The 137,246-nt window shown below is 46.2% G+C and overlaps 3 protein-coding genes across 4 annotated transcripts in view; 1 reads left to right on the top strand and 2 right to left on the bottom strand.

The window, feature by feature from the left end:
- Positions 1-1,146, bottom strand: part of LOC119387131 (lysosomal alpha-mannosidase) — a 28,279-nt gene extending 27,133 nt beyond the window's left edge. Inside the window, exon 1 of the mRNA XM_037654441.2 lies at positions 1,039-1,146. Coding sequence (XP_037510369.2) covers positions 1,039-1,146 — 108 coding nt within the window. The remainder of the gene's footprint in view (positions 1-1,038) is intronic.
- Positions 1,147-39,533: 38,387 nt separating this feature from the next.
- LOC119400297 (lysosomal alpha-mannosidase) lies at positions 39,534-123,102 on the bottom strand. 2 transcript variants are annotated; one of them, XM_037667322.2, is made up of 23 exons: positions 122,982-123,102; positions 111,947-112,096; positions 110,003-110,196; positions 105,163-105,268; positions 102,811-102,914; positions 101,329-101,382; positions 97,177-97,293; positions 95,096-95,302; positions 89,580-89,634; positions 88,245-88,284; positions 88,106-88,175; positions 87,079-87,201; positions 86,164-86,283; positions 85,457-85,583; positions 75,696-75,766; positions 73,655-73,879; positions 71,088-71,206; positions 69,687-69,800; positions 63,278-63,365; positions 63,045-63,131; positions 60,670-60,879; positions 46,893-47,039; positions 39,534-39,827 (listed from the first exon to the last, which is right to left on the bottom strand). In XM_037667322.2, the coding sequence occupies exons 1-23, from the start codon at positions 123,058-123,060 to the stop codon at positions 39,597-39,599; spliced, it is 2,838 nt and encodes a 945-aa protein (XP_037523250.1). In that variant the 5' UTR covers positions 123,061-123,102; the 3' UTR covers positions 39,534-39,596. The 2 variants fall into 2 exon arrangements, with proteins under 2 accessions (XP_037523250.1, XP_037523258.1); XM_037667330.2 differs by lacking the exon at positions 95,096-95,302 and having other exon boundaries at positions 122,982-123,101.
- Positions 123,103-126,754: 3,652 nt separating this feature from the next.
- Positions 126,755-132,654, top strand: LOC119400286 (uncharacterized). Its single transcript, XM_037667312.2, has 5 exons — positions 126,755-126,869; positions 127,291-127,422; positions 128,997-129,206; positions 130,091-130,318; positions 132,548-132,654. The coding sequence occupies exons 2-5, from the start codon at positions 127,297-127,299 to the stop codon at positions 132,614-132,616; spliced, it is 633 nt and encodes a 210-aa protein (XP_037523240.1). The 5' UTR covers positions 126,755-126,869; positions 127,291-127,296; the 3' UTR covers positions 132,617-132,654.
- The last annotated feature ends 4,592 nt before the right edge of the window (positions 132,655-137,246 follow it).

Raw genomic sequence — 137,246 nt, 5'->3', positions numbered from 1 at the left:
CCTAAAAACGTGCACTATTATAATTGCATGCGCAAAAACAAAACAGCTAAAGAAAAGAGATCCTGCATGACGTCTCGAAGACGTTTAGAAACGTCTTTTCAAAGACGATGCAATGGGATATTTTTATTTTTAAAATGGGATTTTTGCGACGTTTTTAAAACGTTTTCTAGATCGTCTTAAAAACGTTTAGAAAACGTCTTTTCAAAGACGATGGAATGGGATATTTTTATCTGTTTTAAAAATGAGATTTTTTGCGACGTTTTTAAAACGTTTTTAAAACGTTTTCTAGAACATCTTAAAAACGTTTTTTAGATCGTCTTAAAAACGTTTTCTAGATGGTCTTAAAAACGGATTCTAGCCGGACATTAGACGAGATATAAAACGTTTTCTAGACCTCCAGCTTCTATTCCGTGACGTTTTCTAAACGTTTTTATCGTCTCGGATAAACTTTATAAAACGTCAATTATCCGTTTTGTGCTACCTGGGAAGCATTCAACAACCCTTTCAGTAGCGCTTGTATCACAGACATGCTCAGATGCTCAGACTCTAGCCGTGCATTCATTTCACTCGCATGTTGCAGGTTCGATCAGCACGATCGAAACACGAATATCGAAAGAATGCACACGTATGCTTTTCGCAACGTCGAATACTTCGACGTAGCGAAACATTCGTCGAACAACAATGCCGTTCGGAAGGTACCGGTGAAGTACAGAAGTTAGCCTAGATGCGTGGATTGTGGCCGTGACTACACGTTTTCATCTCTCTAACCATTTCGTTTCGCTGATCAAGCTCGAGCGTGTTGGCTGCATGCGGCGCTCTATATATCCACAATAATTGCGCTACATGCAATGCACAAGAAAGACTATGCTTTTTATTTTGATCTCGCTCAAGGATATTACCGTTAAATACAATCAAAGTGACTTACGAACGTGAAAGAACATTACCGCACGAGGGACGTGAAGTGCAAGTCGCTCCTCGTCAGTTAGCAGCTGATCGTTCATCGTCGCTGTCACTCTCGGTGCTTTAACAGCCTTCTACGTCCAGTGAAAAATCCTCATCGTCAAGATGGTTCCTTTCAACATCGCTGCTGAAAGCAATCTGGAGAATTTCCTCCGCCGAACGACTTCCACCACTCCACGTCACCATGTTTACGATTAGCAATTAGACAGACGTCTGGGCGCGGAGAACATTTCGCTGATTTCGCTCTCAAACCGGTCAACAAGCAAATCGCTTGCAGTGTGCTGCCACCTATCAACAAACGTACAAAAACAAGCGGCGCAGCGCTGGCCGTGAAATCAACACTGGTGAAGGATGGCATTGAGGGCGTTCGCTCCACGAAAGGCGTGGAGCGGACGCGTCCACGAATGACTAAAACGTAGGTCGCACGATTCGTAACAGCGCTTTCCTGACAAAAGATAGACGCCCTATAATGTATATCGCCAACTTGAGATTGCTCACTTATAGAAGAGCACATGGCGAGCCCGCGCGACCTCCCGCGTACAATGCTATGGGATTGATGCACTGCAAAAAACACTGACGAATGCTATATGCAAGTAAAACAGCGTGAGTTTCAACTGAAAATGACAGACGATAACATTGAACCAACCTGCGTGGCTACAGAAAACCTCGCGAAGCTGAAATGTGTCACTGTGGGCTGTCATTGAAAGCGCGAGTTGCCACGTATTTTCACGATAACTTCGCGTCTCGCAAGAACGAATCAGATTTCTCGTGTCACGGAGGGCCCGGTTTGTTCACTGATGCAGGGAACATGCAAAGTCGTAGGGTTCCTTTCTCGCCAACGCGTAAACACTGAGGCTAGCACAGCCGAACAAGGGAGCGACTACGTAGTGCTGCCATTTTGTCAGCTACTAACCCTCCTCAGTGGTAGATATTCTCTGCCTCCTCGAGAGGACGCTCCTTCCGCTTGGTGGCGCGACAGTCTATGGGCATTGCGAATTACCGAGACCTCATACCTCATTATGCCGCGAAAGCGAAACCACTGACTGAAATGACAAGAAAGATGGAAAAGAACAAGTTAGCGTGGAATACCGAAAGAGAAGAGGCATTTGAAACCCTCAAACATCTGGCATCTGTACCAGTAGTCAAGGCAGCTGACATAAAGAAACCCTTCGTATTACGTACAGATGCCTCTGATAGGTGTATAGGCGCTATACTTATGCAGGAACACGAAGGTCTTCTTCACCCGTGTCATATGCCAGCCGCCAACTTATGCCCCGGGAAGAGAGATACTCTGCAATTGAAAGAGAGTGTTTAGCGTTAGTTTGGGCGATCGCCAAGTTTCATATCTTCCTTTATGGAACCTCGTTCGTCGTTCAGACTGATCATCAACCGCTACGATACCTCTCTCAAGCCAAGCATTTGAACAGCAGGGTCTTACGCTGGAGTCTCGCATTGCAAGAGTACACCTTTCGTGTTGAGCATATCAAAGGATCAGAGAACGTGGGTGCTGATTATATGAGCAGGCTACAGGTGTAGGTGCTAGCTCTACAACATTAATGTAATTAAGTACCATGTGCATAGGGACTCCCACAGCAGACTATTGTCTTGGTGCACATTTTTGTACATTTGTTTGTCGTAAGTCTTGTATCCCGCGCACTTTGGACAGTTTTTTTTTGAAAAAAAAAAAAAAAAACTTTCGAAAGGGGGGGCTTTTGTCATGATGTGCGCGGTAGTCCCATCTGGTGCACGGCGTTGTGTTTTGTGATGTGCGGTGCACCGACGAAGACGACGACGAGACATCGAAAAGGCGGAATCGTGTCGTCGAAGTCAAGCCAAGCCGTGTGGAAGAGGGAGAAGTGGAAGAAGACGAGGAGAGTTCGAGAACGAACGTCTGTGTCTTGGACTACCGAGATGTGCTGCTATTAGCGTGCTGTATTTGGAAGCTCGACTCATTCCACTTGATGCAAGATTTAAGCAGCTTACCGTGCAGACGTTTTTAAAGCTCTATGATGCACCTCTCTCCCGTTCCCAGATAGTTTTTATCACGTCTCCCGATTCATTCTTTAAGCATCCGTGGCAACGTTATCGAAGGCCTCAAGTAATTTTCGTCGAGTCGCTGTTATCAGACCTACATGTTTCTCTGCCGTGCTAGCTTGCCCAAAACTGTGTTCGCTGAAGCTTAATTTAGTTTTCGACGACATTTTCCCAAAAAATGCTAAATTGCTTCCAAAGCGTATTCTAGAAGGTCTGCTTAATGATCACCTCGGTCAATTTCCTGCTCACCTTGTAATTTCTACGGACGCCACGCAAAATCTTCAGAAGGCCGGAGTGGGCATTTTCTCCCAGCAGCTCAATTGGTCTTTGCTCTCAGACTACCTGACTTCACCCCAATATTTCTTGCCGAATTTATGGCAATCACATTGGCTGTTAGAAAACTAAATTCACAAAATCGAAAGTTATTATTATTACAGATGCCTTATCGGTTTGTATGCATTTAACGTCCGCAAAACAATCACAGCTTCTTCGAATATTTTCGAGCCTTGTATCCTGTACCATATCAGAGGTTCGGTTAGTATGGTCCCCGGGCATGTTGGAATCTCTATAAATGAAGCAGCTGATGCACTCGCCACGGCGTCTTTAGATGGTCCAGTGTTAAATGTCGTACCCCTTTTTTCTTTCATTACCGGAGAGAGATTCAAACGACTGTTATACTTAAAAAACACCGAAACAGCTCTCACACAATCAGCGGATTACCAGCACTTACAGTTCCCATGGAACACCACCAAATGTCTTTCACGTCAATGCGAGGTGACTCTCACAAGTTTTCGCTGTAGAGTTCCCCGATTAAATTATTACCTGCATAAATCTGGCTTTTCCTTAACAAATCTATGTGCAGTTTGCAATGAACCAGAAACAATAGATCACTTTTTTCTACATGCCGCCGTTTCGCCTCACTCCGTAGAATTTTCTGGAAATGCCGACTGGTAGGCTGGGCTTACAATTTACTACTTCTAGCCTGTTGTCGTTTGGAGCGAATCAGCTTGGGGCAAGCCGCAGTGCTATTATAACTGCGATACACAAGTTCATTCAGGCAACAGGAAGAGTACGCTGCTAGTGATACCGACTACGGATACCAACTTTTTTTTTTCCTTTTTATTATTAAATATATTTTTTTTCAATCGTTATCCTGCGGCTTTGTTAACTTCTTAACTCTTTCCTTTTTTATTTACATCGCGTTTCGTGCTTATTTTTTGCTTTTTGAAGTTTTCATATATAATTGTCAGTGTGGCCAATCCCCCTCGTGGGTATGTGCCATCTCCTCAGGGCAACACAACAAACAAACAAACCGAACGAAGCAGTCGCAGGGTGAAGCGCTCGTCGGGTCCTGGTCCCGAAGCCTACCCCTGTGCCTGGTGACCGCTCGAGCCTGGCTCCCGTCTACCAGGCGCTCCAGCAGCCGGCGCCGGTCCGTTGTTCTTGGACCCGGGCGTACTCCAGACCTGGGCCTACTACTGGCTGTCCGGGACGTCTTTGCCGCCACATCGGCTCTACCGCACGCTCCGCTCCGACGATGCCTGTGTCACTGCTGTCGGCGTAAGACGCAACGCAATCCATCAACTGATCTGCCTCGACCGTCACACGGTGAAGTGTTCACAAAAATCTTGTGTAGTGCAGTGGGGACTACGCTGAGGGTCAGACCTTGAGTCCTGCAAGAACGTGTGTCGTGCTCGTAGCTATAGGGCAGTTCTTCGCGGTTGCATTGTGACGCGCCAAACTTCATCATCATTTTTTTTGTGGCATTAAAGCCTTATTACTCAAGATGCAAATGTCTTCGTCCGTCTCGGCAACAATTCTTTAAGTTGCCGTGATTACCCGAACCTTATCCCTCACCCGCCGCAAACTTGTTTCGTCAATCAAGTCGCAGTGCCGATATTGTTCAATATCGGCACTGCGCTTTGGTTCGGAAGTGATCGGCGCGCGCAGAAGCGCTCTTCAACCTCAGTTCTTATTTCTCCGTGCAATTTAGTTGCTCGCCTGCAACATAAGCTAGACTTGCAGAACAATGTATTCCGGTATAGACGCATTTTAAAACGACGGCCGACGTCCACGCGCGCGAGAGAGCATGATTGATCAACATTAGCTTGTCAGTGTTGCACACCGACGAAAGCAATCATTTACGTATATAAACATGTGTAGGCAGTGCCACGGACGCTGCTGCGCGCGTCCGCGGTAAATCAGTGCCGCCACACGAGACTTGATCAGCGCAAATATCCAACAGGCATCTCTTTGCAAGCTTCGCAAGGCAGTGTGCGCCGAAGTATATCAGCATGCCGCGTGTGTCCTTTGCTTTACACCCCTTTATCCCTCCGCTTTTGTTTTTCTCTTGCTTTCTTCGGTCAGGTGCGCTGCGAACACGGAGCGAAGAGTTACGGAGCCGTACAGCAGATGGAGCTGTTTGTTGGGTAATCTAGAGTTACTGCATATGCTACCTAAAGGTAGCATATACAGTAACTCTAGGTAGATCTAGGTAGATCTAGGGTGGCCTTGATGCGCGTTTTGTTGCGCGTTGCACACATCGAGGCACACTAGATAGATCTAAAGTCACTGGAACGGGAAAAGTACCGCGTTCTTTTTCTCTTCGCCGCCGCGCCCTTTCGGCGGCCTCACCACAGAAGTGGTCCAGCTCGCTCACCTCGCCAGTGTCTCCCGGCCGCCGACGCACGGCGCTTTGAAGGGAAATTGTTTTTATAGCTTCAGAAAAGCGTTCAGGATCATTACGACATCCTGTATCGTTTTGACACTTCATCGCAGTTTGTTGATGCATCGAAGAAGGCCTGGGTGCGGCGCTTTTGGGTGCAGCAACCGGCGGGAAACGGGCAAAGCCGTGTTTGCTATTCCGAGTGCGAAAAAATTCGGCAGATCCCACGTACCGTGGGAGTCGATGTTTGCGAAGCATGCGGCGGATAGGTGACTGCGTAACGCTTTTTACTGAGCGACACGTTACAAAATGACGCTAAAGATTTGTATAAATTTTATACGCACACATATATGTTGATGAGCCGCATATGTGTTATATAACCAGTTGTTCACGGTTGGGGTACGCTGCCAATGGCAAGGTCGGTATTACCAACCAGAGCGGAAAGCTGATATGTAGTGCTTATACGTGTCCCGAGAACGCACGCACGTTTCACGATCCCGTGTGCATGTTTGCAAGAAGTTCTCGACAGTTCTTGAACAAGGGCATCATCACCGTGATCAGTGAGCACCAGCAGCTGGAAATGACTTGTTATAGGATCCGTCGTGATCGTGGTGACGAGGGGTCCATGTCTAGTGAAGTATGTGGTATAGTAAGCTGTTGGAATTCGTGGATGCCTCGGTCGTTTCGTCAAAAAATTGTCTGTCGACAGAGCCGGCGACATGTCGGAACCTGAAGTCACTCTTCGCGTTGGTGAGGTATAGGCCGTCGAGGCTGGTAGGCCTGGATAGTGCTACGTAGACCAACATCAGCGGATGGTGTTTGTCCTATTCCTAGACTACCTCGGCGTATATGACCTACGTAGCCTAGTCTACAAAGCGGCTGTCAATCAATCTGTCATCATCCTCGGTCAGCATGAGGCCATCGCCCAGCCTCGTAAGAAATGAAAGGACACTGCGTCGTTCTGGTGGACGAAGTGCACTTTATGGTGCGGTGATGTGGATATCATTTGTAACTTTCGTTAATGTTTCCTCCGGGGTCGAGCAATGCTTCAATATACCTTGCTGAATCGAAGGAATAAACGTAATGTTTACTAGACTGCTATAAAAGCGGAGCCACACTGGAACTACAGGCGTTAATCTGATATGACGCCTAGTGTATCGTATGAGTACACATCGTAGGAGTATCATGTAGTGGTTATTGCTTTCTTGTAAAATTAGATAGCCAGCACCACAACCACAGTTGACGTTGCATCGACATTACGCCTGCGCAGGCTGTTTTTTCCGAACCATTTATAGACCTGGCGTGGCTCAGTGGTAAATACCTGATTGCCACGCAGAATACTTGTGTTCGATTCCTGCTGAGATCCTAAAGTCAACGCTGCGTATGTTGGTTTTCCTTAACGCTCTAGCATTTAAGTTACCAATGTATGTTTCGCCGTTCCTGGATAGATATAAACTGTCGATCACCTGTGGCGCATACCCGTACAACCGTGACCCATGGTAAACTGTTGTGCCACACGTGTCTAGTGGAAAGGGTTTGACGACGTACGCGACAGGATTTTAACGTTATTCATGTCATGACCCAGCAATCATATTCGTCAAACCACCTACCCTCCCATGCAAATTTTGGTCTACACCAAGTTAAGGAGGCGATCATGAGAGCACCTAGACGTAGGCGGCTAGATAGATAGATAGATAGATAGATAGATAGATACGTAGATAGAAACGCTCAAAGTGCGAGAGGTTCGCTAAGAAATGCTTCGCATTTAAAAGGTTGCCATGCGACGGGCTGTGCTGCACAGAATACGGCGCGAAAAATTTGTTCCCATGACTGATACCCGCCTTTCTGAGCAAGCGTTTCATTGAGAATTCGCAAATGTTGTTTCGGGTAATGTTGGCGCCTCTGCTGCACTAGTGCAGCCTGTTTCGCGTGGTTGCCGCAGAAGCTTCATGCACAATAACTTGTCGGGCAGCTTTTATTATGTTGGCGTAAAATTCACGTGTCTTTTAGCTCACATATCAGTGCGCCATGAACCTGACTGCTACAGATTGGTATTGCGTGGCGTGACTGTATGACGAACATAAATAACAGTGTGTACCATGAAATATGGCACGCATGTCATGCAAGGCATGATTTTACATGCCGTGCTCATGGTGCACCCGCGGCCGGTTCGCTGGCTTGATATGCACCAAGATTGGAAGCGCGAGACGCACTGTATAATTGTGCCTTTTGTGTCAATCCGGCAGATCCCACGCATTGTGGGAATCAGTATATGCGAAGTAGCCAGCAATGAGCTGCATATATCGCACTCTTAAAAAAAAGGGTGTCTGTACTGACTACCTTTGGGTGGTAATCGCCTCGCTACCATATGATGACCTTTTGGGGTCAAACGACTCCCTTCGTTCTTCAGACCAACGACTCCCTGCTTCACAATTTGGGGTGTCAAAGGACTCCCTTCGTTCTTCAGACCAACGACTCCCTTCTTCACAAGCAGAGAGTCTACGTTACTCCCAACGCAGGAGTCTACGTGACTACCTTTTATTTCCCGCTAGTACCTCTAGGTAGTCAGGGTGACCCCTTTGCCATGTAACGCTGACCCCCACTGGAGCGTTCCTTTGACTCCGTTGTCCTTAAGGACAGTGGTGTAATGACTCCCCTGGTCAAGAGTTACAGTGTGACCACTTCGTGGTAATCAATGAGACACTCTGCAACAAATAATGCGTTTATTTTTCTTCTTGGTCGATATTGATGAAACTTGCTGAGTTTTAGGTTACTTATGTGGCGATTTCAAATATGCAATTATCTGGAAGAAAACGCAGTTTTTACACATAAAATTTCATGTGCTTGATGAAGCAAGCCCTTTCCAAACTTGGAGTTACAAAGTAAATCGACATATCGCTATAGTTAGGGGATAAAAACCTGTATGCAATAGTTTTAAAGGAGTTTACTGCGCGTCTGCATAATGTTCATTAACCCACTAGCCCCACATACGGAACTCGCGTTTTAAACCCATTTGAGTTAAAAGTTACGTAATATTGAACTCTGTGAGCGAATCACCAGCTAGACATACCACTTACTGGGTCAATGTTCAGCATACTATGACTATTGTAAGTGGGTTTAGGACATGCATTTTGGTTATGTTGCATACAGTTCCCATTCTAATATATTGTGATATGCTTACTTTGTAACTCGTGCAGGCCTAACATGGGCCACATGAAATGTTGATATACTTAACACGACATATAATAGTAGAAAAATATTTGCATTTTCAAAATCAGCGTACAAATACACATAAACTAAACAAAGTTTTATAGAGATGATCAAGAATTTCAAAAGAACTTCAAATCAGAGCGAAACACCATAGGTTTTTTATATGACAATCGACGAAGTTGTGGCCGCGCCTCTTGTTACTCAACAAGGCTACTTCCACGGGTTTACTCAACAGGAACACTGGTGGATGCATGACAGCCGCAACAGTTTTTGTAGCAACTTTACAGTGCTGCACTCGATCCTCTGGGGGAATAAAATACTACTCGAAGTTTATATAGATGAGTCTCAGAACAATTTTCCGCTCGCGTAAAACAACAAAAAATGTTGATTCCAGAAGAAAGTAAGCCATGCAACACGGAACAGAAGAGATGCGGACAGCTCAAACGCTAGCGTTTGGTTTGTCTGTGTCTTCTCTTTCACGTCTGCATGCCTTCATCCTATAAACAAACGAATAATTTCTGCGATTCGTAAAATTATTCTTTGAATCGGTTTTAACACACTTCATGCCATTTCATACATGTTCACATTGTAATGACAACCTACTGTTTTATCAGTAAGCACCCTAAACTATAGGACAAACATCCTGCGAATAATTGCGTAGTCCTTAGCCAACGTCACCACAAGTGTATCTATATATATTATATATATATATATATATATATATATATATATCTATATATATACACAGAGCCTGTTAGCTCTGTTTCTAGTTTCTAGTAACAGGCACAAATGTAAAGAAGGTGTTTAGATATGTAGACGACTACGTTGTCTTTCTAGAATCAAGTCCAGGCGAATTGGCAATGATTCTTCAAACGTACTTGATCTGTTCCACGCGTTTCCTGCAACCGCTCGCAGTCACGCATGAAATGCCACAAACAACGCCTTGCGTTTTCTTGACTTACGAATGTTCTTCGAGCGAGACCAGGTCTGCTGGTCGTACGAGCCTAGGGCCAATAAGCCGCTTCTGCCGTTTTCTTCGGGCCACTCCAAGCTAGTTAAAAGGGGTATTGCAAAATTAACCCTAATGAATGTGCTTCGCCGCTCATGTCCTCACAAGTGTTCGTGTAGTTTCCAGGCGCAAGCTGACTGCCTGAAAAAGGCGGGGTTTCCTCAGTATGTCGTCACATCTGTGGCGGAGGGTCTTCTCAAGACTGTCAAACATGCTCGCGAGGGTGAGGAGCAGGCTTCACCAGAAACGGAGCCTGTCAAGCAGAAATGCGCCGTCATACCGTACCTTCACGATGTCTCACATAGGCTGAAAAGATAGGAAACAACGCCAACGTAAGAGTCGTCCTTTCAGCACCAAACAAGCTTTATAATCTGTGCAAGGCCTCCTACAGTGGTTCTGAAAAACCCAGGTGTCAAAAAAAGCACAAAGAAAGCTTTGTTAAATGTGAGAACACCATCGTTTATGAGTTACTGCTGTGCTGTGGCAAGAAATACATAGGGCAGACGGGACGGTGTGCCAATGACAGGCTGCGTGAGCACGCAAATAACGTGTGAACTGGAGGTGTGGGACATTTGGCTTTCCACTGCAGGAAGTGTGGGTGCGATCCCATGTATTCGCAGTGCACTGCGACAGGAAGGAGCCAGGCACAAACAACACGTGAGATAATTGAAGCGGCGAAGATTGCAAGTTTGGGAGACATGTGCATTAGTGCACCTTCAATTGACCTATCCAAAAAGAACTAGACTTTCTAAGCAAGGCCCACAGGGTGACTAGACGATAGTGGTAGTCAGGAATGACCGCTTGATCTCTTAAAGAAGAAAAAATCCGGTATCAGGTTGTTTGATTGCTTATCATGCATACTTATTTGTGGTTTTACATGAAGCCTTCCTGTACAATGCGCCTGCGTGCGTTGCTTTTTGTTGTCTATATATATATGTACCACTGTAGAAAATAAAGCATATGTTGGAAGTCAGCGCTGTGTCTGCGTCGTTTTTCGTCCCTGTTCTTTCGCGCTCAAAAAGTCAGACATGAATTACCAACTTGCCGATGCCTACGCTCTCTCAATATATATATATGTGTGTGTGTGTGTGTGTGTGTGTGTCATTCCATGCCAAGTGTCCCAGACGTGGCGCTCGCACATCACAGATTTTGCTGATAAAATTTGTGCCTTTTTCCTGTGCCACATGGAGTATTGTGGCAAAACACTTTTGGTCGAAAAAAATTTTGACAATCATGGTACCCCCTCGAAATTCGCTTCTATTTATTAACTGTACCTAATAGAAAAATGTGTATAAAATCTATTTTTGTGTGTTGAGCTACGAAAACCGCGCTTGCGCTATCACAGAGGTTCTGTTTAGTTGTCCCATTCATTATTTCCGATTTTTTTTGTGTTTCACTACCAGCTACGTAGCTTCAAAAACTACAAAAATCTTCAATGTTCGTGAATTTTTCTTGAGCTATTTGCAACTCACCCTAACCAATATTAATCATAGCCTGATTTCCAGGAAAGTGTATTTTAGTACAGAAATGTTTAGGGGTAAAATAGACTTCAAATCTTTCCGAAAAAATTGTGATATTTGAGAAAATGTACGATTTGTCACATGTTTGACCGTATTTTCATACTGATGCGGTCAAAGTAAAATCCTCGTCATGTGGCGTTTGATAGAAGACTTCATCGTTAAGTAACGAAGAAAGTCTAATCAAATCATTTTTTTGTTTTAAGGAAGAAAATAATTTTTGAATTTGGCCCTCCGATCGCGCAGTGCATTTCATTTTGCTGCCACTTCGCCGCAAAGCACGTGGTCGCCCTTACAGCTGACACTCGTCACAGGCAGCGGCCAGATGCGAGATGTATGTCAGCGGCTCGTGAGCGGTCGAAAGTCTTGTCGCGCTGTCAGGGCGACGAGTAATGAATTTGCGTTACAATGAGCATTTGCTAGGCGGGCCCAATGGGAAATATGGACGCCCGAGAGCAGCATGTGGAGTCGTTGGCACAATGTCCTAGAGGGACGTCTGCACAACTAGCATACACATACTGAAAGAAATAATGCACACTGTACACACTTCTTTCTCAGGGTATACATGTTGTACAGACGGCCTCTAGCACAATGTGCCAACGACGCCATAGGCTGCTCTCAGGCGTCCATACTTCCCATTGGGCCCGCCAAGCAAGCTCACATTGTAACGCGAATTCATTACTCGTCGCCCTGACATCAACGTGACAAGACTTTCGACCACTCACGAGCCACTGACATACATCTCGCATCTGGCCGTTGCCTGTGACGAGTGTCAGCTGCAAGGGCTACCACGTGCTTTGCGGCGAAGTGGCAACAAAATGAAATGCACTGCGCGTTCGGAGGGCCAAATTCAAAAATTATTTTCTTCCTTAAAAGAAAAAAATGATTTGATAAGACTTTTTTCATTACTTAACGATGAAGTCTTATCAAACGCCGCATGACGAGGATTTTTACTTTGACCGCATCAGTATGAAAAATATGGTCAAACATGCAACAAATCGTACATTTTCTCTAATTTCACAATTTTTTTTCGGAAAGATCTGAAGTCTATTTTACCCCTAAACATTTCTGTACTAAAATACACTTTCCTGGAAATCAGGCTATTATTAATATTGGTTAGGGTGAGTTCCAGATAGCTCAAGAAAAATTCACGAACTTTGAAGATTTTTGTAGTTTTTGAAGCTACGTAGCTGGTAGTGAAACACAAAAATTCGGAAATAATGAATGGGACAACTAAACAGAACCTCTGCGATAGCGCAAGCGCAGTTTAGAAGCTCAACACACAAAAGTAGATTTTATACACATTTTTCTATTAGGTACAGTTTAATAAATAGAAGCGAAATTCGAGGGGGTGCCAGGACCGTCAAATTTTTTCGAGCAAGAATGTTTTGCCACAATACTCCATGTGGCACAGGAAAAAGGCACAAATTTTATCAGCAAAAGCTGCGATGTGCGAGCGCCACGTCTGGGACACTTGGCATGGAATGACCCTTAAATATAAGAGCTACAGAAAGATCATGAAGGTCCTGATACTGTAGGAAGGCATTTGACACACGACGTACGTTTTAGCACTATGCTAATGCTAAAACGTACGTCGTGTGTCAAGTACCTTATATATATAAGGTATGATATATATAAATATATATATTTAGCGGTGGTTTGGAGAGTTCTGTACAGAACTGAAATACAGAAACACCGTCCAGAAATACAGCGAGACACATTACTGTCAGAATGAGTGAGATATGAAAAGCAATAGTTTCGCTAACATCGTTCATTACTGTCAAATGCGGCAATATACTAGACCTGGCATAAACATTAGCATAGCCAGCAGTCAGTTTTTATGAATAGGAATCAATGGCCAGCCATCAAGCACTTCTTTGCGACATCCATTACATATTTTATGTGGCATACAGCGCAAAACATGCAACATGTGTAGTTCTCATGTAGTACAGGATTCTCATGTAGTCATCTGAGATACAGGACCCCAATAGGTGACACAGCTTGCGTGCATGAGCTTGGCAGTGTCGTGTTCCCAGACCATGTCAGGGTCAGGTGGCATTCTGGCGAAAAGGACAGCAGGTTGCACTGATTCGAGACCACTCACGGCCAGACCTTAAGCGTGGCTATTCCGAATTCTTGGACACGTCTTGACTACCTCGAGACACGAAGTTTCCAAGGAGGCTTCCTGGTCAAATGCAGCTGTAGAGCTTCAATGTGCAGTCTTGAAGCAACCTGAAATAGTCAAGTGCACAAAAATAAACACATGATGACAGACAGATCGATCACCTTTTAATCTGACAAGGGCAGCGCTCACACACCAGATTCCATGAAGTGTCATGGCAATGAACAAAACCAGGGATACTCATTAACTTTGCTGTACTTTGAGGGTCTGTTACTCCCTTAGCCAGCTGCAACTGTTTCCGCTGCATGACCTCCGTACAATTAGAAGGATGTTTTTTTAGAGAACGCATATTTCTTATCAAAATTGTATAATAGTCACGCTCAAGATGTTTTCGCGCACACACTCTATGTCAAGAAGGAAATAGTTTGCTACAACTAAAATGGCAATGAAGAGATTAATTAACAAAAACTCATTAATTAACTTTTAATTCCTGACCTGGAGGTAGTTGTTTATATTAGAAAGTTGTATCGCGTGCCAATTTATGGCATACACATTTTTTTTAATCGCGAAAGTTACACGTAATTCGTGATATTCATCCTTGAATTTCAAGGACGAAATTGAAACTGATAGCGCCTGACGTGCAGGAAACGTCGCTTCTCTGTTACGTAAGCTCGGAGCTACACGTGAAAAGAAGGTGATGATAGTTTAATGAAGGTGGGCCGAAGCAGAATGTGATCAGGAAAATCTGCAAGCATTCAGAAATACACAAGTAAACAGCTTATTATTTGGGTGCGATGTGTGGTACATATCTGTAAACATAGAAAGAAAAGGTTGATATTACTGCCGTTTCGGATGCGCGCAACTCGAAAGAAACAAATGAGCACCAAACGCCACATGCAAAGGTAAGGCGATCCGCTGACGCAAGTTAGATGACTTGCCAGTTTTCACGAAAAGGTACGACCACGACGCGCCTTCATTCAAATTTCGTCACTCCCTTGTCGCGGGCAGCTCCGGTCTGACGTAACAGAAAAACCGCGTTTTCTGTGTGCCGGACACGATCAGTTTTGATTTAGCCCTTAAAATTTCACAATAAATATCTCGAGTTACGTAAAACTTTCATGATTTCTGAAAAATGGGTATACCATGAAGCGGCACGCACTACAAATTTCTAATATAAACAACTGCCCTCAAGTCAATAAATAAAAATTAGTTAACGGGTTTTTGTTAATTAGTCCCGTCAACGCATTTTTTGTTGCGGCAGAATATTTCCGCCTCGAACTAGAGTACTACTGGAGCGTGACTGTCATAGAGTTTTTTTATAAAAGATATGTACTGTCTGAAAAAAAATCACCCTGTATAGCATGGCAGCAGTATTTTAATAATAATAATAATTGTTGGGGTTTGACGTCCCAAAACCACGATAAGATTATGAGAGACGCCGTAGTGGAGGGCTTCGGAAGTTTCGACCACCTGGAGTTCTTTAACGTGCACCTAAATCTAAGCACACGGGTCTAAACCATTTTCGCCTCCATCGAAAATGCAGCCGCGGCGGCCAGGATTCGATCCCGCAACCTGCGGGTCAGCAGTAGAGCACCATAACCACTAGACTAGCAGTATTTTAACGAAGACCTGTAGGTCACGGGATCGAGTCCCGGCCTCGGCGGCTGCATTTTCGTTGGAGGCGAAAATGTTTGAGGCCTGTGTACTTAGATTTAGCTGCACGTTAAAGAACCCCAGGTAGTCGAAATTTCCAGAGCCCTCTACTACGGCGTCTCTCAATCATATCGTGGTTTTGGGATGTTAAACGCCAAATGTTATTATTAGTTTAACGAAGAAAACGGCAAAATGTGTATACAGCTACACGAAATATGGCGAATGTACGACAAGACTAGGCTTGCCTTCACTGCCTTCTTTCTGTCGCATCATTGTGAGCGTGCCCTTCTAGTGCCTGGCTTCAGAACAGCTGCACGAAGGTGCAGCTATTCTAAAGGCCTAATGTGCCATTTTTTCTTCAGATCTATATCAACAGGCAAAGGTCTCGTTTTTACGTTTGTCTGGAAGGACAACCCATCAGCCAGCGTTGACCAGTATAGAGGGTTGGGAGCAAACTCGGGCAAACTGTGCAGCACAAACATCACCTCAAACCTCAAACAATCGAGGTGATGAGAAGCGGTCAAACAAAAAGTAACAGTGCTGAAGTGACTTATATACATATTAAAAACAACAGCTGATTATGGCACGAAATTGGGACAATTAAGGTGCATTGTAAAAGAATGTCAAATGAGGTACCCTGCTGTAAAAAGTGCTAAATATTCATTGCAGACTATGGCGAATAGAATTCAAATAGAATACAGCGAGTGTTTCGAGGTATAATGACGAAGCAATAATTGCTAGAGATTTATGAGCGAAAAGCACAATGCGATTAAGCGGTGCTACATAGTGGGAGATCACGGATTAATTTCAACCACCTGGAGTTCTTCAACGTGCACAAATCAGAGGGCATGGGAGTTTCTGTATCTCGCCCCCTTCTAAATGCAGCTGCCGGGGTCAGGAATAGAACCCGCGTCCTTGGGCTTCGCAGCGTAACGCTTCCAAGTCCATTTTAAAGGATTTTTGTCCACTGCCCACAACATCACTGTAGACTGTATCTTTGTGTTGAAAATAATAACGAACCGAACCACGGCTGGTATAACAAAGGCATCCAATATCCACGAAACACAGCGTTTGAGCAGTATGTTTACTGCCATTATTACTAGCCGGTGTTGTGTTTACTATTAGGTACTAGCACCACACCACATTAGACAAAGCAAGTATCACAGGAGGATGAGGTTATGCTCGTATGCAGTTTGTGGACAAAAAAAAAAAAACTACAACTTTGAAGTGAACTCACATTTACCTTTGTTGCATGATAATTTTTAGCATCATAAGATCAAGTCACCACTGTTTCAATTAAATGAAACCGTGCTACAAAAGCTATTGCATCAAAGTTTTATAGCAGTTACGCACGCACGCACGCACGGACGCGCGCGCACGCACGCGCGCACACACACACACACACACACAAACAAACAAGCAAGCAAACACGGCGAGAAGTTCGAATATGCAGCGAATAAATACGTATTAAACGTGTTTCAACGTCTGGGTAGCAAAGGAAAGAAACACTAAATTCTAGAGTTTCACGAGCCAAAATCATGATCTGGATATCAGGCATGTTCGGGCCGGGTGCATTAGATTGATTTTGATCAGCTGATCTTACTTACCCTTCAAATATATATCGGTGCAACGTTGCTCTACGTGTCACCACACTCGACTTGCAACCGAGATTTCAACTCGCAATTTCATGTTTTTCTGGCATGTATGGAATAAGGAAACACGATATTGGCGCGCACCACTCCGTTTTACCCGCTACTGGATAGTCCAGTGCGGTTTTCGTCGTTGCCAAGCCATTGAAACACGATAGCAAAATCCGTGCAACTGGAACATCAGAAAGACAAGTGGCAAAGCTACGTGTGAAGCGAATAAAAGAGTTGTAGGCAGAAGCCGGCAGAACTCACCTGAAATCTATAACGACCGTAGGAGCGTCGTCCACAGGCTTCGTCTGTCGGTGCCACTGGGATCCGTCATGCGCTGCCATCTTGCTCAGGCAAGTTCACGACGAAACCTTACTGCAGGGACTTCTCCGTCCGGAGGCTGCTTTTCCCAAACACTGAGTGACACTCTTCAGCCAGTCACGGCAAGCGTGAGCCGACGACACGATACTACGATACTACGCCACGAATGCATAGCACGGAGAAAGTCACGCAAAACAATCACTTGCAATCACGCCTGACGACACAGATTATTCTGGCGGACTAAAGAACGACCACAACGAGACGGATCACGAACAATGCCGTCTAACGAGGCCAGGCCAAAATGGCTGTCTCGTATTGATGGCTTCGGCTTTGGATTAAAGTAGCCTCCACAAACGCCTAAATGGTTTCGGTTTTGTTTTGGTGCTATAGAACACACATCCATGCATAGTTAAAGCTCTATTGAATAATATCAGGGTGGAGGAGGCGAAGCGTGCCCTGTGTGTGTCTGTAAGGGCTGTACGGTGGGAGGGGGCGCAGGTGAACGTGCATCCCCTGCTCTAGGGGCTAGGGAGAGTGCGGTGAGGCCGTGTGTGCGTGCCTAGCTGTGCTCAACGTTTGCTGAGCGATTTGGTGGCCCGCGCGGATTATCGTGAAGATATAGTTTAGCTGTGGCGGGCAGAAATGATGACCACGCGAGCTATAATTCTGGTAGTATTGTCGCTCTTTAGGAGACGCGGTAGAGCGTCGCCTTGATAACCGGTCTGCGCGGTTATCATGCCAGCTTTGCGGCACATGTTTTTACGGCCGTCGAGTTAGATGTGTTCCCGATCGCCAGTGCGTTCAACACCATGCACGTCCATTTCACTAATAAATGTATGTTTTCTGCCATACATGCTGTCGTAGGAATCTACAAACCTCGCTTGCAAACGTGCGAAGATTCGCAAATTTGTCAGCGCTGCCATTGTTAAACGTTGTCATAACTCTGAATGTTTCGCTTGGGGGCAAGATTTTTTAAGAACCCTGTTTACTTGTAGACGTTTTCGAAGCGCCGTTTCAGCAATATCGTAACTGAAGCCATAACACAATACGTGCGTAATTCCACATTTTACGAATCCATGTATATATTCTCAACCAAAATTTTTCGGTATACCACAAGCCAAAGCAGCGAACTGTATCTTGGTCGCAGCCAGTGAAGCTTTCTTTTAAAAAAAAACCCACCCTGTATATGCAGAACCATCACTGACTCCCTTGGAGCAAGGGAGTCATCTATTTCATTCAGGAGCGTCGACCAGAGCATTGTGACTCCCCTTAGAAAAAAAGGTGGTCATCGGCTGCCACAAAGAGAGTCAAGCAGACGTGACTCCCTTTTGACTCTCTTTTTTTTAAGAGTGAGGGAGAGTGCAGGAAAATCGTGCCCTGCACCTTTTGAAACGAACGACGCGGTTCAGAAGACGCCATTGTTGCACGGCTGAAACGAATGCAGGGTGCAGCATCTCGTGAACTGGTTCAGTTGGTGCAGGCAAATCGAATGGACCTTCAGCGTTCGCATTCAGCTGCGCGTCATCAATCTCCGAGATCACTCGCGGAAGCTTTTGCAGTGCCGCTAGATAGCGCAGCGCGCGCAGAGGAAAACGCTAGAGAGAAGCGTTGCTCTAGTAAATTCGTCATACTTGACGCGTCTTACGGGATCGCAATGTTTCACTATCATATTGTCACGTGATCGTGACGTCGACGAAGGCAGCAGTGAACACGTCCGAGATGAAACTCTTTATTTGGCCGAACTTGTGGCCGAGAAACTAAAAGTCAAACTACAGCAATACACGGATAGCGGCGGACAGAACGTCGACCGTCGATCAACTGACATGCGGTCACGCGCGTCGGCTTTTATACAGGCGCTATCGAACTTTCCAGCAATATCGCTGGTGGCGGCGTAATCTCTAGACAAAGCTGGAATATTCGCGTGCGGGGCGCAATCTTAACAAACCGATCTACTACAATCGCGACGCTTCTAGAACACTACTTCGCGGACAGCGTCGAGCGTTGATGACCGTCCCTGCCGGTCAAACCCGAATACATCAAAATAAGACAAGAAGTGGGCGTGGCATTATGGTGATTTAATGCTAATCCTGTTCCAGGCGGCAGTCATTGGGAAGTAGGTTCTTCTTTGTCTTTTGTTTCTATTTCCTCTAACTTTCGAACTCTTCATTTTTTTTTTTTGGCTGCATATCAGTATACTAACGAATACCTGCTTAAAGAAAACATGATGATCCCTCAGTCTGTGCATTGTTACACACACGCTTGCAGTAGCTAGACATTGAAATGTTTTTTTTTTTTTTTATTCCGAAAGCTTTGTTCAATCGCTGCTTAAGCTGAAGAACACCTCCTGTTTCTAAATTACTTGAGCTGTAAGTACTGCATGTGATGGTGGTGGGAATGTAGCTTATAAAAAAAAAAGAACAAATTCGGGCTCAGCTATTTGCGTATAGAGCTCTAAAATAAGGGAATATAAAAAAAATTCACCACTTATGCTGACCAAATGGCATTAAACCTAGCAATGTTCACAATTACCACGATGCAGGCGAGTGGGCTGCAGTATCCGTTACCGCCAAACCTGCACCTGCTGACATTAGAACCTGTCGGAGGGAACCGTGCGATCGTCCGCCTGGAACACCTCTACCCCGGCGTCAAGGACAACCGGCTCAACAAGCCTGCTTCGGTGTCGCTTAAGGTGAGGAGCTCTTAACGCGGTACTTTCCCCGTAAAGTGGGTTTTATTAATGAGAGCGCTTGGTCAGCGCCCACTTCCACCATTAATTTGTGACTGCACTCAACAACGCCCTGCTATAGCAGCCAGTTTGCAAAACGCCTACTGTAATTGTGCTGGTGTAATTAGCTCCTAAATCAAGCTTTCAATTGGTGCCTGGAACGCCATGAATCAGTGAAAAAAAAATCCAGCGTTCAGTGGCGCATCGCACCCGCCGACACCAATCTTTGTACTTCGTCTCTCCGTCTAGCATGGCGACATTTCCTGCCGAATTAAAGTTACTCGGCACTATATACGTAACGTTGCTGTTTGACGAGGCCAGACTCACTTGGCAGATGCGCCATGGACAGAATTCTTTTTTTCTGCGGCGCTGTGACCGCCTTGTCAAAGCACCCTCGTAAAGACGCCGTAGCACTGTGGAGCCTACGTAAGTTAAACACTTCGCAGCGCAGGAAAAACAGACACAAAGGAAACGATACCAGACAACATACGAGCGCTCGTATGTTATTTTGTGTCTGTGTTTACTTTGTGCCTGTTTTTCCTGCGATGCGAAGTGTTTAAGATGATCAACCAACAGGCCCAATTCGCCACAATTTTGAAGTCTACCTAAGCTTCCCGAATAAGCTAATATCTATGGTCCTACTCAAAATCCCTCATAGTCGCTTTTAGAATCGTGCTCGGGGCTGCCGGGGACGATCGAAGTCCATGAAAAAGAGCGTCTTACGTTGCAATATTCTAACGTAACACGCTCTTGTTCTTGGAAAGATTTTTCTTCATATGAGAGTCGCAGAAGAAATGTACTTCAGTGATAGTGATAGTAAGCAACCGACCTTTACGCGTCACTTCAATTCGACGGAATTATATTGATGAAATCTGTGAGACGACAGACATGTCAACCGCTCGTAGGTGGGGTGTTCTTCTGCTTAGTACAGATGCCCGCGAAATACAAAAAATACCACGTGACATTCCCGCTTACGTGCCTATGCGCCTCCTGATTGCAGTGCTCCCTAACGTTCCGCTTACAAGCGCTCGTTATGACGTCACCAAAAAAGAAAAGATCAAGCAAAAAAACATGGCTGATCCCTCCGTCATAGGAATCGGTGTCACGAAAGTGAAACGTGTCTTCACAGAGGTATACTTGAGCACATTATTGGAAACATTTCGGCGCGCACACAATTTCGTTTTCGTCTATTGTGTGCGCGCCGAAATGTTTACAATAATGTCCTCAAACCAACTCGCCCAGCTCTCCATACTATTACAGTATACTGGAGCGTTTACTGTGCATTGTTTCGCCGCAACGGCGAAGCAATGAATGCGATACAAACAAATTGGAATGTCACGCGAAGAACGGCAAGCAGCTCGAAACTTGCAGCGTGCCGCTCAAGCACAAAGGACGCACGAAAAGAAGACACACAGGACGAGCTCTAACTAATATCTGTCACAGTTGTTACTTCTTTGTGTTTGAGCAGCGCGCTCCTTTCGCAAACGCGGCCGCTGCAGTGAGCGAAGTGGCCTTCGTGCACTCTGTAACTTCAACGTAAACTTGCGGTAAAAACACAAGACGTGCAAGCCGCCCCCATCACAAGATAAGAGCGCGCGCACGGGCGACCATGCCCTGTAGGGTAAACTACAGGTGGAAGCGCACGCGCACCGCAACGAGCGGGGCGACGACATTTAAAGCGCACCCTTCGCACCCTTCGCGCCATCTCGCTGGTGATAACGAAAACAAGCGCCTCCGAGCTCTGCGTACGGCCAGCGGTAAATGGTGTACATAAAGAGCTCGCCGTTAGTACGATGAAGAACGAACGCTTTGTGGCCGAGTCGTTTCGCGCCGCGCGCTGCGGAGCGAGGAGTCGTGGGTTCGAGTCCCAGTGACGGAACTTTTTCTTCTAGTTTTTTTTTGTCATCTATTAATGTATATTTTACAACGTCATATCCGTGACGGAAATACGTCAGTGACGTCTTGGTGGGCCCCGGCATAAAACACTTTCGTGTTAAAAAAAGAAATGGCTACGCCCCTCAGTGTCGTGTTTTTTTCCGGCTTCGGCCAATCGCGTGCGCCGCCCGAACGGGCGCGAAACGAACGGCGCAGAACAGAGATGTCCGATCGTCCCCATGCTTCCCTCGCGACGGTTCATGACAGCGATAAGCAGACGCAGCGGTTATCGCTTGTGTTACCGCTAGCAAAACGTGCTTCGTCGCACAGCCACCACCCTCGTCGCTGTCCTGTCGAGGCAGCGCAACTGGGTAAATGCTATGGTCGTTTGCATGCGGAACGTTAGGGAGCACTAGAATCGTCGCTCGCACTGGCGCGCAAACGGGTTCGCGGGCATCTGTAGTAAGCAGAAAAACACTAATACCTAATAGATAGAAAGTTAGAAACGGTCTAATCGGATGTTTTGCAAACCGATCTACAACTTTCTCAACTCCCCTTTCATTCCCGCAACAAAATCCTGGCTACGCTCCTGCAACCACTAAGCATGTTTTTGAGTGCCGCACTGCCTCCGCAGCGGGGAAAGGAAAGCGGTGACCTGCACAGCGGAAGCGGAGGGAGGGTAAGCGGTCGGTTTTGTTGGCGCCGCATTTAGATTGTTCAAGAAATGTACCAACTATCGCGTCAGCAGAATATTCTGCGAGTTCCCTAGCTGACTGCGATCGCGACTAACCTAACTGCCCTTTGTCAACACTTATTATGTGTGGCGCACCTCTTCGCAGAACATGTTGGTCCCGTACACCGTGACGTCCGCCGAGGAAAACCGTGCTGTCGGCGCACGAGTACTTGCGCAACACGACCAGGTTCCACTTCGAGACGAGGGACTCCGTGACGGCGTCATCCAGCCCAACCCTGCTGCGCCGTCTGGCGGCGCATCGGAACGCCATTCTCGGCACTGGCGCCTCTTCCCCCACAATGACGTCGTCGCCCATCGACGACCGGCTTTTCACGGTGACGGTGAATCCGGGCGAGATCCGGACGTTTCTGGTGACGCTAGAACCCAAGAACTTAGGCTAACTGACTAGCCTCACTCCATCTATACTCTGGTAAAGTCGGAAACGTCGCGATTTTTGTTTCTTTCGGAACGATATAGACGCTGCTGGTATCAGCTTCACATCTATAATATAGTACATCGTCGAATCGCCCGCCCAGGCAGTCATATCGGCTGGATAGATGCGCGCGGCGGCAACGTTGCCAATCCAGCTCGTGGGCTTATGTTCTCTTGACTGAAGCTCTGTTATTTCGAGTAGGTACCGATGCACCAGGCATCGGTATGTTTCAGCCCAGAAGAACAATGCAGTTTTTTTTTTCTTTTTCGCTTTCGGGGAAAAATATGTCACGCCACACACCGGGAACCAAATATGCTGACGTGTACCCATCTGACTTAGTTCTTTACATGCTCAACTTTTTCGCTGTTGTTAAGAGCTGACCGCTGGACATGGCATGTCAAGAATGCATAAAATAGCTTTCCTTTCAAATACCCAGCTTATTGGTTAAGCGCAGGTAGCGATAATGGTATGCATAAATATAAAATACTTCCAATGTATTACATACACAACAGTTAGCTTGCTGCCTTGTTCGGCAAAATTATCTTCCGTGCTAATTTTCTCTCATCTGGCTTTCCTTTGTGGCATACCGGCTCGCTGCGCGAGCTTGCTAAACTATATTATAGAAATCGCCGTGATTCTTACGCGACAGTCATGGATAATCAAGGCGCTAGCAGCGCCGTCGAATCAGAAAACAAGTAAACGTCTCATGTTCACAACTCAGAATGTTCCTGTCATTACGCGCTAATCAGGGAAGTTATCGTGACTTATGCGTAAATTTCCCGCGTTGAGATGTTGGTGAAAAGGTTATAGTTTCGTTTTTGGACATGATTTCAACGATTCACACCTATATTGACCCTGACAGCGCTCACGGCATGCAGTACGCGTTTCCTAGAGGTTCCTTACTCATTTCTGTTTTCGTTTTTTTTTTTTTTTGATAAGTTGAGCATGTGGAGTAGTGGTACCCGTCGGCTTACCCGGTGGCTGTTGCGGCTTGAAGGAACGCAGGTTGTTCCAAGCATTAATCACTTAAAGTGACCAATGACTGCCCCAAAGTCGAGAGGCGCCTTGTTTTGCATCTGAAGCTGCAAAACATCGCCCCACACATCTAGTCTACTGTGAGAAGCGGGACTTTTTCTTATAACGTTTATCTAAGGCCCATGAGCTGAGGCGTGACGTTTGCAAGCCACTTCCTTTCGTTCACACACTATTCAGGACGCCGTCGTAACCTCTCAAGAGGCGAAGATTTGATCCGGAAAACGGGTGTGACCTTATCAAAATAATAAGAAGAACAACAACACTGACTTGCAGAGTGCTCACAATTCAGCTGCACTTGATAAAAGTTATACTGAAAGTCAGTGTGCCATTTTGCATCGTGAACGAAGCAATGTCATTGTGAACTCGAGGGAGAGTAACCTCTTCCTACATCTTCTTAAAAGAAAAGTTCTTAACAGCGCGACGCAACTGGCCAGGGACGTACTTTGTTGATCAATGCAGACGAATTCGAAGGCACTCGAAGGGCAGGAACAGAGATGCATACGCATCGGCGGCAATTGATCCGAAGACTGTCGAGAAAAACGGAAAAGAGTTTGGATCGTTAGGCTATGCGAGGCGGGGCTCAAAGTTCATGGGTAGGTGTGGCCGGGACCTCAACAAATATCTGGCTCCACTTCGACCAGCACATACACAAGCGAGAGTTTGCTTCGATAAAGGCTGCATAGTTTCGACAGCACGGAATGGAGAGCACGCATTGTTAATAACACGGGCAGCAGATGGCTTTTCTTGTGTCTTTCTTGTCCACAGTAGCCGTATCGGTTAGGCTCAGCGTGCCAAGAGACGATTACGCACAGTTAGTATCGCGCCCTGCAACGCAATCGGCTGAGTAAATTCTATTTGGCACACCTAAGCCTCCACATTGCGATGAGATGCTTTATGTTTTACGCCCCTTCCCGTGCCACAATAAATAGCCCCCTTCAGCATCGCTGTAAGGTGTCAGGTCTCCTTATGAGTGGTTACGACGGTGCTTCCTGGCTCTTGGATCATACAGATCCGCATTCCCGGCGTCATGTATGAGCAGTTCATTCTTCGCGACGACCTTGGATATGTAATCGTCGGAAGCAGCGCGAACGTTATTGTGAGGTCATTCCTATGTATTACGACGCAACTACATCAAGCGCACGCTTTACGGCACCATGCACTGCACAGACAAGACCGTGGTCTCGTCATAAGGCGGGATGTATTCCTTTTGGCATTAATTAAATGTAGATTTGTTGAAACTCTTCCAGTAACTCACGCCACATATCCGGTTCGAAGTGAATGGCTCAGTTCTGCCATGGATTGATCAACGGGCGAACACGGTGAAAGCCATGCGTAAAGGAATCGGCTACTTCCTCCCCGCGTCGGTTTATAGACGATTGTTGGGAGGAGGCTCGGCCAGGATTGTAATGCAGTGGAACATTCTTCAGCAACTGCACTATAGCGCCTGTAACCTCCAGAACGTTGTGGATACAGTTTTAGTAGGATAGCGTTCGCCTGTTATTGCTGTACAGGATGGATAGCGAGAAGTTGTCGATTGTATATGCGCACTGCGATCGAGAAATTCTGCTCAGTCGTTGCTTTTTTTTCTCTTTTTTTGCGCTTTTCGATAGTTTGGCAGCCGCACCACTCTTCAGAAATATCGGTGATGCGAATCTTGCACAACCAGGAAGCCCGAAGACAGTTTGCATTTTCGCTTCCGCATTCACATCACCGCAACAGAAAAACTTGACGCGCTAACACCTGCGTATAGCTATGGCGACGACGACCGCGCGCCGCATGTGTAGGCCTGCACAGCCCACCGAAAGTTTTCGCAATTTCCTGTTTTGTTTCCGGATGCGCGCAGGCTGAAACCTGTCTGTGTGTGCAGTTATAGTTTGTCGCTTCCGTGGGCGCACGCTTGATACGTTGTTTCACCGTTACCAACCTTGCCACCGTGTGGCACTAAAGCTGTGATTTTTGTTATTGCCTTCGGCGTTTTACTCCCTCTCCCCCCTTTCTTTTCAAATCTTCTTCGAAACTTTGGACCTCGTGAAGTGTGGCGTTCACAACTCTGTAGCACCTCATTTTTTTTCTTGACATTTTTTTTACCAGGCTGCGCGGCTATTCCACGTCAAGAGATGACACCGTCCCCTTGCACAATATTTAGCAAGAAAATGTCATGCGCAGTTACGTATGTTAACTAGAAAAGAGCAACTGTCTGTGTGCTTTTCTAAACCACGAGATTAAAGCGAGGAAACTAAGCGCCTTTCTTTCCCATGCGTCACAGGCAGAATTCTGCGTATTCTGTGCAGATGTATTCGGTGCTTCTATTCACTTCTGAGGGTGACAAGCGTTTAGAAATCACTCAGGATAAAGTTTGTCATCGCTGGGACAGTGGTTCGCGACAGCCTGGACTTCCATCAAGGCGCTGCAGGTGACGGAGCCTTGCTCGATGTGAAGCACATTGCTTCGTAAGAAGAAAAATTATACAAAGTGGACGGTTGATGCAGAAGCGGGGGGAGAAATATATAGCTGTATGATAAAGATATAAATGCACACCTATATATACATAGAATAAAGAGGTAATATATTCTCTGTTTAACTCGTCATTATCTATTACTTGTAAATAAGCGCGTAACTTTAAGGAAGTACCCTTTCTGCAGGTCCTTGTACTAACAGCTCACGCACTAATTATCGCACAAGCACGCCCGTAAACTTGCTGTTGTACACAAAGTAAGCTATAGCGTAATATAAACTGTTTCCAAACAATAAAAAAAGGAGTGAAAATCTCGGCTTCGATCACCTTTTCCTTGCGCTTTTTTCCAACACTGCGTGTATACAGTGTAATGTGTATGCTATCTCAGTGTGTGTGTGGCAAATAATCGCCGATATTTGTCTTGCTGTGCGAAACATCGTCTTGTGCGGATGACATCAGTATGAGTGTTCTTTGCGGTAGCTATATGCTTACTATCGGGGTAGGAAAAAAAAACTGAATTAGCTACGTAGTATCATGCCGAAACGAGAGAGAAAAAAAAACGCGATCCCGTATCTACCGTGGAATGTTAGTGCTCGAATAGTTAGGTGTGGTCAATATCTCCTGGCCCACATCCCGTCGAGTCGTTGTTCCGCCAATCGGCATCCAGGCCTCGTGAAATGATTTCAAAGCGTGGGAATCAGCGCGCGCACTATGCGCGCAATCGAAGGAGAAGAAACGGACAAAGACAATCTCTTGTTCCGCGTCGAGCACTGCGCGTTGCTCCACGCGTTCTAGGCGACTGGTCGCCAGTTCGCCGAACCTTCACGATTATTTGCTGAACCTCGAGGAATGAAGCAATGAGTGCGAGTCTAGTAACAGGCCACTATTGTGACGCAAACGCGTGTCGGCTGGCGTGTCGGATGACCGACTCTGTTCTCGTTTTAGGTAGTGATTTGAACTAGGCAGTGTAATAGCCGTACCACCGCTACTTCGCTCGCCAGGCGCTCGCTGAGCGTGTTTATCATTGCTGTGCAGCTCACGTAGCACTGAGCGCCCGAAAGCGGCGGTTACAGAAACGTGGCAGTGTTGAACCGTGATAATCTATATCCAGACACCGCGCGTCATGTATCAGGACGCGTATGTATGTTGTGCTTTTGTTGTATCTTATGGGAATCTCAAAATTTGTGTTCTTCCATGGTCGCTGGCTTGCAGAAACAGGCAAGATGTTATTCGGGTTCTGTATTCTTTTCACTTTTTTTTTCTGCATGCGACGATGGTACACGTGCAAGGAGTGCGCAGTTGTGTTGGATCTCTTGTAGTTCGAGAATCGACAGAGTCGTTCTTGTGGGCAAACGTGTCTATGTGAACGTACGCGTAAAACGGTTAAGAGCAAAATTTATACAGCTTCTCGTTTGTTTCTGAAATTCTGTACTGCTACTCTGTGTCAAAAGGGATCAACGGGTGGTGTTCAAAGCTCGACGCCAGTGAGGTGTTTCCGGGCCCCGCCGCATGCAGCGAGCAGAAGAAAAAAAATGGCCTCTAAGATTTGTGTAATTTTATCCAGAGCGCGCTGTTGCTGAGCTGTGGATTTGGTCATCACCTATATTGCTGGACGTCTCACGTTACTCGAATCAGCTTGAGAATATTCGGCGTGTCGCGCGAAATGAATTAACAAATATGAAATGATACTGCCGCCAACAGTGAAACAATCTTTCACAAACTCTCGACTGGATGCATGGTCGAAACGGTCGCTTAATTTCAGTAGCAATTTAAATGCATACATCAAAGGAAAATATTATGACAGGCTAGATCTAAAGATTTCGTTTATGTGATAACTAATTCGCTATCTTTAACGAGAACAAATATTTTGTAAGCATGAAAATGGAGTCTCATGGGTTTTCACGTGATGTCAGCGTTGGCTGATTTGCAGAGAACGGTTTAGAGAGAGGTCTCGTGAAGATTAGTCAACTCGTCCGTATCGCTGCGGGACGTTTACGTTCAGGAGCAGCAGCACAGCAGAACTTTTCTACGCAACCAAGCGATATACTGGCACGCAGACAACAACGATAAACTTCTAAAAACGGTAATAAGGTTTTATTTATTTTTCTTGTTATTATGTTTACTTTTTTTACGAAACGGCGCGTGATCAAAAGGCAGTGGCGCTGCTACCGAAGCGCCTTGTCACGACGTTACCAATATAGGAAACTCCTGGTCGTAGCTGTTTAATTGTTTATAACCAAAAAATAACTATTTTAACGCACTCAAACATAAATTTAGCACATGCGTCTTCTCTTTTATTCTTATTGTTCTTTTGTTTAGGCTTGTGTTTCCCATGCCCGGGAAACATTTGGCAAGAAAGCCCCAATCACTGATTGACTTCAGCAGTTCCGCATGCCGCGAACATAGTAATATCATGAAACTTCACTGATGATGGGCAGTGAGCCACTTGCAAAACTTCAGATTTGAAGACTGCGTACGATGCATCCGTCGTAAGTTAATTATAGCGGTAAGCACGTAAAAAATACAAAGGTTACAAGGGCTCCAGGATCATGTTCGTTTGACAATTTTTCGTCACTTGAGACGTCCTGTATATTCGTGTGACCGAATGCCAAGTATACCTGCAGTGCTGCGTGATATGTTGGACCGTTGGAACCTTGCCTGCATATATAGTTAGGGATATGGATATGTGTACGCTAATATCTCTATGTCAACGTAACCCTGTCAATGGCAGTTAGTGATTGTACGTACAAGTTCCATTCATTGCAGTTTCGTGGATACTTGTAGGTGCTCTAGTGCTACCTGTAGTAGCGGTCACTCTTTGGCTGCAGCTCCTATCGTAGAGTAGATGTTGAAATGTTGTTCTGCGCATTGTTGTGTCTCACCTGTTATACGCGCAGTGACAAAACACTTCAGAAGTCGATGTTGTGCGTGTTCGCAATGACAAGAGCACCGCTGAGTGCTCACCTCATTGCAACTTCTTTTTTTTTCTTCCTTACACACATTTAATATCATAAAACCGGATCACGACAGCCGGTATACGCACAGAGCTTAGTTTGACCAATGTGACATGACCGCGTTTCTGATGTATGTGTGACTTTGACCACTGTTATCTATTTCTCGTAATATCGTAACGCTAAACTTCTTATCGTATTCTTGCGCCGCGGCTTAACCGTGAATGCGGTGAAGTCCTCGAGCGCACATATGTGGTGATTTCACATTGTATATACTTCCTGTTGGTCCTTCGGCTGCTGTTTTTTGCGAGTTGTAGCGGTTGGTAGTGTAAACGACCTTTGTTAACTTATCGCTTCCACGAGTGAGTGTACGACATTGTGTAGTTTCTAGTTTCTGGCACTAAGAGCCACTTACTCGTGTATGTGCAATGTACGCTTATTTCTCACTGCTTAACAAGTGAGGACTCATTAAAAGCAATTACGCGCAGTGTCGAGGCTCCGTTGGACATGTACAATATTTTCAGCTGTCGCCTGGCGTTTTTTCAGTGGCGACGTATTTGGTTTATAACCAGCCTAGACGGACGCTTTAATTACTCCTTTTGACCTTGGTTCCGCAGTGGTAAGTTTCGTTGAAATTGTCAGGTCTGAAATATGTTGGCACCATGGCTGGCAGCTTGTTGTAGGCAAGTTTTTGCGGCACTTGCAGAACAAAAGCGTTGCTATCATTAAGCGAACATTTGAGTGAGCGCTTTGGCTGACCACATATACACTCGTGAAATAGCAACTGCTATGACTGGAAGCCGGTACGGTAATCAGATTATGTGGGAACATTTCTCTACGTGAACGCCGCTCGTTTTTCTTTATTTTTTTTTTCATTTGTGCGTGTGCGTGTTTGTGTGACATTAACTCTATTGGGGCCAGTCAGTGGCCGTCTTGCTTGCTTTTCTTTTCTTTTCTTTCCACCGTAGCACTACTCGTATGCGGCTAACTCTACGTTCTTAGTCGTTAAAACTAGTCACAAAAGTCGTGATGTAAAGGTGCATGGTTTTTCTGGTAACAGTTAAAAGGTGAAACTGGCATAAAGCAGGGATATGATGCAGCTAAGGCACTGAAGACGAAAGTTGCCTGTGAACAAAACACGCAGAATAACGCAGTTGTACCGTTACTAACAGCAGGTAATTCATGGGAAACCATTCAGCGATAACGTTGGATTACATAACGCGATAATATTTAAACCCTGAGGGCGGGGCAGCAGACCTGCCTCGTTTAAGAGGCCTGAAAGTGTTAATCCGCCGTTAACATTGCAGCTTAAACGCAGAAAAGTCGATCGCGCGCATGGAAATAAGTAGTCAAAGCAACATTGTTTTGCGTGTCTTATTACTCACCGTAATAATGTTAAAACAATAAAAAAGTAAAAAGAAACTCAGACGCCACATATCCTGTTTCTTTTCAACCACGCAATGCATGAATTGTCAGTAGCTCTTAATAGAGAGATGGTGTAATGGTTTCCTCGCAAGAAACCTCTCATGTCTCACTAAACGACCTCGTCTTTGAAATAGGAAAGGAGTCAGATTAGGAAGTTAGGCAGTCAAAAAAGGAGCAGGTGCTTCGTCGCGTTTTCGCGTTCTTGAGCGGCTGTAACCTAACAGACGTGTTGGCGTTCTGAACTGCGGCGCTAAGAGCACTGACTGTCGGCCTTACACCGCCTGCAGCAACAAGTGAATCGCCACCGCTGCTAACCAGGAAGGTGTGTTGAAGGAGAGGAGAGCGGAAGTGTGAGATATTTGGCTCGCTCTGTTATTAGTGGTAAACTGAGACCCAACCCTAGCATGTCTTCTGCGTGGTGAATGTAACGTAACAATATCCTTAGTGGCATTCAGGAAAGTGTGAACCACACAGCATTGCCTGGTCTCGAAGGTATACCTTTTGCTAAGCGTGAGAAAATTCTGCTGAATAGATTACATTAATGCGTCGAATGAAAGGCGTGAAGCGTATTCGTCAAACTAGCAGCATCCTTGAGAATGCATGAGGGGTGTCAATTATCGCTATGATAATTCGTTTGCATTTGTGTTTTTTTTTTCATGGCACCTTTAGCGCATCCTTGTTTGTAATAGCCGTGCACAGAGTTATTTTAGAACATCGTGCAACAAGGGCATAATGACGCGGTTTTGTTTTCTTTAACACATTGGATACTCGGAATAACCTGGTGCCATAAAAACTATTGGTTGGTTCAAATTCATTAAGAAGCTTCTGCGGAAGGCTCTGCTCGATTGCTACATGTCAGGAGGGGCTCGCACTTGCTTTGTCTTGGGTTGTAATTGACAATGCAGCTAGCTAAACTCCAGCATACTACATACCGCGTCAAAAGAAATTTCGGTAGGGTTTTCTAAGGTTCTTTTTTTTTTGTAGCGGTTCATTTCATTTTCCATTCGTTTAGACATCTTTGCACTTAATTTTCGCAGATGCCGGCGCACCATCACTATTGACACGATCGGCCGCTTGGTACGGCAGATAATGATAAAATAAAGAATTTGATATATTAAATTTATTGTTACGAAATCCGGCCCCTGGCTTGAAAATGTTTTTTTTTTTTTTCGAAACCCTTCTGACAAAAAATTGTTCAAGTGCCATAGCTATGTAAAAACGAAAAGTGGAGTTTGAGGTATGTGCGCCGAGTCCGTGATAAGATTGTTATATCTGGTCGTTAACAGTAATGATGATCGGACGTAGGTGGGTTGAGTGTGTACTGAAGTGCTGCATTGCCGCTACGGTAAATGTATCCGCAGCCGTGTAAACGGCATGCCGGGTAGAGCATTCGTGATATGTAAGTCCATGACAGTATGAAGTATACTCGCTATGTGCAAGAACTGTGTTACGGTACTGATGTTCTAATGGTGCGTCTTGATTAGGCATTTTGCATTTATCGTTTTCGCCTGTTGTCTGGAAACCAGCACATGAAGCAAGTTTTAAGATTGAAGCTCGCATAACTGGCGCTATTGTGTTGGGAACTATCGGTTTTGTCCCTTCGATATTTATGAAATACTAAGAAGCAGCATCAAAATTGTGCTAATATGTCGGCGCTATAATGGCGGCTTTACGCTTGCATTGTGAGCATTGTGCTGGTTTGCATAACTTTGTACACTCGCGTACGTTTTTGCTGCTGGTGAAAGTCTATTCACATTCTGGAACGTATTGGCCAAAACCATACGTCACAGCGCGAGTAACGTGCTTTCCGCCGCGGTCCTGGCACACTGAAGGGCCAACATTTGCCGGAAGACGTTTCTTGAACGAGAGCCGACGACGTGTTGACCGACAGTTGGGCAACGCCGTGTCACAAGAAACAAGTTCGGCAAGACCCCGCGGGGTCCCTTCGTCGTTATGCTCCGCAATGTGGTCGTATGAACATTGCCATAATTGCAATAGCTAATGCAGCGTTCGCATAGCCCTCGACCACAACATATATAGGCCATTACTACGACGCGATGCAGAGAGTTACCGCCTTTAATTAACGCTTGGACGTCTATAGAACGCTCGTCAAGTGGAACAGAGAAGAAAAAAAGCTTAACGAGAGTTACATTCTCGTCGTTAAGATGCGTGCTGCAAAAAGAGTGCTACAAATTTTAAACATCCTCCGCAGACATCACAGGGCAGTGCTGAGTATAGTGTGCGAGATATATGCCACCAAGATAAAAGACGCGGCACACTTGTTCGACAAAGTTGTCGCTAGTTTTAGTTGTCGAGGCCCTCGCTGTGGTTAATATTGCCGCCATTGCTGTCAAAGCTGTTACCCAGAGGAAGAAGATGTTTAACGACGCACATGTACAACCGGCACGTTGGCCTACTGTCGTGAAACATGTTCATTGGAAGTTCAAAAACATGTTCCGCAATGTGAATAGAGCCTAAGAGCTTTGTAAGGACCGACACCTGGGACCTTGTTGTATAGCACAGTCCATGAGAGATTGAATGGTTCTCTGTTCATCTGACAGCTGTACGCAAATGTATACGGCGATGAAAAAAGAGTTATCTGTGTTGCGCGTCATATATCGATGTTAGCACGAAATCGTGCGTTGTGTGTGGTTTGAAAAAGACAAAAAATTAAATCCAGTAAATATCATGAAATAAACTATTGTTTGTTACCCACGACGGTGTTCGGTTTTCTTTCCTGTATACTCTCACCAAGGCATATATACTGCCCTGACTTTGCACTTTCACTGTAGAAGGCGTACAGTGGGGTTCGTCATTTGCAGTTTGGGTTATCTCACAGACTTTTATGTTGTACGAAAAATTATGAGCCCCGAGTGAGCACCAAGGCTGTCTTTTTTTTTTCTTTCTTCCTCGTTAATGAAGTTAGGAGGCTAAGCTAGAAGCCGGGTTTACAGATCCCTAACCAGTTTGCTTACGTATATCCCGCGACAGTCCGGTCGAGGTACGATTCCTTCCTTAAGCACGTATTTTTTGTAACTATATATTCTGCAAGACAGCGGCATCCAGCATTCACGCTTAGGAAAGTCCGAGACACCTCGAAAAAAAGAGGTTCGCTATAAAGAACTGATCGTTTGGCTATGCAACATAAAAACAGCGCATTTGCTCTGATTCTGCGCATGAGAATGTGAAGTTAACGTGTTTAAGGAACTGGTGAGGTGTAAAAAAAAGGGGGGGGGGGGGGCGTTTCGCCGCTTCCTTCTAATCCGATTTGCGTCAAGACAATGACCCTACCGAGTGATCTGCAGCCCTCAAGCAGATCTCACTGGACCTTTTGCATTTGTCGTATGCTAACCGAATACATATTTACACAGACGGTTCGGTCTCGGGAAGTTCGACAGGTGCATTTGTGATACCATCTCGATCAATCACCGTCAAGTTCAAGACATCACACGTCACGACATCTACGGGCTCCGAGCTCGCCGCTCTTCGAGCCGCTATGGAGTTTGTTATGCAAGAATCCCCTAGTAGATGGGCCATATTCTGCGACTCCAAGGCAGCCCTTCAATGCGTGCGAAGTCTACGACGTGGAAACTACCATCAGTTGGTGTCTGATATCAATGCAATTTGTCATCGCGCCGCTAATCAAGGACACGACATTGTTTTACAATGGCTGCCGGGTCACTGTGGCATCAGTGGTAACCACCTCGCTGACGACGCTGCCCGATGTGCCCACGATGGAGCGCCCACACTGTTCATACCCTTGTCGAGAGTAGATGCAGCTAGAGAACTTCGTCGCATCGCGCATAATACCACGCTTGCGCACTGGAATTCTCCGCTTAACTCCAATCCTCGCCCTAAGAACCTTGAATCATTACTCCAGCTACAACTGCCATCCAAGATTTCTCGACGTGACGCTACAATGCTGTGCCGGTTGTGGATCGGTGTAGCGTTTACTAACTCATTCAGCCATCGCATTGGCATGGCCGATTCATCCATGTGCGAAAGCTGCAATTGTATAGAGACTACTGAACATCTCTTGTGCCACTGCGCCCAATTTGATGAAGATCGCCGGACTCTCCAGTGTGCCTTGGATAGACTGGATGACCGCCCCTTTAATGAAGCAAAGATCTTAGGAGCCTGGTCGCGCAGCATATCAGCCCAGAAAGCCACACGAGCCCTACTGCGGTACTTGAAAAGAACCCTATTGAGCGACCGCCTGTGAAACTCGGCACTGTGTGTGTGATGTGACATGTGTCTATCCTTCTCTCTCTCTCTTTTACTCCCCTATTCCCCCTCCCCATGTGTAGGGTAGCAAACTGGACGCATTGTCTAGTTAACCTCCCTGCCTTTCCTACATTCCTTCTCTCTCTCTCTAAACGATTTCTGGGTATATAATAAAACGATCTTTGCCGTGAGCGTCTCGACAGAATGTCGGTGAAACCCTGAAAAGACATCGATACCGATGCCCAACACTGTATTCCTGGCGCTAGCGTATTGTGAACTAATGAAGAACGGATAACGAAACGCACGTGAGTAAATACAAAAGTGTTACGCGCCTTTCTCCTCGTCTGGTCTGTTGTTTTCGCCGGCGCTGTTTTACTGCGAATATCAACCAACTAGCCCAAAAGTACATCTTGACTAGTTGACGAGTACGTACTTTATGATCATTCAGACATGGCATAGGTGCACCGGTTCACCAGTTAGGAGTTAAAATTTTGACCGTTTCGCAGAAGCGTGGCGAGTTCTTCGGACGCCATACCTATTGAAATTGTGGAACTGGCGAATGGGTGTCGCTGGGCCGTCATGTCAAGGACTGTTAATGAAAGCGTTTCAACGGAAGCGTTCTTCATCCCTCAGGTGAGTTGGAATAAGTCATTTACGAAATGTCATAGAGTGTTATCGACACGTGGCACCCTAGAAAAGACTCTGCTTCCTCATCAAGGCACGAGTATTCGTTCAACTTTTCTACGTTTTAATGAAATGTGCGATGGTAGCGAAGACCAGAGCAGAGTTCTTTCATGAAAAGTATCAAGACCTAGAAGTTTTAAGTGAGCAAGTCATTCAGCCACTTCATTGCCTCCTTGACTGATTACGAGCGAAAATCCGGAAACAGGTATGTAACAAACAGAGGATATATCTACACTTAGTGTTCTAGGAGAAAACCATTAATTGAAGCTGACGCTCTATTGTACAAGCTAATCGTGTGTCATTCATTCAAGCACTCTGGTTTAGCTATTATCGGTTATTTGTGAACGTTGTGCTGATTTTAGAAGCCCACCGACACAGCTTCAATTAATGGGTTTCTCATGGAACACTAAGTATAGATATATCCTCTGTTTGTTATTACTATTGGGAAGATCTCGGTTACCTGTAACTACAAGCCGTATCATCAGCGATGCAGTTCACTTCTGGTTCTGCTACAGTAAACACACACAGTTTAGAAGAAACAAGAAACGCAGAAGAAATACTCTTGCAAATACAAAGTACATGCAAACACTCAATGACTCAGTGCACAGGACAGACACCATGTCATTCGTCCTTGTAAGGGTATTGCTCCTAGTTTTTTAACAGCGAAGCTGTTTAGCTAATCGTTCCTTGCGAGTCGATCTAGAAAACTATCATCATCATAAACGGGTACGTGCCACAGAACCTGGGTAAATCCCACTACTCACCATTGGTTCACTAAAAAAGAAGGCAACAGTTCGGCCAACAAATGGCTGCGAAGCGACGGCGTGGAGCCGAAGACCCCGAGTGCATACCAAGGAGGTTTAAATAAAACTTGCTGGAGTGGAGGCCGCCTATACTTACCAATAGGCCGCAGTGAAGCCGCGCCGCGCGCGGCGGCCATCTTGCCATAGGCAAGAAACGGGAGCCAAAGCGCGCCCGCCGCGCTGACCGCGTCTTTCCGCCGTGGTTTTTTAATGGTTATAATGGCGAACATTAAGGCAGAAGTTGTCAAGATTAAAAAGCGAAATCGCAGATAAGAATGCAGTCAGTTTTATTCTGTTTCTTTTGGCGTTTTCCTTGCAAGCATGCACACCGAAGGGCCTGTATCACTGTTTTTTTTTTTTTTAATAATTATCCTCGTAAGAGCAGACCTCACTTCTCGGCATTCATTTTCCTGTTTATTTCGTTCGTCATGTGACGGAGTCTTATGCATATATGGAGTTCGGCCACATTCTTTGAGCGGAATATAAATGTGGGTACAAAGCACCACACTCGATATGCTCATCGAGAAGGATATATATTCGTCAAAGCTTGAAAGCCATCACTTTTCTCAAGACAAGCTCAAAATCTCCAAAAAGAATAGTTTTGGCTTTGCATGGACGTGCTTCAAGGGCATTCAGCTTGCAGTCGACACTATTTCAATAGATACAGCTTTGTAGGCTCGGCCGCTCTCTCTTACCCTGTCAATGAATCAATTAAAAACGCCCAAGTGGCATAAGTCATAAGTTTAAGCCAACGAGCATAGTCTGTCTTCATGTATTCCAGTCCCAAAGTCCGCATATCTAACCGTTTAGTCGCCCACAATCCCAACATGTTTTCTCATTTGTCATCAACAATCAAAGTACAGTAGAGTTTTTGTGCGGCATTGGGCTAGCTTTTTCGAGACAGTGACTCATCTGTGAAGCCAGCATTTCCTTTGATGGAATTCTATACACCGTTCTCGTATAGAGCGCTCTGCTGATCGACAGTGCGCGATTAAACTTCGTGCGTACATACTCGTAAGCTGATGGAGAATAGAAGTGCAGCGTTAACGCAAACGCCCGCAGCTCGGATGGAATACGTGCCTTTCTGGTCTTTTCGTGACCTAGGGGTTGCTGTATGTATGGGGGAAGGCTGCAGTGAACATCGCCCTGCCCTACTCAGACATGAGCTTTTGATCCTTGATCTCCTTTATTATCGCTTGAGGATCGAGCCTCGCTCTTTTTGGTTAGTGTGCAATTTTTCTGCTGCAGAATTTTCATCTTGAGCTGTTTTATCTCTTCTTAGAAAAGAAGCATTTCTTCGTAATGCTGCCGTATAGGTGATGCAACTGTAACATCTTCAATTTTTTTTTTCAATTTGAACGCATCTAACGGCCGGAGTACCCCTGGGCGATCGGAATTATAGGTCGCTGGAAAGAGCACTGCACAGTTCAGACCTGCTGGTTTTACTAGATCGCTGCACTGCATAAAGGAAATACAAATATAACGAAAAAAATGCACGAATGTAAGAAAAAAGAGGTCGTTGTATATTGCCCAAATGACGTTACTTAACCTCGTAGTTGCGAGCTACCCTTTTATAGCACGAACAGGGCAACCGATAACGAAATCTCGCCTATTTATATAATTTCAATGAATAGCAAGCGGTGCGTTATTTTCCTATTCGCGCTCCGCACCAGTGGTATCAACAAGCACAATAATGTGTATCACTGGGTTTTGCAAGTGTTTTACAAATGCGTCAAGCACAGCTAGTCGAAGAACTCCCAGGTCGCAGCCTAGTCCGGTCGAAACAATTTGGCGAAAGTGCCTCTAACATATGCGATCGCCGTCTTTTGGCTTCCAGACTTCCCGTCAAACAGCCTGCCCCGACGTGCTTCGAACATTTGAGTCCTTACGAAACCGGTTAGGAAAAAAGAATGACTGTCAGATGTGAAATTAGAGACAGATTGCGGGCTGTCAGCATATGTTCCGGCATATAGAGAAGTTTTCATCGAGCTCGAAATGTTTGCTTACAACTGAAACTTCATCCCAGAGTACCTTTTCGCTCGATTTGTACAGCCGTACGCAACACACAATGTATCCAACAACGTCCGGACGCCACCACGCCAGAGAACAGCTAGAACATCTATGCAGCCGCTGCAGCATGCGTTGCGGAAGGCGCGCTTTCTGCCTATGGCAAGATGGCGGCACGCGGCTTCAGCTGAGGGGCGCCTCCTCCACTCCAGCAAATTTTATCTTAACCTCCTTGGTGCATACAACGAGAGGATACTAGAGAGCGTGAAAGGCAACGGCGGCTGCGAGAAGACCCCCAAGCGATGGAAGGACTACGCCAACGACGACGTGCCTGTAAATCTATGAGGCGCGAACCCTCGGTTTCAGCGCGAGTTTCTGTCTCTGGAGTTTGGGCAACCGTGTCGTGTCTGTGACTGCCTGTGGTTTAAGATGAACCTCTCTGCGCTGACAATCGACGTAGAAACAACCTAGTATCACCTAGCTAAAGCCTACAGCAACAACCTAGAAGCAACCTAGAACCTGCATCACCTATAGCTAAGGTCTAGAAACAACCTAAAAGCAACCAGATTAGTTTCCAGAATCGTCCAGTTTCGCTGTTTCGAGCCTTGCGCGGCTTAGTGCAAGCTTCTCCCCGCCTTTTTTGTATTTTTTGTTTTAAGCCAACTCTCCCTATAATAAAACTTTTCTTTAGCATTCAATCCATTTACACTTTTCTGAGTGTTGAACACATCGCTAAAGCAAATTATGGAAAAAGACAGACACGAAAGCACTTGGCAAATGGTTGCTGTAAGGGTGTTTTTATACGAGGTTTTGGGACGTTAAACCCCAACAATTATTATTAAGGATGTTTTTATGATCACACAAAAGAGACCGCTGGTGAAGTCACCCCATAATATTGGGTGATATATCTGCAAAACTCGCAACGACATAGAAATTGCGGAAAGCTGACTGATGTTTTCACTTTCATTTTTCATCCACTCTATCACACACGCATGCACCTTGCTGCAGGCTTCTTTATATTCTTCTTAATGCAGCACCACTGGGAAGAGTTACCGAGCTGCCCGTTGAGGCCTTTATTACAGATGAGCAAACGAAACAGCGCCGTCACGACCGTTCTCTTAGCGCGTCTTGGGGGATAGGGATGCATAGAAGGTCCTGATGCGGCCATCCGACAGCTGTACCGAGTAGTTGTCTTGTTCGCGAACGACGCCGGAGCCGCCAATGGTGCCCGATGGGCCGCCGGACGTCTGTGTCTGCCGCCACTGTAGCCTCCGCATCTCGTCCAGAAGCATGTGTCCCGACAGGCTCGCCTCGTGCACGTCCTCCAGTTGGTTGCTCCTGAGCAGATGCTGCGTCCACGTACAAGCAGCCATTGAAATTCTCCTTTTGTTTGTTTTGCCGTCAACACACTGTTACTATATAGAAAAATGTAGGGTCAATCGTTGTCTGTTCCTTCATTCCTATAAAGGGCAGTGCGGCGCATATACGTCGGTTTCATTTGTCTCGATAAGCCTACGGGCGTCTTAAACGTAAAGGAGTGACCGTCACCTCTACATTGTACCCGAGGCTCCATCTTCAGCTACAAATAACGAAAAAATGCAGGTCAGGGCACGCGATGGTCCATGGTGATTCATTATGTCATTTCTAACATTAGTGCTCTTCATGTAAATATGAAAGTTTTAATTCTGACGCTTTGAATCGCGAGACGCTATGAGCGCATTTTCCTTTTTTTTTTCTGGATGCTGAATACACAAAGTTAACTTGCCTTCAGACCGATTAGATAGAATGCGTCGCAGCTTTTTCAGAGCAGCCAGTGAGCGCTAGCGCAGCGCTGAAAGTAAAAGTCGACTTTTCGAGGTATTGTTACAGAGTTATCGGCATCGATCGAGAACAGCGCGCTTAGTATCCTGAGAACGCCTACTTTGAAAGCTCAACAGTGCCGTCAAGTTGCGACACTGTGCGTGCCTTAAGTGCCGTTGTGAAGGGTACTGTTACGAAATCGGGTATAGGCCCTCTGGTGCGCAGCTCGAGATACGGGGTTGTGGTATCCCACCGCTGCCACCACTGTTACGAATGGGGTTTACGTGTCGAGGAAAAGCCGGGAGGCTGGCGAGCCGATGTAGCCGAAGATCGGACTTATCGCTGAGGAGCAGAACAAGGAGGCCAAACGTTTACAAAAACGGTAACAACGTTTATAGCAGTAATAGCAGGCAATAGCAGGTAATAGCAGGTTATAGCAGGTTATAGCAGGACAGAGCCTGCCAGCACGACCAAGTCGGCTGGGGCGTCTCTCTAACAACGGACCAGGCCGGTCTTAAATAGGGGACCAGTCCATTGTTGACAGGGTGGCTCTTTGGTCCCAGGTGTGGACGTTCTTCTAGTCTCCTGACGATCCGCCGGCCGCAGGTGTTGACGTTCTTCTAGTCTCCTGACGATCCGCCGGCTGCAGGTGTTGACGTTCTTCTAGTCTCCTGACGATCCGCCGGCCGCAGGTGTTGACGTTCTTCTAGTCCCCTGACCATCCGCTGGCCGCAGGTGTGGAGCAGCCTTTCCATCGTCCTCAGGAATGCTGCTTTCCGTAGCAGGGTAGCTTCGAAGAACGACTGGCGTCAATCGACATGGCTGGCTGAAACGACTGGATTTCAGACAATGCATGCAGGGCTAAGTCCCTGCCTCCAGGTGGCAGGTGCGGGCCCCTTAGCTTGGTCGCAGGGTAGACGCTGACCGCGATGCCTTGGACTTCCAACGAAGTGCAGGTGTTTAATCGCCTCCCCGTTCGGTCAGGTGCTCTGGCACAACAGCACCCCCGCCACAAGACAATGCATCCAGAATTCGAGCTCTCAAACGCAGCTCGGATGATGCGATGCTAGTTGACCGTTGTCAACTGTGGTCGTACAGCTCTTTCCTCAAGGAGTGACCTCCATGGCTCAGCAGCGGTTCACTGGAACTGCCAAGAAGCAACACAAAGCCAAACCACTCCGGCCAAAGCAAGCGCCCTCCGAATGCTGATCAAATCGCCAGACCAGCATAAAAGAAGAAACATTTCCTAGAGACTACGCTAAGCTAAAATTAAAACATCACGAGCAACGTATCTCAGGAAGAATACCAAAGTGAGGACGTGCCTCTACAGCTAAGTGTCATTACGTGACACTGCTAAAATCAATCAGAATTTCTTCGCGAGCGATTCTCAAGGGTGACATCGGCAGATCAGGGACGATCGAAGCAGCTGGGGAAGACTCAATTTTGCCCCAAAACTACAAACACTTCACTAAGTGCTCCCTAAATCATGCGCCTTGGCACCACTCTCAAGTGTTCTGAATGCCTATCAACAAACATCTCAAGATAAACAATACTAGCCTTTTGCTCAAACACTTTCCCTCATTGCACTTGGCAAATGAGTATTACATAAAGAAAACAAAGCGCTTCAAACTAAATACGAAAGAAAACTGAAAATCAAACTCACGCGTTTAACACAAAACAATGAGAAACTAAAATCACACTGACGCGCATACTAACACGTACTGAAAAACAGATCAGTAGTACGTTAAACAGAGGCGTTTATCATTCAGCCTTCTTCTCGGTAACTACTGCGAACAGCTCTCCTCTACTCGAGCGCTAAAAGCCATGTTTCCAGCTGTCGAAACAAAGCTATTTAAAACGGAGGCTTTCAACACTCAGCCTACATCTCCGTTAAAACAATTCACAGCTCTCTACACGAGCGCTAACGGTTATGTTTCTAGCTAAAAAAAAAAACAAAGTATCTAAAACGGAGGCTTTTAACTCAGCCTACATCTCCTTTAAAACCATTCACAGCTTTTTACACTAGCGCTGACGGTCATGGCTCTAAATATTAAAAGAAACAAATAACCAAACAAATGTCTCAAAGTCTGCTACAATGAGGAGGAAAGTGACAAATTACAAAATTTCACTCCTCAATTCGTTAGTACATATTAACACACTAACTTCTTTCAAGATGTCAATTCATCTTTATGCTGCGGTTATCCCTGGGTGTCTCCAAACGCACCCTTTCAGACGAACTCTTGGGAGCCGCGCATTCCACACTTTTCGAGGGGTCCGATCTCGACAAAGGGACAGGGAACACACCTGTCCGAAACACTGAGTAGTGGCGACGTTTGTACCGGCATACCAGCGGTTTTGTCTGCCTATTGTACCCCTCCGGACTAACCCGCTCCCTTCTTCCACTGCGGGGAACAGCCTTTGTCGCTAATCCGGTGTGCGCGACACCTCGCTGCGCTCCTGCCGCTTCTTCGCGTAGGAGAGATTAGGGGATAACTACGGCGCTTGAATTTACTTGAAATTCGGGTCTTCGCGACACGCTTCACGCTCAATCTAGATCTCAGTTTCCGCAGGAGTCTGAACTTGAAACTTTTTCCAGTAGGCATTCTCGGAATCTCCTGTACCTTTCTCCTGGTGGGCCTCTTCGTGATCTGAAGCCTAGCCTTTAACCTGGCGTCTCGAGAGATGACGTCATCGCGCTTGGCCATTTTAGCGCGCCTGACGCCAAATCTGGATCTCCGCAGCTGTCTCAACTTCCATCTCTTCTTAGCGGGCCTTTTCGATTTCTTAGGCCCAACCTGGATCTTGGCGTCTCGACAGATGACGTCATCGCGCCTAGCCACTTTAGTGCGCTTAACGCCACTCGTCGCTCTCGCGTTTGCCTTCACGCGTTTTCGCCTACGCCTTTTCCCTTCGGTACTGCTCGGAATGCCCGCAGCATCGGCACTCGTACTCGCAAGTACGCCGCATTCAATTTGCTTTGCCAAAGCACGAGACGGCTCAACTAACTGATTCTCGGGGCCGCGGCTAGGTGTCTGTGCGTCTGACCTAACGTTAGTCCCGACACGCTCTAAGTCAGCCAGCTCGCCCTGAGCTGTCTCTATTCGTGGCGGTGTACCACTGTCGCGGGTACAACCCTTTTCTTGGCCTTCGAAGTCGGCCTTTTCATCACTATGACGCACTTCGGCGTCCTGCGCCTCGCGATCGGCTTCGGCCTCTAGCGCTTCGCGATCGGCTTCGGCCTCTAGCGCTTCGCGATCGGCTTCGGCCTCTAGCGCTTCGCGATCGGCTTCGGCCTCTAGCGCTTCGCGATCGGCTTCGGCCTCTAGCGCTTCGCGATCGGCTTCGGCCTCTAGCGCTTCGCGATCGGCTTCGGCCTCTAGCGCTTCGCGATCGGCTTCGGCCTCTAGCGCTTCGCGATCGGCTTCGGCCTCTAACGCTTCGCGATCGGCTTCGGCCTCTAGCGCTTCGCGATCGGCTTCGGCCTCTAGCGCTTCGCGATCGGCTTCGGCCTCTAGCGCTTCGCGATCGGCTTCGGCCTCTAGCGCTTCGCGATCGGCTTCGGCCTCTAGCGCTTCGCGACGGGCTTCGGCTTCTAGTGCCTCGCGACGGGCTTCGGCTTCTAGCGCCTCGCGACGGGCTTCGGCTTCTAGCGCCTCGCGACGGGCTTCGGCGTCCTCAAGCGCCTTACGACGGGCCTCGGCGTCCTCTATCGCCTTACGACGGGCCTCGGCCTCCAGCGCCTCGCGACGTTTCTTGACCTCTTGGTCTCTGCGGCGCGAATCGACCGCCTGCGCCTTTCGATGCACCTCATGCGCTAGGGCTTTACTGTCTCGACCTTTGCAGTTAGCAGGACCTGGAGCTGCGAAGTGGCGCAACAAGGCCTCTTTGGCCTTATCAAAGTCTTGCGCTTCCTCAGCGGATAAGCGCTCCAAAACGCATGCACTTTGGCGCGGCAGCAACGTGACAAGCTTCTCCAACCAAAGGTTTCGGCTAACGCCGACCTCCTCGCAGACGGTCTCAAAGCCAGCGAGAAAAGTCTCAATGTTCAAGCCTGACTTGAAGACGGGGAGACAGTATCGTGCTCGTTGCCACTTACTCGCCTCAATTTCATCATGAAGCTCCTTCATCCTAAGAGCATGTACTCGCTCTTCGCGACGCCTCTGAGCCTGCCTCTCTTCGCGCCTTTCGCGTTCCTCGGCCTCCCGCTTTTCACGCCTTTCACGTTCCTCGGCCTCCCGCTTTTCACGCCTTTCGCGCTCCTCTGCCTTCCGCCTTTCGCGCATTTCGCGTGCCTTCGTCTTCTGCTTTTTCTCGCAAATCTCCTCCCAAGTCTCGTCAGCTTCCTCGATGGTCACGTTCTCCGCCCGCATCACCTCGAGAATCGCTTCCTTTGTTTTTGCGGAGCTGGTGGAGATGCCCAAGTCCTCACAAATTTCAAGGAGCTCCTGCACTAGGTATTTCTCCATCGCGATCTCGTTCCTCGTGATGCCTTGCTACAAAATTTACTCTTACTTTAAAACGAATACCATGGTTCAAAGTGAGTAAATTGAATCAAACAAAAACACAAAACTCTCTCCTAACATCTGCCTGTGCTAGAGGTCTGGCGAAATGACCAGTAAACGTTGGGCACTCACCCAACCAAAGTAGCTGACTCCGGTCGAACTCGTGGCTGCCGTCGATCGGTGTCGTGGTCGTCCTCGAGCCTCGGGCCTGCAGGGATCTGATCAGACTTTCCAACCGTTGAGATCAGGGTAGCGTGTCCCAGCTTGTCCCGCGATGAGATGAGGTAGCGTATCCCACCTGGTCCAACGATGAGATGAAGGTAGCGTATCCCAGCGCTGCCAACCACCGTTATGAAGTGGGTATGCCCTCGTGACGTTGAGAGCCGGGAGGCTGGCTAGCCGATGTAGCCGAAGATCGGACTTATCGCTGAGGAGCAGAGCAAGGAGGCAGAACGTTTACAAAACTGTAACAACGTTTATAGCAGTAATAGCAGGCAATAGCAGGCAATAGCAGGTAATAGCAGGTTATAGCAGGTTATAGCAGGACAGAGCCTGCCAGCACGACCAAGTCGGCTGGGGCGTCTCTCTAACAACGGACCAGGCCGGTCTTAAATAGGGGACCAGTCCATTGTTGACAGGGTGGCTCTTTGGTCCCAGGTGTGGACGTTCTTCTAGTCTCCTGACGATCCGCCGGCCGCAGGTGTTGACGTTCTTCTAGTCTCCTGACGATCCGCCGGCTGCAGGTGTTGACGTTCTTCTAGTCTCCTGACGATCCGCCGGCCGCAGGTGTTGACGTTCTTCTAGTCCCCTGACCATCCGCTTGCCGCAGGTGTGGAGCAGCCTTTCCATCGTCCTCAGGAATGCTGCTTTCCGTAGCAGGGTAGCTTCGAAGAACGACTGGCGTCAATCGACGTGGCTGGCTGAAACGACTGGATTTCAGACAATGCATGCAGGGCTAAGTCCCTGCCTCCAGGTGGCAGGTGCGGGCCCCTTAGCTTGGTCGCAGGGTAGACGCTGACCGCGATGCCTTGGACTTCCAACGAAGTGCAGGTGTTTATTCGCCTCCCCGTTCGGTCAGGTGCTCTGGCACAACAGTACCCAGACGGGCTTCGTTTCATCACTTCTTGTGGGACTGTTTAAACCGCACGAATTTTCATTGTTGTTAACACCGCCCTCGAGACTCGAGGATAAGACCAGTGTAGTCGAACAGCTTCGTTCTGACTTTGCACTGCATTCTTATCAATCGTTATTTGTCGCCAGCGTTTGTCACACTAACTAAATACCGGAAACTTAACTTTATCAATAACGACAAAATCGGTATAAAAGCAGAAATACCACTGGATTGAAAAAGTCTTTCTTCAATGTCATCAGGTTAAGCAGACTGTTCTTACAACTATTTTTTATCATGTGTTATACCTACGTGTAGTAGCACTCCTTCAGTTTTCTATCTCTGTCTCTCTCTCACTCTCTCTCTTTCAAATGCGCCTACCTCTTTCTACGGCATTGTTCTTTACATGGTCACTTAGATATTGTTTTTTTCACGAGAATTACATGGGGATTTCTCTGTTATTCTTCAAAAGCCTTGCCTTGCATGAGAGTTTACAGGGTACTATTTTTATGGCGACACCAAACGCGTAGTATCATTTGACTATGGCTTTCAAGGGGCAGCAATTATAAATGTGAAAAGCTAGATTCACGATGTGCGCCCATGAGTTTGCGAATCGGTCAGCTTTGCAATGAGCCTCCGCTCCTTGTAAAGCTTGGGGAGTAAGCCAGCAAAGAAAAATATACAATGAACAATTAATCGAAAAATTTAAGAAATGGCGCTGATTCATGAGCGAACTGCACCATTTATTTGGCCCTTCATTTTCTGAGCTAACAAGCAATCTTCTTTTTTTTTTTCCTTCCCGCCAATGATAATGTGGAGATAGTTTAGGGGAAAAGTGCGCCAATCTGTACAATAGTTTCGTGTTTACTTATTTACTACTTATTACCACTTACTGATTGAGTGCTTACTGGAATACTGCCCTTCGAAAGTTATGGGCTGGAGTCTGCCCATTTGATGTGGGCGACAGTAGTTACACAATTAACCGTGCGCAAGCGGGCTCATACCGTGATAGAGATGAGCTTGTCATTGGCATCCTTGTCGTTCTTGTCGATGTTGATGTGTTCGAGCCTGATCAGGATCCGTGACGCTGAGACTGCCTCCAATGTCAGCAGGTGCGCGTTGTCAGGCAGTTCTTCCCGCAGCCCTGAGAACTGCCAAGACGAGACAGATAGTTCGTCGCGTAGAGTACCCCAAGTACTGCGTAGACAATTCGAGATCTCTCTTTAACATCCCTGTCATTCCTTTGCCTCCCTATCTCTCGATGCGTAGGCGAAGCCGAAAACAATGTAGAGTCATACTTCACCGCCAGCACTGTGTGTAACTTGATCCGTGCGAATAGCTGCGGTGCTTCCTGGGCTTTAATAACTAAACCGCGTTCAATGAGATCTTGCTAAGGCGGTAACCTAAGTGGAGTTGGCAATTAAAACAGCACTTAATCCTCATTCTGAGTGGAACTGAGTGGAAGTGCGAGGCTCACAGCTAGCAAGCAGTGTACCCGGCGACATTAAAAAAAAGATCACTGCACAAAAAGTAACTGTTTCGAATATGCACTTCGCTTTTACAGATATGCGTATACTCTTACAATATCATAAATAAAAAGGTTACATAAAAGTAGACCAAGTGTATACTTACAGTACACTCTTAATCAGGTCCTGGTTAAATGCCGACTGTATCCAGGAAACCAGACGAAAAATATCCGGTTTCCCGGCTATATCTACCACTTTAAGCGGGACCCGATTAAGAGTGTACGGCGCACTTAATTACCTCGTGTGCATATTGATCTGATTTAATACACGCAGATCGATGCCTATTTCTCCTAAGTAAATCTAAAACAACACATCTACGATCATAGTAGTTCTTGAGTAATAGTGTAGGATGGTTAACTGTATTAAAAGCGTCCGAAAAATCTAAAGTGTCTAATATAACCCTTTTCCCCGTATCTGCATTGAGTAAAGTAAGTGTTTTCTAACATTGAGAAGTGCAGCTTGCTTGGAAACACATGACGTAATCCCATATTCACGACGACAGCCCTATTTTGATGGCGCAAGCCGAGCCGCACATGCAAGAACCTACGCATAGGAATTACCTGGCAGCACCCGTGTGCGCACCTGCGTAATACGCCTCAGCAGACAAGTCAAAATCTACATGAAGCTGTGCAAGATGGCCCGCATGTGAATGAGACATGTACCGAAAATACGGCACAGATAAATGCACTGTCTACCCGGATGAATGAGGCTGAAAATAGATCTAGAAGAAATAACCTTGTTTTCTATGGCATAGAAGATAAACCTAAAGAAACGGCTTGATTCCGAAAATAATGTCATCGAACATTGTGAAAAAATCTTAGACATACGGGTAGAACCGCGCGATATCGAGCGTGCACATCGCATCGGGTCTTACCAAACTGGGAAATGCAGGCTTAAAATCGTGAAATTTGCTCACTTTAAAGATAAAGAGCGCATCTTATCTTCGGGGCGGAAATTCAAAGATACAGGCTATGCCGTCGCGCAAGAGCTCTCCCCCAGCACGCGCCTTGCCCATAAACGCCTCACCGAGTTTGGAAGGGCCCGAAACTTGCCATACAGGTTGCGTCAAGAAAAGCTAATCGCGAATGAAAAAAACCTACTATTACGACCACATTTCTAATAGGGTCGTTGAAGAACGCCAATAGCCATCATCGAGATCTCATGAATAATAAACCTTCTTCACGGAATCAGCCAGTCTCATTTTTACTGGCTAACACTAGTAGTGTAATCCCCAAATGCGATGCACTGTGCAGCTTAACAGGCTCATCTTCATGCGATGTCTTAATGGTAACAGAAACATGGCCTAATGCATCCGTCGATAATTCCGAGATTCTCCCCTTTCTTTCACACTTTGACACATTCCCGAAAGATAGAGCCGATTACTCGCGCGGTAGCTGCGCATTAATCGCAACCCGAATTTGCATTGTTCACTTGCAAACCTTCCTTCACCATCCTCATTGGTGTCTGCTATCGGCCCCCTAGTTCCGACAGTTCATTCACGCCTTTACTTCATGAGGGTCTCAACACATTAATAAACGAGTTCCCTAATAGTCCTGTCCTTTTGTTCGGCGATTTTAATTTTCCCACCATTGACTGGTCTAATCCCGCTTCTTCATTATCTAACAGAAGCCCGGCAAGCGATTTCCTCAACACATGCATAACATTCGGCTTAACGCAGCTCGTCACTGACCCCACGCGCATCACTGATCACTCGTCCAACGTTTTGGACCTTGTGTTAACAACGCATCCTGATAACTTCACGCCTATCGCCCTTTTTCGTGGCTTGAGAGATCATCTAACAGTGCACACCTCGTTTTATTGCAACGTACTGAAGAAACAAAAAAATCCAAAAACACTTATCCTTTACGATAAAAGAGGCTATGTTAGCATAAACCGAGAATTAACAGAATACTTCGACACTTTTTCCGCTAACTTTCCGCTAAATTCTCTTGAGTCGAATTGGTTGCTTTTCAAAGCAGAGATGCATAGTCTTATACGTATATCCCGACCATTACAATAACAGAAAAAAATAAATTCCCCATGGTTTAATGTATTCCTCAAATGACTAAATAATAAGAAAAAACGTCTATTTCGAGCTGCCAAACGAGCTAACTCATGCTTCCACATGGCAGAAGTATTACGCAGTGGAGAAAGGATATTAGTATAAGATAACCATCGAAACTAAGCACAAGTTCTTTTATAATAACTTACCAGTTATGTGGCAAACTAACCCGAAGCGATTTTAACAAACAATCACTCTCAGTGTAATGAGATTTCACTTAATAATAGCTCTGAACTTCCTATTCCTTACGAGAACGGAAATCTGGGCGAGTTTGTAAGAATGCATCATAGCGCAGGTAGCGCCAAAAATACGTTGACACAAGCCAGGAACCTAAACACGAGACGAGCGCTAACTTCAAACTAAAAATTATTCTCAGAATCCACGCCTATTTATCAACCAACAAAGATCAAAACACCACATCGTCACCCAAAACAACACCTTATCCCACAATGAATAGCATGACGCCACAACATCTTGATCGGCTCTTACAACAAAAATGATACACGCCAAATGCAACGCAGTCAAGATAAGCTAAAAACTGAACGCGAGCGATTACGGTACTCGTGCTCAGACTAGAGACTGTTATCACGCGGAAAGAGTAGGTGCCAGGTTAGCTGTAAGGAACGCTAACTCACAGACGTGTATAGCTCAGGGAATGCCGGCTGACACACTCGAGATCGTTCTTTTGAATTAAAAAAAAAAAAGCTTCCACGAACTCTCTGGACACCTTATTACGGTTCCGCTACAACACTGTGGTGTCAGTTAAAAGCGGTTCACAACCACACTACCGACAATGCATCGCGAGATGCGAGTATGGTGAACCTTCGAGAGAGCTGAAATGCTCTCTGAGCCTAATGTTCAAACATGTGTCCGTCTGGCCGATGTATTTACGTCCGCATGAAAAAGGGTGTGGTGATAGCGCCTATGTGCGTCAAGTGTCCGCGTTATCTGGCGCTGTCGCCCACACTTGTAAAGTGTTGCGTGTACGTGACGTCATTGGTCACATGAGTGTCTGCTATATATGTATGCTGGTTGCGTGGAATAAAGGTTGACTTTATCTGGCCCTCATCAGAAGCGGCTCAGTCCCTTTGTCGGCTCCTGCGGCCCGCCCGGAAGCGCATGGCCTTTCGCTAGGCCGCAACACGACATGGTGTCAGAAGTGGCCGTCTTCTGATATTCGAGGGGCGTTGCACCAGTCTTCGTCAAGCGGCGCCATGTCAGAAGACAAAGAAGTCAAGCCAGTTCACGGCATGTTCGCTGTTCCAGTTCCGCCAACGTTTGACTTCGACTGGACGTCCGAATGGCCTTCCTGGATTTAACTATTCGACGACTAGCGCTTTGCCTCTGGCTTAAATGAGCGAAGTGAAGAAGCGCAAGTCCGGACTCTACACAATGGGCAGGCAAACGAGAGGGATCTTTTCGACCTTCGCACTATCTGAACAACAGCAGAAGCAGTATGAAGTCGTCAGAAAAAAGTTCAACGATCACCTCGTGGCCGCACGGAACCTCATTTACGAGAGCGCATGTTTTCACCGACGCATACAACAACCTGGAGAGTCAGTCGGCCAATTCATTACCGCGTTGCACACAGTGGCGGACCGGTGCGACTACAAGGAAAAGGAACGCATGATCCGCGACCGGTTTGTAGTCTGCCTCAGTGATGCCAAGCTCTCGGAGTCTCTGCAAATGGATGCAAATTTGACATTCGCCAGCGCTTTGGCAAAAGCTCGCTTGAAGGAGACCGTCCAACGACAGTAGCAACAGCTGCGAGAAACCAGCGACGAACCTTCGGCAGCGCCCCTGGACGCGGTCAACAAACAACGGCAGCCCCGAAAGAATTCTTCAGGACAGCGTTCCGGCACCTCGTCAAGGACCAGTGCACCTGTCACACAAGGTCAACTCACCAGACCAGTCCTACCGACCTCTCACCCCCAGTTCATGCCCCAACTGCGGTCAAGGAGAGCACCCGAGGTCCTCCTGCCCGGCACGAGCTGCGAAATGCAACTACTGCGGTTGTTCCGGACATTTCGCAGTGGTGTGTCGGAAAAAGGCTGCAGGCGAGCGAAAGAAGGTACAGCTTTCTTCTCTCCATATGGACAAGGGGACGTATTTCGTAGGCGCGGTAAATGGGAGCACTCGGTATGCTCAAGTTGTCATTAACGGCACTCCGGTGTTCGCTAAACTTGATTCGGGTGCATAAGTGTCCGTTGTACCCTCAACGTTTCCGGGATTGCCTACAAATTAGAGAAGTGGGAAATAACCTTAACAGGCCCTGCGAATGAGCCACTGCATGTTCTCGGAAAGTTTCTTGCCACTATCCAGTGGAAACAACTCATTGTCCGACAAACGGTATACGTGGTCTCGCCTTTGCGCTCGATACTTTTGGGTCTCCCAGCGCTCGAAGCCCTTGAGCTGATCAAGTTCTCTGACTCGGTCAGTAGCGCCACAGCCATCGAAGCTTCCTACCCTCAGCTTTTCGGCAGTCTGGGAGCTATGAAAGGGGAATACAATATCAGACTGAAGCCGAACTCTGTACTCTTTGCTATTTAGGTTGCTCGTCGCATTGCCTTACCCCTGCGGGACCGAGTTAAACAGGAGCTCGAGCGTATGGAGCGAGACGACGTAATCCGCAAAGTAGACGAACCAACAGAATGATGCGCGGGTATTGTACCAGTACTCAAACCTTCTGGAGACGTTCGTATTTGCGTTGACTTGACGCAACTACATAAAAGTGTACTTCGCTAGCGCTATGTTATGCCAACTGTTGAAGATAGCCTTGGTCTGTTAAGTGGGGCATCGGTTTTTTCGAAGCTGGACGCTAATTCTGGATTTTATCAGATCAAGTTGTCGCCGGAAAGCCGATTGTTAACTTCCTTCATTACGCCATTTGGGCGATACTGTTTTCACAGGCTACCGTTTGGAATAACGTCAGCACCTGAGTTTTTTAAAAGAAAATGTCGCAGATTCTGGAAGGAATCCCAGGCGTGGTAAACATGATGGATGATGTGCTCATTTATGGCTGCGACCAAGCTCAACGTGATGAGCGTCCGCGTCTTACTCTAGACAGTCTCATATGAGTGCTGGCGTTACGCTAAACAAAGAAAAGTGTTGTTTTGGAGTAACCGAGATAAATTTTCTTGGTTTTGTTCAAAGTCGTGACGGAATCAGGCCGGAACCTGAAAAAGTCCGGGCCATCAAAGAACTGCCGGCGCCAGATAACGTCTCTGACGTTCGACGGCTGCTCGGTATGACTAATCATCTGGCAAGATTCATACCAGATTTGGCTTCAAAAACGGCGCAGTTACGTCACTTGCTTTTGAAGAGTTCTTAATGGACGTGGGGACCAGCCCAAGAGCAAGCGCCGTACGTTAAAGACGTTATCGGTTCGGCGCGCGTCATGGCTAACTATGATGCGAAGTACCCTACGATTCTTTCCGCCGATGCGTCATCATTCGGTTTGGGGGCGGTACTGATGCAAGTTCAACCAAACAACGAAAAACGACCCGTTGCCTTTGCATCGCGCTCGTTGACGCCTGCCGAAGCCAGATATTCCCAGATTGAAAAAGAAGCACTAGCAATGACGTGGGCGGCAGAACGATTCGAAGGGTACATCAAAGGTCTTGAAATTGTGTGTGAAACCGACCACAAACCTCTTGTAACCTTGCTGGGAAAATCTCCTTTAGATGTTTTACCACCTCGCATTCAGCGTTTTCGCATGAGGCTCGTGCGGTTCAGCTATGAAGTTGTGCATGTCTCGGGCAAGAGCCTAGGTACTGCAGATGTGTAGTCGAGGGCCCCGATTCGGGGAAAATAAAGTGATATTGCACTGTCTGTTAGTGACGTCAGCAAGCACGTAATAATAATATCTGGGGTTTAACGTCGCAAAACCACGATATGATTATGAGAGACGCCGTAGTGGAGGGCTCCGGAAATTTCGACCACCTGGGGTTCTTTAACGTGCACCTAAAGCTAAGTACACGGGCCTCAGACATTTCCGCCTCCATCGAAAATGCAGCCGCCGCGGCCGGGTCAGCAAGCACGTTTCAGGATGCTTGTCAAACGCAGTCGAGGCCAACCTCTTCGAGAGAGTGAAAGCAGAACAAGCCGCTGACGAAGTTTGTCAAGCACTCGTAAAATTCAGACGGAAAGGGTGGCCACAATTCTCATCTCTTCCGATGGTCTTGCGTCCATATTGGCAGGAAAGAGCCACGCTTAGTTGCCGAAGGCGTGCTACTTAAAGGTGTGAGGTTGGTCATTCCTCGAAAATTGCGCTCAGAGGTCTTGATACGCTTGCACGAGAGTCACCTGGGAATCGAAAAATGCAGAGCTCGAGCCAAAGAGTCGGTATGGTGGCCAGGGTTGAGTTGTCAGCTGAAAGCTTTGGTTACCGATTGCCGCGCCGAGCACAGACACCAAAAGTCAGAACCAATGATCCCGACAACCACTCCACAGCGTCCTTGGCAAAAACTAGGCGCTGATCTCTGCCATATTCAGGGAAAATGGTATTTGGTAGTCGTGGATTATTTTTCTAGGTACCCAGAGATTGCTTTATCATCTACAACGTGTGCCACTGTCATTACGCACCTTAAAAGTTTCTTTGCAAGACATGGCATACATGAAGCTATGTCTGATAACGGAGCGAAATTTGTGTCGCAGGAATACAAGTTGTTTGCTCGCAACTAAGGTTTTCGCGCTGTGACGTTTAGCCCCAGGTACCCCCAGGCAAATGGTGAAGTAGAGAGGATGGTCCAGACAATTAAATGTCTCATTACAAAAGCGAAGGACCCATATCTTTCTCCCCTAGCGTACAGGGACACTCCGGGGCTACTTGGGAAAAGCCCTGCAGAACTTCTAACGGGCAGGCGGCTACGCACAACGGTGCCTGTCCGTCCCACCAGCCTACCGCCTCAGACGGTGAACCTGAGGAAGTTCAGAAGCCATGATACGTCCGCCCGACAGCGGCAGCGTAGGAACTTCAACCGTCGTCATAGGGCTACTTCGTTGCGAGCACTCGAACCGGGTGCGGAAGTCTGGGTGACGGACTGCAAAGCAAAAGCGCGAGTCTTGCGACTTGCTGAGCGGCCGAGTTCGTATGTGGTTAGAACTTCCACTGGTGTAGTTCTAGAAAGAAACAGGAAATACTTGGTTCGCTTTGTTTCACAGCCAAAAGAAGGTGAGGATGACGGAGGTAGCTATGATTTTCCTCAGGCAAATGATAGTCGGTAGAAACGGAACAGAAATCTAATCGCGTTACAGACAGCATGGTACTTGACGATCTATCTAGCACTTCCTTGCCGGGAACTGACCTTCCTGAATACCGAACGCGATCTGGTCGTCTTGTTCGACAGCCGGACCGCTACGGGTTCAGCAATTGACTGTATCGTTTCTTGCGCATTGTTTGTTTCTGCAAAGTGTTCTTTCACTAGCAGTGCTGCTAAGTTTGTTGCAACTGTCAGCGTATTATTAAAGAAGGGGAGAAACGGGGTGATAGCGCCTATGCGCGTCAAGTGTCCGCGTTATCTGGCGCTGTCGCCCACAATTGTAAAGTGTTGCTTGTACGTGACGTCATTGGTCACGTGAGTATCTGCTATATATGTATGCTGGTTGCATGGAATAAAGGTTGACGTTATCTCGACCGCATCGAAAGCGGCTCAAGTCCCTTTGTCGGCTCCTGCGGCCCGCCCGGATGCGCATGGCCTTTCGCTAGGCCGCAACACGACAAAGGGATGCAATAAACAACATTGCAAGTGCAAGAAACAAAACTCATACCGTGCCTTATGGCACACCTAGCCAGGGGCGTAGCCAGAAATTTTTTCGGGGCGGGGGGGTTCAACCATACTTCGTGTATGCTCGTGCGTGTGTTTGTATGTGTGCGTGTATATATACACATGCAAAACTGAAAAATTTCGGGGGGGGGGGGGGGGTGAACCCCCCAACCCCCCCCCCCCCTTGGCTACGCCCCTGCACCTAGCCTTTTTGTAGTCCGTAAACGCAGGAGCAGAGTGTGCTTCAAAGGCACGGACGTTAGGCAAGAAACATTTCGGGGGTTATATACCGTACATCCATGGGCTATCTCACTGCGTCAGAAAGGTACCATCGCGTCGTGATGTTGACATTAATATTGTTTTCACCGCGAAAAACAAGGTGGGTGCCATTTGTACAAGACTGCAGAGGCGCATGGGCAGTAAGGAGGACCACAAAAAGGACCACGATCTTGTAAAGTAATGGAGCATATCATATACTCCCATACTGCTAACTTCTTAACATCTGTGAACTTCTTTCACGCAAGTCAGCGTGGTTTTCGCAAAAATTACCCCTGTGACACTCAACTTGCTCTTTTTCTGCATCATTTGCACATAAACCTAGACCGTAATATTCCAACTGACACAATATTTTTAGATTTCGAAAAGGCATTCGACAAGGTTCCCCATGGTCGTATTTTATTAAAGTTATCCCGTCTTAACATCCACCCCTGTGTTTTAAACTGGATACGAGGATTTTTAACCAACCGTCAGCAATTCGTTTATGCCAACTCAAGCTCTTAATCTCTAACACCCGTTCTTTCAGGCGTACCGCAAGGTACCGTACTTGGTCCCCCTCCTCTTCTTGATATACATTAATAATCTCCCTTGTAATATTTCTTCTCACATCCGTCTATTCGCAGATGATTGTGTTGTTTACCGCGCAATTACTGACCCCTCTGATCATTCCACATTACAATGTGACCTCACCCGCACACAGAACTGGTGTAACACTTGGCTCATGTCATTGTATGTATCTAAAACTGTGGTAATGTCTACTCACCGTCGTTAAAATCATGTTTACAACTACAGCATCACTAACAACCAGATTGCTACAGTTGATTCATTTAAATGTCTTGGTGCGTACATCTCGCGTGACCTAACTTGGACCTGTCATATTAACCACATAATAAATTCGGCTAATCGTACTCTAGGGTATATACGACGTAACTTTTCGCTCGCTCCTCCTTCTATTAAAAAAGTTTCCTTCGAAACCTTTGTCCGTCCAAGGCTAGAGTATACGAATGCGATTTTTGATCCTCACCACAATAACCTCACTTACGCCCTCGAGTCTGTCCAGAACCGTGCGGCGCGATTTATACTATCTAATTATTCATACACCTCAAGCATCTCGGCACTAAAAGCAGAGCTTAACTTATCCGATCTGGTTAAGTGCCGAAAAATCGCACGTCTTAACATTTATCATAAATTTTTCCATTCTTTGCCTTTAGATAACCCATACATCAGAAGAGCCCACCGCATTTCCCGCAACAGTCACTGTAACGCAGTATGTCCACTACAAGCCCATACTGTAACCTTTCACCAATCGTTTTTCCTGCGCACAGCCCAAGACTGGAATGACCTGCCCACCGAAGTCGCCACCATCATCGACACCCACGCATTCAAGCGGCTCATCGAAACCATCCCATCATAACTACAATTATATTGTTAGCCTTTCTGTCACCCACTCCCTCATGCAATATCCCAACAGGGACCTTTGAGGTAATAGAATGAATGAATGAATGAATGAATGAATGAATGAATGAATGAATGAATGAATTAATTAATGAATGAATGAAAATGATTTTACGAAGCTGAATAGGATTTTATACTAAAGCTTCTGAGTTGACTTTTCCAATCCTCGTTTTGTGTAATGAACGGAAAGCGAAGAAAAGTGATTATAAAGGCTCGCAGCCTGATTGCGTCGCTCGGTGTAGGACGGAATATTCCAGATCCGTTACTACACGAACACAACGCATGACCTCAAGTAACGGTACAGCTTTTCGACCAAAGCAACACATCGGTGAACTTTGCGAGACGGACAAGGCAAACTTCGTGGAAACATCGTTTTAAAGAGAAAGCGCCGGCGCGAACCTTGCAGGAATAAGTCCTCATGCGCAGATTGATTGGGAGGGCATCAGACGGCGTCATCTGTACCTCGGACCGTCTTCTAATGTGCTGAGGTTGCTACTTCGGCCTGCTGGTGTGCCATTGGCACGTGTAACGTTGCGCGCATGGCACGGACAGGAGTATAAATGTACGCAGAAACACATAAATCGCAAATGCAGTAGTTGTTTTGTTAGGAACGTTTCCAGAGCACAGATGAATGTGTACTTTGCCGATGCCTTTTTTTTTTCTTAAACCTACTACTTTAAACACGTTCTTGCACAACAAAATTTTGCTTTATATGGCCGTGCGCTGTCACTGCATCTGGGGTACTGTGGGTTGCATTTCTGTGTCGTCGGTAAAAAGGAGCGTGAGCTGTAAAACGGGCAAAGAATGAGCACCGCACGAGCGCCGTAGTCTCAAAAAGCTTTATTTGACGAAAAGCGTATGTATACCCGTCTTTACCCATGCCCAACTTTTTTATCTGTTCAATTTTTGTGCGCTTGGAAATGTACGCACAACCTGCCAATCCTTGTATGTCGCTACGAAAAAAATGGAAGAAAGGAGAAGAACACAATAAGCGTCATAACGGAACATAAAAGTGAGATTTAAAAAGTTACTCTTCTCGACGATTTTAGTATGCTCCGCGCCTTGGTGCTCTCTTTGCGCCCAAAATAGCAGGAGCTCATTCCTTAGCTTCATCGTCGTTTCACTGTCCGTTTCACATTCTACATATGCCTGCTGCGTCTGGATTGTCTCTTTCTGGATATTGAAAAGATCGCGTTACTCAGCACCATTATAATGTTTAATTAAGGCTCTTATATGAAGAATTACTGGGGCCCAGGGCACCGGCGTTTCATAAACCCGGACTCACTCGGGAAAATTAGGAGAAAGTGAACTCGGCAATGGACCTGCCAATGGGGCTCTGCTTGTTTCAACCTCTGCATGTTTCAACCTCCGTTTGCATAAAGGTCAGGCATGATTTTTCGCAACGTTTTTTCGTCCGATTTCTGCAGATGACGCGCAGAAAACCACTAAAAAAGAGAAAAAATGTAATACTGAATGGATGCAATATCCTGCTCTCAAAAAGCGATGCTTGGGACTGCAGACGACAATCTTTTTCTTACCGTAATATTTTCATTTAAGGGACACGAGAACATGTTTTGTGGGCCGGAGCTTTGCTGTTACAGCAACATGTTCATTCTGAAAGGTCACCATAAAGTAGCCAATAAATCGGGCACGCTAAACTCTAGCATACTAAATGCGAGGCATTTATTTATTTCTTTATTTCTATCTATCTATCTATCTATCTATCTATCTATCTATCTATCTATCTATCTATCTATCTATCTATCTATCTATCTATCTATCTATCTATCTATCTATCTATCTATCTATCTATCTATCTATCTATTATCTATCTATCTATCTATCTATCTATCTATCTATCTATCTATCTATCTATCTATCTATCTATCTATCTATCTATCTATCTATCTATCTATCTATCTATCTATCTATCTATCTATCTATCTATCTATCTATCTATCTATCTATCTATCTATCTATCTATCTATCTATCTATCTATCTATCTATCTATCTATCTATCTATCTATCTATCTATCTATCTATCTATCTATCTATCTATCTATCTATCTATCTATCTATCTATCTATCTATCTATCTATCCGCCTACGTCTGGGTGCTCTCGTGGTCGTCTCCTTAACTTAATTGGTATACGCCAAAATTGGCATAGGACGACGATGAGTGTACGACGAACATGAATGATAGGCCACGACACGAGTAACACGACGTGCTTGCCATGTACGTCATTAAACCATCTCCCGCCATCACGTGTGATGCATACCTGCATACCACGCCGCTGGTATGGGCCACACGTGATGGAATTCGAATCTTTAAAGTCTATATGAACGTCGGAACAGCCAAAAAAAGACATTGAAAATTTTAGAAGACCAGACTTCGCGCGGGTTAAATAAGAGGAACAGGCACAGTTTGTTATAGTTGGCGATTTTAATGTAGACATCACAAAATCAGACAAATGCAGACAAACGTGCCGCAACAACAGTCTGTAACAAAGCTCTGCAACCAACCACGCGGTACAGATCGTAAATAAATCTACATTACACAAGCGGTTGTGGTGATGGCTATCAACATGAATTGCGGTGGTGGTGCTTCTCTAACGCCAATTGTGAGTTCTGTGTTGGCTACCTGCTCTTGTAACAATGTAGTTAACATTCCATACGCAATACTATGACTCGGCAAGATATGTCTAGCGTTGCTCGTCCCCGCAGGAATACGCTATCGAACGTTGCTTACACTTAGTTTCGATGAAAGTGACGTCTGTGCCGTAACGTGAGGGCCGATTTTACTTCGGACCACAAGCTACCCTTTAGGGTGTCACAGCGTATGTACTTGACGTGCCTGGTAAGCCCACGTTGTGCACGCAACTACTTAATTTACGATCCTCCTCGTAACGCTTGGCTCAGAGCTAAACAATGAAGTCTAGGCACATCCTCGCTGGCTTCATCGCATAACATCGATTTTTCACAATGCGTAGGGTCTACCGGAACTTTTCAAGGTCTCTTTGATTTCGTTGCATTTGCGGAACCAGCTATATAGCGGTTCCGCAAATTGCATTGCAGTGCGCCTCGATCGGGACCTTTACAAATGGAGGAGCGAAGTGCAACGACTAACCCAGCTCTGTCTTCCGTGGAGGGTGAGTAAATGTTTTCTTCAAGTCGCGCTCGTAGTAACTAGAGAAGTCATTTGTTTCTGCCATCGCAATAACCGCTGTCGTTTTAGTCCAGTGTCGTTGGAACCGAATGGTGGCTGTAGATGCTTTTCTATGCCAAAAGACGCATTTCAAGAAAAAAAAAATACACGATCGAAAGTAAGCTGAGGCGTTACAAGTCTAGGCTAACGACCTTGAGGCATTCGATTTGTATCTCACCATTTTTATGCCTGCTAGACTAACTGTTTTGACCACATCAGCGCAAGCAAAACACCTGCGCATCATACATCGCCATTCAATATAGTGTTGCGTTATGCCGTCTGCTACTGAGGACTTGTATAGCGCATACATCTAGAAAGTAGCGAGTGCAGGAGAACCCTGACTAGGGCTGAATCGTTGCATGAACGAAGTCAAACTGAAGCGCGTGCTGCAACCGTGAAATCGAGGACAAAAATGATACACTCCTTGAACTAGTGCAAGAAGAACAACCAAATCGAAGAGACCTTTAAGAAGCTTAGCTTCGGGTAGCTTACGTTTCCTGTGACGAGCATGCCATCGAGTGACTCCCTGCCCAGCTTGTAGTACGAGAGTACGGGCGCGTAGACGAGCTGGAGCGCCTGCTGGCGCATGCGGGGCCAGCCAGAAGTGCCGAGGTGAACCCAGTGACGGCCGCGCACCACTGACGTGTCGTTCAGCGCCTCCCCGAGCCCGCAGCCGTCGTCTTCCACCAGCCGGCGGTGAACCTGTTAGGCGCATGCAACACCGCGCCGTTCACTTGCAGTTTTACTAATAGTTAGTGTAACAGTATATGCCACGTAATGGTAGAGGCAGGGGAGTACGCACAAGCAAACGTTTATTAGTGCCTTCATTAGAAATGCTGGCTGTCATGGCAGTTCTGATGAAGTCTACTCTCTCAGGATGTCAGCGCTGGCAGATTACACCAACCCCTTCGGGTACCTTTTGTTATCAACGATTACTATAAACGGTTTCGCGATTGTGACAGCAACAGCAAGCGCGCGGCCCCAATAAACTTCCGGCCATGTACCTGCACGGCAATGAAAAGCGTGTTTTTAAATTGTTTTATTGTACGGGAATTCTGTTTATTACGTTTTCAGATAAAAGAAAGGGCCTAATGCATCACGACTTAGTAGATTAGGTCAATTTTACTTCCTAAATTGTGGTTATGTACAGTGAAAAGTACTGAAAAAATGCGGGCTTCTGTTACAGCGAAAGAGTTCGGGACGGGTAACAGCAACAGCAACTAGAGTGAATTCATGGCGGGCTCCACATGCAAGGGCGCGTTAACATCGGACAAGGTGCCCGTGATGAACGGAACTTTAAGTCGACCCATGCGCTCCTTCGCATCCCCACATGGTTCCCTTTAGTGGTACATGGTGAAATTTTTTGAAATCATCGTTTATGCAAGCCAACGAGAACTTCTCAGCCCTTTGCTCTGCTTCTTTCCATTCATGCTAATGCAAGACAAATATAAGATCTTTAAGCAAATATTCACTGATTATGTGTGTTTTTTTTATTGTAAAACGTCAGGCACCAGCGTGCCAGCTGAGCCTCACATCAAACCAGAGCGTCTCTTCTGTGCTCGTCCTTGCGATCGCGACGCGTATTTTCTTGCGGGCAATTCGATATAGTTGCGATTTTTTCACAAACCCTCTTCATTACTCTGCGCGCGCCCAGCTGCTTGCATTGGCTGCTTTTTGCAGATCATTACAAAACATACAAACAGTGACCTAGCACGCACTGTCCGGTTTGGTTGAAGTACCAAAACGTGACTACCAATACAGGACGGACACATTTTCCGAAGTAATGTTTGTTTTCTTATCTCAACACCCGCCACCAATAGCATATATCCCGCTCTGATGCAACAATAGGTATTCACACTTTAGAAGAATCACATTTGAGTAGTATTGCATGGTTGAACCTATTATCACTTTATACTTTTATATCACTTTATATTATCGCTTTGCTGTATTCGATTTTCGCCCACAAAGACTGTCAGCAACGCTCAGCGTAAACCGCGCCGTGTTCGAGTAGCTTCCCTATTATTGTAGATCGTTTTGCTAAGATTGCGCGCAAGACGCGAACACTCGAGCTTATTCTAGAGATTGCGCGACAACAGCGATAACGCTGGAATATTCTACGGCACATGCATAAATGCCGACGCGCTTCACCGCTTGTCAGTTGATCGACGGTCGACGCTCTGTTCGCCGCTATCAGTGCATACCGTGTGTATTGCTGTAAACTAACTTTCCGTTTCTCGGCCACAAGTTCGGCCAAATAAAGAGTTTCATCTTGGACACCTCGCCTGCGGTCTTCGTCGACGTCATGACCACGTGGCAATATTGACAGGGCAGCGCAAACGAAGACGACATTGTAGTTTCTTTCCGTCACTGTTTGCCCCCCGATGCCGCGATCTTACACGAGCATCAGTGCCTAGGTATAGATTTAGCGCTTTCCGGACGGAGCATTTCACTGATTTCAGCCCCCGATTGCTGGTGTACAAAATTGCGCTAACGTCTTGCACTTTGCTCTTAGTTCAGATCTATAGTGTCACAGCAATCGGCAAAAGGTGATAAATTTGGTGATTGCCCTGAGGGAGCTGTAATATTGTGACTTAATGCATCCTCCAAGCAGTATACTCGTGCATGCTACAGCGGAGTGGGATTTGACAGGTATTCTCTGTGTCTGCAACCACACTCTGCCGGCTCCTCCTACGAAATATCCCAGGGCAGCAATGCAGGGATAGCTGAGATAGTGTGAGAAGCGTATACGTGCGCCAAACACCTACGAGTCGCCTGAAGAGTATTACTCATGCTCAGGTCATATGTTGGCGATGTGGACATGTACTACTACTGCGGAATTTGACCAGAGATTTAATTTTTTGTATTACCATGAGCTCAATCTCTCCGTCATGAAGGCTGGCCGTGCCCTGTGATGAGTCAGGTAGGACAGTCATTTGCATGTTTCGGACCACGTCCTGCAAAGGATCGGTGGAAAAGAAACAAGTGTGTAAGTGGCGTCTGTCGCGAAAAGCATGTTTGGTACAGCGATATATATCGACGTCGCTCAAAAGTGAAATACTTCACAACATGTGGACGCCGTTATAAAGGCACGAACAATTACCTTGATGTACACCCAAGACACGACGGGGTAGTACTGTGAACCTGTAGTTTTCCAGTTGTCTGTTCCTTTCTTTGCCATAGGACCCCGTCTGCGAAAATGTCCATGCCGTAGCGAAACACACTTTATCGTATTAGCGCGTCATTGCACAAATGATTCTGTTCGTACAGCTGTCCACGTGCGATCAAAAGGGAGGGCCGGAAGTGCTTTGATAGCTGCAAGCGTCGAAGCAAAAAAATGTCTCGTTTTTTTTTATATTTCTGGCCAAACCCATTTTTCGCGTGCTCTTTCGAAGCTCATTCGACTTTAACACGAAAGTGTTTTATGCCGGGGCCCACCAAGACTTCACTGACGTATTTCCGTCACGGAAATACGTCAGAAATTTCGTTCGTTCGCTCCTTCACGAACGCGCCTTTATCTCTCACACTTTCTCCCTTTCAAAGTGACCTTGGTTGACGGGGGTGGTGTCGCAGTCTGGGACCGGTGAAGTGAAATACTGCACCATGACACTAACGAGCGCCGACAGTGAGCGCTTCTGTAGTTTCAGCTTTCGGTGCAACGAGAGATACGCCGGCGGGAAACGGAACGCCTTTCCGCGTTCACTGCTCAAGCTACGAACTCTGCCTTTCGCGTTCCTTAAGCGCTGTGTGGTATATGCATGAGCACAGGCGTAGGTTACCCTATCGCTGGGGAGCGCACACCTTCGCGTTTAGCTCCTCAAATGACGACGCTTTGATTGAGTGCATATCGAGTGCCAGTGTTATATGTTTGTTGACTCCATCTTTGAGCGGGATTCAGCATGCGCTGCGTCCAGGTATATGTTAACTACTTCAGTTACCACAAGCGTTAAATCGTGATCTTTGGCGTTAGTCGTCGGGATGGAGATGTGCCACTAATAATAATAATATCTGGGGTTTAACGTCCCAAAACCACGATATGATTATGAGAGACGCCAGTTCAGGGCTCCGGAAATTTCGACCACCTGGGGTTCTTTAACGTGCATCTAAATCTAAGTACACGGGCCTCAAAATTTTCGCCTCCATCGAAAAATGGAGCCGCCGCGGTCGGGATTCGATCCCGCGACCTTCGGGTCAGCAATCGAGCGCCATAACCACTAGACCACTGTGGCGGGGCGAGATGTGCCACTAGGCGTCATCGTGCACGCCTCTACATCAAACAGGGCTATAGCTGCCAAGCACCAATACAGATTGTACAATAAACCAACAAATCAATTAATGTACAATAAACAATAACCTATACTCCTGTGAAGGCATGGTTCACTTTCGTGTTATACCGATTCCTATGACGGAGGCATCAACCATGTTTTTTAGTATCTATATATCTTCTGTCCAAGCGAGGGGAAAAAACGTGTTTTGGCTAGCCGTAACTTGATCTTATTTCCGCTGTCCATGACTGTGCGTTTCTTGCGATGCTTCGGTATATATTGCCACTGTTTATATGCGGCCTTATACGATTAGTGTTATTACGATTTACGTCCTTTTCGCTAATACAGTTTGTTATTTTTTTTTGTGCGCGCCTAAATCTAAAGCTAGTTTTCGAAAAACAAAAACATTTTGGTTACCGACTTCGGCACCGACTGCACCACGAATTTCAAGCATAAATCTTAGTTTCCATACGTAAGTCGTCGAAGAGTCACTCCTTTCGACGTGCCTCGCGATATATCGGATACTTTTAAGCATCTCGTGCGTTCAACCATTCCAAGCTCTGCGTACTCCTTCGCAGAATGGGCATTCCCGAATACCTTGTAGTTCTACTAATTAACATTAGTTCGCTAGCACCATAGTTATTTAGTTCATACACAGAATGTGTATACTCAGAAACTGCGACCCCGAAAACTGGAATATAGGAGCGAAAATTGGTGGAACAAAGGTAACCAACTTACGGTATGCAGACGATACTGCATTGTAGTATAGCAGAAAGGATAAACGCCTTAAAAACCCTTATTCTGAAGGTAAAAAGAAGAAAGTGAGAGGGCTGGTCTTTTTTTAAACACGAAAAAGGCTGAGGTTATGACAACCGGTGAAGAGAGCATTCAGAGAAATTATGACGTAATATCCGTTGTAGAACGTTACGATTTCATAGGATCCAGAATAGATGAAGATGATAGCTCTACAAAATAAATACAGAGAAGAATAATATATAATGAAGAAAATTACACATCATCTCCCCCTACGGGCAACCATGGTGGGATGCGAAAGCATCGTGGAGGGTGCGCATCGAAGTTCCGTTTCTCTTGTATTCATTTTGAACTTCTGTGACAATAAAATCAGACACCAACCACGAATTTCCTTTTTTATAAAATCAATGACGTTTCGGCTCCCGCACGGGAGCCTTGTTAATTGTAAGCAAGGCTCGCGTGCGGGACCCGAGCTGAAATGCCTTTGATTTTATAAACAATTCGTGGTCGGTGTCCGTTTGTAATTGTCAAGTATATTCCCGACCAGACGGGTTTCCTTCCAACCCTTGACTTCACTCTGAACTTATTAAATAAGATCATCCGGGGTTTCGGAGACGCGCTGAATAGAGGCAACGCCAGCAGGGGCGTAGCCAGAAAGCCTTTTTTAGACGGGGGGGGGGGGGGGGGGGGGGGGGGGAGGGGAAGTTAAACGATACTTTGTGTGTTCCTGCGTGCGTTCACTCCTGCGTTCACCGTGCGTTCCTGCGTGTGTCTCGTGCAACACATTGCGGATTGAGAAAGAGTATGTGTGGAAAACAAAGAGTTGTCGGTAACTGCACGTGCATATACGCATCTCTCTCAAATTCTTCGCCTCGATATATCGCGAAACAAAAACACGCATAGAGGTCCGCTAAAATTTCGCATCAGGAAGTATCGTAATTACATCGGCGAACTCTTTTTTTTAATATACGATCTTACATTCTTCCATTCTCGAAGCCCTCATGTTTCGTCTCCTTGCGTTCGTGTTTTTCTCTTTATGCTTTTTTTTTTCGAAGCCGTGATATTCCATCTTTTTTCCATAGTCTTAGAGTGTTCTATTTAAGCCTTCGTGTTTCGTCTCCCTGTATTGCGATCGGCTGATGATTATTGAACACTCTAAAACCTCACTTATCTTCCCTAAGCGTGAAACCTAGAGTTTTCGCGCTATTTTCATAGATGTCTGCTCGAAGCAAAACATCTCTAGGACTACTATCAGCTAACGAAGCGATATCGTCAGCGCATAATAAACTCGGAACTCGTTCCATGATCACACTTCCTTGTTTATATACGAATAACATAATTTACTCGCCTCCGGTTCCGTTCTTATCACGTATACGTCATTAAAAGCAGCGGTGATAACGGGCAACCATATCGTAAACATGCATGAATGTATGCTGCATATAACGACAGTTCCCCCTCCGAAAGCAACTGCACTCTATCATTCTGGTAAATTTCATCTGTCTCGCGGTTTATCTTTAACCAGGCCGTCTCTACGAATGGCGTACAAAATTTTTGTGTTCGTTTCCGCGCGCAGTGCTAAAATCAAGAAAAAAAGAAAGCATAACTGACGGTGTATTAAGTTTCCTCGCTCTTTACTAAGCTGTGCAATTACAAAAAAAAAAAAGAGGAGGTCGGGGCGGGTTTATTTCTCCTTTCCCTTGCCCCACTCCCTCCATCTATGCGTCTACCTGCTGTAAAAGCATTGTTTCCTTCTCTCAGTTTCTCAGTCTTCACTGTCCAAGCTTTGATCTTCAATTTTATAGCTTGCACGGCTAACCTGCACACCGCTGAATACGCTTTAACTTTGGTCTGCGTGGTTATATTTTCTTCTCCGTTGACGAATAATTTTATTATGCGCCGTCAACTATCTATTTGCATGTTTTGTAGGCTTTTTTTTTTCATTAACACTAACGGGTCTCTTCTTCAAAAAAGAAAGACTGGATCCCAGAGATAACAATCATTTTTGTTGGTTCCTTTTAATTAATTATCCTTGTGGGTATTCCACCCGGACCGCTTGCCGTGCAGATCAATACTCTCGCTTCCAACTCTTTCGAGTTGATGTTATTCGAAACTACATAATTCTCTTTCCTGGCTATCACGGATCGCTCCGGCGTAACTTTTGAATAACTCAGCTGCATATTTCATCAAAGAACTCTTTCTTTTTCGTTGTTGGCTTTTAGCTTTTATTTCTCCCGTGAATAATTTACGTGACTCCAGAGTATGTGATATGCGTCTAGTTTTTTTTTTAATACTCCTCAAACGCAGCAATATATATATATATATATATATATATATATATATATATATATATATATATATATATATATTGGCATCGCTTCCCATATCCCATATTTCTCTTCTATGTAATGCCCATTTTGTGTGTCCTCCTGTGGTATATTTGCGTTTTTTTTTTCTCCATATTTGATATCTGGACACGTTTTAGGCAGCTCTTCGACTGCGCCCCTGATTTCTATATTCCAGCATCAACGCGGTTTTCATTTCTTTTCCCTGAACATTTCGCTTGTCCGAATTAACCTCCAGTGAGATACAGGCAGTTGAAAGCTCGAAACCGGTCTCATTGTGCCAGTCCGTTTTTTCCGTTATGCCTAAAATTACAGCCGCCGTCGTCATGCCCCCCGTGTATCATGAGCCTCGCACTTTGTCATTGCCTGCTGATTTTCGTTTCAGCGATCGGGTGAAGCTCGCGGTAATTCCCCTTAATTGAATCCTTCTCGATTTTTCCGCGCAATCCTCGCTGCTATCTTTGTTATTGCTTGGACACTGGAGTGCACTTACTTCCTGCGTCCAAAGACCTCAGTAGAGAGCGGTCGGTTGCCTGGAGACAGCTGCAGACTAATACATACCCAAATCTCAGTCTACTTAACAAAATCTATCCGGCTACATACGACAACAAATGCCCGCTATGCGGGGAACAACACTTTATCATGTTACATGGGCCTGCCAACACTCAAAGGATGTGCCAATAAACAACACACCAACACCGGAGCAGTGGGAGGCTGCGCTGTCCTGTTCGAAGCCTGAAGAACAGCTCAAGCTGATCGACAGAGCTCGCAAGATGGCAAAGGCCACAGGGGCCCTGGACTGAGGGCTCCACCTTCGCCGGGAGAATTCCTTTGCACTAATAAAGTTTTTCATTGATTCATTCATTCATTCCTGTGTCCAAAGCGTAGATGAGCTTATGCTCACTAAGCTTCTCTAATTACTGCTTTCTTTTCTCTTAAAATAATAACCAACTCAACTAGACGGAACGACAGATTGTGACTGTGCATTGACATTTTGGTGTGTGTGTGTGTGTGTGTGTGTGTGTGTGTGTGTGTGTGTGTGTGTGTGTGTGTGTGTGTGTGTGTGTGTGTGTGTGTGTGTGTGTGTGTGTGTGTTGGACATTGCCATAGTAATAGTGACTCTCGAATGTCGTCATAGACTATTCTCCTCTAATTCTTTCGTATCCTCTTTCCCCTTCCCAAGTACAAGAGTAGCCAACTGTATATCTTCTCTGGTTTACTACCCTGCCCTTCCTTCACCTTTTTCTCTCTCTCTCTAACAAACTTGGTTTATATGGGGGCGATTATCCGTTTATATGGAGGAAATCAGTTACTCTCGCACATCCAGCTGCTCGTCGCTGCTATTATACTTAGACTGTAGCCACGAATTCCTTTATTGTTTCTTTGTCAACTTTGTGGTCACTGGCCAGACATGCACGCCACTGACGGGCATGTACTTTTTATGCCTGCATCGAACATTATGGCCGCGTTTTTGTCGGAACGAGGATCAGCCGTGCGTAGTATGTACATAAACTGCAAAGGTCAAAGAATAGGCGCCGCGGTGCACCTCGTGGAGCCCACAGCTGAAATCCCAGCGTAATACTAGCGGCAGTGGCAAGTCCACTGCAGGACGAAGACCTTTCCGTTTTACCTTTAATAACTCCTGCCTTGCAAGACCTGACGCCATCCTATGTCTACAAGTTAACTTTCATTAAAACCACCTAGCAATCTGTCACCTCAACTGTACTTCCGTTCCATTGGGACTCATTCGGGAACAGACCATAATCTCAGCAAGAATATCGACGGCCCTATTTCGCTGTCTCGTCTATGCCGTTATCTTCCTTATACTTCTTAACGTAAGCTCTGCCAATATTTTTTTCGCTTCATCGCACGTTGCAGGGAACCTGAGGTTTCTAGCTCGCATATAGAAATACACTAACCTTCCAATCCTGATCTGTTAGCTCTACAAAACAGTGCGGCAATTACTGATTCTGCAAAACGATGGACGCCGGTTTACAAATCAACAAGCGGAACTTTTAACGTCTACCTGGCGGGTCCATATCGTTATCGATCAGTGAATCATTAGTGAACACAAGTGGGTGTGTGTACAAATCCCTGTAACATCGTCCGATCGGTTCCCCGCGCGTTGCGTGCTCCAGGGCGGCGTGCGTACCTTCTTTCGATCGTTGTCCGTCCATTCGAGTCCGTGTAGAATATGCCGTCGTTTTGGAGGTTTGTTGAGTAACGCGTAACGATCTCCCGGCTGACGGCCTTGCTTCGGCGGCTCCTGCGTGAACGACAAGTATTCAACGCTCAGTAAATGGGACCAACCTTCCTATTCATCTCGCTATCAGTATGGCCTGCATGGTGAATTTTCTTGTACATCCTAACATGGCTCGTTAACGAGCTCATATGCATAACTGTACCCCGCCTGCACTCGGTAGGCGAACATCCTGACAGACGAATTGGCGTTGCTAAATAATAAATTACCTAGGAAGTATCTAATAATAGTGCAGAGACCCATTAAAGGCAATTCAGTAGCGTCTGTCTCCGCCTGCGCAATGACAAGTAGGGAGAATCCGTAATTTGTTTCGAAGCTCGCTTGGGAAGTTTCCTAATTTGATGTATTGTGCTTGCGCTTAGTTTCGCAATATTTTCTGCGCGATTCAAATTGAAGATATCAATGAGTGCTTATACGCACCGCTGCTCGCTGTGGTAGTGTCCAAGAATTTCTTTAGGGCTTCATTACAGACAAATGTATTGTATATACCTTATGTCCTGTAACAGTGAAATGTGATATGTAGCAGTGGTATGGTAACGTGACGCAAATACTGACTGTTCTTATCGCTACGATGTTACTGCTATCGTTCTTAGGCGGCTGACGCGGAAGTGGTTATTATGGATGAACTAATCGACAGTTTGCCCCCCGAAGTTTTCTATTTCCTACGACAATCTCCTAAGCCAAGATAATTCGCAAAGCGCAATTTAGTACAATACGTTTTGTCTAGTTGATTTCTTTTTTTCTTTTTTTTTTTTTGACGGGCACGACACTTCGCTGAGAGAAAATTAAGCCTATTGAGAGGGTTAAAGACTGAGGAAGTAAACGTTCGAAATTATTAATTGCAGATATCCAATAACCTAACACCATTGCTGAACGCTAACGTACTACGAGGGACTTATCGCTCTGCAACATTTAACTATATGCGCCTACTAAGAAACGCTGCAAGGGTCAGTGGCGAAGGATGTGTATTGCGAAATAAAGATAATCTTTTTCTGCTCTCATCCAACGTATTATGTCACTGTTAAAGCAATTGTGTTATTCTGCGGCAGTGGCGAAAACCAAATTAAGCTCGGCTGCTTAACTACGTGGCAGCCTATCTCTGCTACTGCGTACGACATTAGAGGAACTGAGTGCACGCATAGCTATGCTGCAGGTCTGTTCGACTTCACTGCGTTGCGTTCCTATCATTAGTTCCTCGTGTAGTGCAGGCGAGCAGGGCCGGTGAGTGCAATCTATTCAAAGAGTTGCTTCTCGAGCCTTGGGGGCACCTCGCTCCATATACAGGGACCTCACTCGACCGGGATGGGTCCCACCATCCACTCGAACTCGATGAGGTCCAAGCCTTTGTAAAGCCGGATCACTTGGGTAATCCAGGAGTCGAACACCTGCTGGATCTCCTGCACCACGTTCCCCTGCAAGAACCAGTAAAGGCGTTCAGGCGTCCTGCCAATTTCTTTATTACGTGTGTCGTAAGTATTACGAATATGACCGGTCTTTTACTTTCTTGAACAAGCATTGCGCAGGTGAGGACAGACGCTGAGGGAATGCATCGCTTTAGCGGGTCTCCTTAAATAGTCATGTTCGGTGGAAAAGAAAATTCTCTTATGCAGGCCGTACGGGTACACCGGGACAAGTGAAAGGGTTTGTGAAGCTGGCGCTTTCTTTGAGCCACTTGGCCGTTCGTGTCGAAGGGGGACAGGCGACGCAAAGCGACGAGGACGTGACTACAGAGTGGCGTATACACGTCCCGTCACTCTGCAGTGTGTCCTCATCATCGCTGCTTTAAACCGTTCGTCATCTGAAGCTGGTGCTCCCAACACTCTTCCCTGTAGCATACAACACACCATGATGTCTATTCGGCTATTCGAGATACTATATCTTTGCAGCGTGAGAGCATCGGGCTATTGTTCTCGGGGACCGATGTCTGACCCCTCAATCTGACAATAGGTATTTTACTGGTAAGTGTAGTCTATTTGACTCGACAGCAGCACACAGAAGCATGGTCAGGAAAGTCTTAGATAGATGGCAAAAAAAAAATCGCTTGAAACACTGCACTGCGTGCCCAATGGAATGACCCCTCTTCACGAAAGCCCGATGCTGGAACCATTCGCCCCACAAGCGCCACATATGCTTCTATTGTACCAGAACCATCTAACACTGAGATTATTGCCGCCTGTGTCCCCTTGCGTATCGCTGGTGCTCGAAGGCACATGCGCGCGTGCCGCTTTCGCGGCCCGCCGTGGTAGCTTGGCGGGTAAGGTGTCGCGCTGCTAATCTGGAGGACGCGGGTTCGATTCCCGGCCACGGCGGCCGCATTTCGATGGGGCGCCATCGATGGGGACGCCATGTATTAAGATTTAGGTGCGCGTCAAGGATCCCCAGGTGGTCAAACTAATCCGCAGTCCCCCACTGTAGCGTGCCTCATTATCATATCGCGGTTTGTCGTCTAAAACCCCTGTAATATTTTTCATCACCATCCTCTCCATGAAACCAGTGTGAAAACGCGGCCACGTGTTTGAGAACTTGCAGTGTAAGAGAGAAAGAAAGATTCCAGCGATGGCTACAATAAAATGGAAGTTACGGGATGGTTTCGCCGCCGTAACTCGCGGCCTATCTCGTACCTTGGTACTGTGGCACGTTTCTACAAGGTCGAGAGGATCGTGTATTGTGATATATGCGCGCGATGCAGAGGGGTGTGAGCTACATTAACCAACCGAGCTGACGTTTTGCATCGTTCGCACTGAGATGCAAAGGCATGGCTAGCTGATGGTATAACGTGAACCTTACGTTGAAAGAGACGACGATGATGACAGCATGCAGGGCCACAAGCACGTTCTCGCAAGTTAACGATCGCGGAAGAAAAATAGAACAAAATCAGAATACCGAAAGCCACTCATTTCGGTCTCTTTGAGCACATTGCCCCGCCGCGGTGGTCTAGTGGTTATGGCGCTCGACTGCTGACCCGAAGGTCGCGGGATCGAATCCCGGCCGCGGCGGCTGCATTTTCGATGGAGGCGAAAATGTTTGAGGCCCGTGTACTTAGATTTAGGTGCACGTTAAAGAACCCCAGGTGGTCGAAATTTCCGGAGCCCTCCACAACGGCGTCTCTCATAATCATGTGGTGGTTTCGGGACGTTAAACCCCAGATATTATTATTATTATCTTTGAGCACATTTCATTCATTAGCTCTACCTCAATTACGCGTAGTTCAATTAGTATGCGTACCAGGCTAGGGATCTTAATGATATCGCCGATTCGCATGCTCGCATCCGGTGGTCTCTGTGCTGCCTAGTACTGCTCATATTATTATGGCTTGATATAAAACAACTTTCATTCGCAGGCGACAAAACGAGACCCTCACTAGCAAAATTCACAAAATTTATGCATATGCTGCATTCTTGGAACCTGCATTGGTGTCCTGCCACACGATATGAAGCTTCTTTTAAAAGGCTGCTGCTGTGCCGCACTCCACCGCCAAATTTTACATACGCAAATCTGGGCCGGCAATGTTTCCTTTATGCTGTGCGAGCCCGAAAGAATCGATAGCATTCTTTTTTTTTCGTGTGCACGATTTTCAGTTAAGTAAAAACGACCTTTGGAATTTCTCCTTCGCGATATTGGACTGCCGTTATGCAGTTTTAACTTTGAGCAGGGATGTGTGGATGTAGCGACAGGAGCGTTTGCCGAGCAGTTTATAATTACCTCTATGAAATGGCTTCAGCAGCAATGTTGTGAGGGTTCGCAGCATGGTTTTGAATCCAGTTTATATTGACGCAAATTAAGTAGCTGTCATTTGGTGCATGTGGCGAAAAGCTTTGCGCTCATAGCCGGTCAAGTGAAAGGGCAGCAGTGTAACATACCTTGATGATTCGGTACGTCACGTGCGTGCCCAGGTCGTACGGTTCGTCGTCGGCTGGATTGAAGATATAGGCGCCCGATTTGGGCGAGGAGGCGCTCGCTTTGCCGCCCGTGTTCTGCCCCTCGTAGCAGAAGAACGACTGGCGAAGCAGCAACGTCTCGCCTCTCTCCAGAATGATGACCTCCTTTAGCAGGCCGGTGGTCACATCCACGATCAGGCGGTACTTCTGTGTCGCACAAAAATTTCAGAGTACGTATGTTCTGTATTAACCAGCAGCCGTGCTCATCATCCGCAGCCGCATTTCTGTCATCACTGTGCGCTATCGAAGTGGCCGTGGATTCAATATCTCCTAGCAAAATCTATGCGGTGGCAAACAGGTGTCTGCATTCCGGTACTCGAGAAAGCCGCAAAGTGTAATCGTCGCATAATGTTTTTCTTTTTTTTTCTTTTTTCGGGGCGTGTCTTTATTGAAAGCTGCGGCGCGTCTATTGTCATATGCGCAGTTTTACCTTGCTGACTCATGAAAGCTTCGCCCACACTTATTCCCACAGTGCCTGGCATCTGAATACTTTTTAGGATAACACCCTTCTGTTTCTCGATGGATTTGAACTCTTAGCGACAGGCTGGATGCCCTTTTAGTCCTTCCAATCGTGTAGGACAGATCTCGGCTCAACAGTAAAAGTGAGAATAAATCCCGCATTTCTCAACAATTCTCTGCAAAACAATATACCTCAAGTATACATGATGATGACGACTACGATGCTGATGATGATGTTTGTTAGCACCCCTTTTTAAATGAAACGTAGATAAGTTGCCACCTAGGCTTTTTGTTATAATCAGGTGTTATTTTATCCATTGTAGTCTAGCAATCTGGCTATCTCTTGCTGAATTTTTCCTGCTTCATACAAGCCTGTCTTTCTACAATGTACTCCTACCTACGCCGGCAACAGCTCCAGTTCTATCAATTTCTTTGCTGCTTATATCCATTGGCAAAACGTCATTTTGACGAGCAAAATAGCGTGACGTTAAAGATGTGCACTGAATATCGTGAGGTGAGCTATATAAATTGCATAACATTAAACCGCTGGGGTTACAATCGTGGAATTGTCAATTGCTTTAATGGTCCCCCATAAACTCTCTTCTACAAGAAATAACAAAATAATCATCGAAGATTTCTGTGTCTACACTCCTTTAAAAGTCTCTCTCGTTTCTCAACCGCTGACCGCTTAATACTTCCATTCGCTTCGAATACCAGAGTCCCCGAGAGGTGGGAGCGTTCTATACGTCATGCTATAGGTGAATATCCTAACATATCCCATTAGAATGCATCGAGTAGTTACCAGACTTCCGCTGCTTCAGACTCAACACGCCTGTTCCCGTCGTGAATATTTACTCCGGAATGTCTTAGTCCTCAGGCAGCCAGTTCGGGCTTGAAATAGCAAATCACTGCCTATTGTGTTAACGTAGAGGCTTCCCCTCTGATTCTGTTCTTGCGTAAATCTAGACGGCAATTTTTGTTTCGATTCTTCGCTTCCGTCTTATAGGAAATCAAAAGCTAGAGCAACCTATCGGCTGCAGCAGTTACTGCCGTTCAAACACTGTCCTGAGACATTGTTGAATTGAAGCTTCATAAGCAGTATTTTTCCAAGAACCACCTCAGTTTTGTGTGTGTGTGTGTGTGTGTGTGTGTGTGTGTGTGTGTGTGTGTGTGTGTGTGTGTGTGTGTGTGTGTGTGTGTGTGTGTGTGTGTGTGTGTGTGTGTGTGTGTGTGTGTGTGTGTGTGTGTGTGTGTGTGTGTGTGTGTGTGTGTGTGTGTGTGTGTGTGTGTCAAGGATTTGCCATGATACAAGCCAAATTAGCGACTTCTATAATTCAGTTCTGTTGCTTAACCTGTAGTGTGCTCTTCATACCTTTAACTCGCTCGCTAAAAGCTTTCTGTCTGCCCTTGCAGTATGAGTTATACTCAGGAGCAGTGCCGCTCCGCTGAAATTTGTATCAAGGCATTTAACCTGAATTCTTGTAAAGTAACACTAGCACAATACCTCGTTTTCAATCGACGATTCTTCCAGGTCAATCTTGAATATGTCGTAGTTTTCATTCGGCAGTTTTCCGACTGAAAAAAAAAATAGAGAGAAAACATGAAAATGCATTGTTCTTGTTCTACATGACCCCCCCCCCCCCAAAAAAAATAGCCCTCTGTGTACTTCTTGCGGCGCGCTTTCGTCCTGCGCACTGTGCTCGGTTACAACCTAAGAATAAATACAATATCCGCTCCTAGAACTGCGACGCACCTGTCATTCATCTGTGCAAGGTGCTAGGTGGTTTCCGTTCGAACCATAAGTACTTTTTCATTCCTAATATAAATACTACGCATAATATGTAATAAAGGTTCGTCGTCCCTTGTTAAAATGTTACGTTTGGCTTAGCAGTGAAGTTGGAATCTTTGCTCAAACCTGCCAGGAAGTTCAAGTTTTCCACCGAAAGCTAGCGACACGAACATGTGCCTGTATGGGAAAGTCACCGTGACCAAATACGCCAGAGGTGCTTGACGTCACGTAAATAGTGAATTGCTATTGGACGGGGCAATTATGCAAATTCTCTCGGTGTGGGATAGAGACGGCTGTGGACTTAGCTTATATTTATTCTTAGTTTGTAGTTGACTATAGCTAATCTTGCGTCCTTGCTCTGAGTTCAGCAACGCTGGACTTTTAGAGCGCAGCTCTCAAGCGCCCGTTCCTGGGTTGAGCAGCGTCGCCATCGGTGGCGTAACCGATACGCATGAAAAAAAAAGATGAACCCTGGCCCTTTGCGTGACAGTCAAGTATTCTACCACAGAGCCACGCTGTTTTTTTTTCTTTATTGCCTCTTTATTGCGATTAGTGTGTGAAAACACAGAGCCACGCTGGTACTTAAAACTCATTTGCAAAAAGACCTTATACAGGCGTCATGTCGGGCAAGGAATTGCGTTAATCTATGCAATGAAGCGTGGCAGAAAAGTAAAATAAGAACCAGTCATCACAGAACGCTAATTGCTCAACGATTGTCTGGTTTAATGCTTCCCACCCACTGCAAAGTGCTCAGCCATGATTCTTCATCGTCATCAGCCACATGCAGCATCAACAAAATGCACATAATTAGGGATGGGCGAATAGTAAATTTGAGGTTCGAAGCGAATCCGAAGCGAATTGTGATTTGGCCGAATAATTTCGAATCAAATGGCTCGAATAGTACTCACCACACATTATTAAGAAAAATTGAGCATTTTCTCCATGACCCTTGCACAATATTTTTAAGAATTGCAACTAGGTATGAGTGAATATCACTTTTTTTTTAATGAACTGGAAGAAACCTTGAATGGTATCAAAATTTGAATAGCAGTAGGGTGCAACTTATAAGTGGTACAATACGGTACAATTCAGAAATTACTGTACTTAGCGCATATAAGCACATATAACACGCTTTTAAACTTAAAAAAATATGTACACTTATTGTGAAGGAAAAACAGCGCTAAAAATGGACGAGGGCTAAGGAAGAAAACACGACACAGGCGCTGAACTCGCAACTGAAATTTATTGGAAGACACACGCACACATATATACAGCAGCTGACTCGGTCACATGGCACTCCATATCGTCTGCGCAGCAGAGAAAACCAGATCTACACAACTAACAACTCATGACAAATCTATACATTTGTAAGAACATTTGATAAAAAGAACAACAACCCATCTATATAAAAACCTGCATAGCAGTCCACAAAAATTAAATGCTATTAACGCGGCAGCATTGAATCCAGGTATCTAACTTCTTTCTCACCAAGGGTAACCGACGGTTTGCTCACGCACCCTTCCCCTTCCCTTTCAATGTAAGATGCTTCCATCACCTCCCTAGTGCACTTGCCCCAATGGCCAAACAAACACGTGGTTTCTTGCGCCATGGGCTGGCAGCCACACTCTCTACAATGAGCCGGCAAATGTAGACCTCCGGAAGCCGTTAACGATGATAGGTGTTCCTTTAGTCTAACATTAACGCACCGCCCGGATTGTCCTATACACCCTCCCGCATGATAATGGCACCCTATAAACAACACAAGATTTACACTGAACATATCTATTCTTCTTGTCCGGACAGAAAGTACATGTTTTGCGCAACTCTGAAGTTCTTCCCTGCAAGCGGGGGCAAATCGAGGACATCTCGTTAGGAGCAAACATTACAACACGCACTCCATACCGACTTGCCGCATTCTTCAATCCATGGGAAAGCTTATGCACGTAGGGGACCACAACCGGTCTGTTTTCATTGCGCACGATTTCTTTCTTCCTACGTGTGTGATTCCCTCCTTTGACCCACTTGATTAGATTTTGACAGCCTCTTAAGATTTCCGCATCAGGGTAGCCCGCCGATTTAAGCCTTTCAACTTGGCTCATGCAGCTTTCTTTTAACGCATGCGTGCACGTTTTTTGGAGCGCAGCTCGCAACGCAGCATAAATAATGCCGGACTTAACTATCTTGGAATGGCCTGAGGTAAACGGCAAAATACCCTTTATTGATCGTGGCTTATAGAGCCAACACATATGTTCTTCATGAAAACGCAGTCTGATATCGAGGAACTGAAGCTCTCTTTTTTCCGGCAGCTCAAAGGTGTACTTCAGCCCATGACCAGAATCCTTCAAAAAGGATAATATATCTGCTGTCTTGCTAGGCTGATTGTCGGTTTTACTGATGACCAAAAAATCATCGACATAACGGAAAACACGGCAGGTTAGGTCCCGTAACTTCTCGGCGACAGACCTGTCAAATTGACCCCCAAAAATATGACTTAAAACCGGTGCCACCTTCGATCCTATACAAACCCCCGACTTTTGGACAAATATTCTCCCTTTCGATTCCACAAACATTGACTGCAGGTAAAACGCCAACAATTCTAGAAAGCTTTCCAAGAAAATGCCACAACTGTTTGCAATCTTAGCTTCATTATTGTCCTCAACAACGCAAGACTTAACACTCTGCAAAAGTTCACTGTCGCGTCGACAGGCAGACACAAGAGACCCAGAACAAAAGTGCCTTTATTGTTGTAGCGTCTTGTCTTTTATAAGCAATGCCAGCCTCATGGTTGCTAGACTTGCTACACAATTACGATACACCTCCGTTCCTGTGAAGGAACACAGAAAGAAAACCATATGAATTTAAGGAATTTGCTGAAAGTCTCTTCCATAGGCGAGACGAGAGGGCCCCTTTCTAGACCTTGCACTACGGCGAGCACCAGCCTCTTCGCTGACGGGCGGCTGGTCATCCTCGACCGCTGAGCCGAAGGATTCTGTTGCAATGGGGAGTTGCGAAGGAGTCCCTGACGTCTGATCGGCTTTCGGTGCGGGTAATAAAGACCACGGAATGGCTGGCTGTGGTCCTGGTGATAATTCAGAGTGGCCATTATCCTGTCGCTGACCACCTTGTGGCTCGCCCGAGCATGAAGCGCGCCGCGCGTTCTCCGGCTGCGTTACTGCGGCATCATCCCAGTCATCGTCATATGTAGTGTGACGCTCGCTAAAATCCTCTTGGGTCTTGAGCAAGTGTTGGCGATTTCGACGAAGGCGGCCTCCATCTTCCGTGCGGACTTGATAGGATCAAGGTGTCAGCGGTTTTGCGACCCACGCTTTTGTTATCCAGCCGTTTTTCCCTAGAATTCTTACTTGCTCACCTTCGTTCAGTGGTGGAAGTGGATGCTTTGATTGGCTTGCTTGTGTGTGTTTCTTGACCTCAGGAGCCCGGCATTCAGCGAAATCGGGCAGTCGGCCCCTCAGCTTTCTGCCCATAAGCAGCTCACACGGTGCTCTCCCATCTTCCAGTGGTGCCATCCTGTAATTCAGAAGACCAATCCATAAATCTTCTTTGGCAAACACTGTCTTCTTGAGCAGACGCTTCATTACTTGCACTCCCTTCTCTGCTAGACCGTTTGAACGAGGGAACCCCGGACTTGACACTATATGCCTGAAGTCGCACTTTCTGGCGAAGGAGCGAAATTCTTGTGAAACGAACTGTGGTCCGCCATCTGTGCACACTTCGAGTGGAATTCCATGACGCGCAAAGATTAGTCCAAGCTGATCAATTACATGGCGGCTTGTCGTATGTGAGAGGAGCTGCAGTTCGGATAGTTAGAGTATGCGTCATATACAGCAAGGTATGTTTTCCCGGCGTGTTGAAAGAGGTCAACTCCTACACGGGCCCAAGGTAGAGAAGGGGGATGGCCCGTTGGTAAGGGCGGTTCATCTGGTTGCCGGTATGCAAATCGTCGGCACGTTGGACATTTAGATACCATTTCTGCTATTTGCGCGACCATGCCGGGCCAGAACATTAGTAGCCTTGCCATTCCTTTGCATTTGGCAATCCCTAAGTGCCCTTCGCGAACTCGTTGTAGCATCGTTTTTCTGAGCTTCTTTGGAATTACGACTTTCGATCCTCGCAGGAGTACGCGGCTAACGCATGTTAGCTCCGCTTCGAAAGGTGCTAAAGGCCCTGTAACTTTGCTGCCACTTTCCAAGGCCTCGATCACTTTCCTTAGGTCGTCGTCTGCCTTGGTTTCTTCTGCCAGGCGGTACATCATCGCTGGACTGACGAGGGTATTTAACACTGAGGTTCCATGGATTGTGACGTCATCAGCATCATGTTCACTGGCGCTCTTGTCGCTGCCTGCTATCCTGGACAGTGCGTCAGCCAACTGCAAGTCCTTTCCAGCAACGTACTGCAGTGAGATGTCAAATGGCATTAAACGCAAGAAAAAACGCTGTAGACGAGGCGGCATGTCACACAAGTTCTTTTGGGCAACTGCGAGCAGGGGTCGGTGATCTGTTTCGACTGTCGTGTGGAAGCCAATTATAAAATCACGGAACCTTTCACATGCGTATGTTATTCCAAGCGCTTCCTTTTTTATTTGGGCGTATCTTGACTCGGTGTCTGATAACGATCGTGAAGCGTAGGCAACTGGACGCCAGCTTTTGCCGTGCAACTGTAGAAGGGCTGCGCCTAGCGCGAAACTAGACGCGTCTGCTGTTATTTTCGACCGTCTTGACGAATCGAATACTGCGAGCACAGGCGCAGTTGATAAGAGGTCACACCATTCTTTCCACTCTTTATCGTGCGCACTCGTCCAGTCAAACAAATGATCACGCTTGAGCAATGCGCGTAAGTTCCGAGTCCTTTCTGACAAGTTTGGTATGAACCTGCCGAAATAATTTACAGCGCCTAACAGCTTCTGCACTCCTTGCTTCGATGTAGGTATGGGCATGTTAGCAACGCATTTGACCAGCTGCGCGTCTGGTTTGATGCCGTCTTTAGAAATTAGGTCACCCAGAAACTGCACTTCCTCAACGCCAAAGACGCATTTTTCGCGATTGAAAGTGAGGCCAGCTTCCTGCGCTGCCTTTAGAACGCCCCGGAGACGCCTGTCATGCTCTTCCTGCGTTCTGCCCCACACAAGCACATCGTCGATGTAGACGCGCGTTCCCTCTAGGCCATCAAACACGTTATTCATTGCCTTCTGAAACACTTCACTTGCCGTTCGAATTCCAAACGGAAGCCTAAGAAAACGGTAGCGTCCGTACAGTGTGCCGAATGTGCAGATTTTTGATGACGTTTTGTCAAGCGGGATCTGGTAAAATCCACAGTTAGCGTCTAGTTTGCTGAACACTTTGGCTCCCGCCAGCTCCGACTCTATTTCATCTCGGGATGGGAGCTGATAATGTTCCCGTTTTAAGCAACGATTAACATGCCGAGGGTCCATGCAAATGCGCAAACCACCATTCTTTTTTAAGACAACGACCAGAGGACTTACCCAGTCAGAGGGCTCCTCTACCTTTTCAATGATGCCGTGTCGTTCCATACGTGCAAGCTCAGCCCGCATTGGCTCTCGGATGGAGTACGGAACACGACACGCTGGCAACGCGACTGGCGTCGCCCCTTCTTCGAGGCGTAGGCTGCAGGTTTCCTTCAAGCACCCCAGACCTGAAAACAGCTGTGGAAATTCGCTGACAATCCTGGACTCCAGATGTCCTTGAACCTGCAGGCACTGTGCCCTTGAAATCAAACCGAAGCGTTCACAAGTCTCCAGTCCCAAGAGCGCTTGCTTGCCTTTCTTAACGACGAAAAAGTCTGTTGGCTCCTCGATTTCGCCGATGCGTAGCGGCAAGGTGACGACTCCAAAATGCTTGATTACACCACCGTCGTAGCCTGTCAATACCGTTGCTGAAGGTCGAGTTGTCGCTCTCTTGCCGAGCTTGAGAACCAGGGAGTGGGGAAGAAGGTTGGCCTGTGCGGCCTGTGTCCACCTTTAGCTTTGTGTCATGGTTGGCCAGCTTTGTGGCGATTACCTATTCCGAGTTTCTCGATACGTCATTGACGCTTACCACTAGAACTTGAAACTCGTCATCGGATTCCTCGGTTTGTTCTTGGGGCGCATTATGATAGTCAACTTGTTGAACGCTCTTTCGCGCCTTGCAGCAAGCTGCAAAATGATTTTTCTTGTGGCAGACGCCACATGTCTTGCCCCATGCTGGGCACGTCCTTGGTAGATGCTTTCGCCCACAGTACATGCATTCCTTTTTTGGCGAGCTCTTTGGTTCCCGTTGTTTTTTTCGTACAGCGTTGAGCTGGGCTTCGCTGTGCTCCCAAGCTTGGTTTTGACTCTCAACGATTTCAGCCGTTTTACAGTACTCTATTGCTTTTTCCAACGTGAGGTTCGGCTCTCGCAGAAGTCTCGCCCTCAATTTGCTGTCTTTGGTGCCGCACACCAGTTGGTCTCGAACCATAGAATTTTCAGCTCTCCGAAATTGCAGTACTGCGACTTTAGCTGAACATCTCTCAAAAATTGCTCAAATGGCTCGTCCTCAAGCTGCAGGCGTGTTCTAAAGACATAGCGTTCGTAGGTTTCATTTCGCTTCGGACTACAGTATTCTTCAAACTTCTGCACAATTACATCGTAGTCCTCGCGTTGCTCATTCGTCAGTTGAAAGGTGTTAAAAACATCGATTGCTTCCTGACCTGCAACGTGAAGGAAGATTGCTGCTTTCTGGGCCTTAGTCCGTTCCGGCGTCGTTGTTGTGGCCTTGAAGTATAGCTCCATGCGTTGACGAAATTTTGTCCAGTTTTCTGCAGGAGCTTCGGAGAGCACCAGACGCTCGGGCGGCGGCAACGCTTCCATGGTGGCGTTTTAGCTGGCGGGACGCTGGGCTTGTATTTCTGACACCATGCGTCGACAGGCAGACGCAAGAGACCCAGAACAAAAGTGCCTTTATTGTTGTAGCGTCTTGTCTTTTATAAGCAATGCCAGCCTCATGGATGCTAGACTTGCTACACAATTCCGATACAACTGTGAGGTAAGGAGTAAAACATGTCCTCAATGTCGATACTGAAAGCCGTACATGAACCCGCGTTGCTTGTCCTGAGAAAATCCACTACACCTTCCGACTTCTTAAATGAAAAAGGATCGACCACAATGAGTGCTTCTAGGTGCGTCTGTAAGTATGTAGATATTTCAGATAGCCAAGTCCCTTTTTCATGCGCCAAGTTGAAAGGCTTAAGTCGGCGGGCTACCCTGATGCGGAAATCTTAAGAGGCTGTCAAAATCTCCAAGCTCGCCGACCAACTCTGGGCAGTCCAGCAGGCCCGTGAAGCGGCGGAGAGGCAAGGCCTTGACGTCCCGACATGGAAGACCTGAGCCCGGGCCGTTAATCTGCCGGACAAACAATAAAGTTCTTCCATCCATGTCAAAATCTAATCAAGTGGGTCAAAGGAGGGAATCACACACGTAGGAAGAAAGAAATCGTGCGCAATGAAAAGAGACCGGTTGTGGTCCCCTACGTGCATAAGTTTTCCCATGGATTGAAGAATGCGGCAAGTAGGTATGGAGTGCGTGTTGTAATGTTTGCTCCTAACGAGATGTCCTCGATTTGCCCCCGCTTGCATGGAAGAACTTCAGAGTTGCGCAAAACATGTACTTTCTGTCCGGACAAGAAGAAGAATAGATATGTTCAGTGTAAATCTTGTGTTGTTTATAGAGTGCCATTATCATGCGGGAGGGTGTATAGGACAATCCGGGCGGTGCGTTAATGTTACACTAAAGGAACACCTATCATCGTTAACGGCCTCCGGAGGTCTACATTTGCCGGCTCACTGTAGAGAGTGTGGCTGCCAGCCCATGGCGCAGGAAACCACGTGTTTGTTTGGCCATCGGGACAAGAACACTAGGGAGGTGATGGAAGCATTTTGCATTGAAAAGGAAGGGGAAGGGTGCGTGAGCAAACCGTCGGTTACCCTTGGTGAGAAAGAAGTTAGATACCTGGATTCAATGCTGTCGCGTTAATGGCGTTTAATTTTTGTGGACTGCTATGCAGGTTTTATACAGATGGGTTGTTCTTCTTTTTATCGGATTTTCTTACAAATGTATAGATTCGTCATGAGTTGTTAGTTGTGTAGATCTGGTTTGCTCTGCTGCGCAGACGATATGGAGTGCCATGTGACCAATTCAGCTGCTGTATATATGTGTGCGTGTGTCTTCCAATAAATTTCAGTTGCGAGTTCAGCGCCTGTGTCGTGTTTTCTTCCTTAGTCCTCGTCCATTTTTAGCGCTGTTTTTCCTTCACAATGATGAATCACCAACTAGCCCAAGTTTCTCTTCTAGTGTATGTACACTTAATCTTGAAGTGTGGCTTCGCGGCAGTGCAGATTTTTTTTTTTAATGTGATTTCACGGTACAGCAACCCGACGCTGCAGTGAAACCCTCTTTACAGGGGGTTATGTGCGGTCAAACATATATATATATATATATATATATATATTCGCTCATTTCGAATACTTCGAAATTTCGATTAATCTAAATTCGTATCGAAGCAAATTCGAATACTTTAATAATCGTTCGAATATTCGAAACGCCCGAATATTGGCCCATCCCTACACATGATACCTTACAGATGTGTAGCGGATCCCTCGCTTATCCGCATAAAGACGAATGATGGCGTAGTGGGTGCTGTCCTACTTCACAAAAATTATGATTATGGCGTAGTCGATACCTTGCGGAAAGCTGTAACTTCAAACACAGTTAGCATTGCCCCAACACGAAGCTGCGTTCAGAATTCGCATTAGGCAGTATCGAAATCGTCGGTGAATTTTTTTTTTTTTTTTATCTCATACCTATACCAGCTCACGGAACACCTCAGGTACAAAGCCCGGACCTTCTCTTATGGCCTTCGGAACAACTTCGTCTATTTGATTTTTGACTTCATATTTTCCCGATAAGTGTCCGAAGCCTCTTCATGGCTCGTTTCCTACCACATGAGGAGAACCTAACTCATCCTGGATTACACGCACATAACTTCGCCATCTCTAACTGGGCAGCGAGCGTAGAATTTAGGCAGGAAATGGTGCGTTCAAGATTGTATTTTTGTCCACGTGCTGTGTGGAGCATCCGTATACCCATATCTTGAAACCCGTCATTAAACGACTTTGTGTCGATCATGTACAACATGCGCTATAAGTGTTAGTTGATCAGAAAAGTGAGTCACGGAAGTTGGCTCCCGTGGAAAACAGTGCCACCGTGTCACCCGCGTTCTGGCACACGGGGCTCTAAGCGCGAAAGCGCTTTCGAAGGTGCGCCCAAATGTTGCGAAGTCAACTAAAGACCGCCATTTTCCTGCAGTAAGTGTGTCGCACACTGCCTACGGCGCGTTTCTTCTGTACTAAACATGGGCATTTCCTCGGTCTAAAACATTGCCCGTATGTCTGGTGCGTATATTTGTATGGAACAGCTGGTGTACCCGGTAATCTTGACACCTGGTAAGCGGTTGCTCCCACTGGCGGCATCTCCACTTGGAACACGAGCTCGTTCATAGCAATGTGCTTGTTGAGCGGAAGATCCATAACTGTATTCGCCATGGGAACAACCTGCGGAAAAATCACAGCGGTTAACCAAAACTTGTTGACACTGTAGATCGAGGGATGAGCCGCGAAAAGAAGCGAGCAGAAGCGTCACTTACGGAGAGGCAGGGGAGGGGGGAGGGGGGACGGGGGGGTGCTCCCGAGCTGCATTTTGTTCAGGGCATGTGGTACAACGCTGGCATAAACCTTGCACAAGCTCTCAAATTTTGATCACAGCGATGACTGGTTTAGTTTGTGTGCCTCACTCTCAATACGCAGTAAGTCCTGCTTGACCCCAACTCCACCCCCCCCCCCCGCACTCCCCGCCCCCCCTTTCATTCGGTCAACGCACCACCCGGCTTTGTCGCTTCATCCGGGCAAATAAGAAACCTAGGTATGGGCAGGGAAACGTAGGTTCACGCAGCGCATTCTGTGATAGATTGCTGCGGGAGTGGTTGCCTAAAAAGTTGCAGGGATCTTCAGAAATCTTCATAGTTAATTTCCTTCTGACCATCTGTAGGCGTATGTGCAGCCTTTGCCTACACTCCCGATTCAAAATGAGACCCGCCCAGTTCGATATCTTCAAAGCATTCTAGCACTGCCGTACCTGGGACTGTATGGTCTCTTTATCGCGTGTCTCAACCACGTATCCATCGTTGAAGGGAACCGGGAGTCGAACATAGTACTTCATCCTCTGCCCCATAGGGTTGTAAGTGATGACTAGGAACTGAAAGGACAAACAGGATACATAAAAGCACGAATGGTGGACCTTTGGCAGACTCTTTTTGGACTCTGTGTACGTATGCGCGCGTGACTGTTTTTCTGTATGATCATGTGCCTCTGTATGTGTGTAGGAAAGAAGGTGACTGTTAAGGGCTCGTTTTTCTTCGTTAGACACAATATTAATGAGAACTAACAGACAATAATGCCAAGAAAAGTATAGGGGGTGTTATTTGTAGTAATTAGAATACAAATGTGAAGAAAGTAAAGTGGACGAAAAGACAACTTGCCGCCGGCAGGGACCGAACCTGCGACCTTCGAATAACGCGTCCGGTGCTCTACCACTGAGCTACGGCGGCGGTCATCCTCTCGCCGCCGTAGCTCAGTGGTAGAGCATCGGACGCGTTATTCGAAGGTCGCAGGTTCGGTCCCTGCCGGCGGCAAGTTGTCTTTTCGTCCACTTTACTTTCTTCACATTTGTATTCTAATTACTACAAATAACACCCCCTATACTTTTCTTGGCATTATTGTCTGTTAGTTCTCATTAATGTATGTGTGTATGCGTTTGTGCGTTATCTTCGACTAATCATGAGCTCTGTAGTGTGGGTTTATTCTTTTCCTATCGAAAATGTGATTTCATCAATCCTTCTTTTCGTTGTTAATTGGTCACTGCCATTCTGCTTTCGCTGTTTGTCACTCTAATCATACACTGAACAATATATATCCAAGGACACTTATGGTCTCATTGCGTTTGTGAAATTCGGGTCGTATGAATGACTGGGCCTACTTCGAAGTTATATACCTTGTTCTCGTTTTCGGTGATGTAACAGATGGTCTCGTTCAGCCTGTGGCAGAACTGTAGCGACTCGTCGTAGCTGTCCGGGTTGCGCCACATGAGGCTCACGAGTCCGTCGCTGATCACCTTCTGCGGCAACCAGTTCAATAGGGGTTTTTAGCCAAACCTCACTGACCCCGACAGGTAGGGTACATATACTAGGGCGCCCTATAACTCAACAGAAAGAAATTCTGCAGCCAATTTTAGATATATTTAAGATCGTGGCCAAAGCCACAGAAGCTCTTGCACCTCCGCGTATGATTTCAGGTTGTCAACATTCGACCCATGACATAATTACACGTGATTGTTCTGGAGGACTACATTTCATATGTAAGAATAATGAAAACTTTCTTCGCTGTCCGAGAGCCGGCGGAACACGTACTAAATGGCTTAATTTAACGCAGCAGCCAATTTCCTGTTTGCAGTCTGTGGCGCAGCTTGACATGCGTGGTATCCGTGTTTGCTTAAGAGACGTGCGTATACACGGCGCGCGACGGCACTACATATCCAAAGGAAACATTGCGATTGCCAAATTCGAAGTGACCAGCACCGTTCACGCTATTTTGAAGGGCGAAGCCCTGTGGAAGTTGAATAAAGTCTACTACACTAAACTGCCGGCGCTAATTATTTGCTTACGACGCGAACAATTACGCACCTTCGTAACGCATAACAGAGTTTCATACCAAAGTTACATCAAAGAAATCGGCCGCTAGTGTCTCTGTGCGCCGCGGGTACAGCGCTTCAATCAGCGTGGCAATAATGGATAGTACATGAAATTGCCCAAACTTCGTCCCCTTGTTCCCGAAAATGTTTCGCAGCCCTTATACTATAACCTTGTAGCATCTGAAATGGTAGCTTGCTTTCGCAATGAAGCCATGCCGAAGCGTAGAAAAAGCCACGCACGACCCATTATTACCCCGGTGACTGAACGACTTCCCCACCGGTCATCCACAAAGGAATTCAATTATCATTTCCGTACAGTGAGCGATGTTACCTCGCACTGGAAGATGCTGTCTCCAATGAGCTTGGCATAACCCTGGGCCGCCTTTTCCGAGCACGTTCCACTGCAAGCAGAAGCACTTTGGTTGAAGGCTAGCTGTTCCCGAGCACCCGTGCACGCCGCCCCAACTCACGTGATTGCGTCGTGGTGCTGCAGTGTAGCAACTGCTCTCTCTGCGTCGGTACAGACAGACATGCGTAAAGTTAGAAGAGAACGGCACTCATACTAATAATGTACTTCGAATTCAACACCATGCTGGCGATAAAACAAATACCCGCCGTGATAGCTAAGCAGGGCAGGTATCACGCCGCTAAGCTCGAAGGCGCGGGTTCGATTCTCGGCCGCGGCGACCGCATGTCGGTGGAGGCGAAACTTAAGAAAGTCCGCATACGTAGATTCTGGCGCACGTTGAAGAACCCCGGGTGGTCGAAATTAACGAGGAGTCTCCCACTACGGCCTGCCTCACAATCATGTCGTGGTTTTGGCACGTAAAACCCCAGAAATGATTGTCATGATAAAACAAACGCTTCATCTCTGACAACAATGCTCGAAAAATATACTTGGGTCAATTCTGCTAATTATCACTGTTATCGCCTTCAAAATACTCGGATCTTTTGCAAAGTGGAGCCCAAATGTGTTGCGGAAATATAGACAGTACAGTAAAGACGCCCTTGTACATTTGACAGTCTTTCATATTTGATTTCATTCTTTGCGCACTATTTCTTTGCTTCATTTCGAAAGATCTGCGTCGAAGCATCCAGGCCAACTATTTTCTATTCTGAAAATAGTCACACAAGGCTGGAGCTTTATGGCAAAGCTGTTATTGCGACTTGTTGCGGTGTAGAAAGCTCCAAAACATTCTCTCCAAACATCCATTTTTTTTATTATTTATGCTGCTGCAGTGACATTTGTCGTAAAGTGAACATTTCGAAGGTTATTCGTGTGCAGTGTTACTGAATGATACCTTTAGGCCCAAAGGTTAGAAATAACCAAACTTCTGTTAATTACGCTTTGGCGCTCTCTGGTTTGTTACACAGTACCTCGTCCAAGAAAAGTGGTTTATCAGAATGAAACTTGAAGGAATAAATCGTGTCTTTGGCAATAAAATTGTGGGGAAATTTCAGAAGTCTGTATGATCCAAGAAGCAGCTCTGTGAAAGAACTCGGTGAACGTTAAAAATGGTCATATAGGATGTGAGTGTTTTTTTTTTTTTTTAATCGCTGCTTTTCTCATAACCACCACTTTGAGGACAACTGTAATGTAATAGAAGAGAAGTAGCTGTCACCGCCCATGGGCACTAATCCGATCTTCCAATTCAGTTAAAAACTATTTTTTAAAAAACAGGTGTAGCCTCACACCATCGCAGCGATACAAAACACTGATCGTATTCACCGCATACAAGTGCTTTCACGCCGTATCGCGGTCACGTCTAATTCAATACACACGTGTTGCACTCCACATCACTTACTAAATTTCAGTACAGATGTTCGAAGTCCCGCAGTAACACCGACTTGCTTGCAAACCTGTGAAAAAGAGATGCGCACATCAGGGAATACAGGGAGGCTGCACGATATTCGACGCGCGCTATCATTCAGCCGATTTTTTTTTTCGTGAAAAGAAAAAAATACACGTAGACATAGATATATAATGACCGGATGCATAGCTATCGTGTCGCCGTAGAGAAAAAAGAATAACAGTGAATGTGCATATATAGTCCCACTCTAAACTTTCCTTGTACTCCATTCGTTTTGTATATATTTCCTCAAATAAAAAACCCCTTACTACTAAAGGTGCTGTGTAGAGACATGAAACGTAGTTCCTACGGAATCTAGCGCGGAAAACAAACTTGATTTTGTGTGTGTGCTACTCCTGGTTCGGGAATTCAGTTAGTGTATAAACCTTGGTAATCTAAATCTTGGAATTCAATGGTGTCTAAATCGAGAATTCAAATTATTGTCTTAATCTTGATTCAAGAACTGAAATAGTAGTATCTAACTGTTGGTTCACGTGTCCAAATTGGCGTCTAAATCTAAACCTCCTGCATATTTGTCTTACGTCCATGTACGCTGATATTGTGTATCGGTTACATGTCGGTCGTCAACTCCGCGAGACTGAACTTCATGGCTAACTCGATCATGGTTGTCACAATGCAAGTACCAGAAGACACGAGCTCGTGTTGCAATACTCGGGATGGCGGAATAATTTTTAGTTCACTAAAAAGAAAAAGGAAAAATAAGAAAGGTTTATGCCGTCAAGTAAGATTACAGACCGTGTGAGTTGCGACCATATACCCGCAATACCAGTCTAGACAAAAGCTGCAATGCACAGGAGCCTAATCTGTTTATGGGTAAAACGACGGATAGCCGGCGGCAACGCGGGGAAGACAGAACAGAGCAGGATCCCTTCGAGAAATATTGCATTAGCCAGCTTGTCTCTGGCCGATGACCTGCAGCAAGCAGCTAATGAATGTAAACATTTCCTTGTTTCTTTTATTGCGATAGCGATTATACGGACAATCTCGACGTTCTTTTTTTTGCCGTCGCCGTCATGTTTCGTATGAAGTTCAAATCGATAACATTGCCCCGCACATCGTATTTTCTACCCGAGAGTAAAAGCGCCCGAGCGCTGGCGACGAACACGGCTGAAGCAGAGATGGAATGAGCCGGCCATCTCCGTCGCACGGAGGACGCATGCGATGACGTCAACCCGCGTGCGAGGCCTCCGGCGATTGCTCCTCAAGCAGAGAGGATGCTACTATAGCGCGAACTTCAGAGACGAGGGACGAAGGAATGTCCCTCGTCTCTGAAGTTTGCGCTATAGTAGCATCAATGCATTAGCAACTAGCCCATACATGCACATTGCTAAGCAGAGAGGAAACGCCCCGCCCGTCTTTCTTCGGGAGAAGTAGCGTGAAGGGACGTGAAAGGAGGGGATGGGGGAGAGGCTGCGTCGGGGAGGTCGCGAGCGCTGGAACGCGCGTTGTCTCGGCAGACATCAGCAAACGAATCTTTTCATCTGCTCTTTCACCGCTTACTTCGCGTCGAGACGACAGACAGCACGAAAGCCGCTTCGCTCCCTGGAGCGGCGTATTCCCTTACACCAGCCTTTTGTGGTGTTACGCGAGATCGGATCCAAAAGAGTTAGCTGCTAGCCTTACTTCGTATAACATAACAATTGGCTGCTATCGCCTTCAATGCTTCGCCCTTGCGGCGAAACTGTTTTTTTAAGTACTACATAACATCACTGCCTTCTTAGGGTTTTCATCGTATCATTAAACCAAGTGATGTAGCATAGGTTGAGCCAAATGTGCAATGTACACGGAAAGGTACCGTCATAAGACATGTGTCTGGCTAGTGAAAAAAGAAAAAGCTAAGTAGATACATCCGAATTATTTCACTTAGTTGACAGGAATTACATGACTGTACCGCGTGAACACTTGAAGAAGGAAACCAAAGGAGCGCCTACTTCATCACTCCTCACCACATGCCACCAAAATTCAATGACACGGCTGGCAACATATATCCATGCAGCATTGTCAGTCTACTCTGTCGCAGAGCAATAAAAGTGTTTATGAAGTTAAACAAATCCAGTAGCTACAGTGAATGCTTATATGTTAGGTTGTAAGATAACGCGCGTGCGTACAGTGGCCCTAATTTCCTCTGAAACCAGTGCTTGCTCTTACACAGTCGAACTCAATTATATCGAACTCGCAAAACAACCGGGATTAGTTCGATATATCGAATAATTCGATATACAACTTTCAATGAAATTATTGTATTTTCCATGCCAATTTTGGTGCGCAAGTTGGCTTCACGGCACTGCTCACTGCAACGTAAGGAAGACGCCTTCACAGCTATACACGGGGTTTCTATTTAGGTTTATATATTTTTCCGCGGTTTTTAGTTGGCGATGCGGGGTTATATACAAGCGTGGGTTATACGCGAGGAAATACGATATCGACGTAAATAGCGCCTCGAAATTTTCATACGCAGCTGTTCGTACTCAATGGGCACCGGGGGCGTCTAGTCTGCCTTGGCCCTAATGTCGGCTTTGTTTTTCAATATCATACCCAGCGTGCTTCTTGGAATGGTGTACGTATAGCGGCGATGTCAGGCTTCTTTTCTCCACGTTCGACTGTGTTAATTATCGCCAGCTTTGCGGAGAACAGCAGGTTCTTCCGTTTTACGGCATCCATCGCGTTAAGAAAGCGAGCGGATAAGTGAACGGCGACCACGCACGCACGACGAACCGGCGGCGCAACGACGAGGAATCGTAAGCTTCTACTCGCTCCACGCGGTGCCCTCCTAATCACAACGCTCGCTCTCCCAAATGAATGCTGGAAGGTCCCCTTCCGTGAGGGAAAGCGAAATATTTGTGAGGAAAAGCCACCTTTTTGGGGCGTCTTGCGCTGCCCTATGTTCGATATATCAAGTGGTCTGGCTATTTTTGCCCGATGTAGCCGTAGGTTTTCCAATGCATTGACGTTAGAGCATCGCCTTGTTCCAAAATAGTTCGATATAAAGGGTAATTCGATTTACCCGAGGTCGATATAGTCGGGTTCGACAGCACAAGATTACACAAGGGCGGTTTTTTTTTCGATAACTCTTATGACATGTGACTAAATGTAAAGCGATCACACACATACTCTATGCCACTGTGCGTGGCATAGAGTATGTGTGCGCATGTATACAATGTGCCCATATACATATATAATGTGGCTGTTACGGACAAATTCGCATGGACACCATATAACTTAATATAAGCTTGCAGTTAACTGAAAATAGCAAAAATAGCACGTGCCATGAATCTGTAAGAATTGTATACACGGAGGGTGTACAATAGCAGTCACTGGACTGGTCACTAGCATTCACTGTAGTGTTTCATAGTCGCCTTATTTTCCCCTCTTCCTTTCCCTGGCTCCCTCTAACCTTTTACCCTAGCTGAGGAATAGCAGGCAAGAGACAAGCTTCTCAGGCCGACCATTCCTATCATTAAGCTTCTTTTAAATGCGAAGCATTTCTTTGCGAACCTCTGGCACTTTGAGCGTTTCTATCAACGTATCTATCTATCTATCTATCTATCTAGCCGCCTACGTCTGGGTGCTCTCATGATCGCCTCCCTAACATGGTGTAGACCAAAATTTGCATGCGAGGGTAAGAGGATTTGACAAATATGACTGCCGGGTCATGACATGAATAACGTTAAAATCCTGTCGCGTACGTCGTCAAACCCTTTCCACTAGACACGTGTGGCACATACCCGTTTACCACGGGCCGCGGTGTACGGGTATGCGCCACAGGTGATTGACAGTTTATATCTACCTAAGAACGGCGAGAACAGACATTGGTAATTTAAATGCTAAAGTGTTAAGCAAAACCAACATCGGTAGCGTTGACTCAACGAATGGAAAGAATGAAAATTAGGATCCCAGCAGGAATCGAACCCAAGCATTCTGCGTGGCAATCAGGTATTCTACCACTGAGCCACGTCAGGTCTATAAACTGGTTTGGAAAAACAGCCTACGCAGGCGTAAAATCGGTGCAACGTCAATTGTGGTTGTGGTGCTGGCTATCTAATTTTACAAGAAAGCAATAGACACTACACGATACTCTTACGATGTGTACTCCTACAATACAGGCGTCATATCAGATTAACGTCTGTAGTTCCAGTGTTGGCTCCGCTTTTATAGCAGTCTAATAAACACGTTTGTATTCCTATGATTCAGCAAGCTATATTGAAGCATTGCTCGATCCCGGAGGAATACATTAACGCAAATTGCATATGATATCCACATCACCGCACCGTAAAGTGCACTTCGTCCACCAGAACGATGCAGTGTCCTCTTCACTTCTTACGAGGCTGGGCGATGGCCTCATTCTGACCGAGGATAATGCCAGATTGATTGACAGCCGCTTTTCTGACCGAGTATAATGCCAGATTGATTGACAGCCGCTTTGTAGACTAGGCTACGTAGGCCACATACGCCCAGGTAGTCTACGAATACGACAAACACCATCCACTGATGTTGGTGTACGTAGCACTATCCAGGCCTACCAGCCTCGACGGCCTATACCTCATCAACGCGAAGGGTGGCTTCAGGTTCCGACATGTCGTCGGCTCTGTCGGCAGAGAATTTATCGACGAAATGACCGAGGCATCCACGAATTCCAACAGTTTTAGTATACCACATACTTCACTACACATGGGCCCCCCGTCACCACGATCACGACCGGATCCTATAACAAGTCATGACCAGCTGCTGGTGCTCACTGATCACGGTGATGATGCCCTTGTTCAAGAACTGTCAAGAACTCCTTGCACACATGCACACGGGTTCGTGAAACGTGCGTGCGTTCTCGGGACACGTATAAGCACTACATAACAGCTTACCGCTTCTGGTGTTGGTAATACCCACGTTGCCATTGGCAGCGTTACCCAACCGTAAACAACTGGTTATATAACACATATGCGGCTCTTCAACATATATATGTGTGCGTATCAAATTTATACAAATCTTTAGCGTCATTTTGTAACGTGTCGCTCAGTAGAAAGTTACGCCACAGTCACCTACCCGCCGCATGCTTCGCATAACATCGACTCCCACGGTACGTGGGAGCTGCCGAATTTTTTTCCCTGTCTCTCTATTCCACATCCCCATTGCCAACTGCAGGGTAGCATACCGAACCCCTCTTTGACCTCTCTGCGCTATCCTCCTTTCTTTCCTGCTCTCTCTATGGCGCCATTTAAATTTCACATAAAAGGTTTATTTTAATGTTTAACAACATGCGATTCACGTAAGCCGTTCGTTGAAAGCAAACATCTTATCAGTGGTCTGTATCAGCTCCCAGAGGTCGGACCCTAAGTCATCGAGCACATACACGTCGCTGATAATGCTTAGCTCTGCCGATTAAACGGCGGATGCAGACAACAAAAATGCCGTTGGGGCGCGTAAGGCAAGACAGTATGGGTCAACAAGCGGGTGACCTGTAGGAATCCGTTGGCCTGCCTGGCGTAGCGCTTGAGGGCGGGCCGGCTGGAGTAGAAGCCCGTCCAGTAGATTTGCGGCCGGTCGGCGTACGGTAGGAAGTCTCGCGTGTGCGCCGGCCACGAACGGTTCGCCACATTCAGCGCTTTCAGGTAGCACGACGGACTCGAGTAGAAGGCCTGCAGCCTGACGCTCGCACTGGAAGCCTGCGATTGATCGATTTATTTATCGATTGATTTGGTGTTTCAAATAATTTTTCTTGCACCATCACTCGTATTCACGTCAATGTTCTTCCGCTAAAATTGTTCGTCGAAGTTCAGCTCATACCGATGCTGATATAGTATTATTAGCGAAGTAGGTCGCCCAATGGCAGAGATCGCAGGCAAATGACCCAATCGCAGGCAGATAAAGCTGTCTCAGGCAGCTGTATTTACCTGCAAATATCTGAACAATATCTTTGAAAATGAATGAATGAATGAATGAATGAATGAATGAATGAATGAATGAATGAATGAATGAATGAATGAATGAATGAATGACATTGGACTTATATCTTGCTATTAGTACGCGTATTAAATGACCTGGGACCGCAGCCTGACTAATAAGTCGTTTACCATTCCACAGCGCAAAAAAAAATGGGGCAGCTCCGCATTAGTGGTGCGAAGACTGAGGTAACCGCGAAGCTAGCTTGCACTAGTGGTGCACGGCTGGAAGCAACAGCGGAGCGAGTGCTCGGACTCCCGAGGAAGAAGCTGCCAAGCCCGTGACCCTTCCTCGCTTAAACGACATGGGTTTGGCGGGAACATGTCACGTGACTAGCATTACGTAATTTTACGTAACGTTCCCCTCATCTTTCTTTTCCTTCTTTCTCTCTCCTTCTCGCTTCGTCTTTCTCTTTATCTCTTTATCTATCTCTTTCTTTCTCTTTCGGTCTTTTCATCACTTTCCTTTCTTCCTTTCTGTGTCTGTCTTTCTCTTTCTTTCTTTCTCTTTCTATCCCTTTATTTATGTCTCTCTGTACACGTTCTCTCGGCCATCCGAGTTATTGCATCCCACGCAGGTGAAATCGCCGCAGCGGCAGAGCGCGCGCCGGGCACACGTGTTAGGGGAGATGAAGACGACGACGAAGAGAGCGCGCGCCGGCATGACCATGATGCTAGTTTATTGCAACCCCCAGACAAACTACGGCCCGCTACAACAGCTTCGCTGTTAAAAAGAATCTTAAGCTTAGTCACGAAAACGAGGCACCGTATATACTCCGGGATAAAACTAGCCGATCTTCCTAACGACGCTAACCTATAGAGTGCCACCATTTCGGCCACATGGATATTACGCAATGCTGGAACTGCAAACAGCTCTCGCTTTAATTTATTCCCGCCTACTTTTGAAAAGAAAGTTGCTTGTCTGAGAGGGCGAAATTAATTGCAATAATTTCTGGGATATTACGTCCCAAAACCACGATATGATTATGATGCACGCCGTAGTGGAGGGCTCCGGAAATTTTGACCACCCGGGGTTCCTTAACGTGCACTTAAATCTAAGTACACGGGCCTATAGCATTTCGCCTCCATGGAAATGCAGCCGCCGCGGCTCGGATTCGCTCCCGCGACCTTTGGGTCAGTAGTCGAGCACCGTAACCACTAGACCACCACGGTGGGGTAAGGGAGAAATTTCGCAGAGTGATTAGAAGCCTAACCTAGCTATTTCTGACAGGACCCGTTGTACGTGGCTGTTGTCAGGCGCCTCGTTTGTACCGTCTCAACCGCGCCTCAGTCTTTCTGAACACCGTCGTTCCCTTCGGCTAACCATCTGCGCTATTTTCTTATCAATGTTCCACGTGCACTTTCCGGTCTATGTAATATGTTCCAGCTTATCACCACTACGTGTGTTCACTTCGGTGGCAGTCTTCGAAATAGTTCCTGTGCTTCTCAGCTGCAAGCACGACAGTTTGCGTTGCCGTTTGTTTATAAACGGCCGTGCTTAGTTTTCGCGCTCGACTCTTCTTTCCATCTATCGCGATGTTTATACTATAAGGAACAAGAATAAACAGGTGGTTAGGTGCAGATACGGAAGACATTACCTCTCTGTTGACGGCCGAGATGAGACGGTCGATGTTGTCGAACCAGGACTCCGCTTTAGTGTACGCCAGATCACCTCCCATGGTCACCAACACGTTGCGTGTCTCGTAATGCTTGGCCTGCACATACAAAACGATTAAGCCTCAGAGTTTTCCATTTTTCACTGCGCGCACACATAGAAAGAGAAAAAAAACTAGTTAATTATAGAAAATTTCGCCGACGTGTATGTAAGCGTCCACATATTACTCTGCATAAGGAAAGGAATCGGTGACCAAAAAATTTAATTCCGTGGTTTTACGTCCCAAGACCACGTTATGACTATGAGGCACCCCGTAAGGAGTCTCCGAATTCATTACGGCCACCTGGGCTTCTTTAACGTGCACCTACGTCAAAGCACACGGATGTTCTCTGCATTTCGCCCCCATCAATATGCGGCCACCGCAACAGAGAATCGAACCTGCGACCTCGTACTTTGCAGCACAACACGATACCCGCTAAACAACCATGGCGGGTATCGATGACAGAAAGGGCTTAGTGATAGGAGGGTGGCAGAACGGGACAAAAATCAATAAGGGGTATGGAGTCATTAAAATACGTGATATTTGTATAGGAACGTGACACGGAAGTATCGATTTGAATATGCTAAAACTTGGTCACCTAGAACTTATCGATGTTCTAGAGCAATAATAAAATTTAAAGCATCACGTCGCTTTCGTGGAGAAGGCTTAATATTCAATGCACCTATAGATCCATTGATTCGTGGCAAATGGGCCCCATTCTACGGAGCTGGCGAAGCATAGCCTAAGTTGCTTTTGCCTAAATAAGCCCGACTTAACTAAGTAACTAACTAACCATTCTACTGAAATACGAGTGGCGTGTCTTCTCGCCCCTGTGCAACCGGCTCATAAAAACGCGACGTACAATGGGCGCAACTTTCGTCGATATTGCGATCATAGAAGTGGGGCGAAAGCGCACCCTTATTAAAGACGATAGTTCTTCTTGAGGAACTTAAACGCAGGAATTTTGGTCTGTCTGTCTGTCTTTCTGTTTGTCTGTCTGTCAGCCGATTCAGCCATGCGGCCAAAGTTTAACCACTTGCTGAACGCCCAGCCATCTTGAACTGGTAGCGCCGTTTATACTTGTGAACGTTGTCGATCAAAAAGCAACTGTTACGCATATCTGAGGCGCAACATCAATACGTAAATATTAGGTGGTGTGTTCCTTTACTATAGAAAATACATAGATACGTAATTTTAAAGACCCTATTGTTTCTTAAGCTGCGCTAAAAATGCTAGTGTTTTTTTTTTTTTTGGGGGGGGGGGGGGGGCTGCGCTGCAAATACGACGCTGTGAGCCATATGCGGCGATTCAACATAGAGGAATAGGACTCATGTAGTACGGCCGGCAGAACACTATCGTCTTTCGACGACATTTGCAGCGAAGCACGCAGATACGCGGCCAATTTTTGTACTTGGTTGTAGGAGAAAGGTACGCGTGGCCCCTCTTGTAAACACTCATCTTACTTTGTGCTCGCGTTTCAATCAAAAACAGCTTGCGCGTTACCGCCGAAGTGATGAAAAATTCACAGCATATCCACGGAGTGAATGATGATGAGTGGGCGAAGCTGCGGAGGTTCATCGGTAAACCGTGAATCTTCCGTGAATTCTGCCCAGTACATCATCACCGACGTGAGATCGGGCGCGTTTATACTAAAGGTTCGATGAGTTATGACGACTTGCAGCTCACTTTAATTTTACATGTACGCTGTGAATTTTCATTGTTTAGAAAATCATTGCTTTAGAAAACATCTGGCGTCTTTCGTTAAGCAGCTGGCGTGTTTTCGTTTTGCTTTAGAAACATCTGGCGTTCTTTCGTTCTGCTTTTACAAAACATCTGGCGTCTTTCGTTGGTTTATTTCATCAATCAACGGCGTTTTGAACAAAATTTTTATTGTTTAATCACGCACAGGAGAAATCTCACCAGGCACTACCTTGGAGGTAAACAATGGCTGCTAATGGGAATGAGAGACAGAAGAAGTCGGCTTTTAGCTAACACTTTTCTACTAACGTTTCCTACTGGAACATGCCAATGGCTGCTAATGGGGAATGAGAGACAGAAGAATTCGGCTTTTAGTTAACGCGCACGCTGCGAATTTTTTATTGTTCAACAACGCACAGGAGAATTCTCCCATCGGCACCACCTTGGAGGTCAAGATCTGGTACTAGCGTTACGACTGGTTACTAGTGATGCAGAACTATCGGTAATTTGACTATCAATAGTATCGATAGTTTCTTTGGAACTATCGATAGTGTAAACAAACTATCGATAGTACTACTATCGATAAACTATCGATAGTCGAATCGGTAGTACCATCGGCAATATTGCGAGCGATATTACTGCCACGCGTGTTTATTGCTTTGTTTTGATGTATTCGGGTTTCATTCACAGACTGTTAGCAGCGTTTGACGTGAACCGCGGCGCAAAGTTTGAGAGACTTCGCGATTGTTTGAGATCACTGCAACAATTAAGTGCCGGACGCGAATAGTCAAGTTTATTCCAGAGCCTACGCGAGCACCAGCGATAATGCTGGAAGGTTTGATGACTGATGTATAAAAGACGAAGCGTTCCACCGATTATCAGATTGCGCGACGGCCGGCGACTGTTCTCGCAGCTATCAGTGCCCAGCGTGTATCGCTTGTATTCTGAGTTTTGATTTTCTGGGCACAAGATCGACCAAATACTGAGCTTCGTATTTCCCCGTTTTGCTGCAGCATTCTTCACCGTCACAACCACGTGACAAACTATCCATAGTGTTACGAATAATGATGCTGTTGCTGGCTGGCCAAACTGCCAAAATATTCGCGATAGCCTACTATCAGCTTCGCTTAATTTATGAGCAAATGTTTGGCGAGAGATATTATTTGCGCAGTGAAAATGGCGGCATATGTCCATGTATAAATTAATATTTATAAGCAACCAGTTACATCATATGAATAACAAACTTAGTTCTTGATATTTTTTAAAATTTTCAAATCATAAAATGCAATATAAATCTCAAGCCGCGTAGTTCCACCGCATGTAACGGCTTCCTTTCCGCTACAGCTGAATAGTTTGACTTTATGACCATGTGTCAGCGAAGCACTCGGTGAAGAACTCAATCATATCAACTTTCTTGCCCTTGAGCCTGCTCCTCCGGCTCCATTATGTACACACGCAAGGGGAACCAAGTTTATTCTGCAATGAGTTCGCGTTCTTGATTTTAAACTATCGATAGTACTTACTATCGATAGTGCTATCGATAGTATCTTTTACCATCGATAGTTCGATAGTGACTCAGCTATCGATAGTATCGATAGTACCATCGATAGTTCTGCATCACTACTGGTTACGCACTACTACGACTACGACTACGAGGGACGAACGGGTGCCGCCTTAAGGAGCTTCGCCCCTAAAACAAGCGACGAAGTCAAGAGAATGATGGTGCTTCGTTCATATATAGGGCACGAGTGAGGCTCGTTACCATACCGCCATTTTAATCATAGGGCACAAAGCAGAGCGGAACAACGCTACATAAACAAGGAGTCGGGACGTGCAATCATTGTTTGTCGTTTCGTGCGTGCGTGTGCCGCTTTAGAAAAATAACAGCGCTAGAGTGCTTACTTGGACCGTTTGGCACATACCTAAAGAAAGCGAGTAACAGAGCGAACAAAGTGGCTAGACAGGCTTAAATCAAATAGGTCAAGAAATGCTGCCCTCGTTCTTTGGGGAAAGGAATTTTGCAGGCATAGCTTCTGATGCGCTTTAAATAATTAAACTGTGACAATCATAAGATATTTTAAAACGTTCAGTAGTAAAGCAACGGGAGGGTACTGGACTGGGTTATAGTTGGTGCATAACGAAGCGGGAACAAAGGGCGCAACAACGGGACGTAAAGTTTCTGCCGTCATTACTATATTCCATTGTATAGCGCTGTTTGTACCACTTCGGTATGAATACCACGATTCTCGCTTTTATTTCAAGATTTTCGACGTTACAGGACGCAACGTATATTTCTTTTTAAAACAAGAAGTTGGTTCAAACACTGTTTCAGAAGAAAAGGTGGCAGAGGAGGTTTGATGACGAAGATGTTCAGAGAGGAATTTTTACAAAACTCACGTATTCTCTGACAGCGTCAATGAATTGTCGAGCCCGTGTCCTTGCGTTATAGGCCTGAAAAAATAGACAGGGAATGACTCCTCTAAAGGGATGGGGATGCGCTAATGCAAACGCACATAAAATTGATGGCGGATACTCACATGCATGCATTCCTTGTAATGAAATGAAAATGCTCCCTATATGTACTGCTGAACTGCGATTCAGTCAAGATGCAATAAACTCGGAGAAGCAATAGATATGAAAGGAAAGACTCGGTGTCTTTTTTTTTTTATTCTTCGCCCTTTTGAATATACCTCACGCACCTCATGCACGCACCTCATGCACGCACCTCATGCACGCACCTCATGCACGTACCTCATGCAGAAACAGACCTTCATCAACAAAAAAGCTCGAATTATAAGAACTGTAAAGGCGAAATTGACAGGTCTTATTTGCGTTTTGTTCGAAGGTGCTTTCTTTATTGAAATAAAAATAAATGAAGGAGTTGTCCATGTCTTGCCGACGGCTGTCCCTTTTCACTCGGTTGTTAAACAACACACACACACACATCATATACATATATATATATATATATATATATATATATATATATATATATATATATACGCACAGTCCTGCCTCAATACTCATCACAATTTATTCATTTTTATTGGGCGTCTTTAGTTTTGACTGCTTGATGGGTTTTACTACAGCAAAAATAGAATTTTTTGTGGAGAGTTTTTCACATGTTAACCGTTTGTAATAATTATCGCGTAACGTCTCATTTTTCTCACTGTTTGCTGCACTATTCAACGAAGAAATTTGATTGGGCCCACAAAATGCATTTTCTATAAAACGGATACACATTGAGCACTTTCATACTGGATTTTCTTCGTAATAAGTGCCTGTTGCTTCCGCAAATACAGATCCCAGGCCCTCTACAACGCACTGTATATACGCAAAAGTCAACTTATATATTCGACGCCGATATACGCGGAAAAAAGGTGGCATACAATGTGCGTAATAATTCAATAAATTTGCAAAAAAATATGTAAATGTGTATCGACCGATGGTCGATACACATTTATTTACTTTGTTTAGAGTATGTATTGGATTCTGTCTCGCTCCAACTCTTAAAACGATTGCTTTAAATTTATTCGATTATATGACGGACGCCTACAACAAACCGCCACTGTGAAAGTCTGCATGTTGGTAAACATTTCAAACTTTTTTTAATGTATAACCGACGTGAAAGTCGGACTCATTCTGGACAGATAACGGGTTGCACCTTAAGCCTCAAGTCGCAACTGTTAACAAAGGTTCCTGTATACCTAAGATTACCTTTATCCACTCGTTTTGTGCGCTGCCGGTGCCTCTCTCAGTGCTCATATAAATTAGAATCTCGCATGCCTCCCATGCATTCAACCGCATGCACGCGAATTTGGCGAGCGGGCAGAGCAATACAGGCGTTATGCGAGGAGAGATTTCAGCTTCGCCGCGTACCAGTACGTCCGGGTTGGTGGTGCAGCTGTACTTGTCGAAGCAAAAGCCCCTGGGCGGCATGTAGACATTGGGCAGGATGGACGCAAAGAGGTCAGCGCCGCTTCCTGCACGGCGGGCACATTTTGCATGTGTAGTTTATATATACACCGCGCTGTGTTCTGCACACGAGAATGCCGCTAACCAAGTAGCCCCTTCACCAAGCCCACAAAAACTGATTCGGATGAAAATCAAGCATGTCGTTCGACATGTTCCTGCTAGCAATATTCGCTTACACTCTTGCAATGCTAGCGGCTTCAGAGACATTATAGATGTGAAGCATCTTATGGCGGAGTTCAATCCGGTGGTGGTGGTGGTGTGCGGCGTGACCACCCTTACTGCGCATGCGCAAACCCTCTCCACATCCCCTCTCCCTTTCCCCCTCTCCCCTTCCCCTATCCACATCACATCTCCCCTTCCCTCTCCTTTCCCCCTCTCCACTTCCCCTCTCCCCTTTCCCCCTCACCACTCCACCTCTAGAACGCGGGCTCTACATGCCGAAACACTGCTTCGCATCGCCTCATGGTCCCCTTTAGCGGGAGATGGTGTGATTTTTCCCTCTTTCTCTTTCTTTTTTTTCCTGCTTCTTTTCACAGTTTCGCCTTCTGTACGCGTTATAATGTACAGCGGTTAACGTATAGTTCATACATTCTATTACGCGGAAAGGCAGAAGCACAACGTATTCAGTCGCAGTTCGTGATCGTATAGCTTTTCCTATAGTTGTCCTTCATGAAGTGGTCTTCGTTTGTCAATGACACTTAAGCCGAACAATAAACCATGTTGTACTGGCGATGTTCGTCCAGTGTTCTGTCTCCATTAGTTCGATAAAAAGAGAGACATGGTTTTTCAGCAGAGAACATGAAAACAAACTTTCTTTTCGGATATTTGTACCAAACCAGTGGCGTGCAATAATGTCCGAGTTGTGTCAGCAGCGCCAATAATGTCTGAGTTGGGTCAATAATGTCAGCAGTGCCTGTGTTGCGTCCGCTCATCTGTCCTCGTTAATATTACGCTGTGCAAATATGTCGATGCTAAATCACCAGCTAGCCCAAGCTACCGTTCTATCAAGTCTGAGTTAACGCCATGGATATAGCTTTGATATAATGAGTTTATGCCCTAATTTAAGGGTTTTTTTATTGCTCAGAAAATGACGCTATGAAGTTGTAGTTGCAGCGCTAAGCCATAAGCCAGATCGGGCTGCTGCTTGTTATGCTACTGAAGCTTTCTACTTAAGCTTTCTTGTTATGCTGCTGAAGTTATGCTGCTGAACTTATGCTGCTGAACTTATGCTGCTGAACTTATGCTGCTGAATTTATGCTACTGAAGTTACGCTACTGAAATTGCGCTACTGAAGTTATGCTACTGAAGCTTTCTGCTAAGAAGAAATTACGTCACTGTTGCTTGGCTTCAGCTTCGATTGCAACTTTCTTTTTCCAAATTTGATAGTAAAAAAATTTATTCGGCAATATTTAATTAAATAGTTGGACAATGTGTTTCGTCGTGCAAATAATGTCAGCCTCTTCAAGTAATCCACCCGAACATGCCGTATTTTGCTACAATCTAGTATCTACGCGATACCGTTCTTTTATATGTGATTTCGGCGACATCGAAGATTTCATTCGGCTGTGCGCGCAGTTCGACGCGGAAAGAAAAGCGGCGGTTCGCAGCCTGCACAGGGGTGGTCTTATAGGCATTATAGACATTTGAAAATGTCGTAGCCAGCCGGTCTGAGAACTGGCTAACCTCCCTATCTTTCCGTTTTTCTTCTCCTCCTCCTCCTCGTTTTTCGCGGAGGTCCCGCAGAAATCACGTGGAGAGTGCAGAGACTGATGTTTTGCCTTCCTGCGAGAAACGGGGCTGTTAAACTTATGAGAGGCTCAGGCGGAATAATTACCGGTTGTGCATGCCAGGCTAACCCTGCCTGCTGCAACATTACCACCACCACCACCACAACCAACTTTTTTTATATGTTGGAAACGCAAAACAAAGAAGCACTTAGTGTTTTCACATATTGTGTCCGTAATCATTCAGTTCATATCACTCTCATTTCACGTAGCCTTTAACAGTGTCTAAAAGCTAGAGCATACATGCCCTAATGCTGAAATTTCCTTCTCGTTATAACGAAGACTGTTTAAACAATATCGGACGCACCCCCCCCCCTCCGCCCCTTGCACAGGTTACGCTTCTGGAAACCATTAAGCCCCGGTATAGCAACAGCCACTCAAATCTGTAATGTGCCAAGAGGACTTTTTTTAAGCGTCTGAAAAAGCATGAAAACTCAGGCCGACCAGGATGGAGAAGCTTGCGGGCACGCACCAATGGTCCTGTCCGTATTCCAGACGAACTCCAGCGAGCGCTGCCTTCGGCGGTGCTCTTTGTCGGCCACGTGCACGCGGCCCAGGAAGATTGCGTCGAAGCCCATCTGCGTAAAGCCGTGCACTTAGTGGCTATGGAACCCCATAACTACGCTCCGACATGCGAAGCAAGCAAAAAGGAGAGCCTGTATAGCGACTATAATTCAGCTAAAACGCGCTTCCAAGATGTTTCTATCTTACGCGGGATAGGTTGCCGACGTGTGGTCTTAGCTAGGCCTTCCCCTGGTCGGGAGACTAGAAAATGCCGCCGTACGGTCAAACGACTACTCATTCCCGACGTTTCATCGTTGCGAGAATTCGGTGAATTGACACGACTTTTGATATTCGTGACGTCCTAGCAGCTGCAATCAGTTCATGTGGAAACTACGCAAAAGAAACACTACACGAAAGTAACGACGTGGTGTCTTTCTTTTGCCTTAGTGTGCGTATAACAGCGCTAAGCAGATTTCTACTCCAGCGACAGATGCGTTTGTCATAGCATTTATACGAAAGACTTGTGCCAAAATGGAGGAAGCTCATAGCGACGACCAACAGAACTTCCTCTCGATAACTGGATATAACAAAATGAATGTAAAGTTATGCGCTGAGGATAATCAACGCTTTCTTATTGCGGAAGAAGACCTCTCCAAGGTCCATTCCAAGCCACGCCCCCCGCAGAGGCGACAAAGAACAAATAAACGTGCGCGTATACTTGAAGCAGCTCGGTGCAGAAAGGCGCCTTTCTAGTTTTTAACATGAAAGTGTTTTATGCCGGGGCCCACCAAGACTTCACTGACGTATTTCCGTCACGGATATGACATTGTAAAATATACATTAATAAATGACAAAGAAAAAACTAGAAGAAAAGGTTCCGTCACCGGGAATCGAACCCACGGCTCCTCGCTCCGCAGCGCGCGGCGCGAAACGACTCGGCCACAAAGCCTTCGTTCTTCATCGTACTAACGGCGAGCTCTTTATGTACACCATTTACCGCTGGCCGTACGCAGAGCTCGGAGGCACTTGTTTTCGTTATCACCAGCACGATGGTGCGAAGGGCGCGAAGGGTGCGAAGAGTGCGCTTTAAAGGTCGTCGCCCCGCTCGTTGCGATGCGCGTGCGCTTCCACCTCTACTTTACCACAGGGCGTGGTCGCACGTGCGTGCGCTCTTATCTTGCGACGGGGGCGGTTTGTACGTCTTGTGTTTTCACCGCAAGTTTACGTTGAAGTTACAGAGTGCACGAAGGCCACTTCGCTCACTGCAGCGGCCGCGTTTGCGAAAGGAGCGCGCTGCTCAAACACAGAGATGTAATAACTGTGACAGTTGTTAGTTCGAGCTCGTCCTGTGTGTGTTCTTTTCGTGCGTCCTTTGTGCTTGAGTGGCACGCTGCAAGTTTCGAGCTGCTTGCCGTTCTTCGTGTGACATTCCAATTTGTTGCTATCGCATTCATTGCTTCGCCGTTGCGGCGAAACAATGTCCAGTAAACGCTCAAGTATACATCTATAAAGACGCATTTCACTTTCGTTTTATAGCGATTCCTCTGACGGAGGGATCAGCCATGTTTTTCTTTTTTTTTTTTTCAGTACGCCCAACAACGCAAGCGAACAGTAACAGGCGAATGGAGCAGCTGAAGGTCAAACATCGTGCGAGCTGACGTCGCGATGATTCGACCACGGCTAACGCATGCATTTGCGTCCCATCACTGCTGATTCAGCGCTTGATTCATCATCGTCAGGCCCGCTTTCATGAATGTGGAACCAGTATTTTGCGAAGACGGGCCTAAAGCTGTGCTGTATAAGGGTCTGGAAAAGTTTTATTTTCTGTAAATTTTAATGTTCCATGATTCAAACTTGCCAGTGCTGCGACGTTTACGAACTGCTTTGTGTATATAAGGCGCCCTTCATCGTCTGTTTTGTCTTTCGTCCGTACTTTGGCCCGGGCTATGTAGTTGCTATGCAAAACCAACCAGCCAAGCAGTCAGTCCTGTCAATATCCGGGCCCATATATATATACAGATTATATTTATACAAGATTCTCTTTTACAATCTTTTGCTATCTTCTAGGGTGTGATTTGGAAGTTACCGGAAATCAATTGTGAATTAGTGTTCGAAAAATATGTTGCGTGGTGACTTTTCATTAGAAAATATTCGCAAAGCAAAAGAACAGCAACACGCTTAAAAAAACGTTTTACGCTAAAAATGTTCTTAAGAGAATGTTTCAAGCAAACCTGATGCTGAACGCAATACAGAATCCGGCAGCCCAATGGCAAAAAACACTTACTAAAGACAAGTGTTGCGAATTCGGTACCACCTTCCTTGCAGTATTTCACTTCACTTTATACGCATACCTATTTGATGTGTGTAACAAATACTGACTTACGGAAAAAGGAGAAAGTTAAGATGTCAAAGATTGCGCTGCTTGACAGAACAAGTGCCCATGAGTAGAGCCTCATTTGGAACACTGTACAACTGATGTCGCAGTGAAGGACTACGGATTCATTTCTATCGCCATCCATTCCTCGACGTGTTCCGGAACAGGCGCACATTTGCGGCATGTCTCCCCAGGCCATCGACAATGACAGGCTGAATACGCCGATTCTCTTCACGTCACCGAAAACTAAGCAGCACTGTTCTTGGTCAGTCCTTTAAAAATTAAGTTCGACAGTTCAAAAAATGACTATATAATTTTGAAGCATGCCGTTGTGGGAGACTCCGGATTAATTTTGACCACCTGGGGTTCCTAATCTACAGGGTGTTTCAGATAAAAAGCACGAAGTATTAAAAAATTAAGCATAGGCTCTATGCGTCTCCAGTTAGTGCAGCATAGTTCTGAGCCATATAGAGCACGTCAGGATATTTTTTTTTCAATCCGCAAAGCTCGACGATTAACAAAAATTGCTTAATGAACTTTTTAAATAGTAACTATGAAGAAAAATCTTCAAATACAAAAGTTGTAGCGCTTGTTCATAACTATCAAATTTTTCAATCTATGTTAAGATAACTACCCTGCTTAATTTTTTTCCGTCCATTCCATAAAGCGCGAGAAATTTAAAAATACGGCGTGACTACCGCCTAACGCGCGCCGCTTTTAGTGCCCTCAAAAGTAAGTTGAACGAATTATCAAAGGCTGCTTTGCTCAACGACATCGATTGAACAGGCTTTGCGATGGACGTTAAGCGACAGAAGGACCATACCATTTCAACAATAAAAAAATCCCCCGCACCTACCCGAAGGGGATCGTGAGGAAATGCGAATGCATTTGGGTGCACCCGATGAGTGTGCGATTAATTAATGAAGAGAGACGAGAGTGTGCACGTAGAGTCGTAATGCTCGAGTTGCATTGTGTTACACTTCGTCCTAGTGGTATCGTTGCCGCGAGAGATTCGACTTCACCGACTTCCATCGCTATTAAGACACCAAAGCGCGCGCTCCCTGCATGATATATATAGGTCCGAGCGCGTAGAGGAGGAGCGCCCGAGCTCTCTCTCCGCCGAGCGAGCTCCGCGATGCGAGCGCCCTCACCGGGTACACTCCTCCTCTCCCTTACCCTCCGCCTCTCACCACCTGCTCCGGTTGCTAGGCGCGGCGCAGCTGTTGCTAGGGGCGAGGAGGAGCGCGCGCGGAGAGATCTGTGCGCACGCCGACCAGGGACGCAGGACAACCCCCGACAAAGAAATGCATTCGCATTTAAAAAATTTCAACCAAAAAGCGGTAGCCACGGAGCAAATGCCCCTTAAGACCATAGGCAGCATTTGATGCAGCGTTCTTCTCTTTTCGCACCAATGAACAAACACATTGGAAAGGGCGAGGGTGAAAGCGCGATGAAGAATGGAGATAAAGGATTCATTCACACGTGGTGGCCGCTCTTTCGTAGACTCTTTTTGAGACGGTACGCCCCTCATTTAGCGTCCATCGCAGTAACCGACAGCCTGCTCAATCGACTTTCGTGCGCGAAGCAGCCTTTGATAATTCGTTCAACTTACATTTAGGACACTAGGAGCGCCGCGCGTTAGGCAGCAGTCACGAGGTATTTTTTTTAACTCACGCACTTTAAATAAAGGCTGGAAAAAAAAATTAAGCAGGGGAGCTATCTTGCTATAGACTGCAAAATTCGACGTTTCTGAACAAGCGCTACAACTTTGTATTGATGATTTTTCTCTAGAGTTACTATTTAAAAAGTTCATTAAGCAATCTTTGTTAATTGCCGTGCTTTGAGGATTAGAAAAAAAATATCCTGACGTGCTCTATATGGCTCAGAACAATACTGCGCTAATCGGAGACGCGTAACGCCTATGCTTATTTTTTTAATACTTGGTGCTTTTTATCTGAAACACCCTGTATAAGTGCGAAGGTATTTTTGCGCTCCGCACCCATCAAAATGCGGCCACCGTTGCCGGGAATCGAACCCGCGTCCTTGAACTTAGCAAAGCAACACCTTGACCGCTAAGCTTACGGCAGGTCTTGGTCAGTTCCTGGAAGGAAGACATCTTGTAACGATGATTTCTGATAGCCTTACCTTTACGATAGAACCCTTAGGTCTTTCTCGCGATAGTTAAGGTATTTACCTCAGGCGTCCCCCACCGCTCAATTTTAGCAAGTACCCTTTTCCCACACTCACGAACGAAAGGCTTCGAGTTAACAATGTCGACCCGGACATTGTTGTCAAATAGACAGTGAGCTCCAGAGCCGTAGCACAAGTCTTCTCATGCGCAACGCAAGAGGACAGGACTGTTGTACTGAGCGATCGACGACGCCACGCTAAAGTTCACTTAACCCAAGCAGCTTGAACTGTATCTTATGCACACCTGTGCGAAGAGAGCGGCGTTCTCTCGCGAGTGTCCGTATGGGTCGACCTGCCAGGCGATGCGAGGCCGGCCGCACTCGCCGAAGGTGTCGTTGAGCCAGCGTAGCCCTATCGACATCTGGTCGACGATCGCCGAGTAGTGAGTGGTCGCCTCGTCGCTCTGTACCCAACCGCCACCAGCCATCTCCAGCTGCCCTGCGTGCGGCACACGCTGCCTGTGACTTACACGCCATATATAATTCGAGAGAGCGTTTTCTGGTTATATACGATTGCGCTGTGAACATGAAGCAATGACTAAACCGGCAAAGTTGTAACACTAAGAAGAGTGCTGGTTTGGGCGAGTAGGCGGCATTCCGTTACGAATGACAATAATAATAATTTCTGGGTTTATACGTGCCAAAACCGCGATATGATCACTTATGAGCCACGACGTAGTCACGTGCTCCGGATTAATTTTGACCAACTGGAGTTCTTCAGCATGCTCCTAAATTTAAGTGAACTGTTGTTCACGCATTTCCCCGCCATCGAACTGCGAAAACCGCGGATTCGAGCTGCCAAGTTACCAAGACGGGGAACATTCCGTAAATCTTGCACATAGAGCCTTGTGCGCAAGCAGTTAATGGATATGTTTAATTGAGCTCGTGTTTGTCTACCCTCTCGTTTTTGTCGTTGCGCTTGTGCGCAAAAACTTCTACAGTTGTCTGTGCAGGATAGGTTCAAGTAAGGAGAGGCATATAGAATGCGACTAAGCACAAAGACATGTAGCACCTTGAGGTTATGGGCTTCATCTAGACCTGCGCGTGAATTTTACACACTTCTAAGAAGCTGGATGACGCAGTAAGTAGACTGCCTTAGTGCCTTCAGAGTAATGTTGTTTTTTTCTTCCGTGTCCTGCAAGTACAGACCAAGGATTCGAAGGGTAGGGGTTTGCGGTATGGGAGTGTAATGCAAATAAATTGTGATTGCGGATGTAGGGACACGGCACGGTCGGAGTATCAGGAGTGCCGACTTTGTAGGGGAGCGTTCAAGGCCGATGCTTGCCGCGTGTGTAGCTATAGCTGTGGCTGCGTCCTGAAGGGTCGATTCGATGTCACCATCTGAGCCGTACATAGTCCAAACCGTTATATCGTCGGCGTAAAGTGTATGCCCCAAGTGTGGAATGCGGCTTAGAATATGTGGGTAATTTTCTACGACTCACAAGCGGCCCTATGGTGTCTTCTCTCAGCTCTTCGTCGCGGATCCTTTGAACAACCTGTGTCGGAAAGGCGAGAAACGCAGCACCAAATTATCGAGAAAGGACACGACGTCGTGCTTCAGTGGCTGCCGAGCTATTGCTGTATCCCAGCAACGCACTTACTGGCGAAGCTGCCAGGAAAGCATATGAAGAAACAGCCGCTGTTTGCCCGCCTTTATCAAAGGTCGACGCATGCGCACTGCCGTAGCTGGGAGAGGGAGGTTGGAGGGGTTCGAACCGTTCAAAATTTTTGAATTTTGCGTATATATATATATATATATATATATATATATATATATATATATATATATATATATATATATATATATATATATATATATATATATATATATGCGCAAAATTAAAAAACTAAAAAATAGAGAGAGAGAGAAATGAAATGCGGAAAATTTCTGGCTAAGTCTCTGGCGTACCGTATGACATTGTAGCAGTGGCACACACCTGAGCTCACTCATTATCAGTTGCATTCTCTCGACCTACCGTTTGCAAATGTCCCTGCTACTTGGTCTTATCTGTATTTATCTGTCGCCTTCTCTTTAGAAATGCTGGCTTATAATACATAATGCGCTAAGACGTTCCATAATGTGGTAACAGGATTTCGCCATAATTCCTTCAATGTGGTAATTTGTACAGGAAAACAAGCTTTTGTTTTCACACTTAATACAACTATAGCACAGGTAAGCATAGGCTAACCTAGTTGGATGAGCTTGCGGACGCTGTTTCGTCGTGGCGGCAGCTGGTCTTGCCACCATCTCTCGAAGAAAGCCGTTTCGGCCGACACGTATTTGCGGTCCCGGCTCTTGTGCAGCGCCGCCGTCACTGAGCTGTAGATATCCTGTACATCTGTCAAAAAGAAAAAGAAAGGTCCCACAGGCTTTGCCGCTGCAACACTTTCACGTCCCCCCCCCCCCTACAAGCGCACAGGCAAAATATCAGCTTCTTTCTAGCTGTATTCAGGTGCCCTTTTGTCTTGCATTAGTGAGAACTAGCATTAAATTATGACGGCAATGCTTTGACGCCCACAACTGTTATGAGGACGTAACCATAAAGAATAGGCACAAATTTACTGGCTTCTTTACCCTAACAGAGCAAGCGTACAACCTTCATGGTCGCTATAGATGAGGACACCGAAGCCTCACTAAGAATCTCTTGAGGGATATAAACGTCGTACAATATCAACATATTGTCGCAATCGGTGTTACCCTTTTATTGCTTGCACCTTCCTTTGAAACCCTTCGCATACACAAAAATAATGTAAGGCATTTTTTTTCAATGTGCACAAAGTTTCAGTGAGAAAGTAGTTTTTTTTTTTCGTAGTTTCTTTAAGCCCTCAAAATTTAAAAGAAAATATTGAATTTCCAGGTATACCTGCTTGAATGTCTGCTTCTTTTTCTTTTTTCTTTTTTAGCTACATTGCTGCGACGTCACTCAGTGGATCGCGATATCGGCAGAAAAAAAACGCATAGCGTTGAAACTCTCGGGAAGCTCAATATCGCCTTGTTGTTCTTTCACAAACAAAAACCCACTGCTCACATTTATATTAGAAGACAGCTTTTAGTATGACCGGGTTAAATGTTTGAAGAAATGTGTTACGAACAAGTCTTTATCTATTCGTCGTTCTATCTTTCTTCCTCTCTTAGCTGGGCCACAACTCCTGCTGCACGGTAAGCTGGTAAATATACCGCTGCATTCGCAAAAGTGCGAGTGCACTGTAGTGCATGTACCTTCAAGTGTTTCATCATAGGTGCGCAGTCCACCAGCTATGCTCAGCGTTGAAGCACACAGGACACAAAAAAAAAAAAAACGCCGTGATCTGGTTTCAGCTCCGATCACATGCATGACGGATTTGAGCATACGTTTCAATAAGGCTTTGCACATACGTGGTAGATGCAAGAAAAAATTTCACCATCTCCCACTAAAGGGAACCATGTGGGGATGCGAAGGAGCGCATGGGTCGACTTAAAGTTGCGTTCATCACGGGCACCTTGTCCGATGTTAACGCGTCCTTGCATGTGGAGCCCACCATGAATTCACTGTAGCTGTTACTCGTCCCGAACTCTTGTTGGAGCATGCCACGCTGGTTCATCGCGCGTCTGCAGAATCTCGTTCTCCGACGCCATCACGTGACTGCTGAGAGAGTGCAAGGGGGAGAGGCCACAGCGTCTTACACAGGCCCGAACGCGCCAGCGCGTGCAGCGCGTTCTGACTATAGGATACAACGCGTTGGTTCATCACGCGTCTGCAATGTCTCGTTCGCCGATGCCATCACATGATTTCTGAGAAAGTGTAAGGGGGAGAGGCCACAGTGTCTTACCCACCCCCTTAGACAGGCCCGAAGGCGCTAGCACGTGCCAGCCATGGGCGTAGCCAGGGGGGGGGGGGGGGGGGGGCATATGGGGCTTCAGTTTCCTCCCCCCCCCCCCGCCGAGATTTTTCGTGCTCTTATACACCACCGACCAGGGGCGTCACCCGGGGGGTGGGATTTATTGCGCTTCAGCCTCCTCGCCACCTCCCCCCCCCCTTGAAAATGTTTCTGTTTTTCGTTCTATTATACACCGCCGTCCGAAATAACCACCTTCACCGAAAACCACCCAGGATGTCACCTAAAATGTTTTTTTTTTCGAGCACGACAAAGCCATAGACAGTTGAAAGGTTCTGGAAGGTGGCTTTTCTGCAAGATTTTTTTCAACCATGCAGCTACTCAGCGCTTCAAGAGGGTGCGTTTTGCCGAGTGTGTGTCCTTTTTAGCAGAAGTGAGGTTCGCAAGGGCGAATATGCGCGCACTGGGGCCCTCGTATCCAAGCCATTTCAAAAGTAGAAGCACGCCCTCGAAGTCTTCGGTGCACACGAAACCACTAAATATCACACTGACGCTCAGCTGGAAGCCGATAATTTTCTACAAACTTTCTCAGGATGTGTGCCCAGTGTTGTTGATCAACTGGACCATGGCAGGCAAATTCAAATAAGAGAGAACCGAAGGAAGTTACAGCCTATTGTTGAGACCGTTCTCTTTTGCGGGCGGCAAGGTCTGGCTCTCCGTGGACATAGAGACAGTGGTCCCATGGATTATAGAAACCACAGCCTCCTCTACAAATACAGGCCACTTCAGAACGCTGCTTCGCATGCGAGCGGATTGTGGCGACACAGATCTAAATTAGCATTTGGAAAGTTGCCCAAATAATGTCTCGTATTTAAGTCCAGATGTAGAAAACCAGATTATAGAAATCTCTGCTGCAGTCATCAATCAAGGGAAGCCTAGCCACAAAAGTAAACGCTGCAGGCTGCTTCTCCGTACTTGCTGATGAAACGAGCTTACTGCTTGTAAGCTGCTTGAGGATGCGAACGAAATCGAAGAAGTTCTTAGGCTTTGTGCCAATTCACGGCCAAAGTGGCCGGGCCCTCGCCGATACCATCATAAGGTTCCTTATAGACATGGGAATTAACATCCAGCATCTCCGTGGTCAAGCCTACGATGGTGCAAGCTCGATGGCCGGCAAAACGAATGGTGTTCAAGCTGCTGTTCGTGAGAATTACACAGCTGCATTCTACACTCGCTGCGCCAGTCACTCCCTTAATCTAGTTCTGTGTGCGGCATGCTCCGACACGAACATCCGAAACTGTTTTGGGACTCTAAAGGCGACGTAAGCCTTTTTCCATAAATATTCTAGCCGCTCACACGTTTTGCGAAAAATGGTAATTTTGAGCTGTCCTGTCTACAAGGAAGTGCCTTTTGGGACTATGCGAAACGCGCTGGGTCGAGAAGTACGATGCAGTGCTTTCATTTGTGAGCTTCTTTGAGCCGTTGATCGCAGCACTAGAGGAGATTATGTTTAACGGAAATGGCGAAAGTCCAGTGCAAGCAAACAGTCTAATGTTGGCACTCTTGTCACCAGCGTTCCTTGTAAGCCTGCGTGTGACGGAGCACGTGTTAGCACTGACTTTGCCTGTCAAATAAGCTGCAGACGAGGAGTATCGACATGAGCGCTGCCATTGACGACATAGAAGCGGTACAGCAGACAAATGAAAATGACCGCAAGAACGCGAATGTTTCTTTCGCAAAAATATTTGCACAAGTGCAGGCATTAGCAGGAAAACGGAATGGGGAGATCACCAGCCGTCGAGCCGGTGTCCAGAAGCAAAACCTTGGGAGCAATACATTCGAAAGCGCGGAAGAATATTTTCTCAGAACCCTGTTTATTCCGTTCATTGACCACGTTCAGCAACGGTTCGAAAAGCACAGGACACTTCTAAAGTACTTTTCAGTAATTGTACCATCCGCAATACCAGCAATGCAAGATGATCGGGAGAAAGGAGCAGAAAATCTCCTGACCGTTTTTGCGCATGACGTCAAAACGAGGGCTGCTTTGGGAGAACTGCGACTATGTAGCACAAGTGGGCGAACAAAGCAGCAAACCAGCGCCCCTGTACAGGAACCGATGCTCTCTCTCATTGCGATAGCAGGTTCCAGGCCCGTAACTAGGGGGGGGGGGGGTTGAGGGGGTTCTGACCCCCCCCGAAATTTTTTTGATGCTTTAACTTTTCGGGTGATACTAAAATATTTACACGCCTTCACAGCGACTCCCAGCTGCCAAAGTTACACTGCAACTTTCCTGGCATTGCTTCCCTCTTCTTCCTTTCTTCAAACCTACCAGAACACCTCAGCGCTCCCTCCCCCGCACGCGCACCTGCCCTATTTGTACAGCTTTGCACTTCGCCCTCGCGTTCCTTCGAGTCTTTTCTTTTTCGTCTTTCACCCCGTAGCAGCTCCTTTATTGATTCCAGATGCTTTCCTTGTGCATTGCCGCTGGAGAAGTTATCCGTCTGTGCGGACCGCACGTGTCGGCTTTGGGTTTCTACGAAAAGCGCGTCTCCTTCTGTGAAAGTAAACAGTTCGACAGCAACGGCAACACCAACACGACGTGCGCAAATTTGCCAGGGAACGAAACCCCTAAGCGGAAAAACTCAGCGGCGCATTCCGAGGACGCAGGCTGCAGGGTAAACTTTTCTCAAACTGTAGTCTTCGCCACCGAAACGAATCATCGAAGATGACATCTACTGAAAGACTGGCATATCCGAGCAACTTCGAACAACCTTAACCACACGCAAGGAAATCTACCTCTTCTGTACACACAAGGTATATGCGCCTCCCTACAAAGCACACAAAGCGAGGATACAGCCGGCACACAATCCGGCACCAGCGGTCAACTTTCACAGGAGAGAAAAAACGCCGCCAAGCTGGGCTGCGCGCGGGAGTACAGAGGCTGACGTCACAGCCTACAAAGTGCATTTTTGGGGGGTCACGGCTATTTAATTAGCGCAGCCCAGAGAGAATTATGCAGGCGCCCAGGGAGCCGTCTGTGAAAAGGTGACTTTTTCACAGGAACGGAGCAACACCTGCTTTCTGGACTGTACCACGGGAGTGCAAATGTCTCGGCAGTGCATTCTTGGGGGGTTCACGTATATTAAGGGGAGTATGGAGTGCCCATGGAGTCTTCTGTGAAAAGGTCTTTAAGTAGCGTTAATCCAGTTTGCTGCAGCGGGAGTACAATAATGGTCCTGCATGCACACCAGCTGTAGCGGCGTTCAGAAAACACATGCGCCACGCGGGAGCCGGCGCGTTCATCACACTTCTACATTCTAGCCACTGTAAAGTGGATAAGAGAGGAAGAAAACATCGCCCGCCGTTCACGCCAGGCAGTCGAAGCAGTCGCAAACGTCTTTTTGGAGCCACTGGCCACTTCTGTGTGCGTGCACAGGATTGCGGCAGCAAAATGAAAAGACACTCTGCAACAACGAAGCAAAGGAGTCTTGCGTCTTACTTCAAGAAAGTTCGAACCGATGAAGCGGACGGAGAAGAACCGCCTCCTTCGAAGGATAAAACTTCGCCCTCCTCAGCACTGGTGGAAAGCCAAGCGCGTCGGAACTTCTGTAGCGACTCAGGAGAATGCACCGGTTTATGTGAATCACCTGAGAACGAACACAAGCAGGACACCCATGCGCCGCCGGAAAATGATGGTGGCCGCAGTGCAACTCCAAGTGACCTTTGTTCTACAGTCAACGCTGGGCAAAGTGACGCCTTTACCACTGGGCAATGCCCAAGGAAGGTGAGTGGCATGGCACCTACACATTCTGGTTCGCCTCCCCTCTGTGCGACGAGTGCGAATATTTTGGACTTGGGACTGTTTGTCTCGAAAAGCAATAATGTAAATGATCCAGAGACGACGGAGAAGCTGCTGCTCAATCCGTGGACCCCTCCGGCTAACTATGATTATCCAGCCACAGGGAAAAGGAATCTGAAGTTCCAACCTCACTGGGTAGATCGTTACCCATGGCTTGTTTATTCAGAGAAGCTTCAAGGAGCATTATGCAAATATTGCGTAGTCTTCGCAAGCGAGTGTGCAGGAAAAGGGGAGCACCAGCGCTTGGGCTGTTTTGTAACTAAGGAGTTCACCAATTACAAGAAAGCCATGGACGCCTTTAAGAGCCACGCATCCAGCAGTTATCACGCCATGTCAACAACGCTATCGGAGAACTTTTTAGCAGTCCGGTCCCGCTCACAGCATGACATCTTAACACAACTTGACCACGGTCTTAAAAAGCAGGCGGAAGAAAACCGCAAGAACTTGCTGCCAATAATAGAAACAATCCTTTTCTGTGGCAGGCAAGAAGTACCGCTTCGCGGCACAGACGACTCTGGTCCGATAAATATGTCTGAAGTGCTGCCATTGAAAAATGATGGAAATTTCCGCGCACTGCTTAGGATGAGAGCAAAATGTGGAGATGCCGCCTTGAGAGCTCACATGGAAACATCTCCGGCGAATGCGCTGTACACGAGCCCAAAAATTCAAAATGAGTTGATCACCCTCTGTGGTAAAATCATACAAAGAAAGATAGTTGAAAACGTCAACTCAGGTTCGTGTTTTTCAGTTCTAGCTGACGAGGCCACTGATATATCTCGCACCGCCCACATTTCCCTATGTGTAAGGTACGTTGGACACGACACGTCGGGAGTGCCCATACTTAAAGAAGATTTTGTAGATTTCGTTCCCGTGTACGATCTCACTGGCAAGGCGCTGGCGAGCACAATCCTGAACAGCCTTAGAGGTCATGGCTTTGACCTGAACCTACTTTGCGGGCAAGGATACGACGGCGCGGCATCAATGAGCGGCCACCTTAACGGTGTTCAAGCCTTCATTCGTCAAACAGCGCCCAAAGCGTTGTACGTGCATTGTAGCGCCCACTCGTTGAACCTTGCTCTGCTTCACGCATGCAAACTCCCCAGCATCCGCAACTGTTTGGGAACTGTATCCTCAACCTGTACGTTTGTGAGAGCTTCGCCACAGAGGACGAACCAACTGCGAGACAAAGTAGAAGATTTAACACAAGAAAAAAGAAAATCAGTTCTCTCCTTTTGCCAAACAAGGTGGGTAGAGAGTCACGATGCACTTCAGCGTTTCCTTGAACTGTACGTGCCTATTGTACAATTCCTCGAATATTTGGAAGAAGAGGCCGCGTCATCTGATACTTCATCAAAAGCTTCTCAACTGCTCAATGCCATTACGAAGCCCGAGTTTGTCGTTTCGCTTCAGATCTGTAGCGACCTCTTCTCTTTGACACTGCCACTTTGCAAGTTTCTTCAAAAAATTGACTGTGACTTGGCTCAAGCGTGCGATCACGTAAAGAATGTTATAGACGTTCTTTCCACAAAAAGGGCTAGTGCGGAAACGGAATTTAATAAGATTTTTCTGAAGTCGCTCTCTTTGCTGAAGATCACAAATGTTGAGATGGCCCTACCACGCATCACTGGAAGGCAGATGCAAAGAAGCAACGTACCTTCTGCTACTCCCGAAGAGTACTACCGGAGGAATGTGTATTTGCCTTTGCTGGCTGACTTCGAAAATCAATTAAGAGACCGGTTCGATGCCCATAAGAAGGTCGTGGTTGGCCTTAACATGCTGCTGCCGAAATTCTGCGCATCGGCTAGCCTTTCTGATATTGATGATGCAGTGCAGTTTTACCTTGGCGACATTCCTTCCGCTAATGTCATCGAAGCAGAGTTCACACTGTGGGTGAACAAATGCTGCCAGATCGAAGAAAAGAATCGCCCAGCTTGTGCTTTACAGGCCTTAGAGATGTGCAACCGCGACTTTTTTCCGAACATCCACAGCCTACTTTCTATCCTGGCGACTTTACCCGTGTCGACGTCGACCCCGGAACGGACTTTTTCCACACTGAGAAGGCTGAAGAGCTACCTTCGAAATCATATGAACAACGACAGATTGACCGGACTAGCACTGCTCAGCATCCATCGAGAACTTCAAGTGACCCCAGAACAAGTCCTCACAGAATTTTGCAAGTTGCCGAGAAGGAAAAACTTCCTCGTTTAAACTTCCCTCTATGTTTCAAGAGTCGATTAAAAGCTAAACCCAGCTAGCCCAAGCTTCAACCCTTCTATTCTTTCGCAATTACGAGGAAACTATCCAGCAAGCAGAATGTGCGAACGGTAACAAGAAGATCGGAATGTCGGGCGACTTGTTTGTTTGCTTGCATACATACTGTCACGGACTGCCATTTTTGCGACCCGGCGTAACGGCAAATTAACGGGCGCCGCACTCCCCCGCTGACCGGTGGAACCGTTCGCTCATGAAAAGACTGGTCTTTAGTGCAGGGAAGTACTGAATGGGGTGTTCTTCTTCAAACGTTAGTCGCCGATGTTTGATCCTTTGTACCTACGGCGGCGTCGGCAGGGTCGTCAAAGGCCGCGATGCACCCCGAACCAGCTGTAGACTGCAAGACGCACCGGCTGAAACCAAGGAAACTGACCATTCCCACGGGCAAAACTGCTTGTGGACAAGCCGTATGAGAGAACCCCAACAGGTTGTCACTCTCGCTCAGTTGAGGACCCTCTCCTAATTAAAAAGGGACGCGGTCAATATATTTTTAGGGTGGAGTTTCTAACAATGAAACGTGCATGATTGGACCCATGTAGAGGTCTCTTTTCCCCCAGGACGAGAATGAGGGGACACGGAGGTCGATTTAAGCGCAGGATTTCGCCTTGCTAAGCAGTCTAGTTGCTGACCAACATGGTGTAGAAGGAGATCAAGAAGTATCCCTTAAGTGGTTGTGGCTCCGTATCGGCTGGCCACCTAAACTTAGCCATTCGTCTAGTTGTGACGCGAAATTAACGTCTGTAACGTAGGCATCGGTACTTGAATCTCGAGTAAGTTCAACCTGCCCGAGATCGGCTTCAAGCACTAGCCTACCGGAAACACCAGCGCTGCAACACCGCCGACGTCGCAGTTGTGCCAGAACTCTCTCTGACTTCTTGCATCCGATCGTCGTGGACTCGAAGCTGCCGGTCATCACAGGTATCCCTTCACCTGCTTATACCTTCGGACTTTCTCATCTGTAGTTTTATTGTTGGTTAGTTTGTGTAGTTTGTAATACTTCTCTCTTGTAAGCTGATTTATTGATTTTATATGTATTTTGTTAGTTGGTATTAAGTGTTGTACTAGATTCCTCGTGCTGCAATATCACTAGAGTTTTGTTTTTCCCCACACACGTCTCTGATCTCTTCACTGTCTCTGCTTACGTACGGAACGACCTAACCTGCTGCCATTCCCGTCGCCGACTTCGCGCTGGCGACGCTAGAGTGGCAGCTTGTAACACATACATACCGTTTTTGTACCGTGGTTACATTGTGTTACTTCATCAGGAGCCGTTGGTCGCGGTGTCCCCGGCTTTGGTGGTGCTATTGTCCAAACTTATTTCTTGCTTTAACCAGAATTTGAGGTTGACATACCAATTTCTTTATTTGGGTACAAATAATTGAAAAGTACCATCGAATTATTACAAGTAAGCGATGTACTTGATTTATTCACAAAAATAAGCCAGTATAAATCTTAAAAAATGGCAGCCGTTCTACACGCAAACCCCCCCCGAAAAAAATTCCTGGGTACGGCCCTGGCAGGTTCTATCCGAATGTGCACAAGCTACTCCAGATTCTAGTCACCCTTCCAGTGGCCACTGCCAGCGCAGAGAGAACGTTTTCAAGCATGAGGTTACTAAGAACTACTTACGCTCCACGATGTCTGAGGAGCGCATGGTTGGCCTGGCACTTCTCTACGCCCACAGAAATGTCGACATCAGCGTGTCGGAAGTCATTGACCGCTTCAATAAGCTTCCTCGTCGGGTCAACTTTGTGCATTGATACAGAGCAGGACAAAAATCAGTGCAAACGAAAGGAAAAGGCACGGCTGTTCCAGAGTGCAGGTCAATGCGCCCATAATTCTGACGCAATAATATTGTTCACCACCTTTTAAAGCCGTGAGGATTTTGTACTTTTTAGCAGTTAACACCGTGACCTAATATGAACATACGAATACGGGCATAGGGTGGACATTAACAACCAATCGACAGCTTCACCTTGTTCACTGAGAGGTCGGCATACGCGGCGTTACCAAACAAATTCAGCTATTGGGAAACCGTACTAGCGGCATTGTTTGTTATATATACTTTCATTTGTCGTTTTTGTTCTTCATTGCTTTTTGAACTAGAAGCGACAACCCTCCTTTTATATTGAGTTCACAATAGTGGTTCGCACTTTTAAAACAGTTTTGAAATAGTTTTTTTCGTTATTTCTGCGCTCTTCCTTTATAGTTCTGTCCACATGGTGCGTCCGAGACAGCAGCTTGGCCCAAGGACATATCAGTTTCTGTGATTGTGCAGCGTGTTCTTTTGCCTTATTTTGGGCATTATGTATAGTGATCATTGCTTAGTTCCGTATATTGATTGCATATTTAAATGTACATTTGTGATGTTTTCTGTAATCATACAGCGCACTGATTCCGGTGACTTGTGTTTTGCCCGTATTTAAGGTGTACTTTCCCATTCTTGTTTTTCCCTGGCCACATCATTTGTGCAAAAAGATGAACATTTTGCGTAAACAACCTGCATTAAAATATTTGATCTCGTCCTGGTTATTTTGTGGATTTCATTTTTTTGTTATCAGGCGCTTCTTCAGTTTAAAACTGATGCAGTTCCAAAGTTTACGTGATATTTGCCGTACCTCTTACAGAAACAAAATAAAAAATTTGAAAAGATTGAAGACGGTTATTTCTGGAAAGATTTTGAGGGCATGCCAACATGTTTTTATGAAAAAGCACACTTCTTACTCGTTCTTGACAGTGCGCAGCATTCAAGAAGTGATTTGCAGCATCTAATACAAATTGTCACTGGTAATACATGTTATTCATATACTTAGTCGTTCGAAAAATTCAATGAGGAGGTCGCGCTGCAAAGTGAGCCCCCACCGAACAAAATTCCTGGCTACGCCACTGGTGCCAGCACACGTGGTTTTGTCTGCGTGCGGGCCCCTAAAGTGATCTGCACGTATCATCATCAAGGCGGTCGAAAAACAAGACGAAGAGACTCCTCCTTGGCGCGAGCACGCGCTCAATATGTTACAGATGTCTATGGTAGGTTTTAGAAAGCGGACGGTCGCCAATGGAACTACGGACAAAGCCCAGCGCAACAGCTGCTTCGCATCTAAAATTAGAGCGTATCAGTACCGCGTACCCGAAGCTCTTGAGTTCTTTTGTACTCTTCCCATTTCCTTCTGTTCGCCAGCCGCCCGCAAGGGGAGTACAAAAGAACGAAAGAGTTTGGGTACGCAGCGTGAACCGCTGCCATGCTCGCTTTAGGGACACTGCCGTCCCGCATTGCTCACATTCATTGTAGATGACCTCCGGCGTCTCGGTCCAGCCGACGTCGTTGTGGCTGTGACACACTATGTGGACATTCAGCATATCCGGCCGTCCCACGAAGCAGCCCTGCGTGCGGCAAGGGCGACGCGAACGAGCACGTCATGGACATAAATTGACGCATAGATGCATGCTTGTTTCGTTTCCCCCCTGCAGGCAGCGCTGTAATTCTTCGCGCTTTAGCCTGCGTTATTTGTTTCTATTGTGTCTTTTTGCAGAACACGTGTATATGTGCCAAAATAGTACGCGCTGTTGGGCTAGCTGGCGCATGACTCATTTATGCCCAAGAATTAAGCGAAACACAGACACGGACAAAGACGACAGAACAAGCGCTATTCCAGTAATTCGTAAGCTATAGGGTTCGCCTGATACACAAATTTTATGAAATTCCGCCTTTTAGAGCAGACCTGTACAGATAAAACAGAAGAGTTCTTGGAGGTATTTGTTCCTTGCGCCGATCGACCTGAAATGTAACACAGAAACAAACAACGCAGCGCATAGCGGAAACGACAGGGCTCCGTGAGTACTTACAATTCGTGCTGGAGGAGTGCCTAAGAAAACATACACGTTACAAAAATAACAGATAATATTCATAAAGGCAAGCCTGCTTGTACGCTCTGTAACTCAAGGAAGTGTTCCTGGTGTTTCTCAAACTAAAGTTTATAGGTGGCGATTTTGAAGGAGGAGCGAGAGGAGAAGTGAGAAGGATAAACCGACAAAAAAAAATCTGTAGATTTCAGCATAAAAAATATTTCGCATAGCTTGTGGAGCAAGCGGGAACAGCGGACGTCAATGAGAGCTCCAAATTATTTAAAGTGACACTGAGAAAAACGATTTTTCTCATATTTGTAAATTACTCTTTCACAATTCCAAAACCACCACGCTTGCCGCGAGAAGACGCTTGGTAAGCGAGAAAACGCGCGAAAAGAAAATGCGAGTGGCGACGCCACCTTGAATTTCCCGCACCACATGCCGTGACGTCATAGATTTCTACGGCATCTACTAGGTCCTACGTAGTTCCTAATCAGTGAAAATGAAGTACATTGCCTTCTGTGGGGGATATAGACTTAGCATACCAAGTTTCAGGAAATTTCGTAGAACCAATGTCGCCAAAATACAAAAAAAAAAAGATATGCTTTGAAATCCGTGACGTTAAGCGCGGAGACTTTCGGCGCGAAATTTGAAAATAATACTGTGACCTTAATTTCCTTCCCTATTAATAAACATATGATGGTGAAATTAACGGCATGAAAGTTTTCTCATTACAATTTATCAGTCTAAGCCGATTCACTGTTTCACTTAAGTGTTCTTTAAAAAATGGCGCCAAAGGCAGACATGCAGACAGATAAAAAGAAAAAAGATGGGTGTTGAATTTACATGCCGCCTTCGTGGTCTTGGTCGATGAGTTGGTTTGCTTTTAATAGATAGCGCTGATATGAACGCGAAAATGTATTTTTAATATCACGCGTTTAATAATCGTCGCTGCAAATTCGTTTAACAATCGTCGTTGCAAAATCAAGTACGAAATGGACAGTGATGAATACATGGCATACATTGCTATATTTTAGTGCACTTTGCATCAGGACAGATACAGATATCTGGACAGACATCAGGACAGATATTCCCTGAGATATTACTCTTATCCGCCTTGATAATTCAGCTGGTCGACAAGGCATGTAGAGTATGTACCCCGTCTGTGTAAGTGAGCGACTACACAAGAAACAAATAACGATAAAGCAAGAAAGGCGTTTATTCTGGCGGAGCTATTTTAACCCTTGTAGTAAATGCAGCAGCACATAACAACGTGTGTGTTTTTTTTTCCTTCTAAATGCAATTTATTTTATTTATATATGAAAAATATGCGATGGTATAGGCTACAGTGAAACTTTTCGATTTTGCACTCGGAAATCGGAATTTACAGTGCGAATTTGGTGGAAACAATATATCTGGAAGGTTTCCTGCGTGTTTCATGAATGCAAGTGTGTGACCAATATTGTTCCTTTTGTGCTGATACAGTATACATACCGAACTTACTCATATTTAGCTTTAATGCAGTTACATGCCGTATGTTATACCTGTCAAACAAAACGATCGTCCGCTCATTGATTCCTAAAAAAGTGCACCCTGTAACGTGAAACTCTGGCAAAATTTCGTACTTAAATACAGAAACTGGTGAAAGTGTGCGGCGAACAAACTGCAGAGAATTAAGCTAAACAGCGTTGCCATTGAGCATTTTCTGGGAATCACTTTTTCAATAATTCGTCTTTCGCGCTCTCTGTGAGGTGTCCTCACTCGAAAAAGTAATCTTTCTACGTAACTGGGAAGCCAACACACCGCGCTGTCATAATAAACACTGAACTAAGGACAGGAGCTGCAAGATGAAGTCAATTTCGCACTCACGAACAGTCCCAAACGAGCACATTCAAAGAGACGACTAATAAGTTGCAGACACGAACTGCTGTAGAAGCCACAACAGCCACTACAGCAGACTGCTGTAGAAGCCACAAGAGACCGAGAGTATATACTCAGTGAACTCGGCTGATCCCGCAGTCTTCAGATATTGTGTCTCTCATAGCGTTAGCCACATAGACGTGGAAAGGGAAACGGGGGGGGGGGGGGGGCAGTTTATTGTGTAAAGTGCCCACTGGTAGAATTAATGCTATTTAACTCTATAGAAAACCCGACAAATTAGTCCTTCGTTATTTAATGGCTTGACGCAGCTGCATTCCGCCGCCCCTCCCCCCCCCCCCCTACACACACATACACACGCACGGACGCGCAGTGCGTTATGAGGTTGATGGAGTGAATTGTACTGTACATGGACTCCTTTTCAAACATTAACAATGTAGCATCGATAGAATTTCATTTTACAGAAACTTTTTTGTGAGAGCACTAGAGGTCTACGTCTGTCCACTGAGCAAAGCTGTTGAGTAATGAAGCATTTCAGCCGAAACCAAGATAGATAGATAGATAGATAGATAGATAGATAGATAGATAGATAGATAGATAGATAGATAGATAGATAGATAGATAGATAGATAGATAGATAGATAGATAGATAGATAGATAGATAGATAGATAGATAGATAGATAGATAGATAGATAGATAGATAGAGGACATAGGTGCCACAGAATTGACGGAACTCGCCTCGTAAGTGCACGAAGACTTGAAGTCTTGTTCGGCAGCCTTGTCTGTGATAGCCATTTGCCCCAAAGTGAGTAGCACACAAAGAATTATCGATGGCTTGAATCTAAGGAACGACGTTAATTTCCGCGACATTGCTTTGCACCTTACGGAGCGGCCGTCACTGCGGACACTATCACCCTTCTACACAGACGATGACGGTGCCAGCTTCGGCGCGATTTCCTGTAGGCCGTTTCATATTACCTGTATCGTTGCCGTGGGCCTATACAACTACCCATGATGTAAAGTTGCTATGCAAACCTAAGCATTCCTTAAGGATAACGTAAAACAAAGCAGACAGTATAATATAGAAAATACTCGTGCGCTTAAACTTGGCAGGTGCCTTCGCACACGCCAAACCGTAAAAGGATGTTACAGTGATACCCGCCACGCCTACAATACACGTAAATGCCACAATTCGCCCTATCATTGTATGTATAAAGTGAACGGGGCCTTTTTAAAACGTTGTGAATATACTAAATACAATGCCCAAATACAACAAAGGCTGGAAGATTCGTATATTAGCCGCGCACGGTGAAAAATTGAAATTTTTTTTTTTCGTCTCCAGGGGGCGAGCGTGTAGTCACCGGAAGTTCTTGACTTGTTGCTGGATCCGGACCAATCCAGCCCTTTCTACTCTTGTAGTTGCCACGAGCGGAGCGGTTGCTGGGTGCGTGATATATTTTTACGCGAGTACAGTTTTCTCCTAAATTTTGCTCGCAATGTACGATCAGTGAGCTTTAATTACTATTATTCGAGTTGTTTACGCACTAAGTGTTACGATGTGAGGTTTTGATGTTTTAAACTTCATGACCGGTTTCCCGAGCTGCTTAAGCCTAACAGTGTCTTGGTTCATAAACGTGTTCTACCAGATTGTATTAGAACGCTCTAGCATACGATCGTCGCTTTGCCATTTGTATTTGCATTAATCGTATTGTTTTCTGGCATATTTGCCGCGATTTGACGAGAGACAAAACATTTCTGCTTGAGTTGGCGGTAATTTTGCTCTGGTGACGGGTACTTGCAATTGGCATGTGGGCGACCACGTTGTCCGTGCCGGCGTCGCGGTAAAATTGGGCTTCCTTTCACAGCTCAAAATGACGGACTGCTGGGATGATCCTGCGCCTACTACGGTGACAGTTGTTCCTACAGAGCAGCTGGAAACAAAACTTTTTGGACGTTGGAGCTCAAGTGATGTGCAAGTCAGCGATATTGGTCTCACTGTAAGTGCTGTCTGTGTGTAGGTAAATCATCCACCCCCCTTCGTAGGCTGTAACTTGTGTTGTATCTTGTGAATGAGGCCTTGTGCAAGCGAGCCTTGTTGCTTGTGTTGTCGCCTGTGTGCATAAATTCGTGCGCTTTTATTGGGTGCCGTTTGGCGTGTGCTTCTAAAGGTGAATCGGGAATTACTACTCGAATTCCTTGAAACCTTATCTGAAGGTGCAGAAGATTTTGTATGTCTATGCTACAACGTGAAATAGACTGGTCGGCAAACTCCACACATCCAGACTGATTTGCAAGCAAGAATCCGAGTGGGTCCTGTGCGAAAGACAGAGTTCCTTTATCTGGTGGGAGAGTGGATATGAGGGTTTGCGCCCTCATATCCACTCTCCTACCAACGTCCGTTACAAAGTGTAATTTGTAACTTTTGAATTATAGATAGATGTCAGCCTGCAGGCACTTGTGTTCGATTTTGTGTAAAAGTAGTGCTGGTTGGTATACTGTGCTCTCTACAGATAGCATTTTGTACTCTAGTAAACAGAACGCATGTTAGGCAAGCAAGCTCTTGTGAATGAAACGAGAGAGCGACTGTGGTGGTTCTTGGGCCCTCAGATGCAGGAAAACCGAGGCACGAACAAGAAACACATTTATCGACTTGACACACACAATTATACACGCTTTGTCCCACTGAACAATACAGATATCCCTAAGTCCTAACTTTTAGAGTTCTAATCACACGCGAGAGAATCGGCGCGTCCTGCTGTATAGGCCCGTCGAACGTCACTCGCATACCGCAGTCAGGTAGCGATGATGCCAGCATGAAGCGGACAGGTGTGTGGTGCGGAGGTGCACAAACATACGACGACCTGCTCGTCGCGGAACGTACAGGCCCACGCTGACGACTGCCGACTCGGACGTGGCACCACGATCTCGGCTCGGGAAAAGGTCAGTTTGGGCGTGGCACCGAGGCCACGATCTCGGCTCCAGAACGGGGTCAACTCAGGTTGTGCTGGAACCGCCTGGACGTGGCACCGAGGCCACGATCTCGCCTCCGGAACGGGGTCAGCTCAGGTTGTGCCGGAACCGCCTGTACGTGGCACTGAGGCCACGATCTCGGCTCCTGGCCCGCACGCTTGCTCGTTCCCGGGACACACCAAACTCGTCCCGGCTGGCCTGGTCGCACCAGCTCGGTCCCTTTTTCTCTCGGCCCAACAACCGGCGCTCTGGCTGCCTGGCCGCGTTCTTTCAGCCCGGCGACGTTCTGCCGCTCTCGAGCTTCGCGAGCGTCTCGCTCGCACACACCGTCGTCGTCGTCTCTGGTTCGGCGTACCCTCTTGTGGGCCATAGTCTCTTACCACACATACTACAGCGACAGATGCGAAAAGTGGTTGTCAGCCTTGCTGCAATTTGCATTTTGTCTGTTCTACCATGCATTGCTGATCAACTCACGCCCAGCTCGACACAATTTCCAATCCTTTGAGCGCTTAGGCTCCTGATAGAGCTCATGTTGTCTTCATGGCTTTTGGTGCAGTGAAACAGATGACAGTAATTCTGTGTCTACATTGCTTTTGTGCAGGACTACATTGCAGTGAAGGAGAAACATGCCAAGTACTTGCCCCACTCCTCTGGTCGCTATGCATCCAAGAGGTTCCGCAAGGCCCAGTGCCCCATTGTGGAGCGTCTGACCAACTCCATGATGATGCACGGCCGCAACAATGGCAAGAAGTTGCTTGCAGTGAAGATCGTGAAGCACTCTTTCGAGATCATTCACCTTCTTACGGGAGAGGTGTGGTATTTTTTTGCACCTTATGCAAGTGTGTACAGCTTTTAAGCTTAGATTACTGGTCATGTCATTATTTGTAAAAATGTCTTATGGGTGCATGAGTATACCCAAAAGCTCTGTACGTAGGCACAACTCGTGCAGCGTATGTCCCAAAATTTCATTGCTAATGTGGCTGTCCATGACCTATACATAGTTTTTACGTGACGTCACAGACAGGTTCTCTGCATTGGGTACCTCAACGTGGCCGACTTTTTATTTTGTTAGAGAGTGTCAATGCGGGGGAGGACACAGTGGTTCGTTTGTGCTCTCCCTGCTTTTTTCTGTTCGCCAGCTGCGCCAAAGGGGAACACAAAGGAACGCCAGGGGGCACCAGCACTAATCTGATGTCACCGTTTCATTCTCCGTGCTTTCGAGTAAGAGTTACGCAGCATCTCAACCAGCTAGTACTCCAAAGTGATGACCACAGTGGCGTCAATGAAAACTGTATTGTCCTTCCATGAGATGCACCGCTCAGCTACTCTGCTGTGCTTCACTCTTGAGTTGCGTCTGTCTCATTAGAATGCGCAGCAGGGAAGCTATTTACTAAAGGCTGTAAACGGTCTGTGTTCTAGTTATGCGTTTATTTTAGCTGGTGCTTTCTTGGTATTAAGGTTAAGAATATATTGTGCAGATTTCTTCAAATATGTTTTATGAATGATGCCACAGTTGGATAACAAATGTAATGAAAAAGCTCTGGTGTATAGTTCACTTGCTGCTTAAAAGCTCATCTTTCTTTGAAGTGGCACACGGAGAATAGAAAGCACTTTGTCACATTCAGTGGTAAAATGTGTTGGTTGCAGGTGCAGTGCTTGGATACATGGGTAATCAGTAATTGTTTGTTGGTACAGAACCCTTTGCAGGTGGTAGTGAATGCCATCATCAACAGTGGACCACGTGAGGACTCCACACGCATTGGGCGTGCTGGCACAGTGCGTCGTCAGGCCGTTGATGTGTCGCCACTGCGTCGGGTGAACCAGGCCATCTGGCTGCTGTGCACAGGCGCCCGTGAGAGTGCCTTCCGCAACATCAAAACCATTGCCGAGTGCTTGGCTGATGAGCTCATAAATGCAGCCAAGGTCAGTCATGTAGCACTTAATTATCCCTAAGTAACATGAGTGGCAGGATGCGTGCTTCTAGATGTCAATAACATGGCGTCTGTTTGAAAAATGTAACACCAAGGATACAGATATTTATTCTTGTTTTGTGAGTTTCATAGCCATTGCGCATGTGTTCTCATTTCCAGTGCTTTAATGCATACCTTGTTTACTATCGTAAGTTACTCTCTTATTTCCTAAATTGTGACTGAAAATGTGCAGCAAAAACATCAAAAATATGTTTTAAGTAATGTCTTCTAAGGTTATGCCATTGAAAATATTGTTCTGCAGCTTCATTCTAGCTGAAAAATCTTACTAACAGAGGCAACAGGTAATTGCAAGCACCAATCAACCCCCAACTTTTTTGACACGTGACCAGCATTCCAGACATAAGATGATAGGACATACATTGCATCATAAGACATGCTATGTGGGCAAGAGTATGCCTCATTAGTAGTTACCTGCATACAACACAGCGTAACTGCACTAACCACCAAATAGTTCTAGGCTTTTCTTTTCGTTAAATTTAATCAAATGTTAGAAAAAAAATTGTGGCTAACTTGCATAACAATATGATCATAGGCGTGTGCACAGCTGAGGGGGGGGGGGGGGGCAAAGTCAGTCCCACACATTGACAACGGCGAGGGAGGGGGCCGCTGTGACGAACCTTCCCCCCCCCCCTGAAAACCTTGCGCACGCCTACGCATATGATGAATGCATAGTGGCAATAAATACCAAGGAGCATTTCGAAACTGATGGACACCGCGACAGCAGAGTGGAAGTGTATGCATTGCGTTCTTTTTTTTTTTTTTTTTTTTTTTTCCGGGCCCACGTGGCTTGTGACCATGTTCAGGGGTAGCGAGGATCTTGTTGAGCCAATGTAGCAGCAATGAGCTGCTTACATTTGTTCCTGCCTGCAACATGCATGCAACATTGTGGCCATGCCCTTTACCAAAAGCATCAGGTGCAGTGCAGAGCACGGATGCGTGCTGTGTGACAGGACACAGAGCACAAAATAGGCCTTTCTATAGGGCGTTTTGTTAATTTAATGAATGTGATATTTTAGGGGTGTGCAAATTGTGCAAGTACGGTAGTTTGCATGTATCTTCACAGGTGTTACGTGACTGCTGTCTTCCACGAGTTCCTGTTTACTAGTTGATAGATGCTTCCTTTCCAAGAAGCTTTAGAACCTTGATATGTGCAGAAATATATAGGAAAATTGCTCATGCCATGGGGCAGTGTGAAGTACAAATGCACTGTTACACTGAAGTATGAACCAATACCAACTCGCCCAAGTTAGTCTTATTGCACATAAATGAAACTGCACAACAGCGTTTATTGTCCAACTTTGGTCTTCATCCTTTGCTTTATTCCTGACTGCGAGTCCATTGCTTAAATTTGGAGATATGTCATTTGTTTTAGAAATGATTTATTTATCTGGCGTAATCACGGTCACAGTTACATTGCCTATGATGTCGTGTATTTGTGCAGCAATGTGACCACTTTTACCAAGCAGTGAGAACCTATATATGCACGGTTCCGCATAGTCGTGGCAACAGAAAATTTCCCAATAACTATGCTCATGGTGAAAGCAGGAGCATCTGATAAAAAAAAAAATGTAGCAAGAGCCACCAGGTGCACCCACGTGTACCTGATAATTGCGAGACATTCCTTACAAAATAGACTGGAACTGGCGTGTACATGCAAACATGAGCGATAGTTCCGCAGCTTAATGACGGGTCAAGAATATGCCACAGGGTCCGGGGATAGGAGCAACACATACGTGGGCATGCACAAGTCCTATTTTTTATTTTTGTACATGTTTTTTTGTACATTGGTAAAAAGTGCATTGCAAAGGCACTTTTTGTTGGAAAATACTTCACCCTGCAGAGAAAGGGTTTGGTTGAAGGCCTTTGTGGTTGGGAGTGTGTGGTCTCTATTTTCTCTTTTGTTGTTAACCAAACTGTTTGGCATTCTCTGGTGCACCTTAGTGGCAATAATTTAACCGGTTGGCAAAGTTTTGAAGGAGAAAGGAATGGAAAATGAATTGGCACATTGCAAAGTGCTTTGCAATTCTCAGCAATTTGTACTCTATTTACGAGAGACGTGAAGACACATGACAATAATGTTTATTGGAGTAGCGACCTCAGATGAAGGGGGTGTGCATTTGATGTGAATATTGACTGTGATCACCTGGCCTCCACTCTGCAGGGTTCGTCCAACAGCTACGCGATCAAGAAGAAGGACGAACTCGAGCGTGTGGCCAAGTCCAACCGTTAAAGGCAGCGTGGTATTATCCTGTGCGGAATAAACAAACAGTTGCTGCTCCTGGCATTTGTCTTTTGTCTCACCAAAGCATTGCTGGTTTGAACTTAGTGCATTGCCTTACACTAAGCCCAAGTCTGGCCAATGGTACTAAGGTTGCAGAATACTATACTTGAGCTTCTGTGTTTTCACTTGTAGAAAAAGACGGGTATCAGTAAAGTGTTTGCAAAGTCAGATTTGTAAATGAAAAAGACTGAATTGACAAGTGTGGAACAAAAAGCTGGATACCTTGATGTAGTTATGATCAAGCAGCATCCGGGCAATTTTATTGGAATAGAGCAAATCTTATCTGGCATTTCATAAGTGACTTCCTTGGCAAAGCAGGCCTTCAAAATTAGGAGTGGCATCTAGTTTTCGCAGCATCGAATGAACTGCATGCATGTCCTTTCAAATGCTACGCTCCTAGGTCGGTCGTGTTAAGTGTTTATTGTCCATTGCCAGTGTACTGAAATGCCCAAAGCTGGGAAGTGCATTGACTAAACTCTTCTGCCCTGTTTTTTTTTTTTTGCCATACTCCCTATGCAGCTTCGAGCACACTAGTCTGCAAAAAAGTAGAGGTAGTCTCACGCTAGTGTAGTAGCAAATGCTAACTGCTTACATGCGAAGGAATTATATTTTTTGTAGCACAATCTTCATGATGTAGCATATTCCACTAAACTCTGTTCCAGAAGTTCCGTGCAGCACTGTGGAAGCTACAGGCCTTCTCAACCAATCAGGAGGGCGAGCACATCTAAGTATATCCTTCCGCGCCTAGTCTGCTAGCGGCGAGCGCTGCAGCGAAAGCGGCAAGAGCGTCTTGGGACACTGTGCAACCAAGGTGCAACTGCGCAGTGAGATGAGCTGTAATTGTGAAAGCGGTTAAATATTCTCGGCACCGTAAAATCGCGCGTCTTCAAGATACTTGCACGTAGACATTTGAGGGATAGGGGATAGGGCAGCGAGTCATCTTTGAAGTATGCGGCGAGCTTGCGCGCCGTCGGAATTTCCAGCCGTTTATAGAAACCGTGCATGACTCTGCGCAACACACCAAGGTCGAAGTCGTCCAGCAGCTGCTCTCGATCGCGGCCCCTGCCACCGCGAGACCGTCTTGGGTGAAAGTACCTCGCCGTGCTTATCGTGCTCCGCTACCCACTTCTACAGCGCACGCTCGCTGACGTTGGTGTACGCAGCCGTTCTCTTAATGAGAGCTCATGCTTGCATTTCTGCCACCCTCCTTACGCACTGTCCCGAACACATTTAGAGCCAACTGCTTCGCTCCCTTGTCGTAAACGATATCGCACAGGCATGGGCGTCTGGAGGGTGGTGCAAGGAGGGGCAGCTGCCCCTCCCTGGAATTTCGGATAATATTTTTCTATGCGGTGGCAATGAGCTACACAGCTTGATTAGCACACTCAGGTCCCGGCCTTCTCTATTTCCAACCAATTTTGCACGTTGCACACTACTGATTAATCTTGCATGTCATGTCGCGGCAGTGAAAGCTGTCAGTGCTGGATCTCCCCCCCCCTGCACCCCCCTGCAATAAGTTCTGCGGACGCCCTTGCGCACAGGTGAACCAGGTGCTGCCATTTTGACTAAGGAGTGACCAAATCTGCCACCGCGGACTAATCTCAACCCAAGTCTGGGTCCTCCGCGGCGCTGTGGACGCTCGGGCTGTGTGGACTACTCATAAAAGTTTAGACAGTGTCGTACCATTCCTTCGTACTTTATAAATAAAAACATAACACATACGAGCCACAACAGCTTTATTTCTTTCGTCATTTGCATGTTGTAACACGTACAAGCAAGAACTCTTTCTTCAGTATCATGGAGCCACAAAAATTGTTTTATACAGAAAATGCGACAAAATCGTCATACAAATCACAGCTACAACACGCAGAGAAGCCTTCAAGTAAAAATCCTACGACGAGACCGCTTGCAAAAGTCATGAGGACAAACAACGGGCTACGTATATGGGGCATTACATCTCGCTTCGCAACAACCTGCGCTCGAGGGTCGTGTAGCCTTGGCTCTGCTGCACGGAACTTCTGGAACAGTGTATAGTTAATGGTGTGATTACGAGAAAAGGTGTTTCAAGATACCTTTGAAGAAAATAAGCTCATGCCCGTGCACCTAGGCCTATGAAAAGAAGTAGGCAGCAACATAGGATGATTGGTTGGGTACAGAAAGCCTGGCAGAATGCAATAGACAATTGCATGTGGCATGGAATCGAGCCCGGCGAGCTACAATTGCCATTGGGGCTTTGGACGATGGGTTTCACCCACAGTAATCAAGCAGCCTTTTATTAACCCTTTGTTAACCACCGTCCCTGCATGTGAACCAATCATTAGCGAAGTGTGATTACACTAGCCAATACATTGCCTTAAAAATAAATTTGAAATACTGGCATACCTTAAATATAAACATCTCCATGTGACAACTGGTGTGGACAAACAGTGGTAAGCATGAACAGAACAATGGTGTTCTTCTCAAGTCGCCCGTCGAGATGTATGCCTACATTTTAAATGTGAAGCATTTCTTGGCGAGCCTTTGGCACTTTGAGCATTGCTATCTAAGTATCTATCTAGCTGCCTACGTCTGGGTGCTCTCGTGACCTTGGTGTAGACTAAAATTGGCATGGCAGGCTAAGAGGATTTGTTGAATATGACTGTCAGGTCATGACATGAATAACGTGAAAATCCTGTAGCGTACGTCGTCAAACCCTTTCCTCCGGACACATGTGGCACATACCCGTTTACCACGGGCCGCGGTGCACGGGTATGCGCCACAGGTGATTGAGAGTTTACAATTGCCCAGGAACGGCGAGAACAGACATTGGTAATTTAAATTCGAGAGCGTTAAATCGGCAACGTTGAACTGATGAATGGAAAGAGTAAAAATTAGGATCCCAGCAGAAATCGAACCCCAGCATTCTGCGTGGCAGTCAGGTATTCTACGTCAATTGTGATTGTGGTGCTGGCTATCTAATTTTACAAGAAAGCAATAAACACTACATATGTACTGCTGCGATACAGGCGTCATCAGATTAATGTCCGTGGTTCCAGTGTTGGCTCTGCTTTTATATCAGTCTAATAAACATTACATTTGTATTCCTGTGATTCAGCAAGCTATATTGAAGCATTGCTCAACTCCGTAGGAATACATCAACGAAAGTTGCCTATGATATTCACATGACTGCACCATAAAGTGCCCATAGTTTCTATAATACTGACGTATGTACTCTAATGTGAGGGCCAACGTTGCGTCGCACCATGAGTTACCCTTCGAACGCCAGTGTTGTCGACGTGCCTGATAAGCCCATGATGTGCATACAGCTACTACACTTACAAAAAGACGTCGATCCACCTCATAACACTTGGCTCAAAGCCATAAAATACAGCAGAGAAGTACTCTCAGACTGCTTCGCATGAAACCGATTTCCACAATGCGTGGGAACTGCCGAATTTTTTTCTGATCAGTTCACTTTAAATGCCCAAGATTTTTTGAGTTATCTGGCTTCGCTTGAGGAAAGGAATGATTTATTTTGTTTTTATGCAACTTTTATTGCACTGTGAGTGACTAAAAGTTTTGCGAGATGAGTTGCACAAAAAAATATCTGTAATGGGGCTAAATACACCTTTTTAAAGCTGTGTCTAGAATCTATTTGCTTTATTTGTGACTTGGACTATGTAATGAAGACATAAATGCTGTAATTTTCGAGTTGCCTAGCAGAAGCGAATGTTATGACTTGAAGAGCTCAGATTTCCAACCCATTGAAGCTTAGCAATTGGCAAGCGCCACGCTGTGGTCGATGGATAGGTAGACAGACACTGCTTCTTGATTGATCATGACGATGAAAGCATTCAGTTTGAACATAACTATGAATGGATTGATAATGATGATGATGAACACAAAGCTGAGCTGTAAGAAAGAAAATGAACCTTGAATGGTGATGATGAAAGTGTTGAGCATACGAACAAATGCATTTATGATGGCAATAATGAGCGATGATGATGAACATATTGAACTGATAATGAAGGTAGTGGTGAAAATGATTAATACATTGAAACGGCCGTCGGCAAGCAAAGTTCCCTTGTACGATGAAGACGGATGATCAACCTACTATAACTGCTGTTCCCAGCATGCACATGTGTCGGACACTCATTTTCTTCTAGAAATAAAGCTAGGTTTTGCTGGTTTTCTGGTTATTCCCTCTTTTGTCTGTATTGCTAATGCATGTATGCAAAAAGAATGTGACTTGTTCAACTGGATTGGCGATGTGATGCAAAGGGTTGAAGGGACTGACAACTGTCCAGAACGTGTGACTAGATCCTGGTGGAAATGAGAAAACTGGGAACTTTAGTGACAGATTCAATCATCCTTTCTACAATTTGAGCAGGATTATATTCTTATATTGCACTTAAAAGTAAAAAAAAAATGGTATGTCGTGCAGCCTACCTTGATGCTGCACTATGGAGTCATTCCGTTTGCTATACATACCCTGATGCGTTTATGTGCACCGTAATTAGTGCTCAAAATTAGTGAATGCCCGGCCGCGGTGGCTGCATTTTCAATGGAGGCAAAAATGTTTGAGGCCCGTGGACCTATA

This window comes from Rhipicephalus sanguineus, chromosome 1 (genome assembly GCF_013339695.2).
Source record: "Rhipicephalus sanguineus isolate Rsan-2018 chromosome 1, BIME_Rsan_1.4, whole genome shotgun sequence".
Taxonomy (NCBI): Eukaryota; Metazoa; Arthropoda; class Arachnida; order Ixodida; family Ixodidae; genus Rhipicephalus; species Rhipicephalus sanguineus.
This window is presented reverse-complemented; position numbering and strand designations above follow the sequence as displayed.

Excerpts from the sequence above, each read along its gene's own strand:
- LOC119400286 (XM_037667312.2), top strand. The coding sequence starts at position 127,297 with ATGACGGACTGCTGGGATGATCCTGCGCCTACTACGGTGACAGTTGTT. Across the intron at positions 129,207-130,090 it reads TTCACCTTCTTACGGGAGAG|AACCCTTTGCAGGTGGTAGT; the intron begins GTGTGGTATTTT and ends TTGTTGGTACAG. Across the intron at positions 130,319-132,547 it reads AGCTCATAAATGCAGCCAAG|GGTTCGTCCAACAGCTACGC; the intron begins GTCAGTCATGTA and ends TCCACTCTGCAG.
- LOC119400297 (XM_037667322.2), bottom strand. The coding sequence starts at position 123,060 with ATGCTGAATGTCCACATAGTGTGTCACAGCCACAACGACGTCGGCTGG. Across the intron at positions 85,584-86,163 it reads AAGAGACCATACAGTCCCAG|GTTGTTCCCATGGCGAATAC; the intron begins GTACGGCAGTGC and ends ATTTTTCCGCAG. Across the intron at positions 39,828-46,892 it reads ACAAGCTCATCTCTATCACG|CATCTGCTCAGGAGCAACCA; the intron begins GTATGAGCCCGC and ends ACGTGGACGCAG.